This window comes from Amblyomma mixtum, chromosome 2 (assembly GCF_055824585.1).
Source record: "Amblyomma mixtum isolate Tamu chromosome 2, ASM5582458v1, whole genome shotgun sequence".
NCBI lineage: Eukaryota > Metazoa > Arthropoda > Arachnida > Ixodida > Ixodidae > Amblyomma > Amblyomma mixtum.
In genome coordinates this window covers 127,614,825-127,759,003 of record NC_143013.1, presented here as the reverse complement: position 1 = coordinate 127,759,003, position 144,179 = coordinate 127,614,825, and the positions used below count along the sequence as shown (strand labels likewise).

Genomic DNA, 144,179 nt, shown 5'->3' with positions numbered 1-144,179 from the left:
TTAAATTGGCGGAAACACCAAGTTTCTTACAGGAATAACTGATATTAGTAATTGTGCATTAAGTCTACTGATTATCAGGAACATGCACAAAAAATGTATTCCACTCTTGAACCTGTAATCATGCGATGTTTGTAAGGCTGATGACTTAGTGAACTCCACATCATAAAACAGGTGAGTTTTAAGATGTTTTTGTTGTTTGCTTACCTATTTAATCTCGTATTTTAATTACCACGAGTCTATCGATATGCAAATGAAATATTTTCCAGGAGGCCTTAAGAATAACTACAAAAACAGACTGCGTCAATGAAGCATGTCTTCTAACCAACACAGAGGGACCAAATCTGATTGCAAAAATACCGGACGTCACCAGTAAACAACGGATATGCAACCGGACAAATGTTTAGCTGGCATCAGTGACGGCCGCGTTTTTTTGTGCTCGTGCTGCTTATCACGGAGCAAGCTTGCGAAAATATCAAATCTGAGCACTGTCTCACAAATCCCATGCTTAATACTGAGCTTCCCGCAAATATGTTGTCGTCCTAAAAAGCGCACGCGCGCAGAACAAGTGGCCTTGGCGCATGCTAGCTAAAGATTTGTCACGATGTAGTTTTTACTGTTACCCGCAAATGCGACTGCTATTGATGCGTACATAAGGAAGAGGAGGAGAAGGTAGAAAAGGAAAGGAAGAGAGGTTAAGCGGAAGAATAATCGCTTTGATGGCCTACACGGGGGAAAAGTGGTGAGGGGGCAAAAATGAAAGAGAAAGAAGAGTAGCACTATGAAAGGTCAGTGTTCGTTAAAGTCAGAGCCTATCATGCAGGCCAAATGTTCTCAAGAAGCAGGTCAATGCCTTGGAGGCCTTCACCGCCGCGGCCGCGGCTGCTGGCCGAGAATCATCATTTCCCTCAGGGGGCGTAGATCTAGAGGCTCCAGTGCACGGCTGAGAGACTGCTTTTCGACGCTGTAGGCGTATTAATAATTGCATGTAAAATCCGTGTGCTGATATATAATGCAAGTTTTTCTTGCTATATAATAGTTGCGGAGAACGGGCAATTAGGGAGACACGGACCGCATTTTGAGGATCGAGCTCGCACTGAGCCCGAGACTCGAGGTCCCACCTGGCCCAGGCCCGCGGCTAAATATCGGGCCGTGCCCGGGGCTGTTCCATTATCATTTTAGTCAGCCCGGGCCCGGTCAGCCAAGGTTTAAGTGAGGCCCGGCCCAGCCCGAACCCAGGTCCGTTTCCGCAGCTGCTTTTCTCTCTGAACTGTAGAGAGGCTCAGTGATCACATCTGAATGATGCTTTCGATGCGCAGATTGTAGCCTTCTTTGGTGACTCCGTTGCCGTAATGGACATTGACAATGATGATGTCCTCGACTGCTTGACAACAAGGAAGACACAGTACGACCCTGAAGGTTGGAGCGTCACGTACCTCTGGTCTGTGCGGGGTTCCACCGGAGAAAGGTAAGGTTTTACCGACATCACCTATGCCTCTGAAATCAGAAAAATCGGCGCTTGGGGCACCTCCAGTACAGATTTAGGGCACAATGTACGTTTTGAAAAGACGGCTACCTAAGATGAGGAGGTTCTTAAAGGGTCAGTCTACTCACCGAGATGAGTGTATAAATAATGGCATGTTCTGGTAGTTGGCACCCTGTAACATCAATAACGAGGGGTCTGCGCCCGGTTTAGGCAGGAATTTATATTTTATTTCGGCGTTAAAAGTCGCGTAAAAAAGCATGGTGGCGACCCCAAACGTTCATTTTGTTCAAGAAAGTGGTAGTCTTTTTTTGTAGAAGCATAAGTGAATATACTACATATCATTTGTATGCCCCAATGTCAGAGAAACGCACGTTTTGTTCTGGTAAACTGTAGAAGGCGTGCCGCTCGCTTTTTCTGTAAATCACATAAATATTTATAATTACACGCACGCAAAACGCAGGCACATTCCCACTTTTAGTTCAGCGTATGCTAGCAGAGACGCAAAAATAAACTCAGCCTATAGTGGCGCCATCTGGTCGTCAGGACGGGAACCATTACTGTAAACAAACCGACTCTCCACTTAAGCCTAGGAGCGGCAGAATCGTCACTCTAATTATTAAAATAAAGCAAATTTATCTCTTATATGTTTTCTTATAGGCGAGATGAGACGAAGCGAAAGACAGGTGCCCCATTTATGGCCAGTGAACTCACTGAAAAAGGCAGCAACAACGAGAACTCAGTCCGAAGCGAGAGGTCCGGCATCGACGGGCGCCGCCATGTTTGTCGCCGCGCGGCGGAAATCCAGATGGTTGCCAGATGAGACTACCATCTCATACATATGTGTTCCCACATTAATAAATTCTATTTTAAAATGTTCTACCCCACTCCTTGGCACCAAAGCTGGCTAAACGGTAATTTGAGTAAAGAGCTATCGGTTGCCGCAAAGAAAATATGGTCGATAAAATTCAGTAGACTGACCCTTTAAGCATGAAATGCTTTTAGCTCCCGTTGTCGGCAGTGTGGTGACGTCAAGCCGAGACCAAGAGCCAACATCCGGGCTCTCAATTCCACTCAACCGGGCACTGAATTCCACTCATCCAGGAACTGAAACGAGAGCATCCGGGCACCGTACGAGATTTAACGAGACTCTCTAAGAGAGAGGGCCGCGCTTCCGCGCCGTCCCCAAGGATGGCGCTACGGTCCCACACTCACGCATGTAAAAGACCGTCCGCTGGGCCTTCAGCTCATGAAGGTTCCCCCTTTGGCAGGCAGATGAATACACCCTCGTGGAGTATTCGAACGCTCTGCATATACATTCTTGTCAGGTCTGGGCCTCGTCGTGTCCACGTGCGCTTCTGCATCGTCCTGCATTTCCTTCGTGCCACCGTCACAGGTGCTTAAGCCGAGCAATGGAGCCTGATGAAAGGAGAGATAGGAAGCGTCTTGCGGAAAGCGATCGCTTTGCGAGTGATACGCCACAGCGGAAGACTGCTCGCCCCTGCCGACAACGCCATGATTATGCGGCCGCTCCCGAAAACTACAAGGCCGCCACGGTTCGCGGCTGCCTTCATAATCCCGCACTATTGCAGACGATCGCTTCGACGCAACAAGAAGAGTGTGGTGGGGTGGGTTTGTTGAACACTAGACACATTTCAAGATTTTGACTAGTACCATTTACAACCAATGCGCTATGCCCGTAAACATTTCATGCTTACTGCACTCTCGGTTACGGGAGAGGCAGAGATTTTTTTTCCAATGCGCACTGTTGGGCTGAAGCACATTTACCTGAAGTACTGGGTTTATAGTGCAAAGATAGTAACACAAAATGTCATATGCTGTTGCCAATGTCTCGTTCTTTGTTGACTATAACTATATAAACTCCTGTGCTTACGCTTCATCGTCGTGATCATGAACCCGCCTTCGTTCATTGCAGGACAAGGGCCTCTCGCGTAACTCTACATAATTAACTCTGTCCTGCAACATCTGTGACTCTCTTATCCCCAGAAACTTAATTTTCTGGTGCACCTGCCTTCCTGCCCCCCCCCCCCCCCCCCTGATAAATTTTCCTTCTCTTCGTATCGAGTCCGTTTCCCTGAATGACCATCGGATCTTGCGTTGGCTTTACTTTTCCTGCCTAAGCCCATTTCTTCTTGATTTCGACTGGGATGTTCTAAGCGGGTGTTTTTTTTTTCTGGGCCAATCTAACGTACTTGTCAAGCTAAAGGCGCCAAAAACCACACACACACACAAGACAAGAAAATGGGACAGAGCGCCACCTCACTTCCATGCCTTAAATCTGGACCTACCTTTTTCCGCAGCTCGCTGTGTTATCGTCAATTTAAATTGAACCTTTTCCCTTCGACATGTTGCACCCGCACAGGAGACGGATGTTCTGGTAAAAGGCATGATTGCTGTGCTGTGCTTAAAGCTAGACTACTTTCTCTACTTTGAAATTTCCAATGAAATTATTAACAAATAAAGTGTGTTTTATGCTTAGCTGACAACCTACTGTTAAAGAAACGCTACGAAAGAAAACTGAAAAATCATGACACTTTCTTTGGAAGTCATGGCAGTGTAATTTAGCTATCCTACAGCCCAAAACTAATGATTACTCAACACGTAACAATGACGTCTAGCATATTCCATCTTCTCGCATGAACGACGGCTGTCAAATTTTCCGGTATGTTATTCCAAAACTGTTTAATCAGCACTATTATTCTTGAGCGCCTTTTTATGCAGTTCGTGTGCTGCGTACATTCTTCAAAATTTCTTTGTTCTTTTTTGTACTTATTCTTTTTCATTTCCTGTCTTCATACATTTTTTTATCTTTTATTCACCGTTATAAATTGGTTACCATCCTGACCTGTTATGACTTGCGAGGTAGTCTGTAGCTATGTAGTATAGTCATTTTGTTGTTGACGACATTCTTGTCCGTGCACTGTTCCTGAAGTTTTAGATTATCTGGGGGTGTATTCCTCTGTCAAGCCAGTCATAGGCTTTTCGGTTACAGTGCTAACATCCTCGATGTTGAAATAAAGGCATTTGTATATGCCGGATTGTAGGACTGGTATGCAAAATAATTCCACTGATTAAAATTTTTTTCATAGTCTATTCCGGTGGAATTTAAGAACGCCTCTATCTGCTAATTAAAAAGATAAACGTCTGAAAAAAAAACGCAGCATGTGATAGTTAGCGCTTTTGCTGACGCAACTCACCTGTGGCTCTTTTTTCCTTATTCAGTGTATTGCATTTCGAATCCCGAGAGCGCGGCCGAGAGTCAGGCTGACGACAAAACCTACTGGTGTGTAAGAACTATTCCGAAGGGTAAAAACCGAGCAAGATTTTGCAGTGTAGGTTCCTTTGCGCCTAGTAAAAATGAATATAGGTTTACGATGTTTGTGAAATAAATCAAATAAATGCCCGCGACTGGGATTCGAAACACCGGCGCATACAGATCAGCTTCACTGGCCACTGGGCGAGAGCACTAGGCAATCACCGCAGCCGAGCAACTCTCGTATTAAACTGCAACACACTCTAGCTCTCGGCATTGCATATTGTCTTCTTCATCAAGTAATACTAGCATGAAACTAATATTCGCGCTTTGAGCTATGTGACCTTAGTGACAGAGAGAGGTGCGCTGCATGCGTTGGCGAGGACAACGTTGTGGCAGAAGCCCCGCAATAGGGCAACATGCGTTGCCAAGATTACTGCAGAAACGCGCTACTGGAGACCAGCCCGCCGGCGTACACTGGGTAAATTGGCTTTCAATATGAAAAAGTTGAAGATGCCCATAGCTGGCCACATGGGGCAGCGGACACCTCAATCGCGCTTTCAGGTACACGGACAGGAGCTCCCATTTCCATTTCACAATCAAAGCTGCAACGACATAGTGTCATTCGCCTCTTCCGCGAAATATTTAGTGGACCGTGGTTATCGGTTCTTCAAAAAACGCAAAAAACTGCGTATAGCTTTCACTGAAAAAACCTAAAAGCGATGAAATAAAGGAGAGCGCTCTTTATTGAAGGCAGCATTTGGGACAGTGTAAACTACAAGAAATCATTACACAAAGCAATGAGAAAAAAACTGCGCACTGAAAAGAGATCAGTCATGCTTTACCAGCAGGCGGTCACGTGGTGGTATGCATCGATAATGATACGGTTTCACAGAAGATGGTTTTTCGGTTTGTTTCGTGGAATTTTTTAATGCAACATTTAAAATATAATTCTTTGCTTCTTAGGTAATGTAGTGTTCAATTTCTGAAATGTGCCTTGAGATCCCTTCATCTACACCATAAAACATGCAGTATTTAGCGGCCGTTTCATTAGATCTCTCTGTAGGACTCACATTTGTGGCTAAATTGAGTACAGACCATCCCAAGCATTCGAAATCATTTCTCTTTAGGGATCTCGATGAACTGATATTTAGGAACTAATACCGCCAATCATGTTTTCTCCAATTCATTTTTTCTATGTTTTCTCCAAGCACCAGGATCGCGTGTCAGAAAATAGTTGGAGAGCTATGGAACAGGAGTTTTTTTCTGTTGAGAACTTTGTTAGGCTGGCCTGCATAATGACGGGGTTGATGGCGAGCAACAGTGCATTTTTTGCTCGTCGGACTGTTAAGCCTGGTTGTTTTGCTAAGCATAAGGTTTTAGGCTATTCACAATTAGTATGGACTTGTTTCGATATTTCGATGAACACTATCTTTGTTGGAATTAGCCTCCAGCGTCGATTATATCCTCTGCTTTAAACGTGACGAGGTAAAGCTGTGAATAGGGCTACCTGCTTTTGCGTACATGCCTTCAGTACTGCTTAACTCCAGGAACAGACAACAAAAAGCTGGACAGGACCAACGCCGGACACGCATTGCATCCATCCTTTTTTGCAGAATCCTGGTGTTGTCAATTTTCAAGGGGTGGGGGCACGACTAAACATAAAACCGAGATCGTTGAGTGTACGGAATCGACTGTGGACAGCATGCCATGGGTCCGGAAAAATGACATGGGTCAAAGTGGAAGGTGCCTGACTGACCACCCTTCGTAAACGTTGTTACCATGTCAAGGAAACGAAGAAGGATATGGGTTGATACTAGGCTCATTTCTCGACACATATAGCTCATATACTGCACATCTGAGTTTACTCCGGACACACTTGTGCCAGACATGGACTTCAATGAAGCACAGATGTTATTACGAGGCACATTTCTCGATATATGTAGGTAATATGCTGTCTATATGTGTCATACCCCGCCCACATGAGTGCTTATGAAGCATATATGTGTTCATACGAGACACATATCTCTACACATACATATCATATGCGCTGCATACGAGTTCATACGAGGCACATTTGGGGCACATAGAGCTAGTATGTAACACATGAAATCAACGGGATGCATGCATTCACATAAGGTTTTTGGCAGGTATGTAGCGTCTGCATATTACTGTAGCCTAAGCAAAATAAAAACTCGCCAATAATTAGGTAGTCATGACTGAGAAGTAAAAACATTGTTTTTTTTTTCATTTTCATTCGCAGATTTCAGTTTCCACTGCACCTCTGGTCGGCGAACAAGCCCGACTATTTTAATTTCAATTCTTCCACAAGTAAGCCAATGTTCTCTTTTTCGTGCGAGCAATTTTGTGTTGTGGCTTTGCTCCTGCGGTCTTCACTCCTCCACAAATCCTTAGCACATGTTGTAGCTTATTCAGTTCAACTCAATTTTTATTCTGAACTTTTCCTGTGGGTGACGTGGATTAAAATTGGCTACTGTACACCTGCCGAGGCCCGGCTCCCTACAGCTTACAAAGTAGGGCATACCATGGAACGTACTGAAAACATCAATATAAAGCTGCATAAAATCGTGGCGGCAGGGCAGAAACGTGTACGCGGTCACATCGGCTAACCAGTACCCACTTCTCCAGAAATAAAATCTGAAATCGTACATATGGGAGATAATGAAAGAAAATGCAAAATTAAATTACACAACCTGACTTAATTAGGAAGTAGAGAATAGGTGGCTCAGAAATATTTATGAAAAATTCACAGCTGGTGCTTGCAGATGTCACAAAAAGGTATACACTTCTACATGAATCATAAAAAAACCGCGCGTAATGAAGGATGAATTGTCAACCCGAAAAATTTACGGGTACAACAGTAGCCGCTGCTAATTAAGGTTGGAGCTTGTTAATTCCTGGTATTTGCATTCCACCTTTCTATATATTATTACAAATATACAAGTGAAGAAAATACATTTTCCAATTTTTTGACATAAAGGCTTGTCGTTTCACTTTTGTGAGTTCATTTGGGGTACAATGTACGTTGTCTCAGTTCCGCCACACTGGGTGTTTGTGTCACGAATATTTTTTTTTCAGTTTCAAAGATAAGTACAAATTGACTTAGCACAGTGTAAACTCAACTAGTGTCCCTTATTGAGCTAAGCCATAAAGTGCGCAGTGAATACGGAGCAAAACATTTTTGCAGGAGACTCAAAAGAAATTGAGGCCACCGCTTTTCGCGATAGGAGGAGGATGTTTCATTACCTTTTTAGTGACCCGGGCCCTGCGGTCGGCATACATTAGGCTGGGGCTACCTAAAAAGAAATAAAAATAATAAGCGGGAGGTGCCGGAGAGGAACGGTCGCCGGCACGCGCTAGAGAATGCCCTGGGACCTTGACCCCGGCCGGACGCTGCCGCCGCCACTCCTCTGCCTTCTCCTCACTGGCACCACTCTAATAAACTTGGTCGTGGTCGCACTTTGGGTGACCTCCACAATTCGTTTCCACTATCACCAAAAAGTAAATTGCGCAGCTACTGTACGCTGGTATTAAGGATGTAATTATTCATTAGCATTATTGTGCTCTTGCCCACATTCCGCTGGCCTCTCTGGAAACCAGCGCTCCGCACCCGCCGTCGCACAAAGCAAGCCCACGCTCTCATCGGACATGTCGCGGCTTGCAGCCTGAATCATCCCGCCTCGCCAGCGCAGACCGTTCCTCCTCCTCCTCCTCACTGTCGGCTCGAGACTCTTACAACGCTTCGCCGGCCGCCCGATCCAGTCTGCAAGCCTTCAACGGCTGAGACCTCTCGACAATTCGCTATAAAAATGGAGCCGCGCTGTTGCGACGCGCGTCTTTTCTTTCACTCTTTCCTCTTATCTTTTAACTCACCTCTATCTGCACGTGGCAGCGGTGATGGCTCGGCTTGCGCCAGTTGGCAGGCCCGTGCAATTTCCTTTTCATCCTTCTCTCAGTCGCAGCAACAACAGCCCGAGCAGCAGACGGGCAGCATAAGAGCCATCACGCCGGAGCTACGCTTACCCGGGGCCGCCCCACTTCTTTGGGCTAGCCCGTGGTGCTCTCGGCCCTTGTATCTATCGTGTAAAGCCCTTGTACACATCGTACATAACGTCCTTTGACTCACCGTCGCCTCGACCGTTTCTTGACTCGGAGGCCCAGTCCTAATAGTGGTAGCAGCGGTGGGATGGCCCAAAGTCCCAACAGTGGTGGCGGCGGTGGGATAACCCCAAATTCCCAACAGCATCTACCCAGGTACAGCAGAACGGCTAGAAAGGAAAGCTACACAGCTTTCACAATTGTTGGTATATGAAGCTTTGCTGAAAGCTGCATAACGTCCTTTTGTAACCGCATGGCTGTGTGTGGATCACTTTCTTCTAACATATGTATTCCATCTCGACCAAATACGCGACACATTGCTGTGTCATGTTGGTTTGCGGAAAAAAAACAGTAAGCCAAGGTCTCATGTTTTGTTATTTCACTAGGTAGGAAATATCAGCTCCTGGTATATTTTATTCTTTTTTTTCGCAGGGCCTGGTGAGGTTCTTGTTGGCCATTCCGACTACTTTGACCACGAGAGCTGCGTCATAGCAGAGATGCCTGCGGTTGGAGATCGTAAGTCAATAGTGAAGATACAACTGATTTAGTTGGACAGGCAAGCGTAACTCACTTTCCATGCTTTGATTGAAGTTAGTCAGACATAAATTATTTTAGGAACGCACATGTAATTTTGAATGCCTTTGTGGCCAGCGGTAAATTTGGAAAGAGGAATTTGGAATGCCCAGATTACCAGTTGGGAACAAGTCAGCACTGAAGAAAAAGCCCATAATGCCCTAAGATTATTAAAAAAAAATGGAGAGCTGCTATATATTGAGCGAAAAATATCAATAACATAGACTTTCCCCCTGCGTTCAGTGGTTAAATGTGGGTTACGCACCTGCTACCACGGTCAGCTATAGTAGTACAATCATGGCATTAAGGACGGTCGAGAATTCCCATTTAGAAAAGCTTGTATTTTTCAGCGCTTGTCCTGTCTATGTCCCGCCACTGCTTCGCTGTTCCCCTACAATGGACGAGAAGCTCTAGGATTCCAGATTAATGAGAACATTTGTGGCAACATAAAATATTTCTGTAGCAGTAACGACAGGGCGACAGTTATCGCAATTATGTTTATTAGAGTTAGAAATTGAAAATTCTACAGGCCAACGCGCCTGCATCAACCTACGCTGACAACATAGTCCAAAGCAGCAATAGAGATGTAGAGTAGTCATTGAGTATGTAAAACACAGTCTAATGTACTGATGGGCGAGTTCAATGCAAACGTGGGCAAGATGCAGGCAGTGAAACGACTGAATATAGCATAAATTCTAGGAAGAGCTAATTGAAAACAATATAGACTTCGCAGGACGAAAAAATTAGACCCTGATGTCAAGCATTTCCTGATGTATAGTGGTAGCCCCAAAGCAGTTAGGAGACAACTTGGCATGGCATTGTTCAGATATGTGCGATAAGAAACAAGTGAGGCATGTGATTCCCAATACCGATCAGATAGGTACGTCGGCCCAAGAGTTCTACACAGATCAATACAGGCGCCTAAATATTCAGGATGATAATGATGGTGGCAAAGGTGCAGAGGAAGTGAACCTTGAACTTTTAACGGAACAGAAAAGAAAGATAGCTTTAGAAGCAGTCCTAAGGGGAAATGAACAGGTGAGAGTCAGGCAACCGCAGGAAGAGCTACGTCGCTTGTTGCCATCTTCCAACCAGCCTCAAGTATCGACCCCTGAAGAAATCGTGCGCGAAGAAGTGGAGCATCCGCTTCGCTCCTCATCGAAGCCTCCAGCTTAAGCTCCAGCCTTGAGCTTACTCTGCTGTAGTACGCAGTCCTCAGACCAAGCGACACACCATAAGGCCACCTATTCGACGCCAACCAGCTTTTCCCTAACGCCGCCCCCTGCCCTCGCTCGCCCAGCCTGTTAAAAACGCCCAAGCCCTAGGAAATGTGACGCCTGGAGGACTTCAGACAACCATCCGCTTTGCTTCCATTGTGGTGAAGCCGGCCATATTCTTCGTCACTGCCCGCACCACCGTATGGGTCTTCGTGGCTTTGCCGTTCACGCACCACGAGCACGCTTCAGTTGAGCAATAAACCGACGAGTACCAGCGTCGAGAGGAGTATAGGCCGAACAACCTTTTGCGCTCCCCATCGCTGTCAATCTCGCGTTTCCCGTCGCCACACGGCAGCTCCGCAGCCGCGGTAACAGGGAGGTCTCCGAGACCCCGTAGGAGAAACTAAAGACAGCAAGCTGTGGACGCGAGGTTCCTCACGAAAGAAACGCTGAAGATCCTCCTACGATCGCACCGCATGAAGACGGCGCCCCCGACACGCCCACGCCACATACAATGACAAATTCGACCTAGATGCGAACCACCTTCAAAACGACGCCACCACAAAAGCTTCGACGACACGCCCTACCCACAATTCACATACACGACGAAGCCATGACCCGAAGCCGAGGACTACGCGCAGCACAATATACAGTATGTCCGACTTGGAAGTGGTTATCGACGGCCGGAAAGTTGCCGCTCTGCAGGAGCCGATTACTCGGTGATGAATGGAACATTTGAGCCGCTGAGTTAAGTCACGAACGCTTGGGATGGCCCACAAATTCGCACCTCATTGCGCCATCGCGACGATGTTCCTGTGAAGTGATCCTGGGGATTGATTTCTTTATCGAGCACCAGGCGACCATCAACCTGCGATACAAGTTAATCACGCTTTCGACGTACCAGGTCATCATCCCTTCGATGAGAACCCTGGAACATCACGTTGCCCTGATTGTCCTGAGGGAACAAGTGAACATCCCACCCCGCTCCATCGCTATGGTCACCGTAGACGCTATGGAAGCCAATAACACTGAAGCCGTCATCGAGGGGAACAGGCAGTTGCTTCTAGATCGGGGAATCGGAATCGCAAGAGGCATCGCACATTTCCGCAATGGCCGAGCCGAGGTACTGCTGACTAAAATCAGCGAAGACTACGGGCACGTTAACAGAACGACGATTTCTTTCTTCGACTAAATATCTTACCTACGAGACTCCTTCGCCGTCTCCGACCCATCCGCAGAAGATTCGCCTGACGAACAGAACACGCTCACCTTTCGACATCAACCCAGCCCTGCCCTGGAACTGACAAGACCAGATCCGCCGTCTCCTTCGAAGCTGCAACCACTGCTTCTCCTCATCGCCGAAGGCTCGACAAGCGCTGACTGCCAAGCATTTCCTTATATACCGACCAGCACACCCGATCTTTCCGCCAGAACCCCTACAGAGTGTCGCCCCGAGAACGAAAACCCATTCGGGACGAAGTGGAAGAAATGATTCGCGACCACGTCGTTCACCCTCTAAAGGCCCCTGGGCGGCAACGGTTGCTATATTGAGAAATATGGCGCACTTCGATTCGGCGTTGATTACCTACGCTTGAACAACATAACGAAGAAGGACGTCTACCCTTCCCCCCGCATCGAAGACGCACTGGACCGGCTCTGCAATTATAAATATTTCTCATCGATAGAACTCAAGAGCGGCTGCTAGAAAACTGAGGCGGATAAAAAACATCGCCAGAAGACCGCATTAATCACTCCAGATGGCCTTTTGGAGTTCAAGGTGATGCCATCTGGTCCCTGTTCCGCACCAGCGGCTTTTCAGCCTGTAATGAATACCAGTGCTTGCAGGTTAAAAGTAGTAAATTTGTCTGGTATATTGAGATAACGTTGTTGCCTTTCCTTCAAACTTTCGAACAGCACCTAAAAAGGCTCCAAACAGTACTAAACGCAATGAAGTCTTCCAGCCTAACTTTGAAAGCAGAGAACAGCCACTTTCCATTTGAATAGCTGCAGTTTTTAGGCCGCATCGTTACCAAGGAGGGAGTATGCCCAGGCCCCCAGAAAACAGCGGCAATCGCATTGTTTCCACCGCCAGCCTCCAAGGAAGCTCTGCGCCGATTCCTCAGACTGCGGGTATTATCGACGATTTGTCAAGACCTTTTCGCGCATCGCTGAGCCTCTCACCCAAATGACAAGGGCAGACGTGTCATTTAAAAGGAAAGCGCCGCAAAAGGAAGCCTTCAAAGAATTTCACCGTCCTTTATAGTGCCCACCATTCCTCACGCACTTTGGTGAAATAGACGAAATTGAAATTCATACCGACGCAAGCAGCGATGGTCTAAGCGCCGTTCTCGTTTTGTACACCGACGGATTGGAGACAGTAATCGGATACGCTAGCCGTCCATTGTCCAAGGCCGAGGCTAACAATTAGGCAACTGAGAAGGAGTGACTTGCCATAATCTGGAATACGGAGAACTTCCGCCCCTCTTTGTACGGACGACCGCTCAAGGTGGTCAGAGATCACTACGCACTCTACTGGCTTGCGACCTTGAAAGAGCCCTCAAGCCGTCAAGCTCAATAGAGCCGGCACCTCCAGGAGTTTGACATCAGCGTCGTTTACAAGTCCGGACGGGAGCACTCTGACGCCAACTGCCTGTCACTAGTCCCTGTATAAGCACCGCCGCCGGACGACGATGAGAACGCCTTCTTTGGACCCATCAGCTCCAGCTCTTTTGCATAGCAACAACGCTCCGACGCCGATGCAAAACACCTCATCAAATACTTGGTGGGCAATGGTTCTTCACCCCCGCCTCGTTCAAGCGATGATTGTCTTCGTTTTGTGTACAAAATGATGTCCTCGTGAAGATCTTCGCGGGGAACAAAAATTTCGAGGGGGCATTTTGGCGATCTAAACTGCGATGAGGCGAAAGCCTTTCCCGCAACGCTCTCCAATGTCCTCACACTAGACAAGGTGAACTGCATATGAGTTGGAAGAAAATCGATGTAGCATAGGAAGGATGGTGGTTGGATTCGCGCTGTTCACAAGATTTTAGGATGTTTTGTTCCTAGTAAATGGCTAGTTAATCATTACTTGTGACTAGTAATGACTAGTTATCACTTTCACTTCAGATGTAATGGACGTCCGGACAGATTCATGGCCATGAGTATGAGCCATTAAAGGTTTTCGCCTTAAAACAGCCGAGCTCCTTGTTTACCTGCAAGTCTGCGCGAAGAAGTTGTTCAGGCTTCACATGACAAGATGAGTGCTGCGCATCTCGGGTTTTTTGCACCCTCCGCCGCATACAAGACACGAAGTACTGGCCCCGAATGTCGCACATTATGTGAAAACCTGCCGATATTATCAGCGACGAACGACCCTTCCCTCTCGACCAGCAGGATTTCGGAACCGCATTGAATCCCCGTCAAGGTCCTTTCAGCAGTCAACGTCTGGAAATAACTGCATTATCATAGCGACCCGCTACGCCGAGGCGACAGCCCTACCGAACGGAACAGCACCAGAAGTCGCCAAATTTTCTGTGCAGTTCATTCATCTGCGATACGGCACCTCCGATGTGCTCATCACGGGCAGAGGAACCGCATTCACTGCTGAACTGACCCAAGCCACCCCGCGTTACAGTCAAACCATCCACTGGAGGGCAACTGCATACCACCCGCAGACCAGTGGACTGCGCGGCCGCCTGAATAAAACCATATTCAATATGCTCACCATATATGCCGATGCCGAGCATAAGACCTGGGACGTCCTCCTGCCTTATATCATCTTCGCCTACAACACCGCAGTGCAAGATACCGCCCAGGGGACGCCATTCAGGCTCGTCCATGGCAAGGAGGCCGCCACCACGCTAGGTGCAATGCAGCCCAACGTTACCGAAGAAAACGTCGATGTCGCCTCCTACCTACAACGCGTAGAAGAAGCCCGAAGACTTGCCTGATTACGCATGAAACGCCAGCAGAGGGCCGACGCTAGACGTCACAACCTACGAATACGCAACGCGGAATACAAGCCAGGAGACCTAGTCTTGGTTTAGACGCCCATTCGCCGCCGCGGATTGAGTGAGAAGCTTTTACGCCGCTATTTCGGCCCGTACCAGGTTATTCGTCGGCTAGGTGAACTGGAAGTCATACCTGACGAAATTGCTGCATCCCAGCGGCGCCGAGTACCAAATGAAAAGCATAATCGGTTAGAGAGCCTCCTCAAAACAGCGTGTCTAAAAGTGTTGTTCAGGAAATCAATGTCATATTCTACAGTCTTCGAAGAAAACAGCAGTTTATAACTGATAGCGAGTTGCTGAAATGGCATTGGATTAAGTCAACTTGGAGAATCTAGCGACGGCAGATCGCAATCGCGAGAGCGAAATAATTAGAATTACAATATGAGGTGGAGTCCATGATAGAGAGAGGGTGTGGTTGATGGTCCTTTGCGATCACAAAAATGAACAAGGGAGGGGAAAACCTCAGGTTGCTTGAGCCAACGTTTCGACAAGGGGACTTGTCTTCGTCTGGGCAAAGCGTTCATCATTGGCAGGGATTAAATAGGGCCTTCGCTCCGAGGAGGAAGGCCTCGGGGGTGGGGAAGGAAAGTGGTGTGAGAGGGGATGCGTGTCAGGAAGGGGAGGGAGGTGAACCTTGATTCGTTAAGCTGCAATAGTGGAAAAGCTTATATCCGGGGGTCTGTAATGAACAAAGGCTTTGCAGGGGCTGCGACGGGGGGAGGCGCTGTAGGACCTGAAAAACTCAGATAAGAGGATTAGTCAGCGTGGTACAGGGAAATGAGAAGAAGGCAACCAACATAGGCTGGCACTGGAAGGCGGGGCATTTCCAAGGAAGGACAAGGCAGGGGGTGGGGGGGGGGGGGGGGGGGGAATGGCTCGAGTTCAGAGAAAGCCAAAAAGGTGGGGCGGAGGGGGTAACAGGGATGTCATGGTTTCCGAGAACTGATAGTAGGGGATTAGGAGAAAAAAAAAGGGGGGGGGGTGAGTCACAGGGAGACGGTGAGAAGGCCGGAAATGTGGTGGAAGATATGACGTGGGAAGGGTGCAAAGAGCGATAGTATACTCGGAAGTACTTGTATTTGGCCGTGTTGGTTCATAACTTTTCAGGAGGACACAGGGGCGCAACAAAAGACCCGGACATAGAAGCAGACAGGGACAAGCCCTTGTCCCTGTCTACCTCCACGCCCGTGCCCCCAATCCCGCCCCTGTGTCCTCCTGAAAAGATAATATACTTATGCGAGGGTCTAGGAAATGGTATGAGCACGTGCAAGACATTTGTTAATTTAAAATTATGCTAACCCTGGAATGTACCTGAGAGATTCCAGGTTTCCTCTAGACATGTTAATCCCTGTTGGTTGCAGTGTTTTAAATTTGTGGACTAGGAATGCTTCTCTGTATTTTCTGTGCCTAGTCGATTTGAAGAGCATTTGGCAGGTTCTCGGAGATCATGAATGGCATTTGACTAATATCCCCGAAGATTAAAATATATAACAGCTGTACCTTCCTGGTACTCATGGTGCAAAAACGCGCAGGCGAACGAAAAGGGTTCAACTTAACGACAACACAGCGAGCTATGGAAAGTATATTGATAGGTGCAACGTTAAGAGGCACGAAGAGGGCAGGGTGGATTAGGGAACAAATGGAGGTTAAGGACGTCCTATCTAAACAAAGAGGAAAAGATTTTCTTGGGCAGGGCATGTAACGCGACGGCAAGATAACCGATGGTCCATAACAGCAATGGACTGGATTCCGAGAGAAGGGAAGTGTAGCAGGGGGCGGCAGAATGTTAGGTGGGCGGATGATATTCCGATGTTTGCAGGAATGCGCTGTTCACAGCTGGCAAAGGAAGGGGTTAATTGGAGAGACACGGAGGGGGCCTTTGCTGTGGACTGGGCATACTCAGGCTCTTTTTTTTTTGCTATTCATGCGTTACCTGCCAGTGTTTTAAAAGGGCTCATCATTGCAGAAATGCCGAAGTTCGCCGGAGGCACTGTGCCTGCATATCTATACCGCTGCGTCAGTGTGGTTGTGTTGACATAATGCACGGATTTGGTGACTTCGAGGACAAATATAATTTCCTCGCCAATTATCTAGTGAGTTCCCACATTAAAGAACGAGGGACATTTATGGCGTGTTTTTCATTTTCCCTCGCATTTCCTCTAATTCAGGATGCTTCCATTGAACTTCGCACTTTTTGGGACCATCAACGTGAAAATGGTATATGCCAAATGAGCAGTAAGAATTTTGCAGCATATGAATTTATATCCCTCAACCTTACTTCGGTGACCTTGGCGACGAATATTTCAGAACAGATACGCGTACACCTAGCTGTGTGACCTTACAATTGCACGAGTTGCAGTTTTTATTTAGTCGTCACGCATGCCACTTAACTTCAAGCAACGCTTTGAATACCTAAGCGAATTATACATATTGCAGTGACATTTTACATTCCAGAATGCACTTTATGGGTCACCAAAGAGCGCAAGGACTCAATACCAGATCATTGTCTCCAAAACTTTGAAGACATTTGTGGTACTGGCGTTGACCTTCACACCAAAACCATTTGTAAAGACGTCGACCAGTCAGCCTTCTCTAAAACTCCGGAAACTTCAGCAAGAGCCATATTGATGACAACGGCATGGTAGTGAGCCGCTGACAACTGGCGAAGGCCTTAGTACTGAAGATAATTTTGCTATTGACGTGCTCACTCTGTAATTAACAAAAACGCAAGTGAAACACGTGGAATACACCATAAAATTCATCCTGTACTGGCACTGAAGGTACGCCCTTCCAGTTTTTAACAATAACGCGCGAGCGTCGACGGTCGGGTGCAGCGATGCCGAGGTGAAGCAGAGCGGAAATCGGGAGAGGGAACGAGTATGCACGCCGATCATGCCGCTTTAGCCAGCGTCGCTTGCTCGGCTGTTCTGTTGCGTGTGCATCAACCCTTGCGAAGCAAGTTTGATTCCGGGTCTCAGAGCGTTTGTTTCGTGTTCTGTCTACTGCGTGTTTGCGGCTCTGGACTAGCGCAAACGAGCAGTGTTCCAAGCACACAAAGACCAGTTAGACAGGGAAATAATCGAGGCAGCTTCGATAGCGAGTCTGCGCGACGATTGTGTCAGCACGCCGTCTGTTGCTTTGACTAAGAAAGAATTTGAAATGTTAAAAATGTGATTATAAATCTCTGTGATTATTTATCTTATGTTTTTTTTTTTGGACGCTTGAACGGTATGGTTGTGACGCATTTGTTGTGTTTTTTTTTTTAGGGGGAAGAAGGTATAAGAAGCAGTGTTTCTTCGAAATAAAAACCAGTTGTAAGTCAGCGCTTGTCTCTTGTCCCGGTGTTTTGCGCTGTTCCGTCACAAGCACGACTGTAGGGCCTGGTTGCATTTGCAGGCAGCGTTTCGAGAGCTTTTGGTTTAACACAATTAACGCGGCAATCTGGAGGCTCCTCATCAATCAGTTTATCGCAAGGAACAATTTCAACTGGTGTCTTTGGCACGCTAGGCTGTTCCCAGACATATGGTATTCTGAGAATCACCGAAACATGCAAATGCTCGCAGCTTCTTGGGCTCCGATGCATAGCACCGATGACGGGCAGGGGTTGCTTCGCACTAATCATAACAGCCTAGAAGACAAAGGTTACTCCAGCAGCACAAACTGCGGTCCTGCCCTTGCCTCGCATGCTCTCTCCTCCTTCTTCCGACGCAGCTGCGCCGGGCAGTCGGCGCCCGCGCGTTCATGTTAAGAAATTGGAATTGTGTAGATTTTGGCTCATGTGATTGGCTTTCACATGCGAAAATTAGTTATTACAGCTACTGAATGCGCCAACACTAGCATGAGCTTTTGAGTATCACGCCTCCAGTTATCTCTCTCGTTTATTTTTTGTAGCTTGAGCTACATTGGCCACAGTCTCGCAGTTTCGCGTGCTCTCTTGCTCGACCATACTGCGCATGCGCGAGGAGCAAGTGACGTCACTACGCACAGCTCGCGTGCCTCGCCGCGCGCACTCGGCGTCCACTGACCCATGCAGCCCTTATGCGTACTTCCTTTACATAAAATGGTCGGAGTGTAAAACGTTGTCAATGCCAACGCCAATGAACACAACGAACGCCCCTTTCCCAGTGCTCGTTGATTAGTCCAGTCAGGCTTTCGATGTGGTCATCACTGAGGTTTCTGATCGTTGCATTTGTTACTTGATCTTTTCCCGTTGTTGTGTTCCTCGTGAATGACCTGGCAGCCGCGTATACCTCGTACTCTTTTATCGGTTCATCCAGCTTCGAGTTCATTGTCCCTGAATATAATGGAGGGTAGCACCTGCGTGCTTTCGACGTACCAAGACCAAAGAAAATGTGTAATCTGGGCGTCCGTTCCTTGAAAATTGTGCGTGATACGTTCTATCGATTTGCTGTTTTCTCTTCGATTTTGTCGGGTCTATGAGGTGCCTGAGCAGCGCCCATGTTTTAGCGCTACCCAAGTTGCTCTTTAGTTTATTGCAAATTTGGTGCCAATTATCTCTAAGTAAGTTTACCGTACCGGCGGAGTGGAAATACGCTGAGATTATCGTGATACCTAAACCAGGGAAAACACCCAGTTTAGAGAACCTTGGGTCCATATCACTAACTTCATGCCTGGGTAAACTATACGAGAAAGTGGTCAAGACTGGACTGAGCAACTACTTAGAGGACAACGGTCTGTTTCCGGATACCATGCTCGGGATCAGAACGGAGCTCTCGGCGCAAGACGTGATGCTCCAGTTAAGAAAAACGGTACTAAAACAAATATCAGGAACTCGAGAAGGCATAATCTTGGCTGTAGACTTTAAGGGGGCCTTCGGCAATATCGGCCACAACGCCATTCTCACAGAAATGTCGGCAACAAAGTGTGGGGAGAGAATCTTCGCATACGTAAAGGCTTTCCTGTCTAACAGAACAGCAACGATCGGCATCAACAACATTAGGTCAGAAAAGAAGACGGCACCAAACAGAGGGACACCACAAGAATCCATCATCTCACCTTTGCTCTTCAACATAGCAGTGATTTGATCAACTAGGCGAGTGAAAAAACATCAAAGATGTAGAACATTCAATTTATGCGGACGACATAACAGTATGGACGACAAAAGGATCGACGGGAAACAAGCAAGAACTACTGCAAAGAGCGGCGGATGAGATCGGCCAATTTGCTTTATTTAGCCGGATGCAGTGCTCCCCAGAAAAATCAGAATTTATTAGACTTCACAAAAACAAAGAGGACAGGCGAACGATAGAATTAGAGATAGATGGACAACCCGTAAGAAGGACAAATAAGCTTCAAATTTTCGGAATGCTGCGGCAGGAGAAAGGCAAACGGAACCATACCATCCATCTCTTGGAACACTCAACGAAATAGATATGCAGGATGCTAAGCCGGATTACGAACAAGAGAAAAGGGGTGAAGGAGCGAGATGCGTTACGGATCACTTCTGCGCTCATCATACTGTTTGTTACGTACGCGCTTTCGTACCTACAATCTAACAAAGGGAAAAAGAACAAAATGGAAACATGCATCAGAAAGGCATATAAGCAAGCATTAGGCGTCATGACCTGCGCCTCGACAGAGAAGCTGATGAACATCGGAGTGTACGGAACCTATGAGGAGCACAGCGAAACAATGCTCAGATTTCAGCTGAAAACACTAAAAAGAACAGCCGCTGGCCGCGCACTACTGGTAAAGCTGGGATACAAGGCAGAAGACGAGGGCGAAGACAAGACAGACATTGACAGCCAAATTAGGAGCACTTTCTTGGTTAAACCAGTGCCCAGAAACATGGACCTGAAGAACCACGAAGGAAGACGGGCGGCGAGATCATCGGAGTTGGACAGGTTCCTAAAGAAGAAACAGAAGGTTATGTATGTTGGCTCGTCCAAGTACAGAACGGAGGAAAACGCTAGGGCGCTAGCAGTAGTCAACGCCAAAGGCAAGATAATTACTGGCGCATCAGTGCGCACAAGGACAACACAAGCCCCGGAAGAGATCGCCATAGCTCTAGCCCTGACTGAAGCCAATCGGCAGGAACTGAGTTACTGGATACCGACGGATTCTCAGGCTGCAGCGAGGGCATACAGAGATGGAAGGATGGGCCGAAAAGTAGCGAGGATCCTCTTCGAACAAAAACAACACAAACATGGATCAAACAACACAAACATTCAACACACCATCATTTGGGTCCCTGAAACTGGGGTTGAGGGAAATCGCATGGTAGACACCGTTGTCCGAGGGTTCACGAACCGGAGGGCGGGTTTGCCGGTGGAACTCTTCAGCACGCCAGAATCTTACGGGGAGGCAATGAAGGCGTTGTTGGGAGCGCGCAAGAAGTTCTCGGCTCCGGCGGATATCCTCAACAGAGAGCAGGCCACCACGCTCAGACGACTACAAAGAGACACCTATCCAAGCAGAGCCAAGTTTCATAAAATGTGGCCGAACAGATACGCGAAGCAGTGCTTGTGATGTGGGGGCTACGCCACAACGTACCACGCCATCTGGTGCTGCGAAAAAGCTTTTTATTACCAAAGATAAATAGCCCTAGTCTAGAGCAGTGGGAGGCCCTCCTCACTGACTCCGAGCCGAGCACACAGCTTGTGCTGGTGACGAGGGCCAAGGCAGTGGCGGAGGCCAACGGGATCCTGGAATAGGGAAGACGGAGCACTGAAGCTCTACATCTATCTATCCCTACCCCCTCTCCCTAGCTCTTCCTTTTGCAAGAATAAATGTTTTCACTACAACTACAACGACCGCCGACGGCCTATGGCTTCAGCGCCGCGTTTCTGGCGCAATGTTTATCAATGCCAACGCATGCAGCGCAAACCAGTCACTACCTCCACTTAGCCTAAAGCACGGTTGAGGTGTCCACCGTTACAAGAGGGCAGTTATGGTCCTTCCCTCTGTTTCAGGTGTCCACTCAGATGTAGACACTTCGCCGCTCGCCGCAGTGGGCTACTGCGCATGCGCAAGGAGATTGCGCCGCGTGTATATATGTGGAGAGATACACAGCTATTGCGCCGTGTTCCATAGAGGAAAAAGACAGTCGGGCTGCTGCTGAGCGGCGCAGGAGATTTGAACAACTTTATTCATCTGACCCCGAGGTTGTCGCTTTGCAGTTAGCCGTTGAGCGTGGGAAAAATGATACCAATCTGTCAATTTCGCTGCCAGTGACCTTTGATACTGCATATTTTCTCGTCTTTAATTTAGTCAGTTACACGTACCGGATTTTCAAGATCTAACAGGGGAACCAAGCTAATAACAACAAGCTTAACCAAGATATACCAATACCTCAAGCTACGTATGTCCTGGCATAGCAGAGCTAAGCCACTGTTAAATTTTTCTACCGTGTTTCTTTTCACTTCATCTGCGGTTCTTTATTTCCTTTTGATGTTCTGTTACTCTGTACGTTAGAACGCTAAAGCTGCAAATGGGGCAAATTAAAAAAAAAACAATCGCAGCAATTGGTTCCGCTCATACTACAATTATGAATGGTGAAAAATATGCCGGTTTTATTGTCATGTTGATGACGATGTAGTTTCAATTGTTAGAGGTAATTTGAATGAATAGCGCTTTATGCTTTGCAGCCTTCTCCTGGCAATCGCTGTTGTATATCTTGTGCTGTTGCTTGTTGTTGTGTAGCATGGCTCCTACTGCACATGTAACGCTGTTTATATATACTCCGGGCATCTAATGACTTTGCTCAATTCATTGTTAGCACTTCGCAAGGTCCCTTATACTAGTCCGTGACCGTCGTGCGCCGACGCAACACTAATTATTGAACAGACTACAGTTTCTTCCAGTGCTACCCATCACATCAGAGAGCACTTATAACTTCTTTCACAACAGACTAAATTGGATTTAGAAGAACGTGCTACTCCACGGAAAGGTAGAAATACTACGGATCTCGCTAGTGCAGTAGAATGAACGAAAACTTAAATGTTTTCGTTCCCCAATAGTCATCAGGGAAGATGGTATTCTTACTTTGTTAGTAATCTTAAAATTACCACAAGCGCGGATCCACTAGGCTTTAACAACAAAATACTAAAAAACATATCTCACAGTATTTTCCAAGTCTTGCCTGCACTTTTTTCTCAGTCTTTATATTCTGGCTTCATCCCGCACGACTGGCGTATAGCCAAAGTAATTCCAATTTTCAAATCTGGCGTCCGCTCTGATCCTCTAAACTATAGACCCATATCAATGACTTGCACTTTCTCTAAGCTCCTTGAACATGTCATACACACTCAGATCATTCATTGTCTTGAAGATCATAACATCATATTTAAATATCAGCACGGTTTTCGCAAGGGATTTTCTTGCGACACTCAGCTCGCCGGATATACTAACTACTTATTTACTTCTTTAGATGTCGGATTTCAAGTCGATGCTTTGTTTTTAGATTTTTCAAATTTTGATCGGGTTGCCCACCATAGACTACTTCTCAAGCTATCGCACCTTAATATTCACCCTCAGGTACTAGCATGGATTAAAGACTTCCTTTCATCTCGCGCTCAGTTCACTTCTGTTAATGGTTCTAACTCTACAATGGCCCATGTCACATCTGGTGTACCTCAGGGGAGTGTGCTTGGTCCCCTGCTCTTTCTAACATTTATTAATGACTTGCCAACTTGCATTTCTTCACAAATTAGACTGTTTGCTGACGACTGTGTTGTGTATCGAACCATTACAAATGACTGTGACCGACAATCCTTACAAACTGACCTCGATTCTATTAACACTGGGTGTCAGTTGTGACTTATGACCCTAAATCCCTCTAAGACGAAACTCGTCTCCTTTACTAGAAATTCTTATCGCATACCACCCGCATACTCTCTTAATGACATAACAGTTGAGACAACTTCCACTTACAAGTCTCTAGGAGTTCACCTTCAATCAGACTTGACCTGGAACTATCATATTAACTTGATTCTAGCAGCTGCTAACCGTTCTCTTGGTTTTTAAAATGTAACCTTCGACATGCTCCGGCGCATGTGCGTAAACTTGTTTATATTACATTAATTCGACCTAAAATTGAGTACGCTTCCGCCATATGGGACCCAGATCAAGCCTACATCAAAGTTAACATAGAATCCCTGCAAAACCGTGCTGCACGGTTCATTTGTTCTGACTACTCACGTTTTACTAGCGTCACGGCTTTAAAAGCTCGTGCTGGACTTGGCAGCGTTTCCCATCGTCGTAAACTGGCTCGCTTAACACTTTTTCACAAACTTTACCATCATCCGTTGCTTCACTACGATTTCTTTCACTCATCTTCAGCAGTGTTTCCACGCCGTGACCATCCTTTCAAAATCAAACGCATCACACGTCGCACTTCAAGTTATGCTAAATCATTCATACCCAAAACCATTGAACCGGCTGCCTTACACAATCGCAACTGAAACGAATGCGACATCATTTCATGAACTTTTAAAAAATCAAAGCCATGTGTAGTTTTCTTCTAGTTCTGTTCTGCTCACCGCAATGTGTTCGAGTTTTGCTTTTCGTTCTCTTTATTCCGTTGTTTCTATGTTTGTGTTTTCTTTTCTTGTTTTTTTTTTATTTTGTGTCTTGTTCCGCCACATTTCGATTCTTGCTGACTACCAGTTATTGCTCTTTTCTTGCTTCTTTTTTTTTGCCCTGTTACTCATGTTAATGTTCTTCCATGTATTCAAGTTGAAATTTTTACCACCCCCTATGTAATACCCTCGTAAAGAGGGCCTTTAGGGGTATCTTGAAATAAATAAAAATATGTAGCTTGATTACCGTGCGCATCGCCTGACTTTCAGAGTACAACAAATAGTATTTCCTCTGTATCTCCTCAAAACATGCTGACAATCAGCTTCCTTTGTTTGCGTATGGAAATAAAATTGCCTAAAAATACCTCATCCCAACCACCCGGAAAAGAAACTTCGCGAGCACCTGTAGCCTGCAAGACCAAAAACTGAACTCTCGTAATTTTTTGTTTACAGTATGGAAACGACAAAATAAAAGAAAGACAGGTCACTTATACACACTCCCACGCGTCAAGAGTAACAACTCAATACGCGGCACTAATGCCCAACACTCTGGCATTAGACAAATGTACCACACGCCATAAAAACTGGACCAATTAAGGTTGAAAAAACAAGAGGTGTTTTTGTCACGCTTGTGAACACTTCCAGAAGCTCGACACATAATCTACACAACGATAATGTACTCCTATGAGCAAAACTGAAGAGACCACGGCTCTGGCGGCATTACTGGCTGCGGGGAAGCGGCGCGGCTCTGCTACCTCGAGACATGCGCTCGTTGACAGAGTGCTTAAGAGTGACTACGAGCTTTGGTCTCGCTGCCTCGCTCTTCCGCTGGTGCTTGTCATACCTGATAAATTCCCAGCGTGGTGTGTTCAGCTTTTCTCCTGTTGACGGTCGCGACGAGGTGGAGCGCGTATCGCTAAACGTCCGGGACATGGTGCTGTAGTGCAGTAGCAGAGCAGTGCATGGCAGCGTGGAGGCATTCCTCGGCGCTCTGGAGTGGTAAAGGACCATTTAATTTTATTTTCACCGATGTTACGTATTTTCTCCAGACTAAAGAACGAGCGGTTTGATTTCACTTGGGTTGCGAATTCTTTTGCACGATCGTTTCTCTTTCTCACACATATAATAGCATACGATTCAAATTGGTGATCACGCACAAGCATTCTTGCTCTTGTAACCAGAAACGGCATTTCAAAGGGCGATTTTGATTGAGATCCTGGGTTCTGAATCGCTGCCATAACGGCGCGACAGACAGACAAGCAGACGGGCGAACGGGCAAACGGGCGGGCGGGCGGGCAGAGAGTGGAATTGGGAACATTTCTGCAGAACAGATATTCGGCTGCAGATAACCTCACAGCTACCATTAGGGAGTGCGAAGTACAAGTACGCGACAGGATGCTTCGACTGGATGCCGGCAAGTTATCTCAGGAGGCGAAAAATTTGATTAAGAAACTCCTAAGTACAAAAGCGTCTAACCCTACGGACAGAATGTAACTGGCAGAGATATCAAACGTCAATTACGCTAAGTATGACGCGGTCATGCATGGTTAGACGGTTTCTGCGGTTTCTGTTGACTAAACTGTATTGCATATCGCAATTTTTCTTGCATCTAACTTGTTAAATCATTGCTATTTCTATTTATTAAAGTGAAGAGAGTCCTATGGTCAAAAGTGCAAAAAGCCACAACCAGTGGTTTCTTTAGATAGGCTAATAACCTTTTCTGCACTCAACCCGAACAGCACCTCAAGGTTTTCAAATATCTAGTTTATATTGCAGCACTGCGACTCTGCATCTTAACATTTCCGTATCTGAATCCTATGCAAGTGCACCAGAGACAATTGATAACAATAAATCATTATTGGTGTCCTCTTCGAATGTGGTTGTCATTGCTCATTTTTTGGTTTCTCCTTAAAACAAATGCAGCCTGAAATATTTTTACCTGGCCACCCGAAGATACACATGCAACCAGTGATTGCTACACTAATCCACTGTGCAAAAAATATTTGTTACCTATCTTTAAGCTGTGGTTAGATTACAGACGACATTTTTAAAGTGTGACGAATTTATTTTCACAGTCTTTATATTGTTGTTTCTCAATTGCCACAAACACGGCCCGATGGTCGATGAAGTAGCAAGCAGTCGTCTCAATGGCTCCGACGCAGTACTGGTACTGGCATCGGCCCTGGCCTGACATCGCAAACTAGACGACGAACCATCCTCATCTCAATCCACTCGCCTGGCCGCTTCGTACTTACACCGCTTCTCGAGGCGTGCAGCTCATTCTTCCTCCGTCTCCTCGGCTCGCTGCCTCCTCTTGGTTTCGTTCCGACGACGAAGCCTGGCTTCTTTCAGTCTCTCCGACTCACTTAAATTTCCACATCTGCCGACGAATCCCACTGAGCCACCCCTTCTATATACACAATGCAACGCCGGCTCTTCCTGTGTTGTTCCCAGTCAAAAAGCACAACATTATTATCACAGAAGATTTTTATTGTGTTGTCTGCCTCTGTGCTATCATATTTTTGGCATGTCGTATGTGTTGTCTGTCTTCTTGTCCTGTAGTGTGTTTTGTTGTCCTGTAGTCTGTCTTGTTGTCCTGTAGTCTGTCTTGTTGTCTCTGGTGTCTTGTGTCATCTTGTGTCTTGTTTGCTTTACCCATTATTGCTCTTGAAGCAATTTTGCTGCCTTCAAACGGGTAGCTGCAGAGCTAACAGTCAGCTCAGTGCATACATCCCAAAGCAATGCACTGCATAAAACACTACTTACAGTGAAAGCTTGCTTTATTGAGAGAATGTAACCACTGGCAATTTGCAATATTCCGAGCCTGCTCATGGTTGCTGGCACGAATCGCACGCAAATTGGTGGCTTGCTCGACTCCCACGCAACTCTTGGTTGCTTGCAACTGCAAAAATTGAGGAATTAATGAGAGATAACATGTTTGATATGCATTGCATTGTTTCAATGAGTAAGAAAAAACAGCATTTTCAGCAAGCACAATTAGTATTATTTCACACTAGCATTCTACAGTAAACATCATTTACCTAGACCTCGTTAACAACAATTTGCCCACGGCCCTAGAACGACTGTGTATAGTTCTATGGTGTGAAATTCTTGTTAGCTCCAAGCCGCTGGGGTAGCACTGGTTAATGCAGACTGCCTCGGAGGGCAGCCACAGCTCCGAGCATTTAGCCATAGGTACTCAGAGGCTTGCTGGTCGTTTGGGAGAAGTAATGGCTGGGTGACACAGTAACAAACAGTCCCTCCAGTTGCCTTCACTCCATTAAAGAATACTCATAGAAAACTCATCCACCATTCTGACTTCAAATAACCCATACAAACTGCGCATCTACCTTCAAGCAAGACTGAATAACTATACGTATAATTACTGCAATGAAATACCAGTCAGTACCTCCAGTTACAAATTTAATCTAAAATTATATGAAACTCGACGAACAAGCATTACACAGGAATTAAATTAACCAGCATTTGTTAAAAAATACCACAGAAGAAATACGAGACGTCCACTGCGCCCCACTGGTTCATGACCTTTGTGCACCAGCAAACTACACTTCCTTCCAGGGACATCTGAATGCAGAAGTTGAGCTGATCTTTAAGAACCTTTTAAGGGTGCAACAATTGGGAGAAGCCAGGTTTTACCAGAAACCAAAGGACCCTATGCACTGCATCCCAAGCCCAGAACAGTTCACTTGAAAAAGACTACGGCCTCTTCCATCAGCAAGGCTGAATAGTGAGCCTGACGGTAGGGCATGCTAACTAATTTTTAATAGCCGCAGGCGCGTACACAAAACCGAACCACACAGGACAAGGGCTGGTAAAAGCCCTAGTCCTGTGTTGTTCTCTCTTGTGTATGCGTCTTCTTTGGCTGGTAAAAAAATTATTCCATAAGTCTCCAGTTTGCCTGTGCCCTCCATAAACTGCAGGATCCCTGTCCGCTACTAGTCCTGTCGTGCTTTTGATCTGGTTGCAACGCGGTTTCACCGGCTCCTCTCCTGACGTCATGCCAGATGGCGCAGAGTGCGACGCTGCCAACTGAGGTAGTTGCTGGGCAGAGGCTCAGCTCGCGGTTCGGCACAGGATATCACGAGCCATCCTGCACATTCTTCTGGCAGCTGCGCGAACAAGTACAGGGCCCACAAGCTGCAGGGTCGAAGATAGATAGATACAGAGAGAGGGGAAAGGCAGGGATGTTTACCGGAAAGGTTTCCGGCTGGCTGCAGGGTGAAAGAGTCAATATGAAAGAGATGGCCTAGTGATGCTGCCTCGTATGAAACTAGTTATAGTATTGTAAAAACAACTTTTATTTTGAACGCGCTGTGCCTCACCTGCATTGCCATTTGCTGTTTCACCTTCTATTCCGGGCCAGATAGGCTATCTCTGATTTTTTTTAAATAAATGCAGCATTAATGCAACTGGTCTAAAAGCCCTGTCAGTTCCACGAGTAATTTGTCATTTCTTGCTGCCCTGAAACGCACATGTGCGGGTATAAATGGGCCCGGGAAAAGTTGTCCCCTGATGCCTTCTTCGAAAAACAGAGCGGGATGCAAGCCTTACGAGCTATATCTGTGGCTGTAGCCATATTGTGCGCAATTCTTGTAGATGCAGAAACGAGGAGAGGGCCACAGAATTTGCAGCGTGATGTTGCTGACATCGCAGAGGTGGGTAATTTTTTCGGTATTGCATTTTTAAAGCTGAATTAAGCATGCGCAGCCAACTTGTTAACCCCTAGTTCTTTCGGGAAACCAAACGGTCCTGGTAGTATCCTAAGTGAATTTATGAATTTAGCCAGTGTTTTTGGAGTAGATTTTTAGAATACTTCTTATAGAATAAGCTCAGTGAGGCCGTTGTTAAAATACGCAACTCTGTTTCATAGTGACAGCAATAGACAGTGACAAGAATTTTTCCTAACAAAGAAAATGAAACGTGATTGCGGCGATAACAATAAGCGGCCACAACGGTCCTCGGTTCAAAACGGCTTTTGCTTTTCGGCTTGTCTGTTTAAAAATCAGGGCAGACTTAACAGGAGGCGCTGCGTGAACGCCGCGATGAGCTTTAAAAATGATTGCAGCTATGGCGTGTGAGCCCAACCACAGCGGTCCGATTTTGTGCAGTTATAGCCCTGTAGGTACAAAAATGTAAACCCGTATGTTGGCTAAAACAAAAACCAAAAGCACGCTCAAGAACCAAATAAGAATGCGTCGCGAAATATTGTATGTTTATCTTACCGTGACAACTGCAAAATAAGGTGCACTCTGTCTTCGATATTCCCCGCACGACAGAAGCGCGGCCTGTACTCGCTATCATTAAGCTATCCTTAAGGAAACATGCTCGGAAATTGTGGACATGTGCATATTGCCAAAGGAAAGCTGTTTTCACATATTTCAGGACAGCACAAAAGCAACCAGTATATCCGCAGGTCCTTGCTCTCGCATTTTATAGCTTTCTGTAGTTTATTGTTATAAACGCACCACATTGGTATCCCAAGGCAGGCTTACTTGGTCCGAGCATAGGAAAAAATAGAAATGTAAAATTAAGCTAGGCACGCAAAGATCACACCAAACCTATCAATGAACTCATAACTGGATCATACAATACCTCACAGGTGGCTTAATTTTGTCAAAAACACTGGTAATTGGTTTTCTAGGCTCGTCCTAACAAGCAAGCAAGATAACAGCAGCTTTTAATATTGCTCAGTTGCATTATAATTAAAAGTGTTGTCCCCGAAAGCTGGACTTCTGTATTCAGAGCCTGTGCAGTGCGCGGTTTGCTCAGTAGATTCTAAGAATACGCGTCTTAAAGTGAACGGACGGAATTCAAATTCGGTGCGCATATCGCGACTTCCCTATACCAGCAGTTCGTTATGATACTTCAGGTCACATTATATCTCTAAAGGCTGCACGTTGGAGGTCGCTGAATGCCAATGGCCTAAGCGAAAGGAAGCTTCAATCATCATGCTGTGATTGATTGGTTTAAGAGTGATTAGCGTCCCAAAGTTACTCAGGCTATGAGGGACGCCGCAGTCAAGGGCTCCGGAAATTGAGACGCACCTGAGACTCTTTAACGTGCACTTGGATCTCGAAGTACACGGGCTTCTAGAATACAACCTCTTTCGGAAATTCACCGCCATGGCCGGGATCGAGCCTGCGCCTCTCGGGTCAGCAGCCGAGCGCTGTAATCACTGACTTACCGCAGCGGCATCATACTGTGATCGAATTTTACGTAGGAAAGAGGGAGCAATGCCACGATGCGCTTAAGCCCGAATGAAGAATATGCACAGACGGGGCTGCTTCATTTTTTATGCAAATCTTTCGGTTACTGTGTTCAGATATAGAACAGAGTTTTTGAAGGCAACCTCTGGCACATTCTGCGAGTTGTCACCACGGAAAAATTGCTTCACAGGCGAGACATGTTAGTGAACCATACACTTATCACTGCCCTTCGCAGTGCCCCGGGAGTGGGCATTAGTGGCGTACCTTTAACTAAGCTTTGCACTGAAAGTTTTCCAGTTCTAACACATGATTGGTGCCTAAACTAAAAATAAAACAAGAGGGTGTTTTTCAATCATGGTAGCCGTCTTCTAAACTGGTGACAACTTCTTCCTAGGTGTTCTTGTTGCCGAGTTTTGAAACGGGCGATTTTCCAGGTTGAACCATGTCCCCACTAGCCGCTTTTCTGTGTATACAAAAAGTGAAAGAAGCACCTGTTTATAACGTAGTTAGTGTCTGAATACACGGAATGCCCAAAACCATTAAGGGCTTCCCCAGTGCTGTTTCACGAAACCTAGACATGCGTTTTGGCAGGGAATGTAGATTTAAAGCTTTTCTTTAAACGGACGGCTGCCCATCGAGAAATCGAAGGAAGGGCTATATCCAGCTGTTGCTGTGAAACTCCAAATGTCCATTCGTTAGCGGTACCGCAAAAGCGAGCAGATGCGGATAGCCTTCTGGCAGATCTGACGCCATGTGCTGAAGATATGTGAAACAGCCAAGTAAGCGGTGATGTGTCTTGTAGTAGGCGCACGCACTCTGGCAAATGAGCCATCCATCACGTGTTGCAAAATTTTATCATTAACGCCGCGGTAGTGCAGCCGGATTTTGGGTTTTGCGCAACTTCTTTTTAGCTTCTATTGTGTCGTTCAACGCGGCGAGGCGTGCGCGTCAGAAATTACTGGGACATAGCACACTGATTGACGCTGATTAAAGTCGATCTACAAATGGGCTTCCTCTCATTCCGCGTGAGGAAAAATGCAGTAGAAGGAGTTTATTGTTTAGAAATATTTCAGGCCCGCGATTACAAGCCAGGGTTGGCCCAGGCACGGCCGAACGGCACATACGCCAGCATGGCACACTGCAGGGCTGTATTGAGAGTTCTCATCGAATAAAGTTCGTAGAGTAAAAGCTATGTTAATCTGGCAGGCGCGCTAGAATGCTCTGTTAGAAACAATTACAGGGTGCTCTATGGTACAATCCTCATATCTGGCCCCGCCGTGGTGGCTCAGTGGTTATGGTGCTCGGCTGCTGACCCGAAAGACGCAGGTTGGATCCCGGCCGCGACGGCCGCACTTCGATGAAGGTGAAATTCTAGAGGCCCGTGTACTGTGCATGTCGTTGCACTTTAAAGAACGCCAGGTGGTCAAAATTTCCGGAGCCCTTCACTACGGCGTCCCTCATAGCCTAAGTTGCTTCGGGACGCTAAACCCCAATAATAAACCAATAAGCCAAACCAGTTCTCATATTTCTCAAACAAAACAAGAAAAGGCAGTTGGCGAAAACAGAAGAACTACAAAGATTCCATAATGAAGCTCCATCTTAGTACAAAGATATAGCTAATTTATACAAATTTTCTCTCTTAGCTTAAAAATAGGTTCAGTGGTAACAACGTAATGATGATCTCAATGCGCAGATTGTTGCCTTCTTTGGTGACTCCGTTGCCGTAATGGACCTTGATCATGATTATGTCCTCGACTGCTTGACAGCAAGAAAGACACAGTACGACCCTGAAGGTTGGAATGCTACATACCTCTGGTCTGGGCAGGGTTCCACCGGCGAAAGGTCAGGTTTTACCGACATCGCCTATGTTTCTGAAACAGGAAAAATCGGCGGTTGGGGCACCTCGAGTAAAGATTTATTCAACTGGCCTTTGGGACAAGCATGACGTACATTTTGGAAAGGCGACCTAAGCAGAGGAGGCTTGTTTCCAATGTCCACTGTAGACATGAATGACTTGTGCCTGAAGTATTCAGTGTTTATTGCAAAGATATTCGCGGCCAGTGTCTGGTTGTCTTGTCAGTGTGTGGTTTGTTGCTAACTGGCACTATATTTTCACTCCTGTGCATACGCGATTTTGTCATCTGCCTCAGCCCACCTACGTCCACTGCACGACAAAGCTGTCTTACATAACTCTCAAATTAACTGTCCTGCACCATCTCCGGCCCTTTTAATCCAGGAGGATCCTTTATCTCATCCTCTCATCGACCAGACTAACTTTCTGCCGTCCCGTGCTACGCTTGCCTTCTCTTCGTATCTAGTCTTTTTCCCTCAACGACCATCCGTTAACTTCCATTCGCATTACATACCATGCCCAAGCCGATTTTTTTTATTTCGACTAGAATGTCATTAACCCGTTTTCTTTCGCTGACCCAAACTGCAGCATTTTCGTTCATTAAATTTACACCTATGTTTTTCCTTACCATAGGGCGCTGCATTACCCCCAAATTAAGTTGAACCGTGCCATTCCCATCAGCATGATCCACCTGAGTAGGAGACGTTTGTTCTACTTTCTCCACTCTGAGGACTTCCAATGGCAGTTTTAACAAAAAAATCATGCTTTGTGCTTCACTTATCTGCCGGATTGCCTGAGAGGCATGCACAATCAATTCACTGCGCTAAATTTATTTATTCAGTCTATTCCGGTGGAACGTAAGAACACCTGTGCCTGCTCATTAAATAGATAAAGCTCTAAAAAACACAGCAAGTGACTGTCACTGCTTTTGCAGAGACGCGCACTCGCCTGTGGTTCCATTTTTCTTTATTTAGAATATTGCAGGTGTAATAACAAGAACTAGGCCGGGAGTCTGGCTGATGAGAAACCTAGGGCGCGAAATAAATAATCTGGTTGGTAAACACCGGTTAAGATCTCGATTGTATGGATCTGCAATATTTGCGGGTTTGTGCCTAGTGACATGCGCGACTAGATTCGAACCCGCGGCGGCGCTTACGGATCAGCTTCACTGGCCACTGCGCGTAAGCAGAACGCTGAACACCCCTCCGTTTAAACTGACACCCACTCTCGACTTGTTGCATTGCACATCGTCTTATTCATTCAACAACACTAATATGAAACTAATACTCGCACTTTCAGCTACGGGGCGGTAGTGAAAGTGTGATGTGCGCTGCAAGCGTTGACGTGGACAACACTGCGGCAGAAACACGACTCTAGAGCAATATTCGTTGGCGTTGACAAAATTACTGCAGAAACGCCGGTCTGGAGCATGGGCTGCCGGCGTAAATTGGGTATATTGACATTTAAAATGAAAACGTTGAAGACGCGCATAACTGGATCCATGGGTAAGTGGAAACCTCAGTCGCGGTTTGAGGTACATGGCGATGGTGTTCACTCGGAAAAAACTCTACTTCCGTTCAATACTTTGTGCTTTCCCATGCTATACCAGCAGCCATTATTTTTAAATCACCCGCGTGTAAAAAAGCAGCGTCACGATATTGCAATAGAATGAATCATGATAGAAGGACGTTGCTGGCTGTTATTACAAGTGGTAGAAATGCAATATATATTTGGAACACAGAACCCTAAAAGTGAAGTTTACTCAAATTTTCACAAAGTTTTAAACAAACAACAACACACGCATACTTGGCATAGTCTCCAAAAGTAAGGACTGGAAATTTAAAAAATATTATTTGTGCGTGTCGTCCGTGTGTCTTTTGAGCCATCTTTCGTTCTATCAGTTTTCAAGCGTTTAAAATAAAGCTATCAGTTGTTCAGGGTTGTCGGTGCTTCTTCCTCCCATCTATCTTTCCTTGCTCTGTTTTCCACCTTTTAATAGCACATTGTTCCATAAAGGTCACAGCAGCACCGGCTATGGAATATTATGATACAGAAACCATTTGTGGTCATTACCAGCGCAGTTGATGCCAAAGGGTGAGGAGAATTAAAATTTGTGAGCTTTCTCGCGTAATTCTATGAGCGTCATATTCCGACGGAGTAAGAGTTGTAAGGATTACTTAGATGATCGGTATTTGTTGCTGATGAGCTTTGCTGCCATTCTTCGAAAGGGAAGTGCAGCCATATGCATATGTCCAGCGGGTACTCTTCTACGCACACAGGCAATACCCTCGAACTTAACCTGTCCAAGCGAAACGCAGTCCCCGAACTACAACTGATGCAAAATTACAACGCCCCTACGATCAGCCGTATTAATAGAAGAGGTGGAGCGCTACGCCCTACACTGACCCCTTCAAATAAGGTACCTGTTGGAAACATTTATTTATTTATTTTATTTATTTATACACAGTACCTACAGCGCCCTCACTGGGGCATTATTGTAGGGGGGAAACATCATAAATAAGAACAAACATCTAGCACACAATAAATTAGGCAAATGATGCGGTCTACAGAGAAAATACAGAAAACCATTGTAGAAAGGCTAACATACCCTAAACATACACACACACACACACACAAAAAAAAGATACATTTTAAAATACAGCACTGCTTGAAGAATAAAGCTTTAGGAATAATCAAGTTTGTAAAAATTTCAAAAAAAGCAGCATGATACACTCGGACAAGAATTATTGCACTTATATTGACAGGTGGCTTTGCAAATCGGCCAGAAACGATGTAGGAGGAGCGGTAGCGACCCGAGAAGGGAGACAGTTCCAGTCATGCACTGTTCGTGGGAAAAAACTATATTTGAATACGTTTATACGGCTATTGTACTCGCGCACCTTAAGTGGGTGGTCAGTGCGGGCGGAAATGTAGCTGGGTTCATCAATGTATTTCTCTTTTGGAATTCCAGTTTTATTATTAAGCACATTATAAAAGAAAGAGAGTCTCAAATATTTGCGCCTGTTTTCAAGTAACGGCCATCCCAACTTCTCGCGCAAACCAGAAGAACTTTTTTGGAAATTGTAATCGGCAGACACAAACCTAGCAGCCCGTTTCTGGACGCGCTCCAGCTCCTCAATATTCAGTTTTGTATGCGGGTCCCAAACCGCGCAAGCATATTCAAGTGTCGGACGTACAGTAGACATGTATAATGTCTCCTTCAGCGTAAGGGGAGCGTCCTTAAAGTTACGTCTGAGAAAGTTTAATGTGCGGCTGGCTTTAGCAGATATGTAATTTACGTGTGTATTCCATGATAGGTCAGTAGAAAAAAAGACTCCCAAGTACTTATAAGTTGAAACTGTGGATAATTCAGTGCTACCAAGGAAATAGTCTGTTTGGAAGAATTGTTTCTTTTTTGTAAACCGGACCAGATTGCATTTGGAGATATTTAGCGCCATATTCCAGTTGTTGCACCAAGAGAATACAGAGTTGAGGTCATGCTGTAGTGAAATTGCATCTGCTTCAGAAGAAATGTTGCGGTAGATACAACAGTCATCAGCATAAAGTCTGATTATACCTGAAATGTTACTAGTGAGGTCATTTATAAAAATGAGAAAAAGAAGAGGGCCCAAAACCGACCCCTGCGGAACACCTGAAGTTACACCCACACTTTCCGAGCTGACACCGTCGATAACCACGCACTGTTTCCTTTCCGCAAGATACGCTTCAATCCAGGATAAGAGTGAGGTAGGAATATTTAATTCTGAAAGCTTCTGTAGCAATAGGTTGTGAGCAACTAAATCGAACGCTTTTCGAAAATCTAAAAATATACAATCTACCTGACCGGCAGAGTTTAAGGAAACAGAAATGTCATGTGTGAATTCCACGGGCTGTGTTTCACATGAGAAGCCGGACCTAAATCCATGTTGTGTCGAACAGAAAAAACTATTGTTTCGTAGATGGCTAATTAACTGAGTATAAATGACATGTTCCAGTGTTTTGCACGACACGCTCGTCAGCGATATGGGCCTATAGTTACATGTTTAATTTTTGTCACCACACTTATGAATCGGAACGACATTGGCACTTCTCCAGTCAAGGGGTAAAGAAGAATTCTCTAACGATTTCTGAAATAATGCAACTAGATACGGGGCAACCGAAGCCGCACAATTTTTCAAAACGTAATTGGAGATGTTGTCAGGCCCTGGTGCTGATGTAACTTTAATTTTCTGTAATAAAAGCATGATCCCTTGTTCAGAAATTTCTACATCATTCATTCTGGTCAGGGTGCTGGAAGATTGAAAATCAGTATGTATATTAATGGGATCGGAAAACACCGATTGGAAATAAAGATTGAAACTTCTCGCTTTACCTTTTGAATCCCTTCCAAAATCAGTTTCGTCTAGTATATCAGGCGCAGAGACCCTGCTGTTTCTCTTATTTTTAACATATTTCCAGATTGCCTTCTGGTTTGTCTTTAGTTGTTGGCCTAGTGTGCTGAAGTATGCCCTTCTTGCTTTACGGATTTCTTTCGATAAGTTGTTAGTTTGCTTTTTCATCTCGGAGTACAAAGTTACTGCGGGCGTATCACAATATCTGCGATACAGCCGTTTCCGCCGGTTGATCATTGCCCGCAACTGTCTATTCATCCAATGCATATCGTCACGACGCTTGGCTGAAATCAAGCGGGATGGGATGAAAGTCTGCGTCAGTGACAAAATTTTAGTTTTAAACAAGTTCCAGAAGGAATCGATATCCAGAGATGGCCGATGTGAAAGAAACTCAGGAAAAAATGCGTCGAGTTCCCGTGATAGCGAAGCATAATCCCCTTTTTCATAAAAATACACTTTGCGTGGTTGGGTGTAGTGGGTCTTCATAGCATTACAGGATACTTTTGCTAAAACTACATCGTGGTCGCTTATGCCTGGCAGCGTTATGACAGACGAGACTAGGCTAGGGTCATTGCAGAAAAACAAGTCTAATACATTAGCACTGGTAAGGCCGAGTCTGGTAGGGGTTTGAACAAGCTGGAATAATGAGTGAGCACCAATTACTTCACGGAAAGCGGTATACAAGAGCGATGCAGTGCGAATTACTGGTTTAAAAGAAGACCATTCTACGCAGGGCATATGAAAATCACCGGCAAGGATAATATGTGTTGCGTCTAAGGCTAATAATGTGTTGCTAAGTTCAAAAAATGGCTGTGCGCAGGTTGAACCGGGCGTCCTATAAAAAGAGCCAATTGCGAAAGAAGTACCATCGCCCAGCTGTACCTTGCACCAGACAGCTTCACAGGAATCGTTTTCTAGGTTAACAGACACGCTTTTCAAACTGCTATGAACGAGGATGAACACACCACCACCGCGTACATTGCGATCCTTCCTATACGTGGTATAGGATGGAGGAAATATTTCACCATCGCTTATGTTGCTGTCCAGCCATGACTCGGTTACAATCACCACATGTGCGTTTGTCATTTGTAAGAGTGAGGAGAACTGGTCAGTTTTGTTTTTTAGACTGCGACAATTAACAACAATACAGACAAGTTCATTTTTAATAGCAGTTTGTGGGCTAGCTAAAAGCCTCGGTGATGGCTATTGGTTTACGCAAGTGATATCGTCTGTTTCAATGTTGTACATATAGGTTTTGTTGTCCAGGTTTAGCTTATTAAACCGCAGTTTCAACTTTCCGCCGCGTGCCTTAGCAAACTGCAAGAGCTTTTTTCTTTGTTGCCGTACTTTGGCCGAATAGTCCTCGCTTATCGCCCAGTCAGTATCTTTTAGCTTGGCAGCATTTGAAAGAACACGATTCTTCTCTTTAAAGGACAAGAATTTAACGATCAGGGGTCTGTGCTTGTCAGGCGCATATCTTCCTAGTCTGTGCGCTCTTTCAATAGCAGCGGCGTCAACGGAAAGCTTTAACTTTTCAGCGCAAAAAGAGATAATTTTAGTCTCAGACTGTTCCCACGATTCGGTTTCTTTGTCATGGATGCCGTAGAATATTAAGTTATTTCTTCGTGACTGGTTCTCCAGGTCATCGTGCGATGACTGGAGGGCCGTGCACGCAACAGCAAGTTTCTGGGAACTTTGAGATAATCTTTCTACTTCAGGCTTTAGCGGGAGCACCAGTGACACATTATCCTCAACGCTCTTGACTTTTTCTGCGAGTTTTGTTAGTTTTTCTTCGAGATTCTTTTGCTCAAGCCGAATGGAACGTAGTTCGTCCAATATTTCGGTCTGTTGCTGTTTTATCACTGGTATTGTCAAGACAGTATCGAACATCTGCTTTTCCTGCTCAGCAGACAGAGGCCCAGGGTTTTGCTCTACGTCTCCCGCAAGCAAAAGCTTTCTTTTAAACAAACCTATGTATCCTGAACAGCTCGCGGACACATCGTACAGAAGGCGTAAAAACATGCACACAGCAAAGTTGGGATCTGGCGTCGACTTCCTAAATGGTTTGCCATTAACAGAAAGGTAAGAGTAACAAACCTGAAGAAGAACAAGATGTAAGCGTCTGGCTGCCATGTCGGCGCCAGATCCCGGTGTGGCTGGGTACAACAGCTGCTTATGTAGGTCATGCTTGTGCTGAAGATTCCAGGGTTGCCAGTCGATGAAGCGTTCGAGCGCCGGTAGCGCTGTGAGGTCCAAAGGCGAAGCGTCACTCAAAAAAGCCAGGTCAGCAGGACAGACTTGCTCGGTAGAAGCGGCTCCATTCATTGGAAGGCACGTCGTCATCGCGGCAGGATCGAAAATCGCCATCATTTGCAGCATCTGAAGAAGAACAAGATGTAAGCGTCTGGCTGCCATGTCGGCGCCAGATCCCCATTAATAGCGGCTAGAGCTTTAGCCTCGCCTCGTCAGCTTGTGACGCCAAGACGGATCCAGGTCATGCAGAGCTCAGGTTTTCTTTTTATTCTATGAAACAAAAGCTTGAAACCGAACACCAACACTTCCCCCCAAATATTTAGTCCAGCCTAGTTACTGGTTCTTCCTACAAATGCGAAAACACTGCATAGCCATTTAGTGAGAAAAGCTAAAAGCACATAACTGGAGATGCGAATGGAGGGTTGATTTTCGTTGAAGTTACCACTACAGAGAGGGATAACTCTATTTATTTATTAAGCGCACTAATAGAAAAAAAATGGTCACTAAAAACAGATCAGCGATATTTTGCTTGCAGGTGGCCACGTGGTGGTGTGCACCGTTAAAGGAACGGTTTCACGGAAGATGGCCATTCTTTTCGTACCTGCTGTTTTGAATGCAACGTTAAAACTAAAATTCTGCGCTTCTTGGATGTTGGAGTGCTGAAGCTATGAAATATCTGATGAGACCTCTTCATTTTCAGCATAATCCTAGGAAATGTTTGGCTCGGTGGCCACTTCTTTTGTTATAATTTTAGGGCCGACATTTCTGAATAAAACGAGTACTGGCAGTCCTAAGCACTTGAAATCATTTCTCTTTCGTGATGTCGATAAACTCATAGTCATGCGCCGAGACCACTTGTAATAATTTCTGTAAATCATTGCCGGTAGCTGGTTTCAAAGCACCAGGATTGCTCGTCTGAAAATGCCGTAGTCACAAGCAGCCCATGACCATGTTACCTCCTCCGGCTGTGATAGTACCGCAGTCTGAGAATGACACTTACATAATGTTGATTCATAGCAAATCAGACATTAGCAATTTGTGAAATTAAACCGATAACTAAGTAATAAAATCTCTAAAAGAAAGGGCGTCACGCAGGCAGAGAGAATTTTTCCGTTAACTGTTAACTGCTTGCTTACAGGAGATATTCTGAAAGCTAAACATGACAACTTGCCTGTGTCACTCACGCACATCTCGAACAAAAAACTTTAATTTCAAAAACCAACTTCTCAGAGCCGCCTCCGCTACATTTCCTGAGGTGACTGTGAGCAGTAGCTATAGTCTTCAAGTACGCGTGGAGGGGAGCAGAAGGCAGAAAGAAGGAAAGCGGTAATGCCAAATGCTTGGGGAGGGGAGGTGGTAGGTGATGGAGGTGATAAGGCGGTCAGTCACGTTGTCGGACTGTGCGCAGGCGGTGGTGGTGGTGGTGAAAAACATTTATAATACAATAAATATTTACAGAGAGGTGATTGAGGTAGGCCCTATTGGCCCTTTCCCCTAACAATACTAGGTGGAGCCCCTATTCCGGGGCCCCATTGGCAAGCAACGCCGCCCGCGTCCGGTGAACCAAGGCCTTTTGGGTCTTTAGGTCCTGACAGCCGAGCAGGGCCGCCTCCCAGTCCTCTCTGGTGGGGTTGGGGTTGGGGGGGATAGATGGGTTTGACTGACACGCCCAAACCATGTGGAAGGTGTCAGCCACCTCCCCACAGAACTGGCACGCGCCATCAAATGATGTATTGAAATGTTTAAGCACCGCCGGGCACAGTACAGTGTTAGTAAGAATTTTGATGAAGAGGCGCTCGTCAGCGCGATCCAGACCCTTACAAGGGGCCGGGTAGCGCCGGTGCTCCTCCTTGTAGTAATCGGTGATTTGTTTGAATGTAATGGCCAGATTGTCTGATTGGGAGTACCCTTCCAAGGACAGGGAGATAGCCCGGGGAGAGAGTGCGCGGGCGGCCTGATCGGCCTGTTCGTTTCCCTGGAGTCCCTGGTGACCGGGGGCCCAAATCAGGTTGCGTGGAGTTGGATCTTCAGATCGACAGCTATATTCCAGTATGCGCCAGGCAAGCGGGGGAGCCCAGCCCAACTCGTAGTTCCGACAGGCCCCTCGCGAGTCGGTGATGATGTGTTTCGACTTGGGAGTAGTGAGAGCAAGAGCAATGGCAATCTCCTCCGCGTGTGTTGCGCTGTAGGCTTTGAAAGTGAGCCCGTTGACTGTGTTTGTGTTGTGTACGACTGCGGCCGTGTACCACACCCCGTGGTGTGGGCCGGCAACGTCCACGTAATACACATGTTGTTGGTTACCATAGTATCGCGCCAACGCTTCCGCGCGCGCCTGGCGACGACCGCTATGGTCTTCTCTGGACATGTTGCGGGGAAGGGGTCGGACCCGGAGGGCGCGTCTCCAGGGTGCTGGCACTCTCTCCCTTTCCTCAATATGGTAGTCATGTTTGATGTGTAGCCGGTCCAAGAGGCGGCGACCGGACGTGGTCTGTGCAAGACGCGTGTATTGGTTGACTAAGTGGGCCTCTCGAAGCTCCCGAAATGTGTTCACCACGCCCAAGGCCAGAAGTCGCTGGTTGGACGTGGTGACCGGGAGGTCGAGAGCCCGCTTGATGACTTTCCGGTGGATGACCTCCAGTTGGTCATCATCATGTTTGCGCAGGTGCAAGTAGGGGGTTGAGTAGAGGATTCTACTCGTTACGAAAGCATGGGCAAGCCGCAGTGCATCCTTGCTTCGTAATCCGCCCCGCTTGTTGGAGACCCGGCGGACCATGCGGCCCACCTGGTCTCCCACCGTGCGAAGTTTGGCTAGGGTGGTGTCGACTCTGCGTTGGTGGTGTATGAAGAGACCAAGGACGCGGATCTCCTTGGACTCCCGGATCAGTGGCGGCTTGTCTTCTTTGTGCTGCAGAGCGAAGCCCCGGTGCGCATACTGCAGACCGGTTTCCTTTTGTTCCGTTGATGTTTTTCGGGCTATTTTTAATGGGCGAGGATTTCAGTGAGAGCCTTTTTTGGTAATTTGTTCAACTTCCGAGGATGCTGGTTTCGTCGAAGTTGATTCTGTGGCCGCGGTCTTCGCAATTTTCGACTACAGGATTGCACTCTCCTTCGAATTCGCGGATGGCGTTTAGATTTTTGGTTTCGCCTATGTAGCTGGTGTCACAGTCAGCGCAAGAAATATTGTAGATACAGTGCCTTGGGCTCTTTCTCTTCGTGACCGGTCTTCAAGAATAGCTAGGCAAAGTGCAACATTGTAGCTCGTGCACAACCTGGAAACCCCCTTTTTCCGGATTCCGGTGACAGTTTTACTGGCACCTTGGACATAAGACGGAGTGATGTATTTCGGTGGTGGCGTTGGTTATTGTGCGTTGATTTCTCGGCACATGTCGTGTTTCTGGAGGCGAGTGGTTTTTCGAATTAGGTTTTTTCGGTAGCTGTTCATGGCGAGTTCTTTCACGAGTTGTTTTTTTCTTCTATCGAGTTCTGCCCTGCAGTCTGTCTCAGCTATTCTGAGCAATGTCGTCGCGAATGATGCTTTCTGGACAGACGGGTGGTTTGAAGCCAATTGGAGATATCGGCCTAAGTGAGTTGATTTGCAGTATACAGGAAATTGAAGAGCACCGTGTTTTTGTACGTCCTCGAATCCCAAAAACGCGACCCCCTTTAATTTTCTATGCACCTCGAATCAATTTACTCTGACCTACATGTCCATTTTGGTTCAAACCACCCGCCGGTCCACAAAGCGCCAGTGGTGAAGGCATTTCACAAGAGTTGAGAGATTGTGACGATGTGTGAGATTGCAGGTTGTATTTAACACCAACACTACAGGTATAACCAATCAACGAGGCGGCTTTTATAGGAAAAAAAGCTAATCTCGGTATGGGCTTGAAAAAAAAGGAAAGACAAGAGAGCAACGCAACAACACACGGAAAAAAACAAACGGGGGAACAGAACAAAATCCTTGCGAAAAGTACAGGAAAAAGAAAGTCAAAAAGGAAAGGCACACTACTTGTCTCTCATACGAGCATTGAGCGGGGAGGACTGGCTGGGTGTCGGGCAGTCAGGCAGTCTCTGGGCGTTCCAGTGTCGATGCACTGTTGCCGGCGTTTCCCCGTTGGCCTTCAGCGCTACCGCAGCGTCAGCGTCTGTGGGCTCCCAGCACGGTTCCCAGGTCTGGTATCCCGGAAAGGCCACGTAGGCGCCAGAGGCGGCCTGTGTGGAGCAGCTGACGGATGGACGGAGAAGAGTGGCGCCTGGGCCTGGTGGTTGGGGCTCTCGACGACGGATGTCCGGGTCTGGTGGCCCGGACGTCTGCGGCTGAGGCCCAAGCCCGGAACTCCGGGGAGCCAGCAGAACTCGTCCACGTCCGTCGCCCACCGCGCTCTTCTCTTCTCTCCCACGTAGTCCTCTTCTACCTGTTGTTGTTGTTGTTGTTGTTGTTCACCTCATGGGATGGCGCATACCCACAGAGGGGGATCGGCCAAGAAGAGGGGTGCATAGAGAGTTTTTGAGATTTTTTGCGTGTTTGTTTAGTTTTGTTTTCTGGGGAAAAATAAATAGATAAATTAAGTAATAAATAGAAATAGCAGAATGCTGGGGAAAAGAATCTTTATGAGAAAGCAGAAAGACTAAAAAGAAACAGGGCAAGCATAACGCACGCAGGAGCTGGACTCAGCAAGATCTCTAGCAGAGGGAGTTGATTAAGAAATAAATGAATGAAAAAAATAATAATAATAATAATAGTAACGGTGGATAGAAAAAAAAATGTAATGATGTGTAAAAAATTAAATAAATAAATAAAGAATAAAATATTAGCAAGGTAACCGTTTAGATTCCAGTAAAAAATTTTGAATGGCGGTAAAAACAGACCTGTGGCTGTAACCGAGAATGGTGGCCCCAAATGACAATATGATGGGGCTGCTCAAACTAAGGCCAAGCTGTTGCAGTGGTTGCTCTAAATATCGACGTCTCATCATGGTGAAGCGTCGACAAAACAACAAAAAATGGTCTATTGATTCTTGTTCACCACAGAATGCGCAGACGGGAGAAAGCGCCAAACCAGACCTGTGCAAATAAAAATTTAAGGGGGGGATCCGGCAGCGCAGCCTAGTTAGAGAGACTTCAAGCTGTCGCGAATGGCATGATTTCCTGCTCCACGGATACTGAAGATGCAGGAAATCATCACATCTTAAAATTGATCCTGATGTCATGCCTAACAAAATGCTTCTCCGAAACCTCGCTGCTGTGATGTACGCTGTAGCCGGGAGAATAGGTAGCACGGGGCCATTGAGGGACGCTTTTGCCAGGCTATCAGCCACTTCATTGACTGTCACACTGCTATGACCCGGTACCCATATCATATGTAAAAGGCTCAAATGGGGAGGAAGTAATGATAAGAAGGTGTTGAGGATTGGAGAATCCGTAGCTGAGGCAAGGGACAAGCACAAAGAAAAGGAGTCAGTAATGACAGCAACTGCGGAGAAAGAAGGGTCTAGTTTCCGAAGAGCAAGCACCACCGCCAGAAACTCCGCTTGGAAAATTGGGGTGAAATCCGGAAGACGCACAGAAAAAGACCAATCCAGAAGCGGGCAATATATTCCCACTCCTGCCTTTTCATCACATTGGGAGGCGTCAGTAGCAATCATTATGGAAACAGGTAGGCTTTTTAAATGGTCTTCTAATAATCCATTTAAAATGCTTGATGGTAAATGCTTTGCATTCTTCGGGAAAATGTCATCATAGACAATTTTCACGGCAGGCCCACTCTTCTGTGTCGGAAGTATGTCAGACAGGAGTACATTTAACGGGTGAAGTAAAGATTGTACCAGTACTACCTGCGGTGTATGAAATCGAGGCCAGTGGATTCCAAAAAAGAAGGTCGGCTGGCAACAAAACACAGACGAGGAACGGTGGAAACTTGAGTCATATATCGTGAGGTACGTCTGAACAGTGATAAATTTAAATCTAGATACTAAAGGTGGAATTCGAGCTTCAAGGTAAAGCACGTCGTTGGCTACAAATTTAGGGAGGCCAAGGCACAACCGTAGAGCTTCCCGCTCTAAAAGAACAAGCGGGCGAATTTTGTTAGCAGCTGAACCAGAAAACAGCACTGATCCAAATTCTAACATTGGTCGGACGTACATAACATAAATCATTAAAAGTGCATCTCTCCGCATTCCAGACCGGGGATTGCTTAATCTACGCAACATGCCCACAGCACGAGTGCCTTTCGCTGCAACATGGTCAATGTGAGAGCGCCATGTGAGCTTGTCGTCATAAATGACACCAAGATATTTTAAAGACTGAACTTGGGGAATAATTTGTTGCTTGTAAGTTAGAGAAAGAGCAACAGGATCTTGGAGTCGGAAAACAAGGGTAGCGCATTTGCTAACATTTAAAGTGAGTCGTAGGCCACCCAACCAACTCTCAAGCAAGTTCAGGTAAGATTGCAGACGCACGTAAAGAGATTGAATGTCAGGAGCAGCCGAGAAAAAAGCAATGTCGTCCGCATAGACGTACGTGCGAATTTCGTGATGACTGGGAATTGTGCTCAGTAGAATGTTGAAGAGTATGGGTGAAAGGATTGCCCCCTGAGGAACACCTCTAGTTTGTTTATACCATCCAGAGTTGACACCATGGAGTGTACAATAAAACTGCCTCTTATCTAGGAACGCCGAGAGCCAAGCAATTATGTAGTGTGGAAACTGCAGAGTCTGCAGTCTTTGCAATAATATGGTGTGTTCCACACTGTCGTAAGCTTTGGCTACATCTAATGTAACCAAAGCAGCATGCATTTTTTGACGCCGCGCAAGGAGGATTCGACTTTCGAGGTCAACATGGGCATTCCATATTGAACATTTTCGACGGAAACCGATTTGACAGTGACTGAGGATATTTTCACTATCCACAAACTCCGAAATACGTAGGAGCAAGACCCGTTCAATTAATTTAACCACATTGGATGTCAATGAAATAGGTCTAATATTTTCCAGAGAATAGCCGCCGCCATTATTTTTAGGTAAAGGAATCACTTTGGCGAGTTTCCATTCAGGAGGAATCTAAGCATGATTGATGGAATCATTTACTAGCTGTAATAAAGAGTTAGGATACTCCTCAAAGAGGATCTTTATCATTTTTGAAGTTACCCTATCAGGTCCAGGAGCAGCTGATGGTAACCTCAGCACTATAGGCGAAAGTTCTGAGAGGGTAACCTGAGGGACAAGCTTAATCTGATCCACTGACGCTACACACACGGAGTGCAAAGATAGTGCAGACGAGAAACGCTTCTCTAATCCTTTGGCAATGGTTTCAATGGTGTCTGTTGCTTCTTGCGGAGTCAAGACACATGAGGGAAAATTACCTGGGGCCGGTACCTTTTTCCGCGAGTGTAAAAATCTGAAAAGTGCACGTCAGTTTCCTGATTTCGTCAGGAAATCGAAACGCTCAGATTCATAATCGTCTTTAGCTCGCGAAATCGTGCGTTTAAAAGTGGCTGCAATAAACTTATAATCATGCCAATTTTTCGGGCACTGATTGTGGAGGAGCTTCTTTCATGCAGCCTTTCTGCGTCTGTAGTCCCGCGTACAGTCTGCATTCCACCACCTTGTTGAATTGGTCCCTTTTGATGTACGCACCAGGAATTCGGACTTTTTGCGGCATTCCTCAATAGCCAAGCAAATGTCTTTTGAATTATGATCGTCTTCAGAACTTAACGCTGACGCAAGAGAAGAGCGCGAAGTAACCTGAAACTGGTTATAATTAATATATGATCTCAACTGTGAAGACGCTGGAGTTAAGCGGCAGTTAACCTCAAAAATAATAGGTATGTGATCACTAGATGTACCACAACCAACTGTCGACCAATTCAGAACAGGAACACAAGGGCTGGAGAAAGTTAAATCTAATACAGATACGGTTTGAGCCCGAAGAAAGGTCTCCAAACCTGAATTCATGCACATAAGGTTGTTATCTGTAGCCCAATCCCAAAGGCGTTTGCCACAGGGATCTGTCTTATATCCCCACGATACATGGTGCGAATTGAAGTCGCCTGCCAACAGAACTGACTTCTGGCAATTGACTAGTAGAAGATCTAGAGGCCTTGAATCCTGCACACCATTAGGAAAATAAGCATTAACTAATGAGAAGGGATAGCACCCAGGAATTACAAAGTCTAAAGCCATCATCTCACAGTCTAGAGAAGAGAACTGGAAAACAATTTTGGCCCTGTGACAAAATTTTGAAGAAACCAGAATGAGCAACCCCCCTCCTCTTGACTGGCGATCTTGGCGAAATGAGGAATAATCTTGTAAATGGAAATGTTTTTCAGGTGAAAGCCAGGTTTCTTGCAAAATGATTATGTCTGGATTAAGTTGTGATGAAAGGTAAAGTAAATCTGTTGAAGCTGAAATGAGTGATCGACAGTTCCACTGGAGTATTCGTAACACCCCTATGGTGGCGCAATCTGAGCAGCAGCAACTGCCTGCTGCAAAATATTTTCCTTTGGCTTAGAGCCCAGCTGTTGTTTCTTTGATTTCGGATTTTGAGGAGAAGACGGGTTAGACATATGGGAGCCACTGCGTTTGAGGACTCGCGTATCTGTATCCATCATCTCTGCATCATGAGTGACTGGGACATCATTCGAAACGCCGGAGCTAATAATAGGAGCATCAGGACTAACTGGTTCCTGGGGTGGCGATATGACCGCTAATGAAGGTTGAGAAAGCAACGATGGCAAACGTGTCATCTGTGAAGATACTGCAGATTGCATGGCCTGAGTAATCTGCGTAGCGAGAGCGTTTGAGATGCTCTCTGTGACAGTTGATACAATCTTTTCAATCATTTTCGTCATTGAGGCTTCTACAGCAGTCACTATGGCCTGCGAGACAGATGCATCGAGGGCGACACCTGAGCGGGCTGCCACACCCGCATAGCCGTGCGCTCTTTCTTTAATTTCAATTATGGCTTCACGCCGCGAACAGCGTTTGCGGTCAATTAACTCAACAATTTGAGATTCCTGAGCCCGAGAAGGGCAATCCAGGGAATTTGCAGCGTGATCACCCCCGCAAAGGCAACACTTAACCTCCTGTTCGGTGCATGCAGTCGATGCATGGTCATTGCCGCAATTGCAACATCGCAAGGTGGACTTGCAACCACCAGCACTATGTCCATATCGCCAGCAGTTGTTACATTGCAGTGGCTTTGATGGAAGGGGATCGACCCGGTAGATCAGTGGCCATGCTTTAATTTCTGACGGGCAGGAAGTACCAGCAAAAGTGGCAATGACTGATTCGGTTGGTACACGCACATTATTCACCTCCCGGCTACATCTGTACACAGCAACAACGCCTGCCGCTGAGAGAAGGTCGAGGGTCTCCACCGGAGACATACAGGAGTCGACGCCACGGACTAGACCTTTTGTGCAGGCGAGATGGGAAGGAATAAAGCTGTTAACCGGAATAGATCCAAAGGATGCGCAGTTTAGAAGATCCTTTACGCAGGATAGGTCTTGGGAACGGCACAGTATCCCGCCGCGTCCAAACTGCCTCACCTCAGAAATTTCCTCATAGAGGGACGTGGCTGCCTGGAGAGCAGCTCGAACAGACCCTGGGTTGGACATTTTGATGGCACCACCATTCTTCGGCACCAGCGCCACAGGAATGCTGCGGACGCCTGTGCGTTGAAAAGCCTCCAGAGGCATCTCATTAGGCGATAGGGAAGCCGACCAGGGGGAGCTCCCCCGGCCGGCAGACTGCGTAGACATCAACTCAGTTAAGCGAACTGCGTGCGTTATCTACACAAGACAAAATGCGTAAAGGCGCAGGGGGAAAAACAAAAACAGGACAAGCCACCCAATACTTAGCCGATCCGCCTTGCGCTTCGGCGCGCTGCTCGTCGAGGATGTCGAGGAGGTCCCGGCGTTCCCCTCCGCACGCGCTCCTCGTGCTTTTTCTTCTTCTCCTCACAAACGACGCTGGGTGGCGCTATCTCCTTACAGACATACAGCAGCACAGAACTCCACAGAAGAAAAGCACAACGCACGGTATTCAGAACTCACAATGAATGGCTACCTGAAAAGCTTCATTCGAAAAATAATTTGCTCCAAAAAGACAGCATGCACCGAGAACTCAACGTACAACAACCAACACCACCACCAAAATACGCCACTCTGCCTTATGTCCGAGGTGCCAATGAAACTACCGTCCGAATCTTTATAAGGGAGGTCTCCAGGTTTTGCACGAGCTAGAAACAATGTTGCACTTTGCCTATCTATTCTTAAAGACCGGCCACGAGGAGGAAGGCCCCAGGCATCGTCCAAAAAATTCCCTGCGCCGACTGCGGCGCAAGCTACATCGGCGAATCCAAAAATCTAAAAGGAAAGGGTTCAGGAACATTAATAACGACGTCCGCGACTTCGCAAGAGAGCGAAATCCTGAAGCCGAACCTTCCGAAGACCTAGGCCACAGTATCAACTTCGACGAAAGCTGAATCCTCAGCACCGAAGCGAATTACCAAAAAAGGCTCTTGCTCAATTCCTGGCACATTCAACCTGCCCTGAACGACATCAACCGCACAAATGGAAACCTGCGCGCATTATATTCACAGGGACATCGCTCCACAGCTCAAAGAGGAAAAGTCGCTCTTTACGGCCAGCGCGAATTCTGACAGCATTACGCACCTTACCCCACACTTTTCACATTAGCGCTTTCCTTTTTACGATCTTCTGCTCTCCTCCATGCATACTTAGACGCTATGTGGTGGTGAAAATATTTTAATGAAATGGTTTAGGAGGTTGTAACCGTGGTTGGAGCTCTCAGTCCGGAACCCCATTGGCGTAGGCTGCTGTCCGGGCTCTTTCGATGAGTTGCTTTTGACCCTTTCCGTCCGAGCTGGACAGAGCTGCCTCCCACCCCTCCTGCGTTGGCTGGTTATTAACAGTGATCGCCTGATTTCGTTGGCAGGCCCATACCATATGGTACAGGTCCACCTTCTCCCCGCAGAATTTGCATTGTGAGTCAAATGACTCCGGGTCTATGGCATGTAGTCTTCGTGGGTTGTTGTAAGTGTTGGTCTGTAGCTTTCGGAGGTGGTGTTCGTCCCCTTTATCTAGTGTCTTAGCCGGCGGAGGGTAGACCGGACGGGATAATCTTAAGTGCTGAAGTATGTCATTGTAAGTTAGTAGTGGGGTAGGAGGTTCCACGGCATCCGCACTGGGTGCCCGGGGGAGAAATGCTCGGGCTGAGGCATGTGCACTCTTGTTCCCTGGGATGCCCTGGTGACCTGGTACCCATATTAAGTGTTTGTGTGTGGGTTGGTAGCCACGGATGTAGCTATCTTGCAGGATTTTAGCTGCTAGCGGTGCGACCCTGCCCCTGAGGTAATTGCGATACGCTGTCTGTGAATCTGTGAGAATGTATATTGAGCTAGTGTGTGTTGCAGCTAGAGCAATCGCCACTTCTTCTGCAGCCAGTATGTCCTGGCTAGCCAGTACTAGTCCGTCGACTGTTGTATTTTGGTGCACTACCGCGACGGCCGTCATTCCCTGCTCGGGACCCGCAGCATCGACATAGAACACGCCCTCGCGCCCGCCGTAGTGTCTTTTCATGGCTTCGGCTCGTGCTTGTCGTCTTGACTGGTGAAAATCAGGGTGCATATTCCTGGGTAGTGGAGCTGCCTTGAGTTGTCCTCTCCATGAGGCTGGGATGCCGGTTTTGGTGTCTAGCTGTCAGGGGCAATTGATGTTTAAATCACTCAGGACTTGTCGGCCAGTTCGAGTTGTCGAGAGCCGTACCACCTGCGCCGTAAGGTGTGCCTCTATCAGCTCATCGATCGTGTTGTGCACACCCAGTCGCAAGAGCCGGTCCGTCAATGTCTCAAGAGGGAGTCCCAGGGCCTTCTTGTAGGCAGTTCTGATTATGATGTCGAGGTTTTTGATGTCACGCTTCTTAAGGCGGAGGTAGGGCGCTACGTAGACGACGCGGCTTACAACGAAAGTTTGCACCAGTCGCAGAGTATCGTCTTCTCGCATCCCCGATTTGCGCGTCGTTATCCTGGCGATCATCCTGGCGACTTGCTCGCTCACGAGCCGTAGTTTCTGGAGGGCAAGAAGGTTGTTGCCGTTGTTATTTATGTACAGACCCAGTATCTTCATGGTCTGAACTTCCTTGATGGGTGAGTTGTCTACGCGGATATTTATGGTGTCTTGATTCTTGCGTTGACGGAAGACTTATCAGTTCGGATTTTTCGGGTGAGCACGTTAGTCCACACGCCCGGGCATAATTTTGAACTGTTGTCGCCGCGGTTTGTAGTTGTTCTTCAATCATTCCCATACTTCCCGTGGTTGTCCAGATGGTTATATCATCAGCGTACAGGGCGTGGCATATGCCCTGTACCTGATTGAGAAGAGGTGGGAGATTTAGGAGTGCAATGTTGAGAAGTGGGGATAGTACTGCCCCTTGCGGAGTGCCTCTCGTGCCCATCTTCACTTGCGTTGTGTATTTTGAGCCGGCGCTGATGTTGACGGTTCTGTCCGTAAGGAAATCGCAGATGTACGAGTAGGCTCGCTGTCCACAGTTCATGCTGTGGAGGTTGTTGAGGATTGTGGAGTGTTTGACATTGTCAAACGCTCCCTTGAGGTCAAGTGTTAGAAGCGCTCGGTTACTGTTTGTGCGTGCGGGATCAATGACTTCACGTTTGATTTGCAGAAGCACATCATGGGTGGACAAGTGTGCCCGGAATCCAAACATCGTGTGTGGCAGTAGCTCATTGTCCTCAAGATAATTGGAGAGACGGGTGTGGACTGCCTATTCCATGAGTTTGCCTGCGCACGACGTGAGGGATATGGGGCGCAGGTTTTCAATGCTGATTTTCTTGCCGGGTTTGGGAATAAAGTGTACATTGGCTGTTTTCCATGCTTGTGGAATGGTGCCGGTACGCCAACATTCGTTTATGTAATCCGTGAGTTGCTGCAGAGCCTCCGTGCCGAGGTTGGCCAGAAGTCCGACAGTAATTTTGTCTTGTCCCGGGGCTGTGCCTCGGCGCATATCTGCTAGTGCTGCAATGATTTCCTCTGAAGTGAAATCTCTGTCTAGGTCTTCGTTTGGTTCCCCACGGTACTCCTTATTGTAGGGTTGTGGGTCTCGCGCGGTGCAGATATAGCGACGCGTGAGTTCATCCACGAGTTCATGATCCGTGCCTTGAAAGCTGTGTAGGGCTCGATGCAAATTTCTGTGTTGTTCACTCTTCGCTTTCGGAGGGTCAATTAGGCATCGCAGAAGGTTCCATGTAGCCTTGGTGTCTAGGCGGCCTTTGAGGGATTCGCACTTCGTTAGCCAATTGGTGCGAGCGAGGTCCCATGCGTATTGGTCTGCTTGAATAGTAAGCTTGGCTATTCGAAGTCTTAGTTTCCGATTGTGTCTTTGTTTTTTCCACCGTTTTATAAGACTACGTCTTGCTTCCCAAAGGTGTAGGAGGTTGTTGTCAACAGCTGGGTGGTCCTCCGTGGTGGCAAGAGACTTTGTGAGCTTTTCTTTAAGGTCGAGAATGGAAGCCGCCCAATCTTCGTAGCTGGTTATTTGTTCGGATGTGGTTAGTTTGATGTCCTTTCTGAATGTCTCCCATTCTGTAATTCTGGCTTGCCCTCGTGGTTTGCTGTGCTTGTTGCTTTCGAAGATGGTCTGCAGCACGTAGTGATCGCTGCCTAGGGTCTCTCCTGTATTGAGCCACTCATAGTTGCGGGCATTGCGAACGAGCGTGAGGTCGGGAGAAGTATGCCGCGTTACGCTGGTGCCGACTCGCGTCGGGTGCTGCGGGTCCGTGAGTAGGGTCAGGGCCATGTCAGCGATGGCGGATGCTAGTTTTCTGCCTTTCGTGTCTTCTTTGGGGTATCCCCATAGGGGGCTAGAAGCATTAAAGTCGCCAACTATAGCTAAGGGAGCTTTTTGGGCTTCTCTTAGGGTTTTAAGAAAGATCACGTCGAAGGCTACGCGGTGCTGTTTGCGGCGACTATATATATTGAGTATATAGGTGCCCTTGCTGTTTCTGTGCTGTGGCAGTATTTTTATGAAGGTATATTCAATGTCGCTGTCTAGATTAAGGTCTACAGTGATTGCCGTGCATGATTTGTGGACCAAGATGCATGTCGAGGGATTTGTTTGGTGTGTTGAGTATCCTCTGATCTTAGCCTCCATATTCACTTCTTGCAGGGCTATTATTTGCGGCGTATCGGGATGAGAGTCTATGTATTGCTGTTATGTTTCCCTCTTCCGTTTTAGTCCCCTGCAGTTCCACTGTAGGATAGTAAGTTTATGTCTACGTTGTGGAGCCATGCTGAACACTAGAAACTTGTGCCTCATCATGTGGTGCGCCCTCAGGTTGTAGATCTGGCTGAGTGCTTGGCAGACGACGAGCTCCCATGTTACCCTGCAGCTTTGTGCCCCTGTTGTGAGAAACATCTGATAATTCCTGAAGTTTGCGGTCAATTCTGATCTCCTGCGATTGCATCCTTATTAAAACTGGTTCAAGGTTTTCCATCATGGGTTTAATAACTGATTCGAACATACTTTTGATTGTCGTCTCGATCATAATTTGTAATTTATTTTCAATGAGGTCTTGAATTGTTTTTTCCAAGCGAGTGATGCGTTCCTGGGTTTGGGGGTGCTCTGTATATTGCTGCTTTAGTGCCTGCGATGGTGGTGCCTGCGGAGTTGGTGCCTGGTGGGGTGCGTCTGGTGTAGTTGCTTGCCTCTCGGGGGTGCTAGCATCTAACTGGTGTGGAGACGGAGGGTGTAGCTCTGCCCTATCTTCTTCCATCGGACATGCCTGTTGCGTCGATGGAGGTAATGTGTTGTTTGGATTGACTGCGATGACTAACTTCTGTTTCAATGTGCTATTTTCTGATTTTAGTTGTTCAATCTCTGCTTTAAGTCGTTTGTAAGCCAACGCTTCGAGGGAGGAGGCAGCTACATCTGCCCAGCTCACCTTGCTGCCTTTGCGCTGCTCCTTGTTATGGGGTCCTGTTGTCTTCTCGGCTGGACGACTGCCGTTGTTGTGCGACACATTATCGGTAGTCCCAGGTCCATTGCTTGAAGAGCGTGAGCCGGGTGGTGCTGAGTTGTTGCTGGACTGGTCCTGGTGGGTCAGTCGGTCCCCGCTGCTCGATGGACCTCTGCTGCCGGACCGGTTCCGAAGCCTGGATCTTGACCGGTGGTTGACTTCTCCTGTCTTGGGCTTGGTTTTTTGTGATATTCGGTACTTGTACTTGCACTGATTCGACCCCATGGGATGTGGACCTTCGCAGACCGTGCACTTGGGTTGGCAGTCGTGGGATTCTGGAACATCTTGCTGACCGCACTGCGGACATCTTGACTTCGAAGGGCAAGGGCAAACATCCGCCCGGTGTCCAAGTTTCCCGCACAGTGCGCAGGCTGGCGTTGTTTTCTTGTATAGGCGTACTGGAACCGCTTCACCGTAGTAGAAGACGTGAAACGGAACCTTTCTTCCTTCAAACGTGATGGCCGCCACGTTGGAGGAACCTAATTTTCTCACGCTCACCCCTGGTGCGTCCGGGGAGCGAAGCGCGTTCGTGATGTCTTCGTTGGAAACCCTCGGGTCCACTTGTATTACTCCTTTGCAAGTGTCGTTGGAGGGGCGGAGGTAGGAGTACACTGCCTGTGCCTTGTCCCCAAGCTGAATTTCGTGAATTGCCAGGATCTTTCTGATTATTTGGGCGTCTCGCACCCCGACGACGATGATGTTCTGTTCCCATATGGGCCAAACGCTGAGCTCGGCTGAGCCCTTGTCGACGCCAGCAGCAATGTGCAAGGCGTTTCCGACCGCGTTGCTTCCCCTGAATTTGCTGAGATCCAGCGCTCCTTTAGGTTTGATTATGATCACTGCATCTTGCTTGTCCAGACGCGGCTGCGGAGGAGGCTTCCAACGCTTGACTTGCGTGCGGGGCGTCTGCTGCAGCGGCGTATCCCCTGCCGCGGTGACGCGTCCATCTGGCGTTCGACCTTTTTGCCGTGCCGAGTCGTGGTCACGGGCTGATGCGCGTTCCCACTCTTCTATCTTGCGTTGGCTAATCGCCTCCGTAACCTTGTCGAAAACTGGGGTTTTCGCCTGCGGCATGGTGACAATCTGCATCCCCTCCGGGTCGTATCCCATCAGGGTCGTCATGGTTTGCGGCAGAATTTGCCCGCGGAGCCGCGGCGGGCAGCTGAGTCGTGGCCTAACTGTTAGTCTTAGCAACTCGCGCGATCCGCTTGGTCTTCAAATTCTCGAAGGATTTGAGAAAACGGTCCCACCTGAACAAGGGTGGGTGGTCTCCTCGTTGTTCTGGAAGTGTAGCCAGATGGTGTCGCAGCGCTTCGGCAAATGCTTCGGGAAAGGATCATAAAATTCGGCGGAGGAGACGTGAGACACGTCCGCTCTTTACGACTGCTGAGGCGCGTCTCCTTAGACGCTAGCTACTGCCCCCAATCACCCCTGATGAAAAAGCCGAGTTGGATAACTGCCGGTGGGAGATGTGTAAGGCATCCTTTTAAAAAAGGTATTCAGATAGATAGTTTTGGATGTCTTGTCTGTTAAAATAATACACAATACTTTACCAAAATCTGGTTTGCTGACCACATTGTCTCCATATCTAAGGGGCACATTTCAAAGCGTTACCAACGTCCTAAACAGGCAGTTGCCTGAGGTAGTCAAAATATATATGAGAATCCTAAAGTAATGCTCAACAGCCTCGGATAACCACAACAGCTTATCATAGCCAGCGGGAAATTCTTGCTGGCAATGCTATATATATATATACTTACGGCAGCCAGTAATAGAGGATCTTGACCAAGACGGCGAAATAGCAGCGGGGTTTACTGCTTTTGGAGGTTCTGTCAGGTTACCAATATCTATTTGTCAAAATTCCCAAAGCGGAAATTATATCGGATCTTATTCTAATGGTACCAACCAATGGGGCAGAAACGTTGAAGCTAAAAAATTGCGGCAACTAAATCGCACAAAACGCAGAAAGCTCTCTCGAAGGAAGCAATGGGTGCCATATCCAGAGACAGAAAGAAAGTTAAGAACAACGCAGCGAGATACGGAAAGGAAAATGATATGTGTAACGTTATGAGACCAGAAGCGGGCGGAGTGGGTGAAACAAAAGCGGGTTAATGACATCCTAGTTGAAATCAAGAAAAAGAATTGGGCTTGGGCAGGGCATGTAATGCGAAGGCAAGATAATCGCTGATCCTTATGGGTAACGGAGTGGATTCCAAGAGAAGGTAAACATAGCAGGGGATGGCAGAAAGTTAGGTGGGCGGATGAGATTAAGAAGTTTCCGGGGATACGGTGGCCGCAAATGGCGAAGCACAGGGTTAATTGGAGAGACATGGGAGAGGCCTTTGCCCTGTAGTGGGCATAGTCAGGCTGATGATGATGATGAGGTCTGTAAGGGATCGGTAGTATACGCGGGGTCATCGGAACGCGGCTGGGGGCGCTCATAGCGAAACGTCTCCTATTTGGAACGCGGCCGCTCGCGAACGCGCCAAGAAGTACGGGTGTCCACCCCGCCCCGCGGTACCGATTCGCGCACGTGCTGGCACGAATGTCTATTTCTGTTTGTTTTTATTTTGTGGTGGAGAGAGTGCTCTACCTTACGGAAGATGGAGGGCTGGCCATGCCCTGGATGAACCAATGATGTTAAGGCCGCAACATGATTGGAAGTTACGGAATGTGGGCCGGGCCTTTAGGTCTTTAAAACTGGGCCCCGGAGCCGGAAGCGGGGTTCTGCGCTAAGGTGAGATGCTACGCATCTTCGGCAACGCCGAGTAGGGGCCTCCTCTAGTATTAGCCAGATCCACCTTTTGATTGTTTGTCTTTTTGCCGTTGTATCTAACTTGTATATTCTGTAAATATTTGTATATAAATCTTCAGTTATTCCCTTTTTTATCCCTGCGTGTCAACTGATCACAAGACCGTCTCTGACGGGGCACCCCTGGTGCGAAGAAATAAGCTTCAGTCTTCGAGTTACCAACCGTCTCTGGCGGGGCACCTCTGGTGCGAGGAAGATAAAGAACCTGTGAAACTTTACTGCCGCAGTCGACAGGATCCTGCGGCCATCGGAAGACGGCGCACGAAGAAGATTGAACGCAAGGAGAAAGGCGACGGTCAGACAACAGCAGCGTTCGAGAAAGGACCTGCGGAGAGACAGCGGCAAGGGCCACGGCAGCGGACCAGCGACGCGGGACTGCGTCCGGTCAAGAAAAGCAGCGCGTCGAGACCTCGACGGTTACCGGCGGGTCGCAGCAAGTGACGACAGCGGGCACAGGACCAGCGGCGTGCGACAGCTCATCGCAGCGTGCGGTGAAAGTGGCGGTGGACGCCGACACCAGGAAGCTGGCAATGCGGATCGACGCATCGAAACCGTGAGTTTCCTTGGTCGCATTGTTCACGTCCCTGTTCATGTGTTCGAGCCGGTAGGACAGCTGACGGGTACGGAAGGAGGTATGGAGAGTTATCCAAGCCGGCCCTCACTTAATGTGAGGTACCGAGTAGAATTGGCGAAGGCACGCTTGGCTTATTTTCAAGCTGAACTTGCAAAAGTGACTGGAGGAAAGGCGCCGCTGTGCGAGGAAAAACCTCAGGATGTTAAGTGCGTCTTGGAGGTATTAGAAGCAAAGCGCCAGCAGCTAGCGCTGGATCTCGCTGAGCTCAAGGAGTCTAGGAGAGCTAGTCAACTAGCCAGGGAGAACTGCTCCGAGTCCCGAGCGGAGAGGCCGGCAATGCTGGAAGGCAAAGGCATATGCCGGTCAAGTACAGGTCAAGAAAACAGCCAGGCAGAAGTAAAAAGTGAGCCAGATTTCTGCGAAGCTGGAAGCGCAGTTGAAGAAAGTATCATGACGGAACGCAGCGTCGCGGTATTAGAGGCGGTGAACGCGCACTCCGACGATCCAGCGGCACAGGTTGGCTCTACACCAAATGACACCTGGGACACGGACGCGAGTTCAGGAACGCTGGAATTGTGTCTGACATTTCCAAAAACGCAGTCTCAAGCAAGCTACGAAAAAGAGCTTTTAGTTCAGCAGGAAACGGTCAGTGAAGACAGACGCCAGATCGGCGAACTAGTGTCAGGAGGAAGTCTAACGTTGCCGCAACGGCAGACGATGTCGGGCAGGTGGCAGGAAGTGCCTCGAAGCGTTAGTGATGGCAGGAGCGTTCCAACCGAGCCAGAGAACAGAGGTGGGCCTGTTGCGCCTACCGGGCGGAGCGCTGCGCAGTTGTCGAACGCACCCGATGGGCATCCGACCAGGTCCTTCGAGGAGAACGAAATGCGTGACGACTTGACTCAAGGCAAATTCGGATCACGTGACTGCGAGTCACCTCATACAGCCTCAGAGTCAGATGATGCCGTGAAGCCGGCAAGCGCCTATAAAGTAGGGAACGGCAACGTGAAGGTTTGCCCGTGCTGGAACGGGAAAAATGGCTCCAAGCGAGGCAGAGTAGCTGGAGGCAGGTGCGTGGCCTTCACGTTGAAAATCAGCGCGTGGAGCAGTACTTTCCGTGCTGCAGTACGCCAAATCCCGTGTGGCAGAAGCGGCCGCACTGATATGATTACACTGGACAGGGGCTGTGCTCCTTACGCAGCACGCGTCTCGTATTGGTGCGCCGAAGAGAGCGTGCCCTCAAGGGCGTCGCGTGATCAGGGATTTGGACCCATCGAGTACCACAACGTCTTCGATCCTGGAGGGCAGCAAGTTTTTAGTTATCGCCCCTCTGTGGCGCCAGTCTAATGAGCGTAGCGGACATTAGGCGTTAATCGTGTCGATCGAGACACGTGTTGGGTCGAAACGCACACAGGGACGCTCGGTGCGACTAAGGAGGCTCACGTGGCCACTTACGGACGTCGTGCGAGTGCTACTGAATGCTCCAGTTGCGAGTGCCTGTGTGTGTGTGTGTGTGTGTGTGTGTGTGTGTGTGCGTGTGCGTGTGCGTGTGCGTGTGCGTGTGCGTGTGCGTGTGCGTGTGCGTGTGTGTGTGTGTGTGTGTGTGTGTGTGTGTGTGTGTGTGTGTGTGTGTGTGTGTGTGTGTGTGTGTGTGTGTGTGTGTGTGTGTGTGTGTGTGTGTGTGTGTGTGTGCTCGTTCGCGAGCAGGACGAGGGTGTGGACTTGGAGGTGTTGACCTGGGTGCAACCCACGAACTTGGACGCCGTGTTACGGCGCACGGCAGGCATGCCACTGTGTGTGAGTGCATTTTGCGTAATGTTGTGTGGTGCCCGTCTGCATTTTTTTTGCTGTTTGGTTTTGTTGGTGCGCGTGTGCATTTTGCGTCAGGTTTTGTTTGCCTGTGATGATGAGCAGTCACACGATATGTGACTGCTCTATGTACGTTGCCCTCGCGGCGATTTCATGAGTTGGACCGATCCCTTGTTGCTGTAATTCTAAAAGTGGCATTTGAGCCCTTTGTAGACTCTTGGGAAGGGCGTGTAAGGGATCGGTAGTGTACGCGGGGTCATCGGAACGCGGCTGGGGGCGCTCATAGCGAAGCGTCTCCTATTTGGAACGCGGCCGCTCGCGAACGCGCCAAGAAGTACGGGTGTCCACCCCGCCCCGCGGTACCGATTCGCGCACGTGCTGGCACGAATGTCTATTTCTGTTTGTTTTTATTTTGTGGTGGAGAGAGTGCTCTACCTTACGGAAGCTGGAGGGCTGGCCATGCCCTGGATGAACCAATGATGTTAAGGCCGCAACATGATTGGAAGTTACGGAATGTGGGCCGGGCCTTTAGGGCTTTAAAACTGGGCCCCGGAGCCGGAAGCGGGGTTCTGCGCTAAGGTGAGATGCTACGCATCTTCGGCAACGCCGAGTAGGGGCCTCCCCTAGTATTAGCCAGATCCACCTTTTGGTTGTTTGTCTTTTTGCCGTTGTATCTAACTTGTATATTCTGTAAATATTTGTAAATAAATCTTCAGTTATTGCCTTTTTTATCCCTGCGTGTCAACTGATCACAAGACCGTCTCTGACGGGGCACCCCTGGTGCGAAGAAATAAGCTTCAGTCTTCGAGTTGCCAACCGTCTCTGGCGGGGCACCTCTGGTGCGAGGAAGATAAAGAACCTGTGAAACTTTACTAGGTCATATAATGCGAAGGCAATAAATGGACTGTCCCTTAAGATAACTAAATGCATTTCAATAGGCGGCATGCGTAGGATGAATAACTGGTAAGATGTGGGGCATAACTATTTTCTGCCATTATCCTAGTAAGGCTGACGATCCCAATGACGCGAATGATGACGAGCAATAGGGTACTATTTGCTTGTCAGATTGCTAAGAATGGTTGTTTTTCTTCCCAGAAGTTTTTTAGGCTGTGGTATATGGACTTACTTAACCATTTCAACGAACACTATCTTTGCTGAAATTAGCGCCTAGTGTTGATTATATTCTCCGCTTGGACGTGTGACCTGGTACAGCTGCGAATAGGGCTAGCTTCTTTCGCTTTGTTAATTTCACTAGTAGTCGCCTCTAAGGACGGACAAAAAGGCAACTGCACCGAGGACCGACGCCGCATACTAAGTGCATACACCTTTTTTTGCAGGGTAGTGGTCTTGCCAATTTTCAATGGGTCGGTGCACGAATAATTATGAAACCGAGTTCGCTCGGTGTAGGCGATCGCCTGTGTACAGCATGCCAATAGCTTGCGGAAAAAATCACATACGTAAAAGTCCAAAATGCCTGAATCACCGCCTTTGTAAACATCATTACAGTGTCTAAGAGCAGGCATATTTGTTGATACAAGGCCGATTTCTGGACACATATAGCGCATATGCTGCACATATGTGTTTATACGAGACAAATTTGTGACAAATATGAGGTTGTATGAAGCATATATGTGTCCTTACGGGGCACATACCTTGACATACATATGTGTGCTCAATCCGAGTTCGCACCAGACACAATTGTGATACTTACAGCTCGTATGTAACACATGAGATCATACGAGACGCATGAATTCCCATACGGTTCTCGGTAGAGGTGTAGGAGATGGATATTTAAGCAGCGTGAGCAAAATATTGACAGGTTCTAATTTCGGTACATAGACTGAAAACGTAATTTTTTTTACATTTTCGTTTACAGATTTTATATTCCAGTTCACGTCTGGGCCACGGACAAGCCTGACTTCTTTCTTTTCAATGCTTTCATAAGTAAGACAATCTTCTCCGATTTCTTCGTAGTATTAATTTTGTGGTGCTAGTATACTACTTTATTCTTCATCAGTGCACAACTCCATTGTTCCTCATAAGTTTTCTTCCAGATCACCTGGCCTAAAATCAGCTACTCTGTACGCGCTGAGGCCTACGGCCTAATGCATTACAAAGCAAAACATCCCATGCAACGTACTGAAAGCATAAATATAAATGTGCATAAAAACTTGGCTGCAGGGCAGAAAAGTGAACGTGTGTACAGCTAGCCTGTACGCAGTTCTGGAGAAATAAGATCTGAAGTAGATATGAAGATAATCAAAGAAACACAAAATTAAATATTTTTCATGTGAACTCAGTACAAAGTTGAGAGAAGGATGCATAAAAATGAATATCAAAAATCCACAACTCATGATTCAAGAGGTCCTAAAAAGTTGTACTTTTATAAAGTGAATAGCACAGGCGGGGAAGAGAAAAGAAATATCCGGAGCTTGTGATTTATCGACTCCTGTATTGTGTAACTTCGGAATCAGCGATAAATTCGAAATCAGGGAATTACCCGTAATTCAGCGCTGATAGAGGCTGTTGTCTTAAGTTTACCTGCTTCAACAAATGCTTCAGCTGCTCGTACAAGACGTCCCGACACTCTGGAAATGTAGCCGCGTATTTACAAAGTCATTTCATAACTATGTCTCGTCAGCAGCGAGTGTATGTGTCTTAAGCTAACCAAGAACTGTTTTCCTTTTTTTTCAACGTTTTTTGTGGCCGGTCCCCACAGAAAAGATTCAGCGCATATCTTTGCCGTCCACCTTTTTCTAAATTACTACCAACATACAAGTGAGCAAAATACATTTCCAAATTTCTTGACATAATGGCTTGCCGTCTCAATTTTGTGAGTTCATTTGGAGTACAGGGTATGTTCTACCATCCTGGCCTCCTTGTATGTTTCAGCTATTGTAACATTATCTTCTCAATTTAAACGATAAATACAACATTGCTAAGCGCAGTGTCATCTCAACTGCAGCTCCGACCACAGCTGTTCCATATATTTGGCAGTGAATAGCGCTCAAAACTTGTCTGTAGGACACTAAAGTATTTCAGGACAGCGTTTTTTGCGATAGGATTTAGATGTTTGATCATTTTGTTAGCACCACTACGAAAAAATAAATTGTGCAGCTAATAAACGCCTATATTAATGGAGCAATTACTCATTTGTACCTACCCAAACTGAGCAACGCTGCTAGAAAGCAAAGCTATATATATTTCAGATGTGATGGCATTATACGGCATCGTTGAAAGCTGCGCAGCTTCGTTTTGTATCGGCATGCCTGCGTTGGGTGCACGCTAATGAAGAATGACTTCCTTGCTGCAAAGCTCCTCCATCTGGACGAATTCCGCTAAATATGAATCCATTGTGCAGAGCTGCTGAGAAAAAAGCCGAAACCTATGGTCTGATTTTTTATTCTATTTCTAGGCAGGCATTATCTACTCGCGGTGTACTCCTTCATTTATTTTGCAAGACGTGGCGAGGTTCATGTGGGCCATGCCGACTACTTTGACCACGAGAGCTGCGCCATATTAGAAATGACCAACCTTGGAAGCCGTAAGTCGATAGTTAAGATACAACTTACCTCATTGTTCAGGCAGTGCGTAAAGCACTTAAGAGCTTTTCACAAAATCAGTCTGGCACAAATTATATTTATGCATGCACGGGACATTTTGGATGCCTATGTGGCCAGTGAGAAACTTTGGAAGCAGGACGGAGTGCCCAAATTATCAATTGAGAACCAGTCAGCACTTACCAAAGTGTGCAATTATCTAAGGTGGTCGTAAAAAAAATAGCAAGCAGCTACGTTTTGAGCGAAAGCTATCTATAACATGTGTCTTCATCCCTGCGTGTAGTGGCGGAATGTGGATTACACAACTCTTGCCGCAGTCAGAGCTACAATTGTGCAAACGTGGTTGAATGGACTGCCGAGAAGTCACATTTAGAAAAGCTTGCATTTTTCAACGTCTGTCTTCTCTATGTCCCGCCACTGATTGGCTAAACCACTATCGAACCAGTAAGAACTACGAAACAGTTATCACAGTTATGTTTATTAGAGCTGCCAACTGAAAATGTTACAGGCCTACGCGCACGTATCCACCGATTATGCAAATTAGTCCAAAGCTGCAATAATGTTGTACATTATTCAATCATAGCTTAAAAGCACAGAAAAATGTACTGACGGACGAGTTCAATGCGGAGGTAGGAGAGATGCATGCCATATGCAGGGCAAGAGCTGAATAAGAATGCAGAGGGGAAGGAATGCTGAGGGGGAACGTTGTAGACTTTGCAACAAGAAATAATTAGGAATCTTAAATATTTAACTCACAAACCGGAGAATGACAACACTAAAAATTCAGCGCAATTTCTCTTTCTCGCTCATTCCTATACTGAAAAAAATGCGGAGGGGCTCGGCAGGTAGGGTTTCCGTACCGTACGATGGTAAAGTCTCGGTTTATCCTGGAGCCAAATATGACTGGAGAAAGCTAGTAATGAAGAAGATCACGAATTAGCTAACGATCAAAGCGAATCTAAAAGAATTCCCAATCTCGCAGCAGGAGAGATCTACCGCTTAATCAAGAGACGATGACCTTAGGGTTCAAGCACTGAAATTTAATATCCCACATATCATTACGAAGTACCCACCAGATGTAGGGGGGTAGGGTTACAAATCCGGATACTGGTAAGATCTAAAGCCGGTAAGCCAGTACCTTCAAGGCTTCAAAGCCTCTACCTGTGGAAGTAATTAATAATCGTAAGGTAACCTACATAAGAAAGTATCATACGCTGAAAGTCAAGCATGTCCTGATGTACACAGGTAGCCTTGAAACAGTCAAGAACGAACTGGGCAAGGCAATGTTGAGTTATGCGCACTACGAACCAAGTAGGGCATGCAATTACTAATATAGATCAGATAAGTATATCTGCCCAGGAATTCTGAGCAGATCTATATCAATGCGATATTGATGGAGGAAGCGTTACAGGGAAGTTAAGCATCGAGCCGGTACCGGAACAGACAAGAAAGGTGTGCAAGCAATCCCAAAGAAAAAGGAACAGGAGACTATCTGGTTACTACAGGTATGTTCAGGACGGTGGGGGGATGGTGCTACTCAGCACCCATCGTACTGGAAGCTTGGAAGAACTACAGGCATAACCTTTGCTTAATCAACAATAAAGAGGATGCCAAAGTACTTGAAATGATTGAGAAAAATCAGCTGGCTTTCCGCTGCTCAAAAGATTATTACTAAGGTACTGGTTAATACAATTATAAAAAAACTTTATCTTCTGTCAACCGCACTGCTATTGTCAGTTTTATAAAGGCATTACGGTCGTTGACATTGTTCGGACCATTATACAATTAATAAAAAATGCATGTAATAAAACATAACCCTTTAATGCAGCTGCCATAGGTTGTGGGAAACCGTTTAACTCAGTCGAAAGTTTCTCATGAAGGCCTCACGGAACAAGTTTGTTGCAGAGGCATATATCGCAGTGCTCGAAACTTGTCTGGGCGCTTACTGCCGCCTGATTATTTTGTTGCAGAAATAATAGGGTCCCAGTAAGGACGACTGTCAGTAAGAGACGACTGTCAGTCAGGAATGATAATTGCTACAACATAGGTTTTTCATCGCCAGCAAGGATTGTGTATAGGCCATCTAGCACACGTAGCCTATATCTTGAGCGTAGGTGTTTACTGGTGAGTTCTTGTGCAAACCACCGCTGGAACAAGTGAAGTACCCTGCTTTGACTGCGTTAGCCACATTTGCTTTTTTCGATATTTTATTCCATATCTGACCTGGACACGTTGCATTAAATCAGTGTTTTAATGACCTAGGAGCAGCATATTTCTCTTGTTCATTGGAAGCACACTATAATGTTATCCAGTCTGGAAAACCCAGAAGTGCTTTTCGAGGAACTATCGGATATTAAACGGACTGCTATAGGGCTTAGTCAGGCTTGTAGGATAGGTGAGACGTATAACGTGCTAACAGCTGGACACGTACTATGGCTTGCTGGTTGAGCAGACAGATGAGAACTAGGTGTTGGATAAGTAGTAAGGAAAGGCTTAGGGTTTAGTAAAAAGTAGAAGCTGAAAGTGGAGCAGACTTACGCACCTGCATCCAGCCATGCTGAACAAATCGTCGTAGGCTTCTGTGAAGACATGGAATTGGCAATGAGCATAATAAAGACACGGTATACTGTACTGATGGATAACTTGAATTCTAGGGTAGGAAAGAAACAGGCAGGAGGCCATGCAGTAGGCGACTACGGCATAAGTTCGAGGAAAATCAGGGAGGAGTTATTAGTAAACCTGGCGGAGAGAAATTCTTTACGGCTCACAAATAATTTCTTCTCCGGGAACGGGAGAAGAGGACGCGCACACGCGCAACAGTCGAAATAATGAGAATAAAAATCAAATAGACGTCATACTGTGCGCTCACCCTGTCATCGTGCAGGATGTGAAAATCCTCGGAAGGATTAGGTTTAGTTTTATTGGGGTTTAACGTCCCAAAGCGGCTCAGGCTATGAGGGGCGCCGTATTGAAGGGCTCCGGAAATTTCTACCTCCTGGGGTTCTTTAACGTGCACTGGCATCGAACAGTACACGGGCCTCTAGAATTTCGCCTCCATCGAAATTCAGCCACCGCGGCCGGGTTCAAACCCGTGTCTTTCGGGCCAGCGGCCGAGCGCCGTAACCACTGAGCCACCGCGGCGGGTTCGGAAGGATGCGTTTTAGCGACCAATCGATAGCAAGTTCTTGCAGTAGCCTAATTTTTTTTGGAATGAAAACAAGAAACTAGTCAAACGGAAGCCACTTGAAGAATTAGTGTTAGCAGGGAAAGTAGAGGTCAGGATATTGCTTCATAAAAGTTATTTGGCCTTAGATCACGACAATGACCTCAATGTTCTAGCTATCAACAATACTCTCTAGCTATCATTAAGGAGTCCGCGGCAGAGATAGGCATGAGGATGCTCCGACAGGGTACCGGTAGCCTCTCTAAGGAAACAAAAGACGTGATTACGGAACTACGAAGGATGAAATCATCAGACAGCACCCAGAGAACAGAATTGGCGTAGCTATCAAATCTAATCAATAAGAGCAAAGTAACTACTAATAGAAGCCTAATATGGATATAATACAGCATACTATGAAGAGAGGACGTAGCCTAGAATTGGTGAAGAGAAACTAGGCATAAATAAAATGTATGCGCTAAGAGACAAAGTTGGGGATGTCAAGCGGAATATCAATAAGGTAGTTGAAGTGGCCGAAGATTTCTGCCCAAATCAATGTTGTACACAATGTAATCTGCCTGTTAATGAAATTGGCAAAATCACATAGCAATGAAAGTGGGACAGCAGCTGGTGAGGATCAAGAAACAGCAGATATGTTGAAGGATGGAGGGAGAGAGTGCTCTGAAACTGGCTGCCGTGTATATGTAGTGCCTTATGAGCTTTGGAAGAAGGGCGACAAAATGTTATTAGATTATTACAGACCTATCATTACGCACTATTAGAGACAGATTACAGACCTATCATTTTACTGTTCGTTGCATATCAGTTACTGTTGTATCACTAATAGAATTAGGTCAACCCTAGATCTGAATCAACGAAATGATCAGGCAGGCTTTCGCACAGGATACTCGACATATACCATATTCACACTGCCAGTCGGATGATAAACAAATGTGCAGAGTGTGCCCGGCCTCTATATATAGCCTTCACTGGTCAGGGGATATCATTTGACTGAGTCCAAACATTGCCTCTTATGTAAGCAGGGATGTTCAGAGAGTAGAAGAGCCTGCGCAGCTATCGTAGGCCTCTCAAGTAAGAAACAAATTGCCAGTAAAGAAGAAAATAAAGAAAATTTCCAGTAACTTTTCTTCTATTTGTAAGCCACATTCGGTAGATCTATTTCTTTGAAACCCAACTGCCCTTCAGCGATCACTTATTGCGTTTAAGCTAGCGGTAGAGACGAGTGTCAATCGGATGCTCAGCTATCTTCGAGGACACTTAATGGAGAGTTATTAGCCTGTAGTTATCCAAGTCGTATTCGTCTTCTTCTTTGGGTATCTCAGTAACACGGTCAATTACCATGATGTCAGGGAAAGTACCAGTTGATAGGATTCTGTTAATGATATGTGGCAGCGGATCAGTAATTATAATTATATCTGATACTTTTTTTTTTAGACCAGCAATGTGTGATGCCATCAGGGCCTGGTGCACTCTTGTGTTGAAGTGTCTTAACCGACAATACCTTAGTATTCTTCAACTCCCTCATGACACTGGCTTGCTAAGTCACTTCGGGAGGGACTGCAAAGTATAATCAACTAGAGAGGCTCACCAGAACAGTGGGTCTAAAATTATCAAGCAGAAAACCATTATAATGCTCAGCAGTAGTCTGTCAAATAGAAAAGAATTTTAAAATTAGCAGTGATATGCAGGAAGTGCTAAGTGAATGCGCCTAATGACGAGAGTAAGCGACCGCATATCGCAATCAGGAGAGCGAAATAATTAGACAAGATTGGGATGGCGAGCATTTGGCAGGTTCTGCCAGATAATGAATGGCATCCCTCTCGAGATGGGCATAAAACAGCTGTCTCTTGCCGGTACGCACGTGTTAGGCAAAAGCGCGGAGGATAACGAAAAGTGTTGAACTTAACAACAACACGTCGAGCTATGGAAAGGAAAATGACGGGTACATCGCAAGAGACCCTAAGAGGGCGAGGTGAGTTAAGGAGCAAACGCAGGTTAATGACGTCGTAGTAGAAATCAAGAGGAAGTGGACATGGACAGGGTATGCAGTGCGAAATGCAAGTTAACCAATTGGACTTAAGAGCAACGTACTGGAGCAATAGAAGGCAAGCATGGCAGGGGCAGCAGAAAGTTAGATGTCGGGGTAACATTAAGACGTATCTGTGGTTAGGGTGGCCGCAGCTGACACAGGGGAGGGTTAATTTCAGAGATATGGGGGATGCATTTGCCCTGCACTGGGTGTAGTCAGGCTGATGATGATGACGACGCAAGCTCATTTATGTTTGCCATTCACGTGTCATGTGCCAGCGTTTTAAAACGGCTCATCGTTGATGAAATACCAAAGCTCGCTAGAGGCGTCCTGAATGCATATCTGTAATGCTGCATCAACGCGTTTGTGTTGCCATATTTAACGCATTTGGTGACTTCGGTGAAAAATAACATTTCTTCGCCATTAATCTACTGAGTCATCGCATTATAGCACGAGGAATGTTTGTGGTGTGTCTTTATGTTTTGCTAATTTCTTTTAACATTATCACTACTCCAGGACACTTCCATCTAACGTCGATCTTTTTGGAGTCATTATGGCGAAAATTTTGTCCGCACTTTAGGGAGTAAGAATTTTACTTCATATAAAAATAAAATCACTTTTGAACACTCATATGTGAATTAAAAACCTTATATCAGTAACCTTCTCGACACAGTTTTCAGAATAGTTACGTCAATACCTCTCTGTGGGACCTTAACATTGCCTGGCTTGGACTGCTTTTATTTAGTTGTCACACATGTCATTTACCTTAACATACTTTTGAAGACTTGTGCGAATTATATAAACTGCAGTTCCACTTTATATTCCAGAATGCCTATTATGGGTGACCAAAGAGCACAAGGACTGAATACCAGATCATTGTCTCCGTTACTTTGAAGACATCTGTGGTAGTCGCGTTCGCCTTGACCCTGAAGCCATTTGTAAAAGTGTAGACTTGTAGCCTTTTCTGACACTCTGGAAACTTCAGCAAGAGGCAACGTGATGACAGCGACATGGTAGTGGGCCTCTGACAACTGTCGAAGCTGTTTGTGCTGAAACGTGGAATCGCTTTTCAACTCGTTCCGCGATATCTCTTTTCGGTTGCTTATCAGTTCGTGTACCACAGCCTGAACAGCGCATGTAACGATGGACAAATTATTGCGTGCAACTAATAAACTTGTCGGATTCATTGTGAGAGCTTCGCCCCGTTCTTTCTTCTTGTGCATGCCCACCTTGGGTGCCCCAAGGGTAAGCATTCAGCAGAACAGAGTGTTTCCGATGGTGCTATCCACCAAATCAGGGAGGGATTTTAATTCTCTCAGAAGACATTAAATGCACGATGAAGAATGGCCGTGCTACTTCCCGCTAAGATCGACCAACTAGATCTCTGTAGTGCAGCTACTTGCCCCACAACATTAAATTAAAAAGAAATATATCTATATTATGGTGCGCATCGTGTGTTTTACGCTACCTGTACCCTACCTTTTCAAAACATGGTACGCATCATAGACACACCAGCTTTCTTGCCTGCGTAGGATAGTTAAATTGCCAAACAAGAGCTTGTCCCAAACACACACACATATGTAGAACAGCACTTATAGACAATGAGACTGAAAACTGAGCTCTCCTCACTCTTTTTATTTCACAGTATGGAGGCAAACAAATAAAAGCCAACTCCCAGGCGGCATCCATACTCCCACGTGACAACAGTAAAGGCCGATTCACACGACGGACCGTTCGCCCGCGGCCCGCGCACTACGTGTGCATACGTCAGCACTTTGAGAGGCGCGCTGGATGCATGGATGGATGGCGGCCGACAGCGCGCCCCTCAAAGTGCTGACGTATGCACACGTAATGCGCGGGCCGCGGGCGAACGGTCCGTCGTGTGAATCGGCCTTAACGCCCCATACGTCGGACTTAAGTCCAGTACACTGGCAATCGAAAAAAAGATTGCCGACGACTACGTTACTTCCTGATGCGATATTTGAGCGCAGCTCATCAGCTGTGTCAGCTTTTCGATAGATTGAGGCAACGAATTCAAGCAAGACATGTATGTACAATTACAGACAACTTGTTATTTTTCACACATATTCCATCTTCAAGAAACACTCCACCAACAGTTCTTGATTGTCATGAAGGAAGCTTTGTGCTCGGAGAAATAGATGGATATATGCTCGACAAGCTGAACCAATGCCTGGTTCTCAAAGACGAGGTCTGCGCAAGTATTTCGCGAGGTTGTCGCACCAGTGGGAGCCGTTACGAGTGAAAAGAACGGGATGTTCTCCTGCATGAGTGCTAATAATTTCCACTTGTCTTTATATCTACATTAAAGTCCCCACCCACCCTGCCACCCTGGCAGGTTGCAGCATTTCTGGCACAACGTTGTCAATGCCAAAGCATGCGCCGCGCATCGGTCCCTACCGCCACGTAGCTTAAAGCACGATTGAGATGTCCACTGTTCCAAGAGGGCAGTTATGCGCCTTCGCTCTGGTTCAGGTGTCCGCCGAGATGTGTGAGACAGATACTGCCATTTCCTCTCCTCAAGAACCAGTTTACAAATATTACCCTCTGCTTTCAAAACCTCTGCTCTATTGGTTTCGCAGCTGTGGGAGACAGATACTGCGCATTTCCTTCCCTAAAAAAAGTAACGGATACACTTTGGAAATTCTAAAGTCTGCTTGGCGAAAGCCTTGTGGTCAACTCACTGCCGCTTCCCCGAAACGCTTGGCGCAGAATCACTGGCCATGCGTCTCACTTACTCGACTGCAACGAGAGGTCTGGCGAAGGAGCGGTGGTGTAGCTGCCACCGCCGACGCGCGCGCTCGTTCTACCGTTGCTGTGTGACGTCACGGTTGCTATGCACAGCTGCGCACCCCACTGGCGCGAACGGCTTCCTTCTGCACTGCCTCGATTTGGTTAGTTTCGCGTTGTTTGTGCGAGTTCCAGACAGGGGAGGCGTACTCAAGTAGTGGACGGATTAGTAATTTATACATTACTAGTTTCGTATCTCCAGGAGCAGCTTTCATTGTGTGACAGAGGTATATTTTCGTCTATATTTTCGACCATTCCTCACAGAAAGTAGTCCCCCTCCACCCCCTGCCCTCCTCCGTCCGCACGCCCTCCGCCGACCGCACGCCATAGCTACTGCATAAACCTCCCGTCACTCCGAAGCTCTCCTCCTTGTCCTTCCTTTACACTAATATCCGAAGCCTCCTGCCCAAACTTGACGCCCTTGAAAGCCTTACGCGCACAATAGACAGCAACATATTCATACTCACTGAAACTTGGCTAACATCAGCCCTACATGACTCTGAAATACTTTCCGTTTTTCCCAACTACACCATTTTCCGTCGCGACAGAACTAATAGACGGGGAGGAGACGTACTAATAGGAACCATGATTCGCTTCGTTGTTCTGAAATTAAAACTTCATCCCCTCTAGAAATATTGTTCATTCAGTGCCACGCTTCATTTCCTCCCGTAATCATCGGAGTTTGCTATCGTCCACCTGATTTAACCGATTCTTTTGTTGATAATTTTCACGAAACACTTCGCGCGATAACAGCGGCTCACCAACATACTCCCATTGTTCTTTTTGGCGACTTTAACTTTCCTGCAATGAACTGGTCCGACCTTTCCACCACTACATGTAAAGATAACATCGAAAGCGATTTTGTCAACACGTGTCTAACTTTTGGTCTGTCCCAGCTCGTATCAAACCCGACAAGACAAAGCAATCATTCCTCCAACTTACTCGACCTCGTATTAACTTCTCACCCTGATAACATCCCGCCGCTTCTTCATTTACCAGGACTCAGTGATCATTCCGTAATTCAATCCACGTACTCCTGCCAGTTGTCACACACAAAAAAAATACAAAAAACATTAACTCTATACGACAAAGGCAACCATGCAGCCATTAATTCTGAACTAGCTGATTTCTGCATGTGGGTTCTCCGAGATTTTTCAGCACGATCAATCGAAGATAACTGGTCCCTTTTCAGAAACAAGATGCATCAACTTATAGATAAACATGTCCCTACTATCACCATCACCGAAAAACCATCGTCACCATGGTTCAACAAAGAGCTGAAACGGCTCAGAAACAAAAAGAAAAGACTTTTTCAATCCGCAAAACGCTTTGACACCGCATCTGCATGGGAAAGATATTATTCTGCAGAAAAAACATACGTATCTTTAACAGGCAAAACTAAACGTACATTTTTCTCGTCTGTTCTACCTTCCATGTTGCACACCAACCCCCGCAAGTTCTGGAAAACTATAAACCCATCACATTCGAAGCCTCTAACATTACATGACGACGACAACAATCTTATCCCGGAACACGAATCTAGGCACGCTCTTAATAAGTTTTTTCTTCAGTTTTTACTAAAGAACCTGACGGTGACTTACCGCATTTCGCAGCTCTCGGCCACCCAGCTATGCCACAGATTACAATTGATGCTAATGGAATCATGAAACTTATTGAATCATTGAAACTTACTTCTTCATCTGGTGTTGACGGCATAAATTCTAAAATCCTAAAAGTACTAAAAACACTGTAAGTGTAATATTGTGCCACCTCTTTCAGCAGTCCATATCAACAGGTGTCCTTCCACAAGATTGGAAAGTTGGTAAGATCATTCCAGACCCCAAAAAGGGCTCACCTGTTTCATGCAAAAATTACCGCCCAATTTCTCTCACAAGCGTCTGTTCGAAAATAATGGAACATATTATTTATTCGCACATAGTCAAATTCCTTGTCTCCGTAAAATTCTTTCATACTAACCAGCATGGCTTTTTGAAAAGACGTTCATGTGACTCCCAATTGGCTCTCTTTATTAATGACCTAAGCTCCAACCTTGATTTAAACGTTCCTACTGACACTCTCTTCCTTGATTTCGAAAAAGCTTGCGATAAAGTACCGCATAAAAGACTGCTACTAAAGTTATCGTGCCTAAATCTTAATTCGTTAGTATTAGAATGGCTTTCTAACTTTTTGACTAACAGAGAGCAATTTGTCTATGCTAACAATCATTCTTCTCCACGTAGCCCGGTCATTTCAGGTGTTCCCCAAGGTACAGTCCTAGGACCTTTGCTTTTCCTCATATATATTAACGATCTTCCTTCCAATATTTCCTCTACCATCCATTTATTTGCTGACGATTGTGTAATTTAACGCCCAATCACTAACAGTACTGACGCTGGCATTCTTCAACAAGATCTTAACCGAATCCAAACTTGGTGCGAACGTTGGTTAATGTCTCTCAATATTTCCAAAACATGTTTAATCTCATTCCATCGTCGGCAGATGCATACTCCTTCTAAATACACTCTTTTCGGTTCAGAAGTATCGTCCGTCTCTTCCTGTAAGTACCTGGGTATTACTGTAACGAAAAACCTAACATGGTCATCTCATATCACGAACATCGCTAACGAAGCTAATCGTACCCTTGGCTTCATACGGCGCAATCTACGTTTTGCCACCCCATCCATCAAATCATTAGCATACATAACTTTTGTCCGTCCTTAACTAGAATATGCTTCGGCAATATGGGATCCTCACGAGTCTAACCTCTCTTTAACCTTAGAAAAAATACAAAATCGAGCTATCCGCTTCATTTATTCTGACTATTCGTACTACACTAGTGTGTCTGCCTTAAAAACTAAAGCTAACTTACCCAGCCTTTAAACGCGACGAAAAATTTCTCGATTGTGCCTCTTTCATATGTTTTATTATTCATCTTTAGGAGAATCAGTCATATCACCTGCTTATCGCCTCTCAAGCCGTATTAACCACCATAAGGCCGTCTACGCCCCCACCGCAAGAACTACCGCTCATTCTCGATCTTTTTTCGTCACGTCATCCCGGGACTGGAATGATCTACCACAGGACGCCGTACATCACATCAACGCCATCCATTTTAAGAACGCCATCAAGACCATTATTGTTTAACTGTCATGCCCATCCCTCATGAAATGCCCCATACCAGGGGCCTTTGAGGTATCAAATAAATAAATAAATAAATAAATAAATAAATAAATAAATAAATAAGTATCCTAACTTTTTTAGTGCCTTTGAGGTTATGGAATCTGTATGTATGAACCTTGACATATTGGGAGTGAAAATAAGACCAAGGTATTTGTATTGACTCACACTCTGGATGGGAGTATTGCTAATTTTGTAAGTAAACACGTAAGGTGCCGTTATATTAGTGGAAGTCATAACAACGGTTTTGCGGACGTTAATAGTCATTTGCCATCTAGCACACCAACAGCTAAATTCTGAGAGCAATTTCTAAAGGTGTAAGTGATCATCAAGGCAGGAAATTTTGTGATATAACACGCAGTCATCAGCATACAAACGTAGGTTACAGGTGGTGTTACAAGGTAAGTCATTAACAAAAATCAAGAAAGGCAATGGGCCCAATACAAAACCCTGTGCAACTCCTGAGGGCACGTCTGCTACCCTAAAATTATATCCGTTGAAGGACACAAATTGAGAACGGTTGGAAAGAAAACTTGAAATCCAATTGAGAAGGCATGTAACACACGTAATAAAGTACATGTAGTAAGTGCATGTAAGAAATGCATGTAAAGTAATGTAAATGTAAGTAATATTACATGAAAGTAATGTAAGTAACATTCATTACATTAAATATAATGTAAAGTACAGTCTTTGTCAAAAGTAACCAGGCTGCATGGTTTGCTTCTAGCTCGTATAGTGGAGCCCTTGTGGCTTCCCTGAAGCTGAAATGGTGGTTAAAGGTAAGGACTGGGGGTCTTCTTACCTTCCAACACCTTTTGATCTTTAGGAAAGCCACAAGGGCTCCTCTATATAAGCTAGAAGGAAACCATGAAGCCTGGTTACTTTTGACAAAGACGGTACATGTAAAGTAATAAGTGCATGTAATAAAATAACATGAAATAATGTAACCAAGCTGGTGATCTGGTTTAAGGAATCTTGCTCTAGGAAAACGTAATGGTGTTTGAAAGGCAGATTCTGATTCAGATCCTGAGTTATAGTTGGCTACCGCTGCTGCGCGTATATGTTGTGCGTATGCTGCCTTGAAAGTTTGGGCAGGCGGGCGGACAGACAAGCGGGAAGGCTGGCAGGCAGGAAGGCAGGCAGAAAGGCGGGCGGGTGGGCGGCAGCAGTAATACATTATAAATATCCAGGCTTAAATTCGGAACACTAATTTTCCCTTAGGGCGCCTTTTACTTGTTTTAACGCTTTGAAAATAAAGCATGTTCGGTCTCTTCCGAAACCTTAATTAGTCGCAGATTCCTACTGTAGCGTCATCCATTGGATCAGAATATGTTCTGTTTTTTCGTGCCTTGCATGCAGTAAGAGCAAACCTCATCTGAGGTGACCAAAGCTTTTTCGGTAATATTTCGTCATCAAGCACCCAGTCCTGGACTTGAAAGTCAGTCGCTCCCTCTGGAATCGTCGAAAAACTTTTTTCTTTTAATCTTCGATCCGTCCATGTGATAGAGCTCCAGCGCAGGCTTATCCAGCATTTTTATTGTCCTACGGAGTATTTTCTCAATACCGTGCTATCGATTTCAAGATCGTCCCTCCATCGGTTTCTTACCGGCGACGTTTGTATTTATTAGCAAGCCATATAGTTCTTCACCCCCATTTAGTGCCGGTGCTGCATAGTTATAAGGGTCTGAAAATTTTCGCCACCCATCATTTCTCCTTCGTATACCTCGACCATATTTCATACGACTTCTTACGTCTTACCTCACGCGCTTGGAACTTTGACCACGTCACATCAATTTCGACTAATTTAAAATTAGTGTTTGCGAGTGCACCTAAGGCATGACTACCTACGGTCATCGGCTTTTTTTGAAGTTTTGAATTTGTTCCGAATCCCAAGCACATCACAGCGTTTGCAAACTTCAACCACAGCACCATTGGGCCGGTCGAGATTCCTCGAGTCTTTTTATATTTTTCATATCAACTGGCCGCGCAACTCTACCTGACAACTGCACTTCCTTATGCTTTCTTTATAATTTCTTTTCTTTTGTCCCATGTAGGCTTTGCAGTCACTACTTCATATAACGAACATTCTTGCACGCCTTCACTATAAGTAACTCGGTATTGTCTAGTGTGATCGTATCAAGCCGTAATTTTAAACTACTAGTACCGATTTTACATCACTGAGTATCTTTTACAGAGCCTCTGCCTCTTTTGCACACATCTGTGCTAAGTCATGAAAGCCTATCTCGCCCTCTGCTAGAATAAAGATGTCATTGGCAATAATCAGTACTGCTATGCGACTTGTAACCAGTTAGCTCCTCCGCCACTATGTGCAGTAAACACTAATCCTCTCCTTTATAACTTCCGCTTAATCTAGAGCACGACCAGGAAAGGCGTTGTGGTAAATTCTTGCCTAAGTCACTCTTTAACCTCAATAAAACTAATAATTCCTGCCTGGTGCAGCTTCCGAGCCCACAGTGTTGTGTCGATGTTGCTATTGAATGTTTAGAAACGATTCGCATCTTGCTACTATTGTCCGGGGACATAAAAACGAATCCGGGACCTGCCAGTGGAGAGGCAGTGCTTGCTGAATTGAAGAAGTTGTCCTCACGTCAGGCTACAATAATTAGTGACGTCCAAGACATCAAAAAAAAGTTAACAACTAGAGAGAAAACCATTACAGATCTAATTCAGAGGATTACCGATTTAGAGAGCCACTACCAAAACCTGGCTACATTGAAAACAGACGTAGAATGTGTGCAATGCAACGCAGAAAAGACTACTCAACTGCTGCGGGATCTGGAGGCTCGATTTGATGACGCCGATAAGCGCTCATGGAGATGAAATTTGATTTTATACGGCCTTTCCGGTCCTACACCATTCGAGTCATTTGCCGAATCCAAAGAAGTCATAATTCGCCACTGCTCCGATCAACTCGATTTGACGTTAGGTAGTAAAGATATCGAACGACCACACCGTCTTGGGCGTCACAACACAGAACGCTAGCGTCATATAATTGGAAAGTTTGCACCCTTTAAGACAAAACAAATGATCCTCTCAAATGGCCCCAAACTAAAAGATACTGATTTCAGCATTGTTGAGGATTTCTCCCGCCGGGTTCAAAAGATAATAAAGCAACTGGTCGCCTTTACCAAATCAAAGACAACTAAATTTTCTTTACGGTACAAAACCCATATAGGCCCCAAACGCTATGTTTTATGAGATTGAGCAAAGAGTAAAAGAAATCTTCTAGCCACCACGGCGACGCAAATCGGCCCTACAACGTCCCCAAACATGTCCTCGTCCTAATCTTAGATTTTCGGCAAACTTTACTAATATACGCAGTTTCATCCCGAAGCGAGAGCTCGTGTCAAACCTGGTGTTATCATCTGATAGCAACATGCTTATATTAACAGAAACGTAGCTAACAGATGACATTAGTGATGACGAGGTGGTTGCTGATCTACGAAATTTTTCTCTCTTTCGTTCCGATCGTAAAAACGCACGTGGTGGTGGTGTTCTGATTGCGGCAAGCAACCATTTATTATGCACTACTCTAAAAATTTCATCCGACCTTGAATTTATTTGGCTCATCTGTCGATAAGCACCACATTCTGTGCTGCTGGGTGTCTGCTACAGGCCGCTACACAACACCGCCAGCTGAACGCAACCTTATCTAAATTAACCTCGTGGTATCCCAACGCTCACATTCTTCTTTTCGGAGGTTTTAATTACCCGACTATTAACTGGCATAACCTGGTGCACTCCATAGATAATCGAGCGGATACAAGATAATTTTTAATATCTGTTCGAATTTTAATCTTGCCCAACTACTAGAACCTACTAGAACCTACGCGTGCAATAAAGGACACTGTAAATATTCTAGATTTAGTATTAACGAGCCATTTTGAAAGTCTCTCTTCCATGACTTACTTGCGTGGAATTAGTGACCATAAAGTCATCCACACAGTCTTTAATTTCAATCCAATTCCTCGCCACAGTCCGGGAAAGAAAACCCGGCTGTGTGATAAAGGCCAATTTCTGAAGGGTTAAAAGTTGTAAAGCCGACAATTCGGTATTTGGTTTTACCAGCTTTGCTGTCTTTCTTCGATCGTAATGTTTTTCTATATGCGCTCGCACAGCGAGTGCTCTCTGATGCACACGTGTAACGTACTCGTAATGGTCCTGTACCAGCGACAAACAGCCACCAAACTATAGCTGTTGCGATTTCCTACTTTCCTTCGGCTCACTATATTTCCGGAAGAGTTTCGCCGCTTGGCCCAACACTGACCATTACCCTTTCCCCATATTACACACTAGTTGGCAAGTAACACACCTGTTCAAAAGCTCTGTTGTCATTGATTGCCACAAAATTCAGTTTGCTAGGGAAATTATAGAGGCGTTCAATATACATGCGTAAAAGGAAGATAAGTGCGTCAGTGCTGCGTCAGTGTTTCTATCTGACAAGCAAATGCTTTTCATGTCTGCTAATCTGTAAATCTTGTTCGACAATAACGCTGTTTGAGTGCTTCCTTATTTCAAATGCTTTTATCTCCTCTTCTCTGTTATATTGCCTGGTTTCATGCAATAAACTTCAGTTGTAAGTTAGCGCCCGTCCTGTGTGTCTCCCTTGTGTCCGTGTCTTTTAGGGCTATGTGGCAAGTGAACCATCACCAACTCGCCCAAGCTTCTACTCTGGCAAACACACCTGGCCGTGCTTTGGCCTAACTCACCGAGCAGAGATGTTATGAGCGGTCTGGGTCACTCAATAAACGAGATCTCGGTCTCCTACATGACCATAACTTGCAAAGCAACGCAAACACTTGTGGCATGATGTGCGCGCGCATGTGCAGAAAAAAAGAAACATGATGAATACGAAAGTAAGGCTGAGTTCATGAACTGCGCTTTTGAGAGAATTGCGCGGTTGAAATTTGACTTACACCGCCTTTATTCAGCACTAGCAGTGCTGACGGAATTTATTTCTTTATTTACTTACTTAACACTGCGGAGTCGCTTGTCTTTAACATCAAAATTCTTCATCCCTCCCCGGCCGCATTTGCAGACTGTGCCTCCCAACGAAGGTGTGAACTTTATCTTGCAATATTTAAGCGTGATTCATGGCTGTATTGTACTTCAGTCGCTGTAGTTAAGCTCTTGAGGCAAGGTTACAGTATCCCATCTCGACTGCGTAGAGTTCATTTGAATGAAGAATGAATGCAAAGTCGCACGTGCACCTCGCTCTACAAGTCAATGCTAAATCCTCTAAGAGAGTGAAGTTTATCCCGAGCTCTTCCCTACAGAACTTGTAACCAACGTGAAACCTCGGAACTTCCAACCTGACATACCGTTCGCACGCCAACATTCCTGCCATTCACATAGTTAAACCAGCTCGTCATGAAATTGCTTGTTCCAAGATTACATCTCCAATGTAAGGCCATTAATGATAACAGTAATACATTTTGGTCATACAATATGCACATCTCGGTCTCAATGCCCTTTAGCATTAATTAATTGTCTTGCGTTGCTGCCTGCACAGGGCCCGCTGTGCAGATCGCTGAACCGATCGCTGAATTTTCAGCCCGGCATTGTTTCCATTGCAACTGCACATTTACCGTCTAATTTTCTGGATTTCAAACAGTTTTCACTTAAATGCTGTAGAAGATCTTTACCGCTAATTTTGATATGAGCGCATGGGTCCTTTTTAGGTATCCCGATCCTGGAAACGATGATCAGAGAACGCAATTGGCGACGGTGCACCGGCAAGTCGTGTACCGAAAACTTATACACAACTAAAGACCCCCCTCGAGGCTACCTAAGTTCCACGTCCAAAGATATACTGGACAAAATGGGCCTGCATAACAATTGGAGAAAACTGACTGAAGCGGATAGAACATCGCAAAACCAAAGGCTAACACCCTCACCCGCAGGCAGGAAATATCTAGAGCTAGCGAAATTGGTAATCGTAGACAACACAGCGAACACTATAAGAGATCTCGGAAAAGAAATGAGAGAGCATCTTATTATCTCTCCCATTCCCAGAAACATGCATCCCATCCCCGACAGAGGGAGAAGCAAAAGCAGGGTTGCACAGCTGGCTGCTAAGCTAGGCAAGATGCCACTGGGAACCGTGGCCTAAATTTCTGCAGCGATAGGCACGCTAGGAGGCACTGTCTCGGTAGCTGTCGGAGACACACACAGAACGTGAGGCGTTTTAAGACACCTAGACTTAAAACCGGTCGTGGCGGAGGGGGTTCCGGTAGCGATGGCTCTAACTCAGCCAGGTACCAAATACGTAGCAAGCGACTGCACAGCCGCACTTAGAAATTACAGCAAGGGACGCACCCACGAGATGGCGGCTAGATATCTAAGGGACTTCATCCTAGCCCACAATAATATAATCATCTGGACCCCAGCCCACTCGGGTCTGGTTGGAAACGTACCCGCCCACAGGCTCGCCCGCTCCTCTTTACCCCGGGGAGCCGTGGACACCTCATACGAATTCAGCCCTAAAGAGGAAACTAACTTGTTTAATAACATCACAGACGATCAGATAAAGAGCAAAAGGATCTATCCTCCTCCGTATGGATCACTTAGCTCTGCTGAGGCCTATGACTCGAGAAGACTTCAGGCAAGAAACTTCGCATCCCCATTCTGGAGGAGCTGGACAGGAGGTGACACATAGGAGGATGCGGAGGTCTGCGAGTTGGGCGGGCATAGCGCTACACTCGAACACATAATATAGAGATGTCCCAGTGCCCGAAGACATGGCAGAATTAATGCAGAGGAATGGGAGACCATATTCAAAAGTGCCGACCTTAGTATACATCGATACGCTACCCGCCTCGCAGCAGAAGCTCCGTGACTATATAATTGCTAGTCTTTCAGATGCGTCGCTGCCCCTCCCCGGACGCCTGCGTGCGGAGGGGCACGGATCTTCTTCTGTCGGAAATAAAGTTTCTTCACCTCACCTCATTTCAGACTTCGTACGAACATTGAAAATGTCTGCAAAACTAAATGAACACGTCCTTTCGCGGTACGGGAAGCCCGGCCTGTTGAGACTGGTTTGCACAGTCACCATGCTCACGAAGATCAGCCTTTGTAAAAGCTATCCAGGCTTGACTTTGTGAAACTAGATTCGAAGCGCGGGTCATGGCGAAGGACGTGAACAAAGTTCAAGTAGGTCATACATGACACCAATGAGCTCATCACGGAACACGTCTTTAGTTACATGAATACTGTCTCCAACGTTGCTGGAGCATCGGCTATTGCAGGACTTTAACCGAATACGGACTGTTACAAGGACAGCCACTATTAGCACCAGAAACAATTTGGAGATGCAAAGACATTTTGGAGGCTGGAGGACAACTTCGTAGTATACGCAAACCGACGGCTTAGCAGCTTTACCACGATCGCAAAAATTCCGGTAAAGTTGGATTCAGGAAGGTATGATGATGGGTGAGTTCGTAGAGCATTCTTTTGCATGCTTTATTAATAGAAAAAGTTGATAGTCAGCGCTTTATATATCTTCTGCGTGTCTTCATTCTAGTACGTTGTCCACCAGCGCTGTGTTTAAAAAAAAAATTGGTTTAACGCTACAAAACGGTCCAAAAAATTAAAGCTGCAAGTTAGAGTTAGCAAATAGAAAATGAGAAACTTCGTTTTAGAGCAAATGAGCAGGCAGGAGAGCCGTCAAAATTAAGAACACAAAGTCTGGTAAAAAAAAAAAAAACCCGACCGTGATGGCAACCATCGACATTTCCACCACGCCCATTTCTGATACGGAAGTATTTTACTCCTTAGAGAATTTTGGCAGCGTGCGTACGTGTGTCGGGGATGGCGGAAATCTGCCGAAAAGTTCGAGATCGTTTTGTAACGTGCCTTGTTTTAATGATTCAAGCATTCTTTGGATTGGTGACCATCGCTAAATACTTTTTTGCACCGCTTCCGTTCGTCCGACGCAATGACGTCAGCGTGCGGCGCGTCACAGTGGCACCCGTTGGCACGCGAACCGAACCCCGACTTTATTCCGCAGCACGGCCTGGCCTGCGATTATTGGTATCATTTTCAGCACTTCGTGTGATTGTCAGGCGAAAACGACGTTTTTAATCTTTTTAAGCAGAAATAAGAGCTTTTCACAGAAACACTGTTTCAGAGAAAACAAGCAAGATCTGGAAGCACTAGTTCGCCTTTTCATACAGTTTACAGTGGAGCAAATAGCAGTCTTCAGAGCCATTTTGTGGGCTATCCTTCAAGACCGCAACCAATAACTGACCGTGCTAATGGCAGTATCAGCGCGTCATGTTCATTAACAGCGCACCCGGCATGACCACATCAAGGTTCATTAGCGCATACCTTTGAAGTTTGAACCAATAAATACTAAGCACTGTTCTATGCCATGGTCTTCCGCTCAGAGATCTTCCATCAGAAACGACCTTTCACTTTTACGATCGCTATAAGCCATCTTGCACTGGAACTTTATTGCACGCACAATAAAATGATGCCCGTCGCAGTACACAGTGTGGTCGAAAACTTGATTGGAGTTCCTCGTACGTCATTTGAAATGCATAGATCTGAACATACAGTGTCGAGTCACAGAAACGCAGCTGTAGGACTTGCAGATGGCCACAGCCCTTCATCGAAGCGACTGTGCAACAGACTCTGACAGGCATTTCTTGCACAACTGTGACTTTGGCAAGATGAGAGTAGCGCAGACAAAAAAGCTACTGGTCGTAAATGGCAGATGTTATCTGCGTCTATAGCAAGGTCTCCCGGACCAGCAGTACACAAGCCGTTTTGATTGCCTCACATGTGCTCTCTTTGGAAAAGTAACCGGGCGACGGTGGCTTGTTTCTTAGCCTTGCAGCGAAGCGCTTACGGCAGCCCTTAAGCTCTGAATTTGTATAAAGTGAGGTGAACTCTTGTCCACACTTTTATAACAGTATAACGGAGCCGTAAATGCTCCTTTATGCCGTTTTGAGTGAAAAACTTGTTGCTGGGTTACATTTGGCAAAGAGGGTACATAAAGGCACGCAGTGGTTATAGCGTCAATTATAAAATCACACAGCGACAATCCGTATGTGGCCGCCTCACTGGTCAACCTCTATTGCAAGAAACGTGTCCTGTAGTTATGTGCAGACAGTAGTGGCTTTAACATCAAACAATATTTCGTACAGTCGCTACTCATTTCATGTCTGTGCCGGTGAAAAAGTATTTTCATAACTACCTACATATCATTGATTCTCGTACGTCAAGTCTTCGAAATGTAGCCATAGAAAGTCGGAATTTTCGGAGAGACGGGAAAAGAAAACAGTGCAGCAGATTGTGCTCGCCTTTGCTTGAACGTAACCAACAGACAATTCCAGTAGTACCCCCAGAAGTTAACAGGATGTGCATCGAGCACATTCCTTCACTGAAAAGCGGTGTCCTCCCATTGAAAAATCGAACTTTGGACGCTTCCACAACAGATCTTCACGTCTCACACATGGCTAAGAGCTAAAATGTGGAACTAATGCTGGAGTTATGAAACTGAACGCGAAAAAAAAAACGCGATTGCGATGCACCCTGCAAGGCCTGTTGCCCTCCTCTGATAATGTGACTTACATCGGAAGCTTTATTTCTCACAGCCCATCCACCGAACTGATAACATCGGTGGTGGTGGAAAACATTTATCTAAAGGTATAATACAGGAGGTTATGCATGAGCTGATCCAGAGGAGGCCAGCCCTTACAAATACTAGGTGGAGGTCCCTAGTTCGGGACCCCAGTGGCATCGGCCGCCGCCCGGGCTCGCGCGACCAAGACCTGTTGGGCCTGCAGGTCAGAGCAGCCGAGCAGGGTCGCCTCCCAGTCCTCCCGGGTTGGGTTGGGGTGAGGGGGGATAGCAGGGTTGGAGGGGTAGGCGCACATCATGTGGTAGGTGTCCGAAGACTTCTCCGCACAGTGCGGACAGCTGCCCGAGAAAGAAGGGTCGAAGCGTTTTAGAGCTGCCGGGCACAGCAAAGTATTAGTATACAGGCAGAGATACCATCGCCGGTGTATTGAGTCGTTGAGGGCATCAGTGAAGTGCTCGTTTACTTCTAAACACTTCTGTCATCTGTCCTTTTCATATATTGTATCACCATAACAATCAGCTCAAATCGTTCCCTTTTGAAGTTGCCACTTTAAACATGTACATGCAGTTTAACGCAATTCGGAAGTTTCCACAAAACTGAAAGTTATCACTAAACGGACTTAAATTCTCGAACGCCGTAAATTTTTCAAGGAGGCTGCACTGAGCACGTGGGTAAGCAGCCGAAGGAATCCTCTAGCCTTCACCTTCGCTCTTGCTGCGCACTAAGCGGGTGTCAACGCCGAAAAAATTTCTTCGCCTGTTTAGGCCTGAGCTAGGATGATTACCACCAAACTACGCAAGCCTGCACCTGCCGCAGCACGACCGCATATTGATATTTATTTTTAATAAGGCGAACGCCTTCAATGCCTCTTCGTTGGAGACACAAGGTTGTCAGCACAGGTGTCACGCTTTTGACAGATGTCCACCGATATATGTGAGGCCGTTACTGCGTAATTTCATTCCTCAAATACAAATTTCATTTTCTTCATTACGGCCCCTCTTCTTTCACTCCCACTTCCTCGATTCCTCTACGATGCGGTTCAGGTATCCGCCGAGATGACAGAGAATTACTGCGCCATTTACTTTCCACAAAAAGCGTTCGGTTGAAATGGCAAGGAATAGCGCCGAACAAGTGGTGGAGTTCCGTGGACTCCCTGGCAGTGCTACAAGACGCTCTCGCGTTCCACTCCTAAAGGCGAAGCTTAAGAGTCATTAATTAGTAATTAATTAGCATTATACATTATTCAGTTATTAGCAATTAATTAGTAATTTGTCATTACTTAGTAATTAGCCATTATTATGTGTGACGTCATCCAGTGGTGACGTCACCAGTGCCACAGAGGCAGCCAAAGTCGTGTGGGACCTGCTTTCGCCTCTACGCACTTTAGACACACATAGTGTCCCCTGAATTTTTCTAACCCCAATATGCTGTGATCAGAATCACTTTCCATCCAGGATAGCCGATTTCATCGGTTATCATTGGCTTTTCAAAACACCTAAAACGCCCTTAAAAAGTTTTAGGCCAAATGATCCTTGCTTTGTCCCACCTGTTTCCTTGGTTTCAATGTTGGTTCCCGGCCAGCAGTAGCCTGATATATTGTTCTTCTCATATTGCAGTCGTCAATTCGTGTGTTGTGTTTTGTCCCTTTTGTTTCTAATGTGTCTCTCTGAGGTGACTTACTTATGTGCAGTGAATGCACTGCGTGTTATATGCTACAATCTTTGCACTGCATAGCGCGTTTTAATAATGCCTTTGCCACAGAGTAAACAAACAGAAGCGTCGACCCTGTTGGGCCACAGTGAATTCATCAGGCGCCCCTGGCAACAATCCGCCCCTGGCGACAACAGCGATTAACGGCACATCAGATGCAGGGCACGCCCCACTCAAGCGCCACAAACATCACCACGAGGCGGATAACTGCCGCGCATGCCTGGCGCATGGGCGCGCTTGAAGATTAAGGAACAGATAGCATCCGGCACCACGGGCCCCGGAACCACCAGAGCAGCAGCACGGCGAGACAGTTGTAAAAGGGATAGAACCAAATTATAACGCCGCCTTGAAGCTGGCCCACTAAACCTTCTCCGATTTAAGAAAATTCCCCGCTCTTGTCTGCGGAGCAGGCGCTCCTGTCTACCTTACTCCATGGCCTGTAAACATGGTAGAGTTGTCTTTTTCTCCGTGCTTTAGTACTTCTGCCCTCCCTCAGTACAGTGCATGCTTCCCGGAAAATGAAATAATTAAATAAAACATTTTTATAACAAAAACAATGAAGAAATAAAAATATAAATATAGAAGCACTAGATTATTTGTGCAACCCAGATGACCACAGCCTGCCACGTGGAGGAGGAGATGACGTGGCGACTGCATAGTTTTTGCAGTACTGGAATGCCCTACAACATTCTTATTTTGCAGTTGCATCAGTATTCCACACCGAGACAGACTCGTATATTTTTTTTTCTGAAATCCAGTAGAACGAATGCAACCAACCAGAAAGATATGTCTTTGAAGGTTTTTTTTTTGCGATTCAGAAATTTACAACGCTTATCTAACTTGTTTTTGCTAACGTTTCTGAAACAGTACCCTGCTCGTAATAGAAATATCGTACTTTCTGTTACAAATTCGTGCTGGACTCAAGTGCAGGTATAAATGAGTCCAGGCAAGCTTTCCAAAGAAGTTCTGCGTATGTGGAAAAAGGGTGCTGGATGCAATCTCTTAGCACTGTGGTAATGATAGGAGTCATGCTGCACATTCTTCTGGCAGCTGCACAAATAAGGACAGGGCCCAGAAGATGCAGCGTGAAATAGCTGAAAATGCACGGACGGGCTATTGATGCTGCCTCGTATTTCGCAAGTTTAATTGAGTATTTAAAAACAACATTTATCTTCAATGCACTCTGCCTTTCCTGCATTGTAATTTGTTGTTTCATCATCTATCCCGTGCGAGATAGGCTATCTGTGGTTTTTAAACAATCCAACACGAATGCAACTAATAAAGGAGCCATGCCAGTTCCATGCGCGTTTTTTATTTTCTCGCGGCCGTAAAATACTCAACGTAATTGCTGGCATTTAATCTCCTCTACTCAAATTAAAACCGAACGACTGCGCGTGACAGAAATGTCACTCTACCATTATCTGTATCCACGTGGCAGATTTGAGGGTTTAAATAGGCCCATCAAAAGTTGTTCCTTGCTGCTTACTTTGTAAAATAATAGAGTATGAACCAAACCTTGAGAGCTGTATCTGTGGCTGTAGCCATATTGTGCGTTATTATTGTAGATTCAGAAACGAGAAGAGGGCCACGGGAGCTGCAGAATGACGTTGGTATTATGCCAGATTTAGGTTATTAATGTTGCCGCTCATTCAGTACGCTTAGTTCGCCATAATGTTGCCGCTCATTCAGTACGCTTAGTTCGCCATGCGAAAACAAATGAAAGCCATTGTACCATGCCTTCACTATATTGCATTTTGTTCTTGCATATACTCTCGCAGGGAGATATGCTATGTTCTCTTTTAATCAATGCAGCACAAACTCAACCGATCAAAAAGCTCTGTCAGTTCCACGTGCGATTTTTCTTTTCATGGGGTCCTGAAATACCAAGGTCCAGCTAGCATTTGATATCCTCTACTCAATTTAAAACTGAACGACTGCTCGTGGTAGAAATGTCACTCTATCAATGCCTGTTTTACTGGCACATGTGCTGGTATAAATAGGCCCGGGAAAAGTTGTCCGCTGCTGCCTTCTTCGAAAAACAGTACAGGATGCAAACCTTCCGAGCTTTATGTCTGGCTGTAGCCATATTGTGCGCGATTCTTGTTGCTGCAGAAACGAGGAGAGGGCCGCAGAAGTTGCAGCATGATGTTGCTGATATTGCAGAGGTGGGTAATTATTGCGGTGTCGCATTTTTAAAGCTGAATTAAGCGTGCGCAGCCAAATTGCTACTCCCTAGTGTTCCCGCGAAACCAAACGGTCCACTTAGTATCTCAACTACCGTGGTGCGTTCATGAATTTAGGCAATATTCTTGGAATAGTTTTTTAGAATATTTCTTCTGGAAGCCGAGGTATTAACGCTTGAAGCTGAGGTATTAAGTTTGGCTAGCCAAAAATATTTTTTTCTTCCCGTGAAAGGAACCCAGAATCGGAATGCACTGAAACACTGAGTATATGAATCGAATATCTTTGTGTCATAGTTGCGACAATAGCGAGTGAAGAGAATTTTCCTTACAAAGAAAATGAAACATGATTGCATCGTTAAGAACAGGCGTCCAGGGGGTCCTTGGGTCGAAAAGGCCTTCACTTGTGGCCGCCATCTGTTTAAAAATCAGCGCAGTTTTACCAGGAGGCGCTCCGTCAGCACCGCAATAAGTCTTAAACATCATGCAGCTGTGGGGTGTGATAACGACCACGTAGGTAAGATTGCGTAGAGTTAAAGCGAAAATGACAGCCCGTCTAGCCTTGTATATATAAAAATGCAAACCCGTATGTTGGATAACGGAAACAAAACAAAGCTCGAGAAACAGATAGGAAAGTGTTTCGTGGAAATGTGCTTCGTGGAAATATCATTTGTGGAGATTACGCTTCTTTCAGTAGACAGAGCGAACTCAAATACGGTGTGCATATTGCGACTTCCCTATAATTGCAACTTGTTATGGTACTTTCATCCGCTTTGTATCTCGAAAGGCTGCACGGGTTAGATCACTCATTGTCAACGGCCGAAGCGAAATGAGGCTTCAATCACCATGCTGCGATTCATTCCTTTAAAGGAGATTAACTTCCTAAAGCGACACAGGCCACTAGGGACGCCGTAGTGAAGGGCTGCGGCAATTTTGGCCAACTGGTGTTCTTTAAACTTCCATCGTGGAGTACACGGGCCATAGAATATCGCCTCCTTCGAAATTCAACCGCCGCGGCCGGGATCGCACCTGCGTCTTTCGGGTCAGCAGCAGAGCGCCGTAAACACTGACCCACCGTGACGGCACCATGCTCTGATTGAATTTTGCGTGGGAAGCAGGGCGCAATGCCAGACGGCGTTCAAGCCCACATGAAGAATATACACAAAAAAAGGGCTGCTTCACTGTTTATGCAAATCTTTCGGGTTACTTAGGTAGGATATACAAGATAGTTTTGGAATACAAGCTCTGGCACAGTCTCGGAGTTGTCACCACGGAAAAATTGCTTTCAAGGCGAGACATGCTAGTCTAAAACCCTCATATCACGTTCCTTCAGCTTACCCCTTGAGTGGGCATTAGTGACTGCTGTGTAAAACAGGCTTTACAAAGAAGGTTTGGCAGTTCTAGCGCCAGATTCGTACCTAAATTAAAAATAAACAAAAGAATGTTTTTCAGTCATGGTAGCCGTCGTCCAAACTGATGACAAGTCCTTCTCGCGGGTCATTGTTGTCGAGTCTTCAAACCAGCGATAGGCCAAGAAATGTAAATCTACCATTGGAGCCGCCAGAGAGAGGCAAAGTTCGTATCATATAAGCGTAAGCACTCTCCTCCAAAATAAAGAAAGCCCGTCTTGTATTTTTGCATAGTTCTGCATTTTAACCACGTACAAATCAAAGCAACAATAACGAGTCCTTAATGTGACAGGCGACCCATTGGCTGAATGAAGCGACAAGACATAAATGACGAGAGAAACTGAACGGCACAGTTTACAGTCTGGTATAAATAAACCAGGCCAAACCAATAGAATAACTCTAAAGGCAGCATGGCATGGTGGATTCTATGTCAGCTAACAATAACCCCATTCTTCGAAGCTTGTCGTCCGTCACCTCTCTCACCGGTGGCAATTTCAAAAAGCGCATTCTTAGTTACCTATTCGCCGGCCACGAGTTAAATAGCGTCGAGAGGATCTATTTTTAATTAATTGAAACACCTGCTTTCTTTCAGTAACAACAGAAATTAGTATTTAAGCATTGAGTGCACTGATAATCAGGGCAGCGTGGATCATTCTTGAACCAAGAATGCTGGGACCTTGGTAAGGCTCATGACATAGCCGTCTGCAACATTGAATAGGGTTTTAGAGATCGTGATAGGACGGGTGAGTTTGTTGATATTCAGTTTTTTTTTTGCTTATCTATTTGGTGTTGCATTTTAAATACAGGTGTATGGATATGAAAGTAAAATAGTTTCCAGGTGTCGAGTAATTGCAAAAATATACCGTTTCAATGAAACATGTCATCTAACACACCCAGAATTACCAAATCATATTGGAAAAGTATAGGAGGTCACCAATCCACAAGGGATGTACTTATTACCATGCTCCACAAATTGGTGTTTTTAACCCTGTGTACTCTCAGTACATGTAAAAAAAAATGAGTGCTAATATCAAGTGCAATTTTTTGTAGTCAGTGTACAGTCGCAGAGAACTGGCAATAAAAGAAATGCAAAGGTTGTATTCTGCGGCACGAGATCAGAGCGAGCCCGATAGTCAAAGCCTGACCTGGCTCAGACCCGCGGCTTCAAGCCCGGGCTCTGCCCAGGCCCGCTACATTATCGCATTACTAAGCTCGGGCCCGGTCCGCCCAGCTCTAAGTGAGGCCGGGCCTGCCCGAACCCAGCCCTCTGTCCGCAGCTGCTCAAGAGGTAAATTATTCGCCAAGCACAAGTAATGTCCTGCTCAAAAGTAAACAAGTGTTAGCAATGCCGGTAAAATCACAATAACTAGTAAAAAAATTGTTCGGTAAACACAGTGAAAAGAAAGCATGCCTCGAGTTGGCCGGTTTGGCTTTGAACAGTGATTTCTTAGTCTCGCCGGGCTCGCGTGGCGGCGGGATCTTGTGGCGTACCGGACTAGGGACACGGACCAAGATGCCGGCATTCACTATATGCGCCGGATCATTCTCTGTAGTTGTCTCCTGTCTCTCTCTCTATGAATAGCCCCGAACTTGTGACAGAGAAATAAAAAAGGTGCTTAAATGAGGAATAAACTTTGCGCCATGTCTTGAATTTTAGTGAGGCATTATTCTACAGAAGGCGAAGTCTATATATTAACATGTCCTCGAAGTCGTAGGAGTGCCTTTTTTTAGCACGATTTACCCGGTTCAACCGCGGCGGCACTGGCCGCTTTTCTGTGCATACCAAAAGTGATAAAAACATATGCTTATGACGCAGTCTGTCTTTGAAGAGACTAAGTTGCCCATACCAATACGGTCTTCCCCAGTGGCGTTTCATAAAACGCAGACGTGCGTTTTTGGGCGGCGAATGCGGATTCAAAACTTCTCTCGAAACGGACGGCTGCCTATAGAGAAATCGAAAAAGCCCTTCTCCAGTGGCTGTTCTAAAACTGCAAATGCCCAGTCGTTAGCGGTACCACAAAAACGAGCAGATGCGGAGCACCTTCTGGCAGATCGAACCGTGTTTGCTCATGATAGGCTGAAATAGCCAAATTAGCGGGGATATGTGTTTTAGTAGGCAAATAAGCCATCAGTCATGTGTTGCAAAATTCTATTGATAACGCCGCTGTAGTGCAGCCCGGTTCTGTATTTTGCGCATTTCCTTTTTAGCTTCTCTTGTATCGCTGAACACGGTAGGGGTGCTCGTCCGAAATTACTTGGTTGGTTGGTTGGTTTATTGGTTTATTGGGGTTTTACGTCCCAAAGCAACTAAGGCTATGAAGGACGCCGTAGTGAAGGGCTCCGGAAATTTCGACCACCTGGGGTTCTTTAACGTGCACTGACATCGCACAGCACACGGGCCTCTAGAATTTCGCCTTCATCGAAATTCAGCCACCGCGGCCGGGATCGAACCCGCGTCCTTCGGGTCAGCAGCCGAGCGCCGTAACCACTGAGCCACCGCGGCGGGGCGGATATAGCACAATGATTGACGCTACATATACATCTAAATATGGGCTTTCTCTTATTTCGCCTCAGGAAAAATGTATTAGCAGCGGTTTATTTGTGGAAATATTTAGGTCCGGGACACTTTTAATTACGAGAGGTTTCAGGCAAGAGTCGCTAAAAACTAGCATTACTTTCAATTTTTTTCCATCTGAGGAGCATGCAACCATAACAGATGCCAAAAATAAGTAACTGAGCGCAGATAAATTTTTCTCAACAAACACCATGGCCCTATTAAGGCTGAAGCCTTTAATGCCTCATCGTTGTAAGCAGGAGTTGTCAGAAATGTCACGCTTTTCAATTGGCCGAATGGTCGCGACGTCAAGTGTCCCCCGAGATATGCGATACAGATACATTTCCTTTCCTCAAAAACCAGTTTACCGACGAGCAAGGCGTAGAGCAGGACGGGCGATGACGTTCTGTGGACTTCTTGGCAGCGTTGTAAGACGCTGTCTCGTTCCACCCTTTAGAGGCGAAGCTTAACATCGTAACCACACATCAGTGACACAAGCAGAAACACCGCGCTTAAGGCTTTCGCCTCACCGCACTTTAGGTCAACAAAGTGCCCCCCTGAATTTTTTTCGTCAGTGTCGCTCCTAGAACACCCGAAATATACTGCACTGTGCAATAATGAACGTAAAGCCGTACGGAGCTATGTAAGGGCCCGAACCCGGCCCTGGCTCGTGACATCGAGCCCTCGTAGGCCCAGGCAGGCCCTGACAGCCCATTCTCCAGCCGGGCGGTGCCCATTCAGGGCTGTATTGAGAATTATAGTAGAATAAAATGATCAGAGCACATGCTGAGTGAATTTAGCAGGTGCTTTACAGTGTTCTGATGCAAACAATTACGGCGTGCTCTATGGTACAATACTCCAATTTCTCAAACAAAACAAGAAAAGGCTGCTGGCAAAAATTAGGAGAACTACGCAGATTCTATAATGAAGTTCTTTCTTAGTACTACGATGTAGCTAAGTTATGCAAATTTTTTCTCTTAATTTAAAAACGGGTTGAGTGGTCACAACATAATGCTACTCTCAATGCGCAGATTGTAGCCTTCTTCGGGGACTCCGTTGCCGTAATGGACATTGACAATGATGACGTACTGGACTGCTTGACAACAAGAAAGACCCAGTACGACCCTGAAGGTTGGAGCGCCACATACGTCTGGTCGGCGCAGGGTTCCACCGGAGAAAGGTCAGGTTTTACCGACATCACTTATGCTTCTGAAATAGGAAAAATCGGCGGTTGGGGCACCTCGAGTAAAGCTTTATTCGAGAGGTTTATTGAGCTAGCATGACGTACATTTTGTAAGTCCGATCACCTAAGCAGAGGAGGCTTGTTTCTAATGCCCACTGTTGGCCTGGAGAAATTGTACCTCAGGTATTCGGTTTATAGTGCAAAGATAGTCGCAGCCAGCGTCTTGTTATCTTATCACGTATTCTTTGTTGTTGACTGTCACTATATTTACACTCCTGTGCTTACTCAACGTCGTCATCAGCATCAGCTCGACTACGCCCACTGCAGGACAAACGTGTCTTCCATAAATCTCGAATTAACTTTGTCCTGCAACATCTGCAACCTCCTAATCCCGCAAGCTTCTTTATCTCATCCACCAGCCTAGCTTTCTGCCGTCCCTTGCTACGCTTGCCTTCTCTTCGATCCAGTCGTTTCCCTCAATGACTATTCGTTATCTTGGCTTTGCTTTACATGCTCTTCTCAAGGCGATTTCTTCTTTATTTCGACTAGGATGTCATTAAACCGCATTTCTTCTCTCACACAAACTGCCGCATTTCTGTTCATAAATTTACACCTATCTTCCTTAACGTAGCGCTCTGCGTTGCCCCCTGCTTGAGTTGAACCGTGCCATTCCCTTCAACATGCTTCACATATGTAGGGTACATTCGTTCTGGAAAAGGGTGATAATTGCAGTGCTGTACATAAAACTACAATACTTTGTCGGTAGTGTCCAGTTGAAAAAAACTGTGCTTTTCCAGAATAACTTGGGTTTTGCCATGCCATACCAGCAGATATTATTTTTAAATCGCCGGTGTGCAAAAAGCAGTGACACGAAAAAAATCAGTTATAAACACGTGACTCTTTCGCGAAAGAATATATTTGAAATGAAATGAAGCATGATGAAAGGTTTTTGCAGGCTATTATTGCGACTGGTAGAAATGCAATCTATTCTTAGTACACGCAGCACTAAAAATTGTTTACACAAATTTTCACACTGATTTAAACAAGCGAGAACACATGCATACTTGGCACAGTGTTCAAATATAATGAAGGGTGATTTTTTAAAATCTATTTGCGCGTGTCGTTCTGTCTTTTGCCCCATCTTTCCTCCTTCTCATTATCAGTGTTTGAAATAAAGCGATTAGTTGTTCGCGCTTTTCGGTGTTTCTTTTCCTGCCGTCCATCTTTCGTTGCTCTGTTTTTACCTTTTAAAAGTACGCTGTTGGATAAAGATCATAGTGCTTTCCAACATTTTAAAAATGAAAAAACCTGGGCACTCAGAACACAGCGGTGATTTTTTACCGCCAGATGTTCACGTGGTGGTTCGAACCGGTAAAAGAAAGGTTTCATGGACGATTTCCATTCGGTTCGTTCGTGCTAATTTTGAATGTAAGATTTAATTTATAAATTTTCGCTTCTTAGGTATTGGAGTGATCAATTTCTAAAATATCCCATGCGATCTGTTCATTTCCGCCATAATCTCTTGAAATGTTCTGTTCAGCGGCCAGTTTTGATATTTCTGTAGGGCCGACATTTCGGAATAAACCGCAGTTCTCAGCTTTTGAAATCATTTCTGTTTTGTAACGTCGATAAACTGAAACTCGTGAGCTCAGACTCTTTGTAATTTTTTTTTTCAAATCATTTTTTCTTTTTCAATAATGGGTTCAAGAGAACCAGGATCGCTTGTCTGAAAATATCGTAGTAACAAGCAGCCCATGACTGTGTTAATTACCTCCCGCGACATCGAGAGTACCGCAGTCTGAAAATAACGCTTACATAATCTTAATTAATAAGAAAGGGGACACCAGCGACTTGTAAAATTAAACCGATCATAAAGCAGTAAACTCTCTAAACGAAGGTTCATCACGCAGGCACACACAATCTTTCCTTTAACTGTGAACCACGAACTTAAAAGATATTCGGAAAAAATATTCGGAATTCGGAATATTCGGAACTTAAAAGAATTCGGAAGATATTCGGATATCACTTGGCTGTCTCACTCACACACATCTCGAACAAAAAACTTTATTGTTAAAACCCAACATTTCGGAGCCGCCTCAGCTCATTTTTCTGGTGTGACGGGGGGTAGTGGTGGCGCTGAAAACATTTTTTGGAAGGGACAGAAGGTACGTTTGGATCAGCCCGTGTGGGACCGATCCTTATAAGCACTAGGTGGAGGTCCCTAGTTTGAGACCCCAGGGGCAGTGGCCGCTGCCCGAGCGCGCCCGACCAAGGCTTGTTGAGCCTGTAACTCGTGGCAGCCGAGCACGGTTGCCTCCCAGTCCTCCCGGGTTGGGTTGGAGATGGGGGAAATAGCAGGGTTGGAGGGGCAGGCCCACACCATGTGATTGGTGTCAGAAGACACCACTCTACGGTATTAAAACATGTTGACCCCTCCTTTAACGGCAGCTTGCGCACTGTTGAGCGGTGTCTCCTGGCACCTATCATGTGGTGTGACTGGGGGCAGTAGCTAGCGTCTTGAAGTAGGCATGAAGGGGAGCGGAAGGCCGAAAGAAGGAAAGCAGTAATGCCAAAAGCGCGGGAGAGCAGGTGGTATGGGATGGAGAGGTAATGGCTCTGAGCCACGTTGTCGGACTGTGCACAGGCGGCCAACGGCGACTTGTCTTCTTTTAGCTGCAGAGCGAAGTCCCTGTGCATATACTAAGGGCTGGTTTTTTTCGTGCGGTGGATGTTGTTCGCGTAGTTTTAATGCGCCAGGATTTGAGTAGGAGCCTTTTTTAGTCATTTGCTTCGATGCTGAGGATGCTGCTTTCGTCGAAGTTGATTCCGTGGTCTGAGTCTTCGGAACACTGGGCTACAGGATTGCGTTCTCTTGCGAACTTGCGGACGTCGTTTTTAAAGTTGCCGTACTCTTTAAATTTTCGGTTTCGCCGATATAGCTTCCGCCGCAGTCGGCGCGGAGAATTTAGCTGATAATGCCTTGGGCTCTTACTCTTCGTGGCTGGTCTTTAAGAACAGCTAGGCAAAGCGCAACATTGTTTGTAGCTTGGGCGCAACGTGGTGACGCCATTTCTGAGTTTTCGGGCGATAGTTTCATTTGTAGCTCGAACATAAGGCAGAGTGACGTATTTGGGTGGTGGCGTTGGTTCTTGTGCGTTGATTTCCTGGCGCACGATGTGTTTTTGGAGCCGAGTGGTTTTTGGAATTAAATTCATGGCGGGGTCTTTGAATATCGTGAGTTGTTTTTTCTTCTGTCGAGTTCCGTGCAGCAGTGTGCCGCAACTCTTCAGGACTATGTCTTCAACACTGATGCTTTGTGGAGTGACGGGTGGTTCGAAACGAAGAGTGGAGATATCGGCGCATACGAGGAGGTCCAAAACCTAGGGGGGAGGGGGGGGGGGAGAGAGTTTTTTTCCGCCTTTGGCTTGAATTGAACATCTCGTTCTACGGAGTATAAATAAGATAGGTAATTTTGGGCTTCAGATCTGTGATTATTGTGCAGCAGTCTTCGACATACCGCAGGAAAATCTTTGCTTGAGGGTAGAATGAGTTCAGGGCACGTTCTTGGGTGTGTTCTATGGTTAGACTGGTCATGGTGACTGAGATGGAGGTTCCCATTAGTGTCACTTTCAGTTGTCTACGTAATTCGCCTTTCGCCGAGAAATGTGCATTTGATAGGCACAGTTTCTCTGGAGCTGCGCCTAGCAAACACATATTGTGCACGCGACGACGCACTGAGGATACGAACCGCGCTGAGACTACATGACGTGTGCCGCCTCATAGAACTGTGCCTATCAAACGCGCATTTCTTGTCAGAAGGAGAATTTTGCATACAAGTGAAAATAACGCCAACAGGAGCCTTCATCTCTATGGTTATGGCGAATCTAACCATGGAACACATCGAACAACGAGCCCCCAACTCATTCCACCACAACCAAATATTTTCCTAATATATGTCGAGTGCTGCATTGCAACCATCAAGAGATCTGAAAATCAAAACTTCCACCCGATAGTCCACAAAGAATGAGTTCTGAAAACATTGCTCACAAGAGTTAAGACGCACTGCAGCACAGAGCTCGACAACAGAAAGTAAAAGCGCACGATATTCAAAGAACTCACGACGAACAGCTAGCCGAAAAGCTTTATGCGAAAAACCATTCGCCTCCAAAAATACAGCACATGCCGAGAAATCAACGCACAACAACCAACGCCACAATCAAAGTACGTCACTCTGCCTTATGTACGAGCGCTAATGAAACTATTGCCAGAATCCTCAAAAAGCGGGTCTCCAGGTTCCTCCCAAGCTACAAACACTGTTGCGCTTTGCCTACCTGTTCTTAAAGACCGGCCACGAAGAGAAAGAACCCAAGGCATTATCTACAGAATTTCCCGCGCCGACTGCGGAGCAAGCTACATAGGCGAAAGCAAAAACCTAAAGGAAAGATTTTTAAGACAATGAAACGACGTCCGCTACTTCGCAAGAGAGCGCAATCCTGTAGCAGAACATCCCGAATACTCGGACCACAAAATAATCTTAGACGAAAGCAGCATCCTCAGCACCAAAACAAATTACGAAAAAAGGCCCTTACTCAAATGCTCGCACATTCCAACTGCCCCTATCATCAACCGTACAAATTGAAACTTGCTCGCAGCAGTGCGCAGGTACTTCGTTCTACAGCTCAAAGCGGAAAAGTCGCCATTGACCGCCTGCGCGCAGTCCGCCATCGTCACTCACAGGCTTAGCTCCTACCCCCTACCCCGCAGTTTTCACATTATTGCTTTTGTTTTTTTTATCTCCTACTGCCCTCCAAGCATACTTAAAAACATTAGCTACTGCCCACATTCACCCCTGAAGAAGCCGCCAAGCCGTATCCGAAACGTTGGGTTTTTAAATTGAAGTTTTCGGTTGGAGATGTGTCAGGGTTCCTTTTAAGGAGGTATTCAGATAAATAGTTTTGATAAGTTGGGTGTTAAGCTAATGCAGAATACCTTATCAATATCTGATTTGGTCACTACATTGCCTCCCCAAATGAGGGGCTAAATTTCCAAAGCGTGACTAACGACCTAAAGAGGCAAAACCATGATGCGTATCTAAAAATTAATATCCGCAATTCCAAAATAATGCTCAACAGTCTCGGAATAGTGCAATGGCTACCATAGCCACCGAAATATTGTCAGCGTAAACGCTGTACGTCTACTTAGTGCAGACAGTGATAGAAGATCCTGACTAAGGGAGCGAATTAACAGAGTGGTGTAGAGCATTTGGCAGCTGTTGTCAGGTGGTCAATAGCTAATTATCAAAACCCCTCAAAGCGGAAATTATATCGGATCTGTATTCTAAACGTAATAGCCACCCTGCTGAAAAAAAGTTATATGATGCAATACCCTCATAGATCATTCATCATAGAATATCATACAATCTGTATGACATCCCTTAGCGAATAAGAGGATGTGCTAAAAATGCATTTCAAATGTATTGTATTAATTTCATATTTATTTCGCATTTTTTGTCCCTATGCTTAAACTGCAATACGAATGCTTTCTAAGTATACTAGGAATAATTTTTTGAACGTTCTTAAAAATACGTGAAAAATACATTTTTGCCCCCTTAGCGTATTTATAATGCATTAAAAATATACATTAGAAATAGACTAAAAATATACATTCAATACATTAAAAATATATTTACTCGGGCTTTAAAAAATGTCTGCTGGGCGGCTCCATGGAATGAGACGGGTTAATGCTTCAACTGGAGAACAAATTGTACACGAGTATTTATCATCAATTAACAGGACTCTGAAATTATAAGGTCATGTGACTGAATGGGAACGGCAGATACCTACACACAGCATACCAAGACGACGGTGACGCGGCAAACGGGAAATCCTACGACAAGCGGTGTACTTGGCTTGCCTTATATATACCCACCGAGAACGATGCACGATCTTGCCCGATGAGGACTTTTTTTGCGCAAAGACTGTGGGCTGCCAAATTATCGCATAAGTACCCTACTGATCGCGTTAAAATCTGCGGCTAATCGAGAACGGAACTGCTAGTTGAAACTTGCGTCAGGCATAGGGCAAGAGTCGAACTGTCAACCAAAAGATACATGCGCGTCTAAGGAGCCGGTCGGCTTTGCCAGTCGGAGTCCGTTCCGCTGGCGTATTCGGGCCCAGAAGTACCCAAGGCGCTTTTGCTGGTATAATGCTGTCACGTTCTCACACGGAATGTTCAAATGACATCTGAGTCGAATGTCATTCGAGAATTAGAATGACATTCGGAATCGACGGACTCCCACGATGCTACACGACACTTTCCAAACGCATTCGAAAGCCTCAGCTCGTTTTCAGTGTACAGCGACGACGACGACGACGGCGGTCACACTAGTCCGACAACGGCAGTATATATCACGCTCAACAACAGCATTTCATTATAGTGAATATCGTCTTTACTACAATATGATTGTAGAGGGACATGTTTTTCAGGCCAACGACACCGGCGAATCCGGTCGGCGGACGGTCAGCCTTGTCGGCGGCTGAGCGTGAGCACGGTGATGAGGCGGCGGTGTGAATATGCTCGCGCTTCTAAATTAGCGAAACGAACGGCTATATTTCACATGTGCACACCTGAACACTCATCAGCGATAAGCTCTTGCCAAATCAATTTCAGTCGACGACGGCTCTCTTCCCTTCCGCGACTAGGCCCAGCGAGTCCGCAGGGTTGGATCAGGGATTTCGACGGTTGTGAAGAGCGAATCACAAGCTTTAGCGAATGCAAATGGTCACCGGGTGCAGTTTTGGAAACAGTGACTTGAAATCAACTATTGCTTACACGATGAACGGGAGACGCCGGTGTGACGCAGACTGCTGAGCCGTGCTTTACGGCCAGCAGCAGTCGTCGCCGTCGCTAGCTTGTGGATAACAAGTTAGGCCGTTTCAGTTAAAGCGAACAGTCGCCAAACATACTTCTGGATAAAGTAGTTTAAAAAAAGTACTGGTCACGTCGGAGAAACCTGGGTCAAGAAGCGAGAAGCGCCGGTCCTGCGCGATGCCAACGACCCGGCTGCCGAGGGTTTCTCAGGCGTGCCATCGCATCATCGCATTGTCGCTCTGCGTGAACAAGCACGAGTACAACCAATAAAAAAGAAACCAGATTGTTTAATAGAACTAAAGCGCAGATTGCGTTTTATGTTATGAAAAGAGCACTAGCTGTTCGTACGCAGCGATGTAAACAACAGTATGAGTGCAGTCGTCCTCATCGGCGCACTCCTGGGGAAATTTCATGCTGACGCGGTTAATATTCATTGGCGTAATATTATCTTCAAGCACTCCCTTAGACAGAACACATGTAGCAGCGTTAGATGACATTCAGTTGGAAGGCTTTCGAAGCGCCCGTGTAGCAGAGGTATAAGTGGTGATCACCCTCCTGCTAGAGGTTACCATAAACGAAAGGATGACAAGAAAAGGAAAGTTTTCACTTTTCGCTGAAAGGTCATTTCGAGCCCTAGATAGTTCCACGGTAGCTTGAAATGTAATGCAATTATGTTTACGCGGGCTACCCAATTGTTAGAATTTAAGTATACTTCAGACGGATTAATTGCGTATTTCGAAAGTACACTTTAAATACATGGCCAACACCAAAATGCGATTTCCCGAAACTCGATTTCGAGCATTAGATTGTTCAACGGCAGCTTGTAGTGCGCTGCAAACATGCTAATGCGGACTGCCAATTTGCTAGAATTTCAGTATTCTGTGGACGAATTAATTGCGTATTTACGGAAGTACACTTCAAATACATTGACAACACGCAAATGCCATTTCCCGAAACGCGATTTCGAGCACTCGACTGTTCAACGGCAGCTAGAAGTGTGGTGCAAATAAGTTAAAAAAAACTACCCGTTTGTTAGAATTGAAGTATACTTCGGATGAATTAATTTCATATTTACGAAAGATCACTTTTAATACATTGACAAGATGCTAAAACTGCATACATATACGTTTACAAGGACTGCCCGTTTTTTATAATTGAAATATACTTTGGATGAATTAATTTCATATTTCCGAAAATACACTTTTAATACACTGACAAGATGCTAAAATTGCATACATATTTTTTCACGTATTTGAAAAGTGCTCGAAGTATGCTTTAAGTCAGGTATTTTTGGCACATTTTAAAAATATATTTCGAATAGCAAGCATGAAATTTCAGGAACGTATTTCCTACATATTTTTAGTGCATTCACGAATACAAAATATGTTCAAAATACAATTTAAATAGCCCACCGTATATTCCAAACGCATTAGTTTTTGCTAAGGGATACAATCTGTATGATATATCATACAATTGGTATGATATATCATACGGATTGTATGATATGTCATACAGATTGTATGATATTCTGTCATGAATGATCTATGAGGTTATTGCATCATAGAACTTTTTTTCAGCAGGGCAATGGCGCAGAAACGTTGAGGCGAACAATGATGTCGACGACTAAATTGAGCACAGCGCAGCTCTCTCTCTCGAAAGCAATGGGTGTCACTTTGAGAGAGAGGAAGAGAGCGGTGTTAGTCACAAAACAAACGCATGTCAAGTTTCCCTATGGAAAATAAAAGAAACAATAGGGCATGGGCAGGTAATGTATTGAGATGGCAAAAAACCGACGGTCCCTTCAGGTAACTATGGGCATTTCAGTAGGGGCCATGTGGAGGATGATCAGTTGGAGAGATGTGGCGCAGGGCTTTTGTGCCGTTTACCTAGTAAGGCTGACGATCGCAATGACGCGAATGATGCGATGGCAAAAAGCCGGCGGTCCCTTCAGGTAACTAAGTGCATTTCAGTAGGGGCCATGCGGAGGATGATCAGCTGGAGAGATGTGGTACAGGACGTTTTTCTGCCTTTAACATAGCAAGGCTGACGATCGCAATGACGCGAATGATGAAAAGTAGTAGATACTATTTGCTTGTCAGACTACTAATCCAGGTTGTTGTTTTTTCTGTAATTTTTCAGGCTCTTCGTACATGCACTTATTTTACTATTTCTGCGAACGGTATCTGTGCTGAAATTAGCCTCCAGTGTCAATTATATCATATGCTTCTGCATGTGACGTGGTACAGCTACATATAGGGCTACCTGCTTTTCCGTAGTTACATTCAGTACTAGTCACCTCTAGGAACGGTAAAAAGGCAAGTGCACAGAGGGCCAACGCCGGACGCTCAGTGCATCGAACTTTTTTTGCAGGGTCCTGGTCTTCACAATTTCCAAAGAGTGGGCGCACGAATAATCAAGAAACCTAGTTCGTTGAGTGCACGGGATCGTATGAGTATAGAACGCCTTTGACTTGTGGAAAACAACACATAGGTCAAAGTACAAAGCGCCTGAATCACCCCCTTCGTAAACATCGTAACAAAATATGTCAAAGAAAAGGAATATGTTATGGAAGGCAGATTTTTCGGCACATATAGCTTTATTCTGCACATTAATGTCGGGGAGGATACACATTTATGACATCGGAGGTCGTATGAAGCATATATGTGTTTATACGGGGCACATTCGTTTGCACATACATGTGTGCTGCAGGCGGGCTCTTACTAGACACAGTTGTGAAACTTACAGCTCGTATATAACACATGAATTCTTAAGAGACGCATGAATTCATATAAGCCTTTCGGTAGTCGTGTATCATCTACTTATTTAAGCACCCTGAGCAAAATATAAACAGTTCCCAATTTGTGTACTGAAGACAAAGAATAAAGGCGTTAATTTTTTTACATTTTCTTTTGCAGATTTTATATTCCAGTTCACGCCTGGCCCACGGACAAGCCTGACGTTTTTCTTTTCAATACTTCTACAAGTAAGGCACTCTTTTGTGACTTTATCGCGGTATTAATATTGCGGTGCCAGTTTGCTCGTGGATTTTTCATCAGTCAAGTTTTTAGCACATGGTGTAGCTTCTTCATTTCAACATCATTTCGCTTGATAAGTTTTCCTCCAGGTCAGATGGCCTAAAATCGGCGATTCTATACATGCTGTGGCCAAGGGCCCAATACAAGACTAAGCAAAACATCCTATGCAATGTATTCTAAACATAAATATATATGTGTAGAAAATGATGGCTGCCGGGCCGAAAAGTGTACGCGTTCAATTTAGCTACAGCTAACCTATATACACTTCTTGAATTGCAGATATGATAGATAATGAAAATAAATGCATAATAAAATCTGCAACACGACCTCAGTACTGAGTAGAGAAAAGGTTGCATAAAAATGTATATTCAAAAACCACAGATCAAGCTTGCAATGGTTTCAAATTGTTGTGCTAATAGAAAAAGAGGGAACCGAGGTATGAATTGTGAACCAGAAAAATTTATAGGTACAAAATTAAACGGAATTAATTAAGGTTGGCGCTTTTAAATTACCACAATTTCAAAGAAATGTATGGAGCTGATGTCTTAGGAACTCGTTTTGTGTAACTTCGGATTAAGGGAATAATCCGTAATTCAGCACTAAAAGAGGCTGCCGTCATAAGCTTACCTTCTCGAACGACTGCTTCAGCTGCTCGTACAACTCTCTCGGACACTAGATATGTTGCCCCTTAATCACTAGTCATTTCATGACTATATCTTTCCAGCAGCATTTGTATGTGTCTTAGCATAAGCAAGAACTGTTCAATTTTTTTAAAATTTAGCAAGCAATGCGTTTATCGGTCAGTACCTAACAAAAAAGAGAGAGCACATATCTTTGCCGTCCGCCCTTCGCTAAAATAGTGCAAACATACACGTGAACAAACTACATTTTCCAGTTTTTTTACATAATTGCTTGTCGTTTCTCTTTTGTGAGCTCATTAGGAGTGCAGTGTATGCCTCTCATTTTGGCCTCATTGCATGTTTGAGCTATTGTAACATTCTTTCCTCAGGACAGAGAATAAGTACAACACGACTAAACATAGTTCCCACTTATCTACAGTCCCGTATCGAGGTGTGCCGTAGAGCGTGCAGTGAATACCGCGCAAAACATCTCTGCAGGAGACTTTAAAGCATTTGAGGACAGCGGTTTTTCCATAGGAATTGGATATGTGATTACTTCGCTTTCACTATTAACAAAAAGAAATTGTGCAGCTAGTATAGGCCTATATTAAGGGAGTTATTACTCATAAGTATCTACCTAAAGAGGAAAGTTGTACACCTTTCAAAGGTGATCGTATTATAAAACGTCATTGAAATCTACACAGCTTCCTTTTATATCGGCATGGCTGCGTTTGGGTGAACGTAAATGAGGAATCACTTCCTTGTTACAAATCTACTCCATCTTGACGAATTCCGCTAAACATTGATGCGTCATGCTGATCTGCCGAAAAAAAAAAATGAAGCACATGGCTCATGTTTTATGCTATGACTAGGCAAGCAGTGTCAACTCCTGCTGTATTCATTTGCCTTTTCTGCAGGACCTGGTGAGATTCTTGTTGGCCATTCTGACTACTTTGACCACGAGAGCTGCGTCGTATTAGAGATGCCTAACCTTGGAGACCGTAAGTCAATAGTGAAGATACAACTTATCTCATTGTTAAGGCAGTTCGTACAGCCCTTTAGAGCTTATTAATGAAATCAGTCAGGCACATATATTTATGTATGCCACCAAATTTTGGATGCCTCTGCGGCCAGTGACAAACTTTGGAAACAGGACGGAGGGCCCAGATGATCAGTTCAGAACTAGTCAGCACTTACTAGAATCTACAAGTATCTAAGGCGACTATCTATAGCATGGAACATCATCTCTGTGTGCTGTGCAGTGGTGAAATGTGGATTACGCAAAGGTTACCGCAATCTGAGGTACAATTGTGCAATCGTGGTTTAAAGGTGCACTGAAGAAAAATCTGAACTCGTATTTTTACCGCTGGAACTCAATCTACACGTTCCCAGCGTTCTGGGAAACTTCGAATTATTAATCTGTGCGGTCGATATCCCTAATTTAAATCGGATTAATGTCAGCCTTATGCCTTTTTTCAATTCGGCGCAAACGGTGGGAGAAGCAGACCAACCTTTCACCCAATGTAGTGGCGGTTTGCCGCTCTGCCATCGGCAGAGTGATACTTAGTGATCGGCGAAAGCAGAGTGCACTTGCATTTTTATTTCTCTGGCCTAATTTGCAGCTATGTAGCTTCTGACTAGACCTATTTATTCACAGAAACCTAAAAGAAACAAAGTAAATGCGAAATCAAAGTCGCCACGCGACTGCATGATAGGCACTCTTTGCGTTGGTCGACTCCTCCCACCGTATGCGGGGAATTAAAAGGCGACAGCAGGACGTTTATCCGATTTGATCAGGGAAATCGGCCGCACAGGACTATAAATCGAAGCTTCTAAGAATGATGGCAACGTGTAGATTGAGTTCCCGCGGCGAAAAGACGAGTTCAGATGCCTTGTCAGTGCACATTTAAGGGACAGTGGAAAAGTCACATATCAAATGCTTGCAATGGTTAAAATAATTACAAAAGACCTTAATCTTCGGTCAATGACACGACTAGTACCAGTTTTATAGAGGTTATGGGGTTGTTCACATTACTCCGACCGTTATTGAAGAAGTAGAAAAGGCGCCTAAAAAAACCGTTTAATGCAGCCAACATAATTTGTCGGAAACAGTGTAACGCAGTCGGAACTTCCCCTCTTATGAAGGCATTGCCGACCAGGCTGTAGCAGTGGTTTATATCGCAGTATTAGAAACATGTTCGGGTGTTTACTGCCGCCATATTTCTTTATGACGAAAGTAATAAAGTCCCAGAAGGGCGGCTGTCAGTCAGGAAGACACAATCACTCGAATTCTATTCACCTCACGTTCACAGGAGGTATTGAGACATGGATAGGGACAAGTTGTGAATAACTTGTATTATTGAATACGTTAGTGATTTGCGATTAACTGATGCAATTTCCTTGCTAAGTAACTCAAGGGACAAATAGCAAAAAACGATCAAAAGCCTATGGTGTCGATGCAGAAAGCAGGGTGCAATATTATATGCAAAACTCTGGTAGATTTCGACTGCCACGGAAGGGAACAGCTGTTAAATACACACACCGAGGCTTTGAAAGCGGTAAGGAATTACATCTCTTTGGGAAACAGAGTGCGCGCCGCTGCGGAAGACGAGAGGTCAGTAACTAAGTGAATAACAAAGGTTTGAACTGGATTCGACAGGTATTCTATCACGAATGTCTTGGTATTAGCATCCTTGAAGACAAAGGAATATAAAACTGTTTCACCAGTACGCTCTTTAAGATCAGAAACATGGACCTTTCAAAGACAGGAAGGGTGCATTAGAAGGCAAAGGTGAGCTAGAACAACCTAGTCAACATAAAAGAGAAGAAAGAGGAATGAGCGAGGCAGTGACACTGCAGGCAAGATAACTGATGGTCATTACGGGTAATGTACTGGATTCCAAAGGAATGGAAATATGTAGGACAAGGTAGAGGATAAGTACACGGACGAGATTAGGAAGTTTTTGGGGTAGGGGGGCTGCAGCAACTACCAGAGAATGTTTATTAGAGGTACGTGTGATAGGCCTCTGACCTGCACTGCCCTTAGTGAGCTTGCTGCTAATGATGATTGCTACGAAACAGTCATTTTACCGCCAGCAAGGATTGTTTGAACGTAGTCTAACAGACGTGCCCTAAATTTTGAGCGTAGGTGTTTACTAGTGCCTTCTTGTACAAACCACCGCTGGAACAAGCGAAAATAAGCACTCTGCTATGACTGTATTAACCAAAGTATCCTCGACATTATATTCCGTATCTGGCCCGCACACTTTGAAATAAATCATAGTTTTAATCAGCTAGAAGATGGCCATTTCTGTTGTTCATTGGAGGCACAACCTGGCAACGTTTAACGTTATAACCTTATTCTGTGAGAAAGCCCAGCAGTGCTGTTCATGGAACTAGGGGGTGTTAAACGGAATGCCATAGGGCTTAGTTAGACAAGAAGCACAGGTAAGGCGTATAATGTGCTGAGGGGTGGACACGTACTTTGGCTTATTGGATGAACCGGCAGACGAAAACAAGGCGTTGTTCCTCACCAAAGTGGACATAGCTTGGAACATAAAAGAATTTGGCAGCATTAAGAATAAGGTGGCAGTTATCGCTTTAAGGCTTAATAAGAGGTAGAAACTAGAAGCGGTACACTTTTACGCTTCTACACCCAGCCATATTGACCAAATCGCCGAAGGCTTCTGTTAGGACTTGGAATCGGTAATGAGCAAAATAAAAACCCGTTACTCTGTGGTGATTAATGACTTTATTTCCAAATTTGGAAAGAAGGAGGCAGTAGGCGACTACGGCACAGGTTCTAGGAATAGCCAAAAGGAGTTATTAGTATAGTTTGCCGAGAAGAATGCTCCACGGTTCAGCCGCCGCGGTGGCCCAGTGGTTATGGTGCTCGGCTGCTGACCCGAAAGACGCGGGTTCGATCCCGGCCGCGGCGGCTGGAATTTCTTTGGAGGAGAAATTCTAGAGGCCCGTGTACTGTGCGATGTCAGTGCACGTTAAAGAACCCCAGGTGGTCGAAATTTCCGGAGCCCTCCACTACGGCGTCTCTCATAGCCTTAGTCGCTTTGGGACGTTAAACCCCATAAACCAAACCAAACCAGCTCCACGGTTCAAGAATAATTTCTTCTCCGCAAGCGGGAGAAGAGGGAGTAGACGCGCACAGCCGAAATAGTGAGAATAAAAATGAAATTGACATCATACCGTGCGCTGACCCTGGCATCGCGCATGGTGTGAAGGCCCTCAGAAGGGTGCTTTTCAGCGACCAAACAATGGTAAGTTCTCAACGTAGCCTAATTTTTAAGACGGGACACAAGCAGCTAGTGCAGCAGAAGTGCTTTAACGAGTAAGCGTTAAGAGGGAAAGTAGATTAATTCAAGATATGGCTATAGAAAAGATATTCGCCTTTAACTCGGGAAAATGACCTTAATGGTCTAGCTATGAAAAATCACCACACATCTATTATTGCGGAGTCCGCAGAAGAGTTAGGGTATACGTTGATTCGAAAGCTTACCAGTAACGTCTCGGAGGAAACGAAACATGTCATTAAGAAACGTCGAAGCATGAAAGCATCAAAAACAACCGAAGGAATAGAACTTGTAGAGCTATCAAAGCTATCATAGCTGCAGAGGTAGCTGCCAATAAAAAAATTGTTATGGATATGATCCAGTATGCGGTTAAGAGCGGAGGTAGCCTAAAAGGGGTTAAAAGGAGACTATGCATAGGTAAAAATCAAATGTATATGTTAAGGAACAGAGATGGTAATATCATGCGCAATATAGATAAGGCTGAAGTAGCCGAATATTTCTGCACAACTTGAGAAAAAAAAACAGCGCAGGAACAGGGACACAAGAAAAGAAGACGACGGGACAGGCGCTGACTAACCTTTGAAACACCGCAAAAGAATGAGCTGCAATTCCTTGATATTAGATTGGTGTTAAAGCCAGACCATGTGTGCTAGTCTTTCTTTCAGAGGTCAGTGAAACCCTTGCTTAGTTACCGTTCTGGCCATTCCAAGATAGTCAAATGTGGTATAGCCGTCTCTTGTTTAGGTTCTGCGATTAACAAGTCTTGCGTGCATGCTATCAGTCACAGTTTTAGTCAACAAGTTCAGAGGCTGAGGTCAACAGGCTTTCCGGATGATGCCATAACACTGGCATGCAATAAAATACTTACAAAAATTAAGTCCTCTTGTAGGCACGAGACACCGGAGCCTTCAGGTCAGGTTAAAAAGAAATTTGCTGTCGTGCCCTACGTTCACCAGTTGTCCCATCGTTTAAAGCAGGTAGGCCGCAGATATGGAGTGGATGTGCTTTTTTGAGCACCTAATAAGCTGGGCAAAATTTGCGCCAGGGTTGATAGGGAAAGCAGAGAAGAAAAACAAAAAAGAGAAAAACAAAAACAAAAAAAGAATGTGAAGAAAATCATGATTTAAAGTTAGTCCCTTGTGCTAAGGGTGTGCTGTACAGGGTTCCCTTCACGTGCGGCAAGAACTATATAGGCCAGACGGGAAGATGCCTAAATTCCCGCCTGCGTGAACATAATAGCTCTTTGAAAGGGGCCCCTTCCTCGAACCTAGCCTTGCACTGCAAAGAATTTAATAGTAACACCTCCGCGCCTGCTGTCCAACAATGTTTTCCACTTTTTAACGACACAAAAGTCTTATACAATAACAAAGATAGATTAACTAGGGAAATTAGCGAAGCATTTCATATTCATAAAAATCACGACGCATGCGTAAGCACTCCATCCGTCCTTGTTCATGACTGTGAGATATCGTTTCTTGAAGATCATGGCTGATTGTAACATCTAATCAGTGTTGTTGGCGTCGATCATGCGTTTCTTGGTTGTTTGTAGAGTATATTTTTTCGTGTTCCGTGCAATAAACCTTCAGTTGCTAGTCAGCGCCTGTCCCGTCGTCTTCTTTTCTTGTGTCCCTGTTCCTGCGCTCTTTTTTTCTCAAGATGTACCAACTAGCTCAACTCGCCGTTTCACTGAATTTCTGCACAAATCTATGCAGTAGACATATAATCAGGACGTTAATGAGGTTCGCAAGCTCACATAGAAATGCAAAGTGAGAAAGCAGCTGCTGAGGATCAAGTAAGAGCGGATTTGCTGAAGGATGGAGGGCAGAGTGTGCTGTGGAACTGGCCTTCGTGTATATGCAGTGCATTATGACCTCAAGTATACCAGAAGCTTGGAAAACGGTTAATATAATCCATATACACTATTACCAATCATTACTGACCATTACAGACCGGTCTCAAACAGATTACACACCGATCGTTTTACTGTGCGTTGCCTATCATGTATTTATTATAGTAATTGCTAATAGAATCAAGACAACCATAGACTTTAATCAACGTAATGGCCACGCAGGCTTTTGTAAAAGATGCTTCATATTGTACCATATTCACATTATCAGTCACATGATAAAGAAATGTGCAGAGTATATACGACCGCTATATATAGCCTTCATATTTTAGGAGAAGGCACTTGACTGAGTCCAAATCTCAGCTCTCATGGAAGAATGGCGATTGAGGGTGTAGAAGAATTCTGCAAGAAAATAATGGAAGATATGTACAGGGCTGTGCAGCTATCATAGTCATGTGAAGTAAGAAATAAATTTGCAGTAAGGAAGGGCGTCCGCAGGGTGAAATGGTCTCGCCAATGCTATTCACCGCCTGTGGGAAGGAGGTATTCAGGGGTTGAACTTTGAACTTTTTGGGGTAAAACTTTTTTACCACCTGTATTTTTGTTTGCATAGCAAAAACCTAGGGAAAGGAGAAAAATGTGCGATAACACGTACCGAATGCCTAACCACCCAGCAAAGAGGCTGTTTAGAAAATAAATGCAAAAAGCCTCTCAGGTAGATATACAATATGCAGTACAGTATACAAGATACAATAATAAAATATGCACAAAAGTATACAATTAAAAACAGGCTATGTATAATACATTTGTCTGGGCAGCCAAATGTGCCGGATAGAACAACATATTTTTTGATAAAAATAAAATACACACAGGGCATTCTTATATGAATACAATGCATGAAAGGGACAAACGTACTGAGAGAATAGTCTACGGACAGGAAATATGAAACTGAAAATGTGCGGGTGAACAGTTGGGCATAGGTGTATGGAAATGAGCTGATCATCGCTTTTTAAATTGCTGATCGCAGCAGTTTTGTAGTGCTCAAGCCGAGGTTTATAGATAGATATGTAACAAGTCAGTCAACAGTAACAGTCAGTGTAACAAGTGTGTCAGTCTCTCAAAGGTGTAGTTGGTTGGAACTTTCGGGTCGTTGTATGTCATGTGACATTACTATAACTAGAGTGGGCAAAAAATACCTTCAGAATTCTGTCTCACTCTTTTATTGAGCATGTGTACATGTTTTTCAATGATTTTCATGCAAATCTGTTCAACTGAAAGAAGGCTCCATTTCAGGAAGTACTCTCTTGAGCTCCCTGTATTGCGTATATTTGCTATAGCGCATATAGCTCTTTTATTTCAGTAAAAGTATTTTTGTATGGTTCTTCTGTGTAGTAGTTCCCCATATAAGTAGTCCATATAGAATGTATGAGAAAAGAAGCTAATGTTAAGCTGGAATTTAAATTTCTCTAGTGGCAGCGCCCAAAACTTATTTGTAATGTCGGTAGCCTCAGATATCCTACTGCTTAAATAATCTACATGATGGGACCATAGGAAGTGCTCCTCAAAAAACATACCTAAAATGCTATCAGCCTTTCACGGTTAAAAAAAATTCGCTGTGGCTTAGCTTAGTTAAGCCGGTAATTGCGAAAGCAATATCCGTACCTACGCCATGGTTCAGCTGGGAGTGTAGCTGGTGGTTGTGCTTGTGGTTAGACTTGTGGTGATGCATCGGTTATACAATCCAATCGAATCAAATCCAATCCAATCCAATGTAATCTAATCTAATGTAATCTACTCTAATCTAATCTAATCCAATCCAGTCCAATCCAATCCAATCTAATATAATCCAATTTAATCCAATCTAATCCTGTCTAATGCAATCAAGGTCAAATGAGGGTCTATGGTGGTTACCGCCGCGGCACGGCAAAGGCGTGAAAGTGCAAGTAGTATTGCTTTCGCAATAAAACGTCTCCTTAAACTTAAATGTGCAGTGACGAGTAATCTGAACTTGTCTTTTAGCCGCGGGAACTCGGTCTACATGTTCCGAGCATTCTTAGATTGATTGAAAACATCTTTATTTATTCAGTATTTTCAGAACATGTGGGTGGGCCGCCTAGTCCGGTAGTCCATTGGCTGCTGCTGCTGCGGTGGCCCTCCCCACCAGCCAGTGCTGACGGTCAGGATCATCGCTGAGCAGAATAGCCTCCCACTGCTCCTCCGAGGGGTTGGGAATGGGGTCAAGTAAGGGATTCAATTCAATTCAATTCAATTCTTTTTATTATCATTTCTTCAGCACAGTACATAACATCACTGTCTGGATCCTTAGCCAAAGGCTAGTTATGGATCCATGCAATAAAAGCAAAGATATTAGTGAGGACAAATGCTTTCTACATGCATGCCAAAATAATACACATAAGAATGGTGGAAAAAAGAAAAGCGTACAAGCAAGAGGGTTCAAATTACAGAAATACAAGAGGGCTCACTACAAAAAAATAGAAGAGTGTGCAAAAAACACGAAGGCAGGAACAGCATTTTTTATACAAAATAAACGCAGTTGCCTTAGAAGTGATTATTCAATGACATATAAATGGCAAACCCAACATAGACACTACAGAGAATAATAAGAAACAATCACAAAGCGATTTGCATTGTAAATCAGGTAATTATTTGTGACAGAAAAAAGGTCTTCAGTGAAATATAAGGATTAGACGTTGCAAAGACTGCACAGGGGATTTTATTCCAAGTTTTTACCCCTTGATACTCGAAGCGGCGCTGGCCATAGTCATTGCGAGATGTAGGAACCAGAAATCTTCCCTGTGCTGCTGAACGGCTGTTAGTTGGGGCTCTATGGAATGTGTTCAAAGGAAAGGGGGAGGTGCCGGAGAGGACTCTTAGTACAAGTAGTGCAACGCGAAAATCTCGAAGCTGCAATGCCGGCATTATTTGGAGTCTAAAAAACAAAGGGCGAGAAGGCGTATACGGTGTTGTGCAAGTCATTATTCTCAGTGCCCGCTTCTGCAGGCGTAAAACAGGTTCAATGTAAGTGATGTAAGTGAACCCCCATGATTCAATCAATCAGCCTTTTATTTTCTCTATATTAGAGAAGGAGACAGGACTAAAAGCTCGAAAGCTTGACAGAGGTCCTGCCCCCTTTTTTCACGCTGGCATTGCAACAGACAAGCGGCAATAAATTCTGCGCTATACATTATAGCACAAAAGAAAATAACACACATTGAAAAAAAAAACCAAAAAGTACCAACGTAAAAATACATGCAGCGTCATGACACAAACTTGTTCAGAAAAAATTTCTTAATAACGGTATTTGAATGCTGGAAAGGGTCAAACATTTCTTTGTTTAAGTTATTTAATAGCACTGGCAGCGTATACGAGATAGATTGTTGTGAGTAATATGCTCTAGGTGTAGGAACTAGCCACATTTCTTTATTTCTGGTTTGTGGAATATGGGTGTTTTTTGCGAGTTCTGCCAAATTACCAACATAATTTTCATTGCTCCGCGAAGCACTTTTGAAACTCATTAAAAGTCTGTGTTCGTGTAAAGCTAAGACTGGCAGGATTTCATATTTTAAAAAGAGGTCACTCGTAGGGAAACAATACGGAACACCAGCAATGCATCTCACAGCCCTTTTTTGGAGAAGATGTAACTTGGTCATGTTCGTGATACCGGTGGTACCCCAAACGATAATGCAGTATTGTAAGAGAGATAGAATTAAGGAGTTATACAGCAACAGCCTAATTTTGACAGGAAGAATGGTGCGCAGGCGCGACAAAACTCCGACAGTTGAAGATATTTTGGATCTGATATAATCCACATGATCATTCCAAGTCAAGTGTTTTGAAAACACGACACCAAGGATTTTGACAGAATCCACTATCTCTATACACTATTCTATACAGTAAGTTAATTGGGACTGGAAAAAGCTAAAGTATATTGTTTTTAGTGTGTGTATTTCGAAATGTCGCCGAGCTTTGGCCAGAACGAAACATGCATAAGATAGTTTGCTGCGCAATTTTTCGATATGCGGTTTCCAGTTTAATGCAGCGTCTAAGGTTACACCCAAGTACTGAATAGTTTTAACTTCTTCAATTTCTTTATCTCCTATCGATATTGCGGAGCAGGTATTCTGGTATTTTTTATAAGGGGATGCAAATATAACATATTTAGTCTTGCCTATGTTCAAAGTGAGTCTATTTGTTAAAAACCATTTATTGACTCTCTGAAGTTCTGAGTTTAAAATATGCTTGGCTGTTTCAACGGAGTTAGCGGTCACCAACAATGAGGTATCGTCGGCGTACATAATGGCACGGGTATTTATTAGGCAATCGGGTAAGTTGTTTATGTAGAGTGTAAAAAGTATAGGCCCCAGTACTGAGCCCTGCGGAACACCTACGGAAATAGAACGCGAACTTGACGCGTGTTCGTCAATAATAACACACTGCCGTCGCCCAGTTAAATAGCTTCTAAAGAAATCGAGTGATACACCTCTGAACCCATATCGTTCTAGTTTCTTGCATAAAATATCGAGATCCACAGTGTCGAATGCCTTCTTAATATCCAGGAATACACCAACAGAAATATTGTTATTATTGAGTGCTTCATTGATTGAGTCAGTTATAGAAAGCACAGCCGTGGTGGTCGATCTAAATTTCTGAAAACCATGTTGGGACGTTGACAGAATTGCATTTTTAGTCAGGAATTGCGTAATTCTTTTAGCCAATAGTTTTTCGAAGAGAGTGTTGATACAGCTAAGGATTGAGATCGGCCTATAGTTTCCGAGTTCATTAGGATTCCCACTTTTGTAGATAGGGACTACCTTGGCGAGCTTCAAAATATCAGGATAGATGCCGGACAGAAACGCTTTATTAAATAAAGAGGCTAAGGTGGCAGCTAAGACGCCACTGTTGTTTTTAATTATGGAAACCGGAACACCATCGAGACCCGTGGCCTTAGTGGCATCCATTGAATTAAGTGCACTCATTACTTCGTCACTGCTTATTTCTATAAAACCGAAGGTCTTTTCAAGATACTCAGGCAGAGAAGGTTCATCTGTGAGACCCATACTTAAACGTAAATCAGCACCCACTCAGCAGAAATGATCGTTAAACTGATCTGATAGCAGGTGTTTATCTGCGGAAAGGGCCAGGTCAGGAAGTATTCGGTTTGATGAAGTAGGCTGAATTATCGAGTTCACTGTAGCCCAGAGTTTCTTAGAATTGCCGGCGCATGCGTTTATTTGGTTACTAAAATATAGCTTCTTCTGTACACGCATGGTAGCAACAGCTTTATTCCTATGAATCTTATACTGAGCACTATAATATGCGTTCCCTCTGTTTTGTTTCATTTTGGTGTGCCAGTGATCGCGCGTTTTTATCATGTTTAGCACAGCTGCTGTCATCCAAGGGCACACTGGATGTGTATAGTACGTTTTTTTCTGCGTAAAACTACAATCATTTATCACAGCTTTAATTCTATCGACAAGGCTGCAGCAGTGTTCATTGGCATTCATATCGGCGAGGTCTGAAAAGCTCATTTCAGAGAGCCTGAGTGCGCATTTTTGATAGTCAATTTTCTTCCTATGTTCGCACGTGCTGTCAGAAGTTCTACGGCTATCTCTATCGTCTACGCGGTATAAGAAGGCAATCGCGAAGTGATCTGCCACTGCCGTATCATATGCCCCAGCCAAATAATTAGGTGGCACGAAATTGCATAGAACATGGTCGAGGCATGTCGAGCTGGAACCTGCGATTCGGGTCGGAGTAGAGATAAGATTCGTAAATCCATATGAAAACAACAGGTCAGTGTATTCACTGTGGTTGGCACCTAAAGTATCAATATTAGTATCGCGGATTAAATTGTCATGCCCACACCATATGGTAGAAATTTCCACTTATTGCCCTGTGTGGCCGCTTTCCCTAGTTTAAATCGGAGTAATGTCGGCCTCATGTTTTTTTTTTAATACCACGCAAACGGTGGGAGAAGCCCAGCAACCTTTCACTTAGTCCCGCGGCGGCTTGACGCTCTGCCATAGGCGGAGTGATACGTAGTAATCTGTAGTAGCAAGTAGTCCGCGCGTATTTTTACTTGTGCAGGCTTTTTTTGCGGCTATAGTATCTGTGAATGAAACTATTTATTCACGGAAACCTAAAAAACAAAATAAAGCGAAATCAATGCCTCCACGGAGCTGGCTGAAAGGCACTCCACGCGTTGGTCGACTCCGCCCACCATACGCGGAGAATTAAAAAAAAAAGTTGGAGCCTGACGTTAATCCGATTTAATTAGTGAGATCGGCCACACAAGGCAATAAGAGTTTCTAAGAATGCTGGGAACGTGCAGATCGAGTTACCGCGGCAAAAAGACGAGTTCAGATTCTTCTTCACTGCACCTTTAAGCCGGAAGCTGGCTGATACAGTACATATTTGGTTTTATTTTAAGCCGTTCCGAGAGTTCTGCAAGCCAGGTATTAGCTCGTAATTGCGCATGTTGTAAGCTCTGTCCTGATGTGTTTTCTGTCGGGAATGTTAGTTATGTCATTGATACACATGTATATCAAAAGTAAAGCACGACCTAGAACTGAGCATTGAGGTACTCCACTAGAAATTCTGCCCATATTAGATTGTTGGCCAATCATCACTGTACACCGTAAGCGGTTATGAAATTAACTGCTTGTCAAATCTAAAGGCACAATTTTTTGCTTATTATATCATATTTTACAGTATCAAACGCTTAATGCAAGTTTGAAAATATTCTTTAGTAATAGATACGTTTTCCACGCTTTCTGCTACCTTTTGTAATGAGGCAGATTAGGTAGATCTATTTCTTTGGAACCGAAACTGCTCTGTAGCGGTAGTTCATTGTTTTCAAGATAGCAGTAAAGGCGATTTTTAATCGCATGCTCAGCTATCTTTGAGAACACTGAAGGGACATATATTGGCCTGTAGTTATTCAAGTCATTTTGGTCCCCGCTTTTGGGAATCACAGTAGCACGAGCTATTTTCATGCTGTCAGGGAAGGCACCCGTTGAAAGAATTCTGTTAATGATATGATTGGCGATCCACTAGCGCATATCTTCCACGTTTTTGACAGGCAATGTCAGGGTGTCATCAGGGCCTGGTGCGTTTTTGTTTTCAAGTGTGTTAACCGAGAATACCTTAGTATTCACCAACTCGCTGATCAGACTGGCTTGCTAAGTCACGCGGGAGCCGAAGTGCAAAGCGAAATTAGAGAACCTCAGCAGAACGGTGGGTCTCAGTTCTAGTATGCAGTAAACCAATTTAACGTTCGACAGAAAAGCAGTTTAAAAATGGTAGCGAGATGCAGGTTGTTCTAAAGGATTACATCTACTTACGACAGGTAGCGACCACAGATCGCAATCAAGTGAGCGAAATAATTAGGCCATTAAGACTGAGGTGAATAGAATTTGGCAGGTTCTGTCAAATAATGAATGGCATCTGCACAATATTCCTCGAGGGAAAAAGTATATAACAGCTGTACCTTTCTGGTACTCATGTGTTGGGCAAAAGCGCTGAGGATAACAAAAAGGTTCGACTTAAGGACATCGCAACCAGCCATGGAAAGCAAAATGACGGTTTCGTCGTAAGAGACTGTCTCACAACATCACGCACTTTTGCGAGAAGTTCCCGGAAACCCTTTTAGCGTGGGAGGGTAGCGGTCTCGGGCCCAAAGGAGATGTCCTGGACTCAACGTGGCAAGCTCAGCGGAGACCAGCTACCAAGTGGCAAGAGGTTTTTGGTCATTTGGTGCTTAGCTTTCGCCGGTCGCAAGCCAGAGAATAGGTTGGAGCAAAAGGTTCATAAACAAAAGAAAGTTTATACAGCAATGAGACGATACAGAGGATTTCACAATCACTAGTACAAGTACGTACAAAGTGATTAACAAAACAATGGAACTCGTGCAAAGTTACACTCAAGAGAGAGTACAACAAAAATTAATTATTGCACCTTAAGTGCGCTAACACAAGAGACAGGCAAGGAAACAAAACACAATTTCTTCACCGGACACTGCGACATTCGGACGACGAGAGGTTCACGATGACACCGTCTCACAGACTGGCGCGCGCTGCCTTGTTGAACCGCGACTGGGCGAGTCATACTGTCCCGGTAGTCGTGAGGGCGCGCTTCACGGAAGCTTAAAAGGCGGCTCGGGCTAAACTGACAGCGGTCAACGCCCTTCTTGTATAAGTTTGGTCCGCGTCTCTTCGTTCTACGCCCCAAAGTAGGCGCGCACATACACACAGTATTGGCCGTGCAGTCTACTCCTCGCTGCGGGCGCGTCTCTGATTGGTCAAACAACGCCGGGAGTGGCTTTCAGGGGACTCTGGAACTTTCTGTGGTGGCGCCGCAGCCGACGATCGACGGAAGAGGGGAGCATGCCTTAGCACACGCAAGGCTACGCACTCTCCACCGGTTTCTAGTAGATGCATCTCTGACATTATAGAAAAATCGACAGCGACCCCCTTTCTCCCCCCCCCCCCCGCGCACCGTGCCAGCGAGCGGTGGTGGAGGGGGCAGCCACGCACACAAAGCTTAGTCGCTCAGCGCGGCTTCCTTATCCCCCGTTTTACGACACGCGCCGGCGAGAGCCATCTGTAGGGTGCTGTTTTTAGTTCCTTTTTTTCAAGCTTGAGCCGAATTTTGTGACAGAGACGCGGAGGAGGTGGAGTAGGTCAGGTAACAACGCAGGTTAATGACACCCTAGTCGAAATCAAGAGGAAGAAATGGACTTGGGCAGGGCATACAATGCGAAGGCAAGATATTTGATTGCCCTTAAGTCCAATGTACTGGAGCAACAGAAGCGAAGTGTAGCAGGGGCGGCAGATTGTTAGATGCCGGGATGAGAATAAGAAGTGTCTGGGGTTAAGGTGGCCGTAGCTGGCACAGGGAAGGGTTAATTTCAAAGGTATCGGGGACGTTTTTGCCCTTCACTGGATGTAGTAGGGCTGATGATGATGGTGCCACAAGCTAATGTATTTTTCCATGCCGGCGTTTTCAAACGGTTCATCATTGCTGAAACACCGAAGTTCGCAAGAGGCGTCGTGCCTGCATATGTGAAATGCTGCATCAGCGTTGTTGTTTTGCCATAATTAACATATTTGGTGACATTTCTTAGCCATTGATTTAGTGAGTTATCGCATTAGAGCACGAGAGGTGCTGATGGTGTGTCGATGTTTTGGTCATTTCTCCTGACTTCCTGATCACTAAAGCACTAACTTAGTATTTTTCCATTGAACCTTTTTGCAGTCGTGGCGAAAATGGCACGTGCATTGTGGGCAGTAAGAATATTTAATCGCAAAAATAAAACCACATTTAAATTAAGAACCTTACCTCAGCAACCTTCGTGACATAGTTTTCCGAATAGTTGCGCGAATACCTGGCTGTGTAACCTTAAAACTGTACGGGCTTTATTTTCTTCAATATAAGTATTATTTTGTTATATATATATATTACATATTATTGTACCGGTTTTATTTAGTTGCCCCACATGTCATTTAACTTCAAAATACTTTTGAAGACCTGTGCGAATTATATAAACTGCTGTGCCATTTTATATTCCAGAATGCACATTGTGGGTGACCAAAGAGAGCAAGGACTCGATACCAGATCACTGTATCCATAACTACGAAGACATCTGCGGTAGTGGCGTTGACCTTCACACTAAAGCCATTTGTAAAAACGTAGATCAGTCAGCCTTTCCTGGTACTCCGGAGACTTCAGCAAGAGGCAACATGATGACAGCGATAGCGTAGTGTGGAGCTGACAAATGGTGAAGCTCTTAGTGGTGAAACGTAGAATTTCTTTTCAACTCGTTCCGCTATATCTTTTTTGCGGTTGCTTCTCAGTTCGTGCACCGTAGCCTGTACAGCGCGTATAACGCTGGTCAAATTTTTGCGTACATCTAATAAGTTTGTTGGATTCATTGTGAGTACTTTGCTGGGTTGTTTCCTCTTGTGCATGCCGTCGTGTGGTGCCACCATAATAAGTATTCAAAAGAATACAGTGTTCCTGCTAGTGGCACCCACCATATCAGTGAAGCCTTATAACTCTCTCAGGAGACTTTTAAATGGAGGACGAAGAAATCGTGTGCTACTCCCCGCGAAGATTTACAGACTAGATCTCTGTAGTGCAGCTACTTTAACCTCAACATTGAATGAAAATAAATCTCCATTAGGGTCCACGTCATCTTGTTTTCATGGTGAAATAAAAACTAGTTATACACTACCTGCTCAAAACGTGGTGCATAACATAAACAACTAGCGTTCTTGCCTGCGTATGAAATTAAATTGCCAAACAAGCGCTTATCCCAAACACACAGGCAACAAAATCCGCAAGTTCCTATAAACAACAAGACCGAAGCTGAACTCTTCAAATTTTTTTTCACAGCATGGATGCATCGAATAAAATCCAGCTAACAGGCGACGTGCATACTCCCATGCGTCATGTGTAATGTCCCCATACATAGCACGAATGCCCAGTACAATGGCAATGAACAAACGCAAAACATGCCATTAAAATCCATCAAAAGGTTGAAGAAAGGCGTTTATGGAAAGGCTTATGAGCGGTTCACTTGCACTGACGCTTCCTATTTTCATCATATTGAAGAAAGCGGTTTGAATACACTTGGTTTGCGCATTCCTCTGCGCGAAGGCGTCAGCTTCTAACACATGTAATAAAGTAATCAAGTCGGTTATCTGGTACAAGCTTTCTTGCTCTAGGAACAGGTAATGGGATTGCAAAGGCCCAGTTTGATTCCGCTCCTGAATTCTGATTGACTACCTGTACACCGCGCATATGTTCAGGCAGAGGCAGGCAGAGGCAAACAGCCAGGCAAACAGCCAGGCAAGCAGCCAGCCAAACAGCCAGGCAAACAGCCAGGCAAACAGCCAGGCAAACAGCCAGGCAAACAGCCAGGCAAACAGCCAGGCAAACAAACAGCCAGGCAGACAGCCAGGCAAACAGCCAGGCAAACAGCCAGGCAAACAGCCAGGCAAACAGGCAGGCAAACAGGCAGGCAAACAGGCAGGCAAACAGGCAGGCAAACAGGCAGGGAAACAGGCAGGCAAACAGGCAGGCAAACAGGCAGGCAAACAGGCAGGCAAACAGGCAGGGAAACAGGCAGGCGAACAGGCAGGCAAACAGGCAGGCAAACAGGCAGGGAAACAGGCAGGCGAACAGGCAGGCGAACAGGCAGGCGAACAGGCAGGCGAACAGGCAGGCAAACAGGCAGGGAAACAGGCAAGCAAACAGGCAGGGAAACAGGCAAGGAAACAGGCAGGCAAACAGGCAGGGAAACAGTCAGGCAAACAGGCAGGCAAACAGGCAGGCAAACAGGCAGGCAAACAGGCAGGGAAACAGGCAGGCAAACAGGCAGGCAAACAGGCAGGCGAACAGGCAGGCGAACAGGCAGGCAAACAGGCAGGCAAACAGGCAGGCGAACAGGCAGGCAAACAGGCAGGCAAACAGGCAGGCAAACAGGCAGGGAAACAGGCAGGGAAACAGGCAGGGAAACAGGCAGGCAAACAGGCAGGGAAACAGTCAGGCAAACAGGCAGGCAAACAGGCAGGGAAACAGGCAGGCGAACAGGCAGGCGAACAGGCAGGCGAACAGGCAGGCAAACAGGCAGGCAAACAGGCAGGCGAACAGGCAGGCGAACAGGCAGGGAAACAGGCAGGCAAACAGGCAGGCAAACAGGCAGGCGAACAGGCAGGCGAACAGGCAGGCAAACAGGCAGGGAAAGAGGCAGGCAAACAGGCAGGGAAACAGGCAGGGAAACAGGCAGGCAAACAGGCAGGGAAACAGTCAGGCAAACAGGAGGGAAACAGGCAGGCAAACAGGCAGGCAAACAGGCAGGCAAACAGGCAGGCAAACAGGCAGGCGAACAGGCAGGCGAACAGGCAGGCGAACAGGCAGGCAAACAGGCAGGCAAAAAGGCAGGGAAACAGGCAGGCAAACAGGCAGGCAAACAGGCAGGGAAACAGGCAGGCAAACAGGCAGGCAAACAGGCAGGCAAACAGGCAGGCGAACAGGCAGGCGAACAGGCAGGCAAACAGGCAGGCAAACAGGCAGGGAATCAGGCAGGCAAACAGGCAGGCAAACAGGCAGGCAAACAGGCAGGCGAACAGGCAGGCGAACAGGCAGGCAAACAGGCAGGCAAACAGGCAGGCAAACAGGCAGGGAAACAGGCAGGGAAACAGGCAGGGAAACAGGCAGGCAAACAGGCAGGGAAACAGTCAGGCAAACAGGCAGGCAAACAGGCAGGGAAACAGGCAGGCGAACAGGCAGGCGAACAGGCAGGCGAACAGGCAGGCGAACAGGCAGGCGAACAGGCAGGCAAACAGGCAGGGAAACAGGCAGGCAAACAGGCAGGGAAACAGGCAGGGAAACAGGCAGGCAAACAGGCAGGGAAACAGTCAGGCAAACAGGCAGGGAAAGAGGCAGGCAAACAGGCAGCAAACAGGCAGGCAAACAGGCAGGCAAACAGGCAGGCGAACAGGCAGGCGAACAGGCAGCCGAACAGGCAGGCAAACAGGCAGGGAAACAGGCAGGCAAACAGGCAGGCAAACAGGCAGGCAAACAGGCAGGCAAACAGGCAGGCGAACCGGCAGGCGAACAGGCAGGCAAACAGGCAGGCAAACAGGCAGGCAAACAGGCAGGCAAACAGGCAGGGAAACAGGCAGGCGAACAGGCAGGCGAACAGGCAGGCGAACAGGTAGGCAAACAGGCAGGCAAACAGGCAGGCGAACAGGCAGGCGAACAGGCAGGCAAACAGGCAGGCACGCACGCACGCACGCACGCACGCAAGCAGGCAGGCAGGCAGACCTGCCCGCCGCGGTGACTCGGTGGGTATAGCGCTCGGCTGCTCACCCGAAAGACGCGGGCTCGATCCCGGCAGGCGGTCGAATGAAGGCTTAATTTTACAGGCCCGTGTAACGTGCGATATCGGTGCACGTTAAAGCAGCCCATGTGGTCAAAATTTCCGGAGTTCTTCACTACGGCGTCCCAATAGCCTCAGTCACTGTGGACATTAAGCCCCAATAAAACAATAAAATAAAGCGAACATCTCAAGGGGCGAGAGATGGTACTGTTCGTACGGCTGTTCTGAACTGTTTTTCGGTTCGTTTTCCTTTAGTTCTCACAGATGCACGTAAGTACGCAACCAAAGCGAAGTTTGAAACTAACCTTACAAGCAAACACCACATTTGTGCTAAATTCCAGCCCGATGGAGCTTGCGAAGCTTCGGAGTTCCAGGATGCAGGTAGCTTTCTGCGCACTAATCTACAAACGCAAGCATGTGGCGTGGCATGCGCTTTCATTGTCCTGCAAAACCACAAAAAGATTCGACTAAAAGCTCGTTTCAAATCATTGCAATGAAACCTGTCCTCTTGACCCCACTAAATTTACAAATACCTTGCCCTGCTTCCCATAAGGAGTTCTTCCTCAGAAATGATACCTTCCTCATAACGTGGAAAGCTAATCACAAGCTTCGTGTTGGAACATATTCACAGGACCTCCGCATCATTCAATACTCGCAAGTTTATCCGCCTCTCGTGCAGCAGTTCTGCCGTCACATAAACCGCGCCGTAAGCATTCGGGCGAGTGAAGAGGAAAGACAAACGCTTCACATGCGCGCTATGTTTTAGGCATGATTTGCCAGCTCTCTCAGAACCACACCACAGAGTTCTTAGTCATGTGTCGTTCAAGGACATATCCGTTTGCATTCAGGGCACTATCTATCACTCCTCTCAGCCGTCCAGCACAAGCAGCAGAGGGATCCTGAGTTACAAGATATAGTGCCGATACCAGAGACCGAAAACTCAATACCAGCCACAAAGACGCATCGAGATACACTGTTGAGAGGTTGACAGGCGTCTCACCGTAAACATGCAGTGAAAGCTACGACGACCGAAAGCCTTCATCTCACTTTCACGTCACATTGGCTGATGCGGAAAAAGAGAATAGTTTTCAGTGATTCGTTGGTACCGAGCTCGAAGTCATGGTCGAATGAAAAAAGAAATGTTGCGCCAAGTGATGAAAGAGAATGAAACGGTATTCGATGAGTCAGGTGACAAGACTTCGGGCTCTGCACCTATACCAACAAGATGATTAAAACGATGTAACACTCCGCTTCAAGGTCCGCAAAACCATACTTACTAAGACGCCTTCGCGAAATCACTGTGCTCACGAAGGCCAGCCAAAGCGCCAGCTCTCTGAGCTTGACCTTCTGAACTTAGGCTCAAAGTTCGGGCCATGGCGAAACTTTTGTGAACCCATAGGACCATTTATGACATCGATAACTTGAGCACAGAACAAATGTTTAGTTAGTTGAATACTCTCTTGAATGTTGCTGGAGTACCGTTTATAACAGAAATTTACCATATATGGATCCTGCACGGAGAGCCTTTATTGACACCAGAAACTATTCGCAGATGAGCCGGCGATCGTCCAAGAGCACCACCAAGGACTGATCGCCCAGAAGGCAGTATCATCGCTTCCTGTTCATGAAGTGCGCAACCTGTATGAGGAAGTGAAGGTTCCACTGCACATTGCGATGATGTTTAAGTAAATCCGTGTTAAGTACTGTTTCATGCTATCTGAGCTTCTCCTCAGAGCTCTTCCGCCAGAGACGAGCTTTCGCTTTTACAAACTTCGTAAGCTATGTTACTCTGGACCGTTAGTTCATACTCATTAAAATTCTTCCCGTGGCTCACCACAGTGTGAGCACGAACTTGAGGTCATTTGAAGTTTTGCATACGTCATTTTAAACGCATGGAGCTGAACATGCACCGCCGAGCGACATAAAGGGGCGGCAATTAGACTTCCAGATGGCCAGGACCCTTCATTCAAGCGAATGTGAGTCAGACAAAGCAGTGCGTGTTTTGCAACTCTGACAGGTATTTGCCGCACAACCATGGCTTTGACAAGATGACAGTAGCGCATAAAAAAGCCACTGAAGATTAATGGAAGATGCTACCTGCGTCTAGAATAAGGTGTCCCGGCCCAGCAGTACGGGCCATTTTAATTGCCTGACATGGGCGGCAGGAAGGCACGCAACGTTCATATGCATCACTCCTAATTCCAACAGTGACATTACGTATGTGACCTCTTCACTGCTCAAACTCTTCTAGCGAGAAGGAGGACCTCTAGGTACCCTGGCAGCACAACACCATTGCCCGAATGTCGGGCAATGATTGGCAAAAATTGGCACGAACAACGGTCCTACACTGGCATTTCGGCCGAGCGCTACCATTTCGACAAATGGGCCCTACTTTCATGCCAATTTAGGGTCAAAGTTCGGCCGATCGAGCGGCCAACGCAGGCCCGGTGTTCGTACTGTAGCATGAACCAGTAAACACCTCATACTGGAATCCAAATTTCGAATAATGGTATCCAGCTTTATAATAATGGTAACCAGCTTTCGAGCATTCTTATCCTGCTTTTAAAAATTGCCACATGCCATTAACCCACTTGGCAATGACCGGCGCTGCGGTTGTACTATTGTACCTAGAAAATATTCATACATGAGGGTGCCAAAGAATTCCAGAGAAAAGACCCGTTTATTGCTTTGAATTACAAGAAACGCTTCTAGCGCACACATGATGTCTTGCGCTACCGCCAGCCATCCCGGACATTGAAGAAAGGGTGGCCAAGCGCATGGTGGCAAAGGCTGGGGAAAATAATTTATTTTCAAGTTTGTTGCATGCCGACCATTCAGGTTGGACAACACGGCTCGGTAAGCTGCTGTGGCATGGCTAAGGCATTCATAAAGTGCTTAACGGAGCTGTTCTCCAGTGAGCTCATCAGTCATATCCGAAGTAATCGTTGCATTCCTCTTGCAAAAAAACTGTTGGACTGCATTCAAACAAATTCTCATCGAGCTCTTGCATGATGGCCTCACGAAGCGCCGAACCCGCAGAGATTCATGATAAGTTTAATTATGGTCATCACAGAACAAAAAAAATGATTAAATAACACTGAATTTTGTGGAGCACAGACTGCGGAAAGACACTAGCAACATATTTTGCAGGATAATTTTTAATTTATGCATAAGAATCAACACCACATTAGTTGCAGAAAGTGGAATTTAATTTACTAACATTGCCTTGTACCAAAGGGTTCATTTTATTGCGAAAGCAATACTACGCCAGGTTTCGAGCCTTCCGCGTAGCGTGGTCCGGTAGTTACGCTTTACACCACGTGAATACTGACGTCATACCAGCGCGAGAGCTGGGCTACCAAGTCGGCTCTTCAGCGTAGCGTGGCTCGTAGCCACGCCGGGCGTTTCGCGCTTCTCCCACTAGGTGCGCTGTGGTCTAACAGGTGGTATATGAAGTACTGAGAAGTATTTGGAAAGGAATAATGGAGCCGGGGCTTACTTTCGGCAATGCGGTTCTGTGCTTAAGGGCAGAAGTTCTGTCGAGATTAGACGTAAGAAAGAAAGCTGTTGGAAGATTAGCCATAGGTGCCCATGGCAAAACCACAAATGAGGCAGTACAAGGGGGTATGGGCTGGGCATCGTTGGGGTTCACAACCGAAATTTGTTATCAATAGCTCGGCTCGCTTATTGCTCAGTTCTATAAGCCCGCGAGCTGCACACACTTGCCGACCCAGGAGCAGTGACATGTTGGCTTTAGCGATGCCATGAGTGCCGGCGCTGTCATCGCACTCCAGTTACTATCATGGTGGTTCTCGACGGAATTACCACGTCATCATCGCAGACCCGCAACTTACTCTGGCGTTGCTGGGGTTCATCGTCAACGATGCGGTGTGCGGCAAACGAGACGATCAGCTCCTTAAAGACGATGACAGCCCCATATTCCTGGAGGAAATCCAAAACGAGAATCAGGTCTTTAGAGCACTCAGGAAGCACAGAAAAGCAGCCGGAGAAAGTGACGCCGCGGATCTGAATTCGCAAGGTGCAGACGCCGGTCGGCGTCACAACATGGCCGCCGGCTGTGCGGATCTGCGGCCCCAGTCTAAGGTGTCAAAACCTTTCTGAGGGCTGTAGCTAGCTAGCTGCTTATCACAGAGAAATCATCGCCGGTATCCGCCAGTGCGGTTACTTCACAGTTATCGGCGGTTACTGGCATTTCCGTAGAAGCCAACTGCTGGCTCTTCGTCGGTGGGCTCGTCGGGTCAGGCGGTCGTTGGTCTCGTCGTCGCTGCAAATCGTCGAGTGGAAGCTCTTGTCTCTTTCTAGCTGTGGCGGCCCTACCTCCGGAGGACGCCGTCTTCAGTTTTCCCGCCTGTGGGGACCTGCCTCTTAATTCACCAGAGGTCGACGGGCGGCTGGGAAAAGAGAATCTCCTTGGCGATGGCGATCGAGACCGACGTCGCGCCACGGTCTGAGCCTGCAAGTTGGACGTCAGGTACTGCTTAATCACCTGAGGTCGCTCGCCGTAGCGCGGTCGAGGAGCGTCTGAAGCAAAACCCCTTAAACCCATCCGACGGTAGGGGCACTGGCGCAGGATGTGGCCGGGCTCACCGCAGTGGTAGCAGAGTGGCCGGTTCTTCGGCGTTCGCCACATGTGTGCTTTACGCATGGCGGGCCGGAATTCCTGCGGCACGGTGGTGGGCACAGTTGGACGTGGGTACTGCACAGCCGGCACAGGGGAAAAAGCTTGTGCCACTGCCGCAGGCCGTCGAAGTGCCTCGCTGTAGGTCATGATGTAGGGTTGCGGCTCCGGAACAACTGGTGCTGGCGGCACCACTCGACGGATTTCAACCCGTACCACGTCCGACAGTGCGGCGACGCTGGCCAGTGGAGCTTCGAAGCGGAGTTTCGCGATTTCTTCGCGAACGATGCTTCTTACAAGCTCTCGAAGGTCTTGAGGTGGCAGCGTCGCAAGCGTGCAGATTTGAGCGGCTGCCATACTAGCCTGCCGGCCGTACTGCGCACCGCGTTCCTACAAGAAGCGTTCCATGCTCACTGCCTCCCTCGCAATATCGGCCACTGTCCTTGGAGGGTCGCGGACAAGTCCAGCAAACAGCTGCTCCTTAACAGCCCGCATTAGGTGCCGCACTTTCTTTGCCTCGGAAATAGCAGGGTCGGCTCGACTGAAGAGGCGCATCATGTCCTCAACGAACATTGTGACACTCTCATTTGGCTGCTGCGACCTCGAGTGCAGAGCGACTTCCGCCTTCTCTTTTCGTCCACAGCAGCTCGCGACGAAAAACCTCCCAGGTGGCAAAAGAGGTCTCGTGGTTCTCGAACCAGATCTTTGCCGAGTCCTCTAGAGCGAAGTAAACGTTCCTCAACTTGCGCTCACCGTCCCACTGGTTGAAGGCTGCCCACACGGTTGAAACTGGCCAACCAATCTTCAACGTCCCCGAACCTGTCACCGTGGAACGTCTGAGGGGACCTGGGCGCGTGGAGTACGAACGGAGCGTCAGCTCCAAAATGTTGAGTGGTCTGGCTACCAATGGTTGATGTCGTATCTCTTGCCGGTTTTTTCAGGCCGCTGAACTCTGGCTGTAGGCCTCGCAGCGGCGGCTCGCTTTGTGGACGGGGGTTGTGTCCACGCACTGAGAGCTGGCTTCAAAGGTGTCTTCAGAGTCAGTGTACCTGGGACGTTACCCAGCCAGCTCCACCAAATATGTCACGACTAGACAGTCGGGACAGCCAGGTCACGTTTTACTGGGCGGCGCCAGACAGCAGCGAACTCCCGAGCGGAACCCGAAGAAGCGACGAGGAAGAAGTACTGCCCGCCACTATGGCTAAGGCTAGCCAGGATAGCGGTTAAGGCAGTTCGGCCGGGAGACGGCGCCACGAGAATGTCCAGGAATGTGGCAATATCAAGAGTGCCCCTTTCTCCGCAGACTTTATATTTATCATGTCTATCGTCTATTCGCGTGAGGAACAACCTGGCTGGATTTAGGATATTCTCAATCTGCAAGCATCGGCAACGACAGTCTCTGTGTTGTTCGAAGTTTGATCCAGTGGTGGCAGAAACCTTCTTCCAACTCTATAGTGCTCGACGATTTTAGTCTAGATTTGCGCGCGCTCATTCAGTGCCCGACAGTCGGGTGGCTCTACGGTTACCCGGAATTAGAAAGCTCGGGCAAGCTCGTGTGCCACCTCATTGCCCGGGACTGATTCATAGGCGGGAGTCCAGATTATCGTAACTTTATTACTTCGTTCAAAATTTGCTATAGTTATGCTTGCCTCTTTCGCGACGCTACCTTTGCCAATATTCCAGACAACCGTTTTGCTATCGCTAATTAGGATGTTTGCTTTCTTTCTAACGCAAGCGAGCGCTATTGCAAATTCCTCAGCTGTATCTAGGTATGTTTCGGCCTCTAATGGATGCGGCGCCGACTGGTACGTCACGGCCGTTGACCACCGTGGAGACTGCCGCGCCCGACTGTCCACTAGCCGCGGCTACATTAGCGACTTCCTGAGGTTTCTTATTTTCCATGCGCTTCGTGAGCGTTTCTGCGATATTTTGTCTCCGTTCCGTGATATAGGTCGGGTGCATGTTTTTCAGAAGAGGGGTCCAAGTATGGTTTCGCGGCATTTTATAGGAATATCTGTTTTGTCTCTCGCACCCCTCTCTGATTGCAGCCCACCTCCCCCCCTCCCCCGCCCCCCAGGATGGTTCTGTCCGTGCTAGATCGGCCCAGTCTTTCTAACTCCGCCATATGCACTGTTTCCGCCAATTCCGTTCAATATTATGCACACCCACATTGAGGAGGCGGTCCGTTGACGTCGTAATAAAAAGCCCCACAGCCCCATATCTGTCCTAATGTCCAGATATGGAGTGGTATAGCACATTCGGCAGAAGGCTACGCTCCTTTATACCCCGACCCTTGAGCGCGACTCATATGAATGTCCAAGTTACCTTTGTGGTGTAATTGTCTAGCTTCTTAATTCTTGCATCATTATATCTGTCGGCTTGTACGAAAAGCCGTAGGGTTCTAATATGTTAGACTTTTGGCACCGCTTGTTTGTCTACTGTGATGCTGAAAATTATTTCGCGCTTGCATCTGAGCACTTTTGGATTGTATGTAACGAGATCAGATTTCTGAGGAGAGCATAAGAGGCCCCTCTCGGCTCGGCCGCATAGGACTCGATAATGTCCGCTGTTGCCTGCAGATGTTCCTCTATGATCACGCCGCTGCCCTTCTTGATCCAGAGATTGACGTCGTCCACGTACATCCTGATTTGAAATTTTCCACTTCCCTTAACACTGCTGGGAGGTCTTCCATGGCTGCGTTGAAATGGAAGGGGGAAAGCTCCAATCCCTGCTGCGTACCCCTGCTCCCCAGTAGGGCGGTGGGGGATTCTATATACTGAAATTTCATTTTGACTCTTCTGTCTGATAGAAAGTCCTTTATTTAGTCATATGTTTCCTTCCCAACGCCAATTTATTTGAGGCCAGTCAGAATCGCTGCGTGTTTCTAGGACCTCGTTTCGAGGACCGTCGTAGCCCGGGAGGGAGGAGGTCTGTGTATTGCCAATGTAAAGGTCCACAGACACGGAACTCGTGGCAAAGTTAGTGGACCTTTCGATAGATGTGTGCGAAAATTTTATAATATCTAATTGTCGCACCAATATGAATTCCTGGTTGGTAAATGTTAAGGGGAATCCCCCAAGGTGGAGTAGATTTGTAATAAAGGAGTAATTACTCATTGGAATTCACCCGAGCGCAGCCATATGGCTACAAAGGAAAGCTATACAGCTTTCTCAGAAACTTCGTAGTTAAAGAAAAATGCGTCCTGGTCCGGGGTTCGAATCCAGGACCACCGCTTCACCGGAGCAGTCGCTCTACCAATTGAGCTAACCAGGACGGCAAGCTTATGGTAGGATGAGAGCGAATTGATCAATAACTCGAAGTGGGAACTGTGCTTGCGACAGCTCCGGTGAAGCGGTGGTCCTGGGTTCGAACCCCAGAGGAGGACGAATTTTTCTTTAACTACGAAGTTTCTGAGAAAGCTGTATAGCTTTCCTTTGTAGCCGTATGGCTGCGCTCGGGTGGATGCCAATGAGTAATTACTCCCTTATTATGAATTCCTGGTATATTTAATCCTGTTTTTGCAGGAGCTGGCGAGGTTTTTGTTGGGCATACCGACTACTTTGACCACGAGAGCTGTGTCATAGTTGAAATGGCTCATCTTGGGGACCGTAAGTCAATATTCAATATAGAGTTGAGTTAATTAAGCACTATGTGCGTGTTACTGAATAGCTTATGTTCGAAATTAGACACATACAAATCGTTTTTTTTTAAGAACACACTGCTAAATATATGTGCCTTCATCGTCTGTGGCAAATTTCGCGAACAGGGCGGAGAGCACAGATAAGTTGTGAGCAAGTGAGCACTTGCACAAGAGCCCCAGCTGTGGCTCAGTGGTTATGGTGCTCGGCTGCTGACCCCTAAAGACGCGGGTTCGATCCCAGCCGCGGCGGTTGAATTTGTTAGGAGGATAAATTCTAGAGACCCGTGTACTGTGCGATGTCAGTGCCCGTTAAAGAACCCCGGGTGGTCGAAGTTTCCGGATCCGTCCACTACGGCGTCTCTCATAGCCTTAGTCGCTTTGGGACGTTAAACCCCATAAACCAAACCAAACCACTTGCACAACACTCCACAAGGATTAAAGGCAGTTGATAGATATGAATGGAATGCAGCTTCATAATGAGCGAAAACTACGGCGAACATGGAACTTCGTTCGTTTGTTTAGTGGTGAAGTGTTTATTACACACCCTAGTCATAGCTACCACTATGCTATCATGGTTCAAAGCACATAGGAAAGTAGTTGGGGGATTCGTGTTTATTAAGAATATTGAGGCCATAGAAGATTTTTATACAATTTCAAGAGGAAGTGAACATAAAAGGGTGTGGCAGAATGTTAGGTAGGCGGAAGACATTAAAAAGTTTGCGGGGATACGGTGGCCGCAACTGGCAAAGGACCGGGAATTGGAGAGTCATGGGAGAGGCCTTTGCCCTGCAGAGGGCGTAGTCAGGCTGACGATGGTGATGATGATAATGATATCATTAACGAGGGGGCAATAATTTAGGCTTAATAAGATGCACAAACTGAAGACGACACAGGTATAGACGCATGCATCCACTGATGATGACTAGATAGTCCAAATCATGTATGAGGATGCGGATCGCAAATCAGTTTTAAGAACATTCAGGAATATACTGACGAGCTACTCCAATGCAAACCTAGTCAAAGGGCAGGTAGGAGACGAGCCAGTGGCTGAATATAGTAGATGTTCTAAGAACAGCAGAAGGCAAACAGCGGAGAGGAGATTCAAAACATACGAATCATCGACACTTTATTCCACCAACAGGAGAACCAGATGTGGACGCGGAGAGCCCTAATATTGAAACATGAATGAAGCACAACGTATTTTTTCTCTTATACTTGAATTCTTCAGAATGTGGGGGTACTTGGTAGCTGAAATGAAGTGACGGCGGATACTAACGTCTCTAATTAGCCGGAACCAGAGCTGCGAGCGCAGGAAGTTAGTAAAGTAGAAGCCCGTGAATGACATTTTCTGTAAGAGGTACACTAGAGAAGTTCAAAACCTTGCTGCCAGACATATCTTCCGCTTTAGCATAAGATAATGGCCGTAGACTACAAGCAATGAATGAGAATCTCACCGATGTCACTGCGGAGTGAGCAAGAGAGGTGAGGGCGGTGAAACTTGGCCGGATGCAGGTAAGCTCCCTAAGGGGAGGTAAAACATGATTGACTTATGCCAAAGCAGGAAAGCCTTGAGCCTCGCAGATAAAACGGGTCTAGAACAGATATAAAAAGTAACTAATCAACGTAAGTTAATTGACATAATGCATTGTTATATAAGCACAATGCTGCATGTAGGTAGCCTCAAAGCAGTGAAGAGCGATCTAGGCAATGTAAAAATCTGATACACATGCTAAAGGAGTGTTATGATTTATATACACCAGATGGTTAGTACTTCCCAGGAGTTCTAGACAGATCTGTAGAGTAGGCCAAATATTGAGGATGATAACGACAGAGGCAGCGGAGAACAAGAGTTGGCAATCTACTCGATAACGAAAAAGCAAAAAATAAAGCCCTAGAAGCAATGAAAATGGGTAAACGAACTCGCTGGGACCAGGTGAGAGCATACCGGTATAAATACAGAGGATAGATCGTGCAAGTAGTTTCCAGCGTACCACAGGCCTGGAAAAAATGCAACATTATTCTAATTCATTATGAAGATAAAGCCAAAATTTGGAAAACTACAGAGCAATCAGCTCACTGAGCGTCGCCTAACAGGCACCCTATTTGCCAAAATTAGCCTATCAGTCTCGACGATGGCGGGAGCTGCCTCACCGTCCAGCATCGGTGGTGAATTTCCCTTCGCAGCCGCCTGTTTCGGCTTTAAACTGGGAAACGCAAGCGTTCACCCTCATTTTCCTTCGTTGAGTAATAAGAAGTAAGCGGGAAGTTTCTGCAGCGAGTGATATCACGCCTTCGGAGTTGCTTCAGACCGCTGTCAGAATGTGCCAAGGTGGACGCTTGCGTCAGTAAGTTTGCACTCGCAGCCGAAGACCAGCGGCCGCACTTGAGATCGCAGCGCCACCGCTCGGCTCCGATTCTGCTCCGGCCCCCGCCGAGCATGCTCGGTTACTTTTGGTAAAGATGGGCTTACTAAGGTAATCGTTTCCACGATCAGAGCAACCTTAAACTACACTCGAAGAAAGCAGCCCGGGGCCCCTTAAGTCAACTTCACAATAAACCATACTAACAGCATTACTCTAATACCAGAGAAATGCTCACAATAAAACTAACCTTCATATAAAGCCCCTACTTCTTACGAGATGGCATTCGACTCATCCGATTACTGAGCTGTCATGGCGTTATTACAGAGCCACGGTGTAGCAGAGACATATACCCTACTTCTGAAAATAACTACAGGGGCTGCAAAGCCGCCATATTCATCCATGGTGGAAGTAATAAAATCCCAGTAAGGACGGTTGACACTCAGCCAAACATTAGGTCTCCTCTACATGTGTGTACAGATAGCATTGAGATGCCTGGGTTGGGAACAGTTTCGGATAAGAGCTGATGTTGAATGCATAAGTTATGTGCCATTCTCTGAAGGCAGTGGCTTGCTAAGTGACTGAAGTGATAATATCAAAGTAGGGCCAAAAGCCTTAGCGAGAAAAAGCAGATTGCAGGGTATAAAAGTTATATGGAGAAAATACAGGTAATGATCAACATTCGTGCAGGAAACCGTATGTTCTATAGATACCGAGGCGTTAAAAGTGATAAGATTATTTTCTTAAGCCAGACAAGCACTCTCAGAAGTTGTACCAAGAAAGTGAAGCACTAAGAGAATAAGGGTGAGGTCGATGGCTTTTTACAGGTTGGTTCATGTCATGAATGCCAGTTTACCAGTATCCCTCAGGAGAAAACTATTTAGCAGTCGTGTCATACCCACACTCTTTTGACTGAAACCCGCCGCGGTGGCTCAGTGGTTACGGCACTCGGCTGCTGACCCTAAAGACGCGGGTAAGATCCCGGCCGCGGCGGCCGAATTTCGATGGAGGCGGAATTCCTGAGGCCCGTGTACTGTGCGATGTCAGTGCACGTTAAAGAACCCCAGGGGGTCGAAATTTCCGGAGCCCTTCACTACGGCGTGTCTCATGGCGTTAGTCGCTTTGGGACGTAAAATCCCAATAAATCTAAACCTATCCTTTGACTGACAGAAACCTGCACGCTTGCCAAATGGGTTCAACTTAAGTCGAGGGATACGCAGTGAGCAAAGGAAACAAACCTGATAGGCCTAATGTCAAGAGATAGCAAAAGGTGATGGTGCCTAAGAGAGCAAAAGAAATTCAGGGGGGCACTTTGTTAACCTCAAGTGCGGTGAGGCGGAAGCCTTAAGTTCGGTGTTGCTCCTATGTCACTGATGTGTTGTTAAGATGTTAAGCTTTGCCTCTTACAGTGAATTGCGACAGCGTCTTGCAACGCTGCCAGGGAGTCCACAGAACGCCGTTGCCCGCTCGGTTCTACGCCTTGCTCGTTGGTAAATTAGTTTTTGAGGAAAGGAAATGTATCTGTCTCGCATATCTCGGTGGACACCTGAACCTCGCCGTAGCGTAAAGGGAGGAAGATGGAAGTGAGAAGGCACCGTATTGACTAGACGCGCCTTTGCATCGAGCTGGCATGCAGAGTGGTATCATGCCAGTCTCGCACTCTGTAGACCGGGGTTCGATTCCCGAACTCGACCAATTTCCTATTCGTTTTATGCGAAGCATACTACTTTAGCTACCACTTCAGCCCTTCACCGTGGTTATGCGCCTCCAAATCACGTGATACATGACGTCACACCACGTGACACTATGACGTCACGACAGTAGAGAAACGGGGGCCCACCTCGCGCCGTCGCTATGGTTGTGCGCCTCCAAATCACGTGATACATGACGTCACACCACGTGACACGATTACGTCACGACAGTGGAGAAACGGGGGCCCACTTCGCGCCGTCGCTGTGGTTGTGCGCCTCCAAATCACGTGACACGATGATGCCACATCACGTGACTTGTGACGGCAGTGGAGAAACGAGGGCCCACCTCGCGCCGTCGCTGTGGTTGTGCGCCTCCAAATCACGTGACACGATGATGCCACACCACGTGACTTGTGACGGCAGTGGAGAAACGGGGGCCCACCTCGCGCCGTCGCTGTGGTTTTGCGCCTCCAAATCACGTGACACGATGATGCCACATCACGTGACTTGTGACGGCAGTGGAGAAACGAAGGCCCACCTCGCGCCGTCGCTGTGGTTGTGCGCCTCCAAATTACGCGACACAATGATGCTTCGCATTCTCCAGGCTTAACCAAGTTAATCCTCAGCCATTTTTTTTATTTATTTATCTGGCCTGATTATAAACGTTAATTAGGCTAGTTAAGTAAATTAAGCAATTAACTGAACTCATTCCCACTTACTTGGAGCATCACTATACGATCCCTTTAATTGGTTGCATGATTACTAGCTGAAGTACAATTGGCCCAGTTTGAAATGTGCGCACTGCGACGTCACGACCATTTCGACCAATTGAAAAGCGTGACATTTCTGTCGACAACTCCCGCTTACAACGATGATGCATTAAAAGCTTCCGCCTTAAAAGCAAATTTGTGACATCCTAGTCAGCATTAGGAAGAGCAAATGGGCGTGTACAGGGCATGTAGCACGCCCTGAGAAAGATAACCGATGGTCGTTAAGGACAACAAAGTGGATTTCAAGTGAACGCAAGCGTAGGAGGGTGCGCGAGATCGTGAGGTGGGTGGACGAGATTAGGAAGTTTGCGAGTTTAAGGTGGCAGCCACTGGCATAGTAGATGATTTATTTTAGGTATACGTCAGAGGCCTTCATCCTGCAGTAGCCTTAGTGTGGTTATGATGATGATGGTGACTGCTAAGCACAGTCATTATATTATTGCAAGGAAGCATGGCCTTAATGATGATCTACCACAGGAGACCTATATTTTAACATAACTGCTTTCCGATGCTTTCGAGAACTAATCTCTTCGGAAGGTCTGAAAATAAGCATTCTGCGGCGAACTGTTCCATCTAAAGTTCCTGTTTGATAATGGACTACGTATTCTAACCGCACCATTTGTATTATTTGACTAATCCTATACTACAGGAAGTGCACATTTCTCCTATAAGATTTTCTTGTATTTTCTACTTGACCTGCAGCTACGTTCATTCGACTGATTATTGCAGAAATGCTTATATCCGTGGGGAAAATCGTTCCTGCACATGTGTCCTGCAGCATTAGCGTGGTTCTCTTGTCATCTTTTATATTTCTCGATTCCGAGGACAACACAAATTGCTTCGCAAATAGTCTCTTGAGCGAGAGCAAGAGCGGTGCTGTGGTGTGTCGTTATGCTTCTCCGCCTTGGCTCGCATTATGACTAATTGAGGAGGTGTCCATCAAATTTCGCTATTTTTGCATGAACGCAGCAAAAATGGATGGTCGGAATTTCCCATCGCATTAAAAAATTCTCTCTCAAATAAATATATAAGCAGTCAAAAAACTTACTTCAGCAACCTTGGCGGCATTATATTTCAGAATAGGAGCGCCAATATCTGCGAGTGTCTATCGCTCTACGAGTTCCGCAGATTTTTACACGCTACACATGCTTGTAGCGCAGGTATGCAAAATAGTTTTGCAGACCTGCGCGAAAGACACATATCATTGCGGCGCCTTATTTTCAGAGTGCACTTTATGGGTCAGAAAAGAGCACAAGGACGCAGTACCAGATGAATGTCTCGAAAACTTCGAGGATGTCTGTGGAGCTGGCGTTAAACTTCACAGTAAAGCCATTTGTAAAGACGTAGACCAGTCAGCCTTCTCTGGTGCCCCAGAAACTTCAGCAAGAGACTACTTGGTGACTTCGACGTGGAAGTGAGCTGCCGACAACTGGCGTAGCCTTGCGAGCTGAAAGTATTTCTTGCAGTGTGACGCACACTCTTGTTTAGTAAAAATGATACACAGTTGCAATACATGCAATAACACCGAAAAATAAATCTGGTACTAGCATTCTATGATCAATTTTTCATGTCTTGTTGGCCCTTCATAGGCGGGAATTCGTTATTATAGATCGTGAATGGGCCAATAGTAATATCAGCTTTTGGCTACCACGTTTTTGCATAACACGCTGAGTTTTTTTCGCTACGTTCGCGCTAATTTTTCCTGTGGCTATTTTTATTCTGATGCTTCCTATATCTCTACCGAAGAAATGTTAACCTTGACTGAAGTAAAGAAGGCACTCAAGTAAATAAAATAGAAAGATATATTAAAAACCACGCCAAATATGCGAATGGAGTCAGCAAACAGAGTGCAACCGCCGCAATTGTTTTCGCTCAAATGGCCCCTAGGCGTTATGAAGAACACAAGTAATATGGCTGATATTTTTGTGTTGTAAAAGTACAGAAAATGGAGTCAGGGGCTTTAAGCATTGGCAGAACCGGCAACATAAGCTGTGGTTTGTTTGTTTTTTAGAAACATTTAGCTGAATACCGCTTTCTGCTTATGTTGCTTTTCGACTGCTAGAGCTGTACCATTTGTACTTTTTCTTGTATTTTCCTGTAGCATGGACCTAATCCGGATGTAACGCTGATCATATATAGTGTGTGCATCTGATAAAATTTGCTGAATTCGTTGTGAGCACTTCCTCCTGTCCTTTTTTCTTGCGCGTGCCCGTCTTGTGCCTTCGGAACTCTACTACTGAATCCAAGAGATTACATTGTTTCCCCCAGTGCCGCCCCCACATCAACGAAAGCTTATAACTCTCTCATAACGCATTAGTACGGATGAAGAAGAAATAACATGCTACTCCGCTGGGATGTCGACAGACTGCAGATCTCTGTTGTGCATTCTTGCACCAGCACAATGATTGAAAAAAACAAACGTAGCCGCATCATCGTGCGCATCGTCTGAGTTGTAGGCTACAACACATCGCAGTTCTACTTTACCTACTGAAAACCTGCTGAATAAAGTAAACCCTCAGCTTCTTCGGCACGCCAATGAAAATGAACTTGCCAAATAAGAGCTCCTTTCAAACGAACGGAAAAGGAAATCGGCGAGCATCACTGCCAACAAGACCAAAAATTGAACTCCCCTCAATTTTTCTCGACAGTAAGGAGACAAGGAAATAAAACCAAACAAAAGGTGAAATACATGCTCGCGTGCGGTACGAGTAGCGACCCCATATACAGCACGAATGCTCAGTACTCTCGCAATAGGCTAAAGTGCTTACGTTGCCAGAAGTTGTTACAAAGTGGAAAAAACACTTGGTTTTAGATAGGCTTGTGAAGCCCTCGAAAAGTATGAGGCAGGATAATATAGAGTATCGTGCGGCCATCGACTTTACAGCTTCTCAACGCCTTATTATGTGTTTGCAGATCAACATATACAGAAAACATTTACCGACTCTCTTCCACAGTAGTAAACTAAAGTGGAGCACACCTTTCAGAAAATAAACAAGCGTAACTTGCAGTAAAATCAGTAATATGAGCTTCCATAATAAAAATGCAGAAATTCACTGATAAGAATTTTAACATAGAGTGCTTGACATCTAATATGCAATTAATGCCAAAAACGAACATTCTTAGGCACTGGATATACATTGCGCTGTAATAGCTACCACAGATACTCTTCTCTGAATGACTAAAACAGAGCTTACCAAAAAAGAAATTTCTGAAATGTGCATTCGAAATACACATAAGGTACACATCACCTTCGCAAAAGTAATATAATGTATTTCGTAAGCTCTGTCTTAACATTTGGGAGCTATAATTAGTTGAGCTGCGTTGGACTGCCCAGAACTCAGGATTTCTAGTCTTATAATTATGCTCATTTGTTTGCAACTCGAGAAGATTAGTTAGGAGATCATATAGTTATGCTCATTTGTTTGCAAGTTGGCAAGATTTATTAGAAAATCACTGTTTTCTTTCTTTTCAAACATTAACATTTTACAAATCCTGAATATCCTGTGCAATACATCATCTACGAAGTCTAATTGATAATTTGTGACAATCCTTATTTCCCCTATTGCCACTATTCTAGTTCTTTTTGATCTTGCTTTGCCCCATACTTAAAAGCTTTATTCCATGCTCGACAAAACCAATGAATAATAAGTTACCAATCTTGTACCAGCCTGAAATAAGTTTCGATTCATGTATATTAATCCTATATTGCTAGCTAAGTTTTTCATGACACGATTTGTGTGTGAGTCACAGCATTTACTATGAGAATTGCCTCATTTTTGAAATCTTTACAACATTCATTAGGGCAAGATTTATATGCACAAAACTGAGAAAGAAAACACTATCGACACACAGTCATGCGTTGCAGAAGTATCAAAACAAATGTGAGCTCTACAATTGCACCATGTGGACCAGCTAACGTAGATCGCCGGGTTTCATGGATGTAAACGCCATTTCGTTGTTTCGTTACAAGCGACAACTTAGACGGCCAGAAGCGTTTTCTAAAATTTAATAACGCTATCGTACATCATGCCTAATTAGTCAGTTTTAAACACCCCACTCTCTAGTTTAGAAGCCGATTTGTTTTAGGATGAGACACGCGTCGTTGTACATGCTGGTTCAGTTTTAGTGCGAGAATCTGACGAACCTGCCAGAAGAGTTTTGAATAGAAGTAGGAATTCATGTATTCGCTGCGGGTCGCATTTCCGGAGCTAAAAAGAAAGGTCGATATGCCCGTCCATTAGCGAAAACTAATACGTTTGGCATATACGATGGGCAATTTAAATTGTATTTAAACATATTTTGTATTCATGAATGCACTAAAAATATGTAGGAAATGCGCTCCTGAAATTTCATTCTTGGTATTCGAAATATATTCTTAAAATATGCCATAAATACCTTAGTTAAAGCATACTTCGAGCACTTTCCAAGTAAGTGAAAAAATATGCATGCAGTTTTAGCATTATGTTAATGTATTAAAGGTGTACTTTCGTAACAGTGAAATTATTTTATATCTTAAGCAATTTGCAGCTATACCATACTTTTGTGTCCTTATCGCTATTTTCAATGCTCAGCGAATAAGAACCTAACCGTTTTTTACTTTGTTTTCCTATGTCAAATGATGTGCTGGACATTTTTATGTGCCTTCATTGCTTCACGTCATAATATGGTGTGCCACTCATGCTCCTTCCGTACCCATAATTTCTTCATTGCGTGCATTGTCGACTTGGCCTATCACTGCATTTTGTGTTTGCTCCTAACCGAAATTTGTTTTTCTTTTGCGCAGATACTTGAATCTATTGTGCATTTGTAACTATTGTCTTCATTATTCCTTGTTACTAGTTTCTGATCGGTGTTCGGTCTGTGTTCACTGCTGTTTTGCCTTTGAGGGGATAAGGCCTTAGTCAAGCTGCGTACGCAGCTTTTTGCCTTATCTCCTCCATTATATGTAATGAAAGACCAATAAACAATAAACAATAAATATACTTCAATTCTAATAAACAGGCTGTCATTATAAACGTATTTACAGCACATTCGAGTGGTCGATATCGCGTTTCGGAATACGGCATTTGCGTGTTGTCAATGTATTTTAAGTGTACTTCCGTAAATACACAATTAATTCGTCCAAATAATATTTACAATCTAGCAAATTGGCACTGCGCATTAGCATGTTTGCAGCACACTTCAAGCTGCCATTGAACAATCTAATGCTCGATATCGAGTTTCGAAAAATCGTATTCTGGTGGTGGCAATGTATTTAAAGTGTACTTTCCTAAATACGCAATTAAGCCGCCCAAAATATACTTAAATTATAACAAAGGGACAGTCCGCGTAAACATATTTGCAATACATTTCAAGCTACCGTGGAACAATCTAGGGTCTGGAATGACGTTTTAGGGAAGAGTGAAAGCTTTCCCTTTCCTGTCGTCCTTTCGTTTATGGTAGCTTCTTGCAGGAAGGTAATGACCACTTATTTACACTATGTGCGGAGAACGTGATAGCATTATACTGGCAAAGCCACCTTGGGTACTTCCGGGCCCGACTATGGTAGCGAAAAGGACCCCGACTGGCAATGCCGCCCGGCTCCCTTAGACGCCCGTGTATCTGTTGGTAGACAGTTTGACTCCTGACCTATGCCTGACGCAAGTTTGAACTAGCAATTTGGTTCTAAATCGCCCCCAGATTAGAACGCGACCAGCAGGGCACTTCTGCGATAATTTGGGGGCCCACAGTCTTTGCACCAAAAACGCCTCACCGGGCCAGACAGTGCGTCGCTCTCTGTGCATATATATAAGGCAAGCCAAGCATGACGCTTGTAGCAGCACTTCTTGTTACTTCACTTCACCACTTCATCATGATTTGCTGTGTGTAGGTATATTTGCCGTTCCCAATCCTCGAGGCTGAGGAAGCAGCAATTGCACTTGCCATCACCCAGCAGCGTGACGAGCCCCATGCACACATCATTAAAGACTCGCAAGAGGCGTACAGAAGGTACAGCAGTGGACGCATATCCACTGCAGCCATTCACATACTCAAGGCGAGGACAATCACCTTTACGAGATGCTTCATCACGTGGACACCAGGCCGAGGCTGTCAAAGGGAACCAATGTGCGGACGCCAACACCCGAGCATACGCCAACCGGGAGATGCGCACCGAAGTGGAACTTGACGCAGTCACTAGACGGTATGGAGCCATCTTAGAACACCATCGAGCCCTCAGGACGACCTACACCACTCCCCACAAAAACTTACTAGAGAGCAGTTGGTTGCCTGGAGACAACTGCAGACTAATAAACACCCCAATCTGAGTTTACTAAGTAAAATCTATCCTTCAACGTACGACAACAAATGCCCGCTATGGGGCGAACACCCAACGCTTTACCACGTTACATGGGCCTGTCAGAAAATGCAGGCAGCGCCGATAAACAACACACCAACACCGGAGCAGTGCGAGACTGCTAGTCCAGCTCGAAGCCTGAAAAGCAGCTCAAGCTGATCGACAGAGCTCGCAAGGCTGCAAAGGCCGCTGGGGCCCTGGGCAGAGGGCTCCACTCTCAGCGTAGGTGGACCACGCTGAGAGAACCCCTGTAGCAACAACGTTTTTCATTCATTCATTCATTCATTCATTCATTCATTCATTCATTCATTCATTCAGAAGAAGAATGGCCTGAGGGGCGAGTTGGTGCATGATGAAAAGAACGGCGGCGCAACAAGAACACAACAAGAGAGGGGACACCACATGCGCACACTACCAATTGTTTTATTGCATGGAAAGGAGGCATATTTAAACATACAGCTCAGGCATGACACTAATCGCATTATCGCTCAGAACCCAACACGTGGAAAAGAAACAGCAACATCAGGATAAAAGAAAAAAGAAAAAACCCCTTAAACTCTGCGGAAAACACTAAAAGATTTTGATAACAGATCTTTGAGCAGGCCATCTCGTAGCAAAAGCAGAGTCAAACAATCGTAGCAAAGGCAGAGTAAAACAAGAGAAGCAAAAGCAGTCAAAAAAAATAAAAAATACAATCGTAGCAAAGGCAGAGTCAAACGTATTAAGCAAAAGCAGTCAGAACCCAAGAAACAGCAAAACGGAAAGCAAAAAACAGTAACAAAGTTAACAACCCGCCTAAAACAAACAGACGGCCGCTAGAACTGCAGGGCTGAAAAGATGCACAGCACATGGCGTTACAAAAAACTGTCAAGAAAGGACAGTTCATTTCTACGGAGGGATACTGAGGAGTCGCTAACACAAGTGCTTCCCTTCTTATTGATCATAAAGGCCTCAAGAATTTCGCGTGCCACCTGATCGCGACTCCTGCCGAGAATCCTTATTCCGTTAAGCACTGGCTCACACTTGCAATCTTTACAATGTAGGGGCAAATTCGACCCGCCTGTCCCTATACACCGTATGGAGCAGAACTTGAAGAAAGTTGCTGGCCGGTACGACGTTCCTGTCGTTTTCTCTGCGCCAAGAAAGCTGAGCGGGTTATGCTCGCGGATCAGCGAAGAGAAGAAAGCCATGTGCGGAAAGAGGCACGGCAAGCATTTCGTTTCTTGTGCCGTCGGAGTGGTGTACGAAATCCCACTGACGTGCGGAGGGGTCTATATAGACCAGACAGGTCGCTGCATTAACGACAGAACACGGGAACACGAAAAGTCGTTAGAAAACGGAGGCGGGTCGAATTTGCCCCTACATTGTAAAGATTGCAAGTGTGAGCCAGTGCTTAACGGAATAAGGATTCTCGGCAGGAGTCGCGATCAGGTGGCACGCGAAATTCTTGAGGCCTTTATGATTAATAAGAAGGGAAGCACTTGTGTTAGCGACTCCTCAGTATCCCTCCGTAGAAATGAACTGTCCTTTCTTGACAGTTTTTTGTAACGCCATGTGCTGTTCATCTTTTCAGCCCTGCATTTCTAGCGGCCGTCTGTTGTTTGTTTTAGGCGGGTTGTTAACTTTGTTACTGTTTTTTGCTTTCCGTTTTGTTGTTTCTCGGGTTCTGACTGCTTTTGCTTAATACGTTTGACTCTGCCTTTGCTACGATTGTATTTTTTTTGACTGTTTTTGCTTCTCTTGTTTGACTCTGCCTTTGCTACGATTGTTTGACTCTGCTTTTGCTACGAGATGGCCTGCTCAAAGTTCTGTTATCATAATCTTTTAGTTTTTTCTGCAGAGGTTAAGGGTTTTTTTTTCTTTTTTTATTTTATCCTGATGTTGCTGTTTCTTTTCCACGTGTTGGGTTCTGAGCGATAATGCGATTAGTGTCATGCCTGAGCTGTATGTTTAAATATGCCTCCTTTCCATGCAATAAAACAGTTGGTAGTGTGCGCATGTGGTGTCCCCTCTCTTGTTGTGTTCTTTTTGCGCCGCCGTTCTTTATTCATTCATTAATTCATTCATTCATTCATTCATTCATTCATTCATTCATTCTTTCATTCCGTCACCAGACCTTATAATCTCATACACCTCTTGATTCATGACAACTACGCATGTACAATTTGTTCTGTAGTTGAATCATTAACACGTCTCATTCTGCGAAGCCGACCAGCAGACCTTCTTTAAGCCGAGGCGAATATATTTATAACGCATTAAATGTATATTTTTAGTCTATTTCTAATGTTATCTAATGTATGTAATGTATATTTTTAGTATATTTTCACTGCATTATAAATATACTAAGCGGGCAAAAATGCGCTTTTCACGTATTTTTAATAACGTTCCAAATATTATTCCTAGTATACTTAGAAAGCATTCGTATTGAAGTTTCAGCATAGGGACAGAAAAATTGAAATAAATATGAAATTAGTACAATATGTTCGAGATGCATTTCTAGCACATCCTCTTTTTTGCTAAGGAGTTACTACGAGTATATTCTCGGTGGTCTCCGATGAGAAACTGTGCGAAGCTTCTCCTTCTT

General features: G+C 45.7%; 3 protein-coding genes and 1 pseudogene across 3 annotated transcripts in view; 3 read left to right on the top strand and 1 right to left on the bottom strand.

The window, feature by feature from the left end:
- The window catches only part of LOC149360838 (uncharacterized), a 20,706-nt gene extending 3,388 nt beyond the window's left edge, over window positions 1-17,318 (top strand). The window contains exons 2-5 of the mRNA XM_089567944.1: window positions 1,317-1,465; window positions 7,018-7,085; window positions 9,306-9,389; window positions 17,128-17,318. Coding sequence (XP_089424070.1) covers window positions 1,317-1,465; window positions 7,018-7,085; window positions 9,306-9,389; window positions 17,128-17,318 — 492 coding nt within the window. The remainder of the gene's footprint in view (window positions 1-1,316; window positions 1,466-7,017; window positions 7,086-9,305; window positions 9,390-17,127) is intronic.
- An 11,453-nt stretch (window positions 17,319-28,771) lies between these two features.
- Window positions 28,772-68,906, top strand: LOC149360836 (uncharacterized; annotated as a pseudogene).
- LOC149360837 (uncharacterized) lies at window positions 37,878-39,020 on the bottom strand. Its single transcript, XM_089569403.1, has one exon. It carries the CDS (start codon window positions 39,005-39,007, stop codon window positions 37,886-37,888), a length of 1,122 nt encoding a protein of 373 aa, XP_089425529.1. The 5' UTR covers window positions 39,008-39,020; the 3' UTR covers window positions 37,878-37,885.
- An 18,392-nt stretch (window positions 68,907-87,298) lies between the features above and the next one.
- Window positions 87,299-123,850, top strand: LOC149360835 (uncharacterized). The gene is made up of 7 exons (XM_089567943.1): window positions 87,299-87,415; window positions 92,425-92,573; window positions 102,362-102,429; window positions 104,019-104,102; window positions 118,846-118,972; window positions 120,087-120,286; window positions 123,714-123,850. The coding sequence occupies exons 1-7, from the start codon at window positions 87,299-87,301 to the stop codon at window positions 123,848-123,850; spliced, it is 882 nt and encodes a 293-aa protein (XP_089424069.1).
- Window positions 123,851-144,179: the final 20,329 nt, after the last annotated feature.

Excerpts from the sequence above, each read along its gene's own strand:
- LOC149360837 (XM_089569403.1), bottom strand. The coding sequence starts at position 39,007 with ATGAATGGAGCCGCTTCTACCGAGCAAGTCTGTCCTGCTGACCTGGCT.
- LOC149360835 (XM_089567943.1), top strand. The coding sequence starts at position 87,299 with ATGCAAACCTTCCGAGCTTTATGTCTGGCTGTAGCCATATTGTGCGCG. Across the intron at positions 87,416-92,424 it reads ATGTTGCTGATATTGCAGAG|ATTGTAGCCTTCTTCGGGGA; the intron begins GTGGGTAATTAT and ends CTCAATGCGCAG. Across the intron at positions 120,287-123,713 it reads ACAGCCAGGCAAACAGGCAG|ATGAGCCGGCGATCGTCCAA; the intron begins GCAAACAGGCAG and ends AACTATTCGCAG.